The 141241-nt window shown below is 53.1% G+C and overlaps 2 protein-coding genes across 13 annotated transcripts; both read right to left on the reverse strand.

Annotated features, from left to right (window-relative positions):
* Positions 1–3766: 3766 nt before the first annotated feature.
* Positions 3767–76450, reverse strand: Srcin1 (SRC kinase signaling inhibitor 1). 12 transcript variants are annotated; one of them, XM_076543271.1, is made up of 22 exons: positions 76004–76450; positions 51682–51983; positions 48549–48647; positions 42030–42053; positions 36500–36695; positions 35721–35919; positions 35218–35311; positions 33863–34725; positions 33197–33289; positions 32908–32951; positions 32430–32620; positions 31173–31348; positions 23711–23841; positions 23451–23598; positions 22922–23168; positions 22257–22491; positions 20307–20461; positions 19883–20032; positions 19124–19246; positions 16364–16921; positions 15400–15549; positions 3767–9295 (listed from the first exon to the last, which is right to left on the reverse strand). In XM_076543271.1, the coding sequence occupies exons 1-22, from the start codon at positions 76179–76181 to the stop codon at positions 9161–9163; spliced, it is 4491 nt and encodes a 1496-aa protein (XP_076399386.1). In that variant the 5' UTR covers positions 76182–76450; the 3' UTR covers positions 3767–9160. The 12 variants fall into 12 exon arrangements, with proteins under 12 accessions (XP_076399386.1, XP_076399384.1, XP_076399385.1 ...); XM_076543269.1 differs by having other exon boundaries at positions 19883–20035; positions 76004–76447; XM_076543270.1 differs by having other exon boundaries at positions 19883–20035; positions 32430–32617; positions 76004–76445.
* A 49666-nt stretch (positions 76451–126116) lies between these two features.
* Epop (elongin BC and polycomb repressive complex 2 associated protein) lies at positions 126117–128544 on the reverse strand. The gene has a single exon (XM_006971868.4). It carries the CDS (start codon positions 128013–128015, stop codon positions 126894–126896), a length of 1122 nt encoding a protein of 373 aa, XP_006971930.1. The 5' UTR covers positions 128016–128544; the 3' UTR covers positions 126117–126893.
* Between the last annotated feature and the right edge of the window lie 12697 nt (positions 128545–141241).

Here is a 141241-nt window from a genome sequence, read left to right on the forward strand (position 1 = left end):
TGGGGTCCAGCCCCTAATAGTCTCCTTTCCAGGGTCCGCGGAAGAATCTATCAACCAGCTGAGAATCTATTCTTTAAGGTCGGCAAATCAATCTACGCACACAGAGTTTTTTGGTCCATTCGCTTTAATTCTCCTCCTCATCCCTTGCTTTACAGTTATATATCCCCCAGAAAACACAATCCTCCCCTCCACCCAGGACACCCAGCCTGAACTTCCTCAGGCAGTGATTGTCCATTATCAGTATCAAATGGAGGGTTGATAAGAATTACAAAGAGGGGCACTAGTTGTTAATTACCATTGGTGACCCAAAGGGGAAGTGACTAATGAACTAACTAAAGGCTAAATTCAGGTAATATCTAAGAAGAGGGTTCTTATGTGCACAACTATAATCTTAAATGTGTTTGGTAAAAGATGTTAAAAATCTGTAAGTTGCTAGGTCAATGGGAGAAAATAAAACTGTCTTCTTTTTTCCTGTGGCTCCTATCTATCCAAGCTGACTGCCGTTTTTCTGCAGGGTGGGGGAAAGTGTGCTCAGTCTCTAGGCAACCTGTGTACAGCTAGATGCCTCTGGTGATAGTTAAAGGGAGATCTGGAACTGGAGGTAAGATTTGGGAAAGGAGGAAGTTAAGCTTAATTAGCACATCCACCAGGCCTTCTCAAACAGGTAGCCTAGATGCTTAAGTCTGTTCTTAGAGAGCACAAAGTTATCTCTGATAAGGTACTTTCCTCCATCCGGTGATGGACCTGGCCGGATGCTACCAATAATGATAATTACAGGGAGGCTTGAACTGGGAGTTCTGGCTGAGCATAGCTGTTAGCACAGAAGGTTATCTAAATATTCCTAGAAGTGGTTAGGTAAATAGTTAGAGGTCTATAAAGTTAGTAAGGCTGTAAGAAAGGAGGGGTCTGAGCTAGATTGTGTAAAGCTATTACTTAATGTCTACCTGACCTAGGCGGTGTCCCCTTGTGGAATTTACCTTAAGTCAGGAGACTCGCCTGTGGGTTGTTATCACTGTTAATCCTCGGAAATTGGGTGACCACCTGGGTGATGTCTCCTTTAGTCCTTGAAAGTGGTTAGGGGAGATATCTGATTCCAGAGAAAGCCTTTCCTGAGGCTGTTCTCCAAATGCCTGGAATGTGTATGTCTATAGAGAGTGATCAGTCCACACTGTTAGCCCTTCTCAGGGAAAAGTCAACTGGGAAAACTATGAAGGCACACATGGTTTTCATAACAGAATACAGCTGATATATAACAAGCCAAGTAACACCAAAAACTCCTTGGGATTTGGCTTCCTCTGGAGGAATTCCCTGATCCCTCCAGGTAGTGACTTTGCCATAACCAGCTGAGTTCTTATGATATACTCCTGCGGCCCGCAGCAGACTTATAATCAAGATATATGGCTCAGGTATGGGACTCAATTCCCAGTACCACATAAGCCGGGTTGGGTGGTGTATGCCTGTGATCTCAACAATTGAGATCGAAAGGCAGGAAGTTGAGAAGTTCAACATCAGCTTTTGCTACATTAAAGAGTTTGAGGTTAGCATGGGATACATGAGACCCTGCCTCAAAAAAAAAAAATAGATACCAATATTGATATCTAGATCAGATAAATAGAGCAATGCCAATAACATAAGAAGAGCTGAAAAAAGACGTGGAGAAACCAGAACCCTCTTAGGCGGGAATGGAGACCAGAGCTGCTGCTTCGGGATGGTGTGGATCAGCCAGAAGAGCACGTGCCACGTGCTGGGTCGTGCTGGACAGGACCAACCTGAATTTGATCCCCAGAATTCACACAAAAGTACAAGGAAAGAACTTACTTCCCCAAAGTTGTTCTCTGACCTCCACACACGTCTGCCACCAGACATACACTTGTTACCTGAACACGCATGTACTAACGACCTAAAGGGGGACTGATACACACATAAATATTATGCCGCATGTGCATGGAGAAGGCCTTGGCTGGAAATGGAATGAAGTTCTGATGCCTGCTGCCCCACAGCTGCCTCTGCAACACACGGTGTCAGAAAAGAAGCCAGGCTGCGGTGTGATCCCATCCACGGGCAAAGTCTGGGGGGTCCACACAGGGAGGGGAGGGAGATGAGAAATTCCCTAGGGACGGGTTGCCGCAGACGAAGAAGCTGAAATGGGTAATGGCAGTTGGGGCTCAGAGTTTTTGCAGGTGTTGAAAATATTCTAAAATTAGACTGCAGCGCTGGCCGCCCGTCTGCAAACCCACTAAAACCCACTGAGCTGGAGCCGGTAAGTGGGGATTTCGTGGCATGTGAAATGCACCTGAATACAGCCATAAAGACAGACAAGCAAGCTGCCCTCTGACCTTGCTCCCCTGCCCATAAGGTTTGCTGTTTCCCCGGAAATGTTTCTCCGAAAAACTCCAGCTCTGCTGGGCAGGGGTGGTGCACGCCTTTAGTTTCAACACTTGGGAGGCAGAGCCAGGCGGATCTCTGTGAGTTTGAGGCCAGCCTGGTCTACAGAGTGAGTTCCAGGACAGCTGGGGCTCTGTTAAACAGAGAAACCCTGTCTTGAAAAAACAAAAATAAAGAGGAAGAAAAATTCCATTTTTTTTTTTTTCCTTTTCCGGAGCTGAGGACAGAACCCAGGGCCTTGTGCTTGCTAGGCAAGTACTCTACCACTGAGCTAAATCCCCAACCCCAAAATTCCAGTTCCATTAGTGTTGCAGAAGAGAAATGCCCCAGCCCCATACACACAACTACCACTTTTCTGGCATAGGTGAGGACAGGATCATGGTGATGTGGGCCAACTAAAGTAGTTAGATGAGTCACCAGGGGCCAGGGATCGCGCCCATTGGAGGGAGTCCTGGGCTTCATTCTGGACCATTATTTAATGTCACTGCCAAGACTATCGACACTCCCTTCTCCTCTCCCGAGACGCTGATGTCCCCCACGACTGTGAAAGCTGCAGCAGGAGCCATCTCTGCATCACGTGGGCAGCTCGTGCACCCTGAAGAGCACATTGCTCCCGCAGAGGGCCAGGGTTCGGTTCCCAGCACCCACATCAGGCAGCTCACAACCGCTCCTGTTCCAGCGGATCCAATACCCTCTTCCAGTCTCTTCAGGAACCTTCGCTCATGTACACAAACTCCTCTCCCCACCCCCAACATACACACTTAATTAAAAATAAAATACAGCCGTGGCGCACGCCTTTAATCCCAGCACTCAGGAGGCAGAGCCAGGCGATCTCTGTGAGTTCGAGGCCAGCCTGGGCTACAGAGTGAGTTCCAGGAAAGACGTCAAAGCTACACAGAGAAACCCTGTCTCGAAAAAACCAAAAATAAATAAATAAATAAATAAATGTTAGAATGTAAGAAAGATCCTCATCACTTGTCACAGCTCCTAGAAGACCAGGTTCCTGTTCCTTGCCCATGACCCTGCCCATCTCCCTCACTGTCCCTCCTGGAGCTACTTGGATTTTATTTCCTAGAACCCAAAGGCTACTTTTCCTCCTGCACCCTGTCCAGGACTCTCAGTTATCAACTCTACCAAGTGACTCACCTATTTGTCTGGTTGGCTAGTTGACTTTATTGAGACAGAGTCTTACACAAAACTCGGGCTTTTAACTCAAGGTAATCCTCCAGCATCAAGTACAGGGATTATGGGTGTGAGCCTCATCTGACTCGCATTTTTTCTGGAGAAGGTCTCTCTCTGCAGTCCAGACTGGCTCTAGAGCATCCTGCCTCAGCACACACACACCTCCCCCAGTGCTAGGATTATAGGCATATCACTCATGTTTTGTACGTTTTATTAATTTATTGATTTACATATTTTATTGGGGTGGGGCACAGTATTATGGGGCAGTCAGAGGACAACTTGCGGGAGTCAGAGCTCTCTCTCCACCATGTGGGTGGGCTCCACCTTTACCTGTTAAGCCTTTCCTCGGGTCTTGTTTGGTTTTGAGACAGTGTCTCATGTATCCCAGGCTGCCCTCCAATTCACAGCGTAGCTCAATCTGACTTAATTCCTAACCCTCTGCTCCCACTTTCCAAGTGCTGGGATTACAGGCATGTGCCCGACTCCCAACTCCACTCCTCTTTTTGTGACTGTTTTGTTGTTTTTGGAGACAGGGTCTCACTTTGTAATCCTGGCAGTCTGGAACTCGCTGTGTATACCAGGCTGGCCTCGAACTCACAGAGATCCACCTCCATTAGGAAATTTGCTTCGCTTTTTAAAACTGTGTGTTAGTATTATGGGTGTGTCCTCATTCACACGTATACGGAGGCCGGAAGTGGGTGTCTTTCTCTATTGCTTTCTAGCTTCTTTTTTGAGACAGGGTCTCTCACTGGACCTGGGGTTCACCTACTGGATAAAATGGCTGGCCTGTGAGCTTGGAGGGATTTGTCCCCGGCACCCTCTTCCCATTCTAGGGTCACAGACCCGAACCACTACGCCTGCCTTTTATATGGGTGTCGGGAATCCAAACTCAAGTCTTCAGGTTTGTGTGACAGACACCTCAGCCAACACCCCAGCTCCTTCATCCTCATACTTAAGGTCTCCGAATCAGGGGAGCTCAGGGCCTGGTCATCCCGGGCAGTCCACATTGCTCCTTGTCACCAGTTAGAGTTGTCCTTTGTCCCCTTGCTTTCTGTCAGCCACAGTTTGTGGGTGTGTGCCTGTTTCCCAGCCGGCACCCCAGCCACAGGCTAGGCCCAGTAGCCAGGGCTATTCAGAAGCCATTTGAGGGTCAGGGGGTGCCCGGCACAGTCTCCGGCATGCAGGGGACTTTGGCGCTATTTTTTCTCCATTTTAAATTGCCAGTGGAAGGGGAAGGGGGGGGGGCTGCCTGACCGCGTTTTCCCGGAATATGAAGGGACATGGAACACAGGACCTGCTGACATTCTGAAAGACACAGGGACAGTCTCTAGGTGGACCGAGGTCTGGCTGCACTGGCCTCTAAGGAGGGCAGCGGCAGGAGGCGGCCCATGAGGCAGTATTCCCAGTGAACAGTGAGCAGTTTCTCAATTCTGGCTTGCTCGTGGGTCTTAGAAGAGGTTCCAAAAACGGCTGTGAGTTTGTAGCTTCAGGACCCTGCCGCCTCACGGGACAGAGGTAAGCGGGGAATGGCTGGTTGAAAAGGTCTGGTAACTCCAGGCCTTGCCAAGTAGAATATGGGGAAGCCTGTGTCAGAACATGCAGGAGCTGTGGCAGACCTTTGAATTCTAGTACTCCAAAACCCTGAGCAGGACATCTTGCCCATTCCCTGAGCAGTGTGAGGAGTAGGTACATTTCATTACATCTCGGTGTTTCAGGTGGGAGTTCCTGCTAGTTCCGGAAGTCTGAAAGCAACTGTCCTAGACATGACGTGGAGAGTCATTCCTCCCAGAGGGCCAGAGGCTGAAATCCAACATGGTGCTGCTCCACCTCTAAGCACTGGCTTTGGGGCCAGGTGGAGCTGAATTCAAATTGTGAGTGTACAGATTGCTAGTTCTGTGACTCAGTATCTCTGGGCTGGCTTTGTCACTCATGGGTGTGGAGAGTCACCTTCACTGGTAGTTAGGGGGACTAGATGGGGCCTCTCCTGCATCATCCAATCCGGAGCTGTTTCTTTAGAATTAGTGGGGTTAGCAGGGCACGATGTCTCCCAACACTCAGTCGGCAGACAGAGAGGCCTTTGAGTTTGAGGTTAGCCTGGTCTACAGAACCAGTTCCGGGAATGCCAGGGCTACATAAAGAAACCCTGCCTTGAAAGTCCAAATAAATAATTAGTGGGGTCTTTCTTCTATACCCCAGGGGCATCAGAAATCGTGAGCCCTGGGTAGTGCCAGCCTATGGCTCCCGTCCTGTCTGTCCTTGCTCCATGCCATGCCCGCCGACGTGAGGCATGCTGGCTCCCGAGAGTGCCCACCCGTGTTAGTCCACCCCAGTTCCTTCCAGGCCCCCAAAGGTGAAGAAGAGAAATAACGAGGCAGAAGCCCAGAGGAAGAAGATCCAGGAGAGAAAAAAAGGAACAAGTTTTATTAAAGCCCCAACACTCGGCTAGAAAAAACCAGAAGGGAAGAGAAGAAAGCAGGGAGGTAGGGAAGAAAAAAGACATTAAAAAAGAGACAGAAAACACAGCAACCCTTTCCATTTAGAAATTGTCAAGTTACACTGACAGAGGTCACAGGATATCCACAGAAGCCATCACTGCTACACCAACACAGGCCCTACGGGGTTGATGAGTGGGTGTGGAACCAGGCTGGCCTTGGGGGGCCCCACACGGGACCCCACTAAAGCCTTGGCCCTGAGGCCCCTGGGGAAACAGGTATATTGTGGAAGGGGCCAGAGAGAACCCCCCATGCGAGTAACACAGCACAGCGGGCAGGGGTGAGGGGACCAGGTACAGGGTCCCCCAATGTGGCAGTTTCTCTTGGCAAGCACACACTGATGGACAGAGCGGCGGCGGCGGCGAGGCGCATGCAGCTGAGAGGGGGCATTGACGTGCTGTGGGCTTTGAGAAGGTGCGGGGGTGGGGTGGGGGGGGGAGGCCTCAGGAGGGGAGCCGGGCGGGTGGTGCAGGGACGATGGAACACACACACATGCACACGCGCACTGACACACACAGAGGCCCTCTCACACGCCTGCCTGCATCTGTACACAGCCATACCCACGGCTCATGTTACCTCTATCCATCCACATACGGTGCTCACGTGAACAGCCAGGCGTGTCTGCACGCACCTTACACATGTTCTTACTCTCACGGTTCCTTTCACACGATCATGCTGATGCCCAGGCAGGTTATGCTCACATACATGTACAGAGCGTCACACGTACCATGTAAGTTCTGCCTATGTACACACACTCCATGCATGTGCACACACTTAAGTGGTGTAGGCTCGTGCCAATGTGCGCACACACAGGCTGCACACAATCCCATACAAATGTCTTCCAGCACACACACAAGCCCAGGAACCAAAGTGAAGAGCTCTGTAAATCCCACAGGCCCTGCTTGAGCGTGTGGGCAGCCCCCATATGGATGGTCACGTCTCCCGGCTCCCCCTCCCTCCCTCCCTCCCTCCCTCCCTCCACAAAGGATACTCAACACGGGACAATGACAGAGGGGAACACACTCAAGTCACAGGGCTGAGGGGGTGTGGGGGCAAGCAAAGAGTAGCAAGCAAAGAGAGATGGAGTGGAGGGGCCCCTCCCCCTCCCCTCCCAAGCCAGGGGTCTCTGTACAGCCAAATCAAACTGCTTCACCGGACTACAGGTCACACGCCTGTCCCCAGCCCCCTCCCCTGCCAGACAGCAGCCAGGGAGAGTGCGCTGTGGTTTTCTTTTTTTTTTTTTCTTTTTTAAATATTTATATATATTTATATTACGTATATTATATATATATAATATGTAAATATATTTTTAAAACAATATAAAATGTTAAGACACTTCACTTAAATGTAAAGAGTTGCTTGCAATTAAAAGTAATTGCATCATTGTGAGGTCCTTTTTTTTTTTCTCCCCTATTTTCTAGGGTTTTTTTGTTTGTTTTCTTTTTTGTTTTTTTTTTTGTTTTTTTTTTTTAATTTTTTGTGTTTTTTTTTTTTCTGGGAGGGATTTTTTTTTTCTTCTTCTTTTGTTATTTTTCAAAAAGGCTTGCTTGCCTTGGTACAAAAAATGACCCAAAGCTAGAAAACAAGGATGAACCAACAAAACAGAAATTAAAAAAAAAGAAAAGAAACACAACCCAGTTTCCCCTCCCTCCCCAAACTCAGCAGCTGCCACTGGCCTCCCCAGCCAGGCTCCGGGGCCTTGGGGTTCTGTCCCTTCAATGGTTCCTCTCTGTGCTTACTGGGGGACGAGTCCCAAGCCCACATCTCTGTGCTTCCTCTACTTTGTGCTCCAGATGGGGCCCCCGCCAGCCTTCTCGCCCTCCCCTATCATCCTCTTTCTTGCTCTGGCCCCTCTGCGCCTGCTGGGGACCAGGCCAGGATCAAGCCAGCCTCTCCCATTGCCTCCAGGGCCCGCTCAAACGCCAGTCTGCCCTGTTCAGGACTCCTGCAAGGTATCCATAGACTGGAGTACCAGCTGGTGGCTCTGTCTTGGGGATCCTCAAACACCTCACAGTGGTCACCAGATCCCCAGAGACAAATGACATCTCACCCCTTCCCTGAAAACCCTCAAATCATAAAGGCTGGTTGAAGGTCAAGTTGCCCCCAGCTGAGGGTCAGATTCCTTGCTGCACCCACCCCCTTCTCCCCCTGTCCCTCACAACCAGGCCCTTCCCACCCTCCAAACATGTTTCTAGACCCTTCCATGTTGCCCACCCCACCCCATAAAATAAGTTAATGGCATTTAAAGTGCTAAATTAGGAAACTGAAAGTACCAAGTGCCCTTGCTCAGGGCTGCCCTCTCCCAAGGCAGAGCCCCGGGGGCAGGCTGTCCACAGGAGCACCCCTCCAGAACAGGGGGCCTCCTTCTGTCCTTTGCTAGCACCAGCCAGACACTGAGCAACAGTGAGCCGGCTCATCCCCTGGCACCTCGTGTCCCCCTCCCCCCCACACCCCCACACTCAGCCTTGGCCTCTTCTCTGGGGATCCCATCCAGCAGGCCTGCTTACAGGCCCACCCTGGTTGGAGAGGAAACGGCAGGCCAGCAGCAGAGTTCTGTCTCTTCGAAGGCGGGACAGCCAGTGGGGTGTCTCCAAGGCCAGGGTCTCCCATGTCCATTGTCCAGCCTGATGCTGGGTCAGTCCATGTCCGTTTGTTCCTCCAGGAAGGAGGAACCCAGTAACGGGAGGGGAATCTCTCTCCGCTGCGAGTCTCCGTGGCTCAGAGTTTCTTCCAAGTGTTCTTGGGAAGTTAGGGGAGGTGGGAACTTTGGATGGATTTGGGAGGAAGAGGGAGAAAGAGCAGAGGGAGAGAAGATGACAGGAAGTAGGCGGGGCAGGGGCCATTAGGGAACAGGAAGTCAGGGAAGTTGGTGTGTTTGGTTTTTAGTTTTCTCTTTTGCTCTTAAAAAAAAAGGAAGGAAGAAAAGATAAGAGAGAATCGCTTAAAAAACCAAAAACACCAAGAGGAGATGAGAGAGCCGAGGGCCATGGCCCCAAAACCCTTCAGGTGTGAGAGGGGGGAGGGCGGAGTAGGCATAAGAGGAAGTGAGAATGACAGGGAGTGAGGGGGGGCAGGCTGGGGTGGGGGCATGAGGGGGGCTTCTAGAAGGAGATGGAAGAATTCCTTGCCCCAAAGGAAGTCAATACAGGGATGGAGGTTCTGGAACCAGAGGGCTTTTCTGAGACTGGGCTCGAGGTCTCATTCGACCCGCTCATCTCTTTAGATGGTTTAGTGGCCTGGAACAAAAACAGGGTCGGGGTCAGAGAGAGCAAAGGCCAGCCTCCATGCTGGCTCCTGGCTGAAGGGTTGGAAAATGCAAAAACTCCATGAGTCTGAGAGGAAATTAACTGCAAAAGCGAGAGACCAGAGGGGACATCTGGAGAGAGTGGGTCCTCTCAACTGGGAGGACAGGGTGGGGAAGTGGGGGGGGGGCAGGAAGGGGGGCAGAAAGAAGGGTGAGAGGAAGCATGGGGTTGATCAAAGGCCTGGAAACCAGAGTGGGGGTGGTTTCAGTCCATGGTTACTGAGAGGAGAGACAGAAGAGAGAAGAGACCCAGCCCAGGACAGGCAGAGGGGACAAGGGTGGGAGAGGGGGTAAGGGGGGAGAAGAAGTGAAAAGTTAGCAGCAACAGGGGTGCATCTGAAGCCAGCAGATGGGGGTCAGCAACAGGGGTGCATCTGAAGCCGGGCAGATGGGGGTCAGTAGCTCAGCCCAGCTTCTGGCCTCGGTGGGAGGCCAGTACACACCAGAAGGCCCCTGGTGTGAGCTAGCCCCCACCTGGAAACTCAGAGGAGGCATCCACTAGCATCCCTCCCAGCCCAGAACCCCACTGTAGCCCTCCCTGGTCATGTCCCCCAGCTCTGCATGCTCCTAACAGTAGCTGGAGAGCAGGCTGTATTCCCAGGCTAGCCCTCCCAGTCAGAAGCCCCTGTGTGTGTGCGCGCGCGCGTGTGAGCACACACACACACACACACACACACACACACACACACACACACACACACACCCTCCTTACTTCTATATTGGCCCCTGGGCTGGTCTTTGGAGTCATGGTCTCTCCAAAGTATGGTTTAAGAACCACCTGCATCACCTCCAATGGACAATCCATGGCACGGATCACAAATGCAGGTACCCGGTACCCTTTCCAGGACCATCTCTACTTTGGGGTGGGAATGTGCATTTTAAGCAGGTGTCACTACTGGGTGAGGGTGACACAGACCGGACTGCTCAAACCCTGTAACTAAATCCGATGACTCACCTGGAGTTTAGCTACCAGTGTGATAACTGAAAGGCCTTGATTTAATTAAAAAAAAAGCTGGGTAGTAGTAACAGCAGCAGCAACAGCAGCCCACACCTTTAATCCCAGCACTCAGGAGGCAGAGGCAGGCGGATCTCTCTGAGTTCGAGGCCACCCTGGTTTACAGAGCGAGATCCAGGACAGCCAAGGCTACACAAAGAAACCCCGTCTCAAAAAAACAACAACAACAACAAAAGAGGCTAAGGCGAGAGTCTGGGCTACATAGTGAGACCCTGTGTCAGCAAACCAAACCAACCAAGGAAAGCCACTATGAAGAAAAAGTGAAGGGTGTGGCACACTCCAGTGACCTGCCTGAGGGTCCTGAGATCAACGCTGGGCCTGTCCTTTCCTAAGGACCTACGGGGCCACCCGCAGATAGAAGGCTCTCTCCAGAGTACTACCATCTCAAATGAGCCTTCAGGACACAGGGAGGCTGCCACATGGCTGGTAACTATGTCCTCCTCCCTGGCCGATGTGCGAGTGGCCACCAGAGGTGTATATAGGATTTACCAAGCTTCAGCTGGTAGCCAAGGCTTCCCTTTCAGGAGAGTCAAAGCAAGCTGTGGACTCAGTAGTGTCTCCTCTACTGTGGCCCTCATCGTCAGTCAGGGTCCCACCCCATGGCAATCTTTGTCCATTGCCATGGGCCAGGTATGACCCAGCTTCCCTGGCTCCAGTACCCGGGCCTCAGAACAAACTCGAATCAGGCACCTAAGTCCTCTCTGCCAATTGTCTTGGGTTCAGTTCTACCCCCGCCCCCACTTCTGCCTTAGTGTCCCCGTAAAGTTAAAGACTGGAGGGACAGCTCGGTGGTTAACAGTGCTTGCTGCTCTTGCAGAGGACCGGGGTGCAGCTCCCAGCACCCACATGGTGGCTCCCAGCCACCTGTAACTCTAGATTGAGGGGTTCTAACGCCCTTTTCTGGCATGTATGGGTTCCTGCACACATGTGGTGCACAGGTGCATACAAACTGACTCTGACTCACAACCGTGCACATTAATAAAAAATGAAGCCTGGTGGTGGTAACACACACCTTTAATCCCAGCACTCAGGAGGCAGGGGCTCTGCAGACCAGGCTGGCCTCGAACTCAAGAGATCCGCTTGTCTCTGCCTTCAGAGTGCTGGGATTAAAGGCATGTGCCACCACCCCCGGCTGCATTCACACGTTTATGGGGATGCATGTTTTGGGGAGTTCTTAGGAGCCTGCTTCTACCTAGGGATACAATGGTTGTTGCTCCACCCGTGATCCACTAAGGCAAAGGGAATGGGCTTGCAACTCTATGCCGCTCCGAGTTCCCCAGGCTCTGAGGGTTTCTGTACGTCCACGTCACCTGCCAATGGTCCTCCATGAGTTTTATTTTTTTTAAAGATTTATATCATTTTGCCGGGCGGTGGTGGCGCACGCCTTTAATCCCAGCACTCGGGAGGCAGAGCCAGGCGGATCTCTGTGAGTTCGAGGCCTGGGCTACCAAGTGAGTCCCAGAAAAGGCGCAAAGCTACACAGAGAAACCCTGTCTCGAAAAACCAAAAAAAAAAAAAAAAAAAAAATTATATTATTTTATGTGTATGTGTGCTTTGCCTGCATGTATGATTGTGCACCACATCTATGCCTGGTGCCCACAGATGTACCCATGGGGCACCAGATCCTCTGTGACTGGAGCTACAGATGGTTGTTCACCACTGTGTGTGCACTGGGAATTGAACCTGGGTCCTCAGTGAGAGTAGCGATTGCTCTTAACCGCTGAGCCACCTCTCCAGCCCCTCCCTCCACCCCATGGGTCTTGGTTTTGTTAAAAGTAGCAGAACTTCCCCACCTCTGTGAGGAGACAGAGGCCTCAGAGAGATTCAGCTTTCCTCTGGGAGAAGCAGGACACTTCTGGACAGAGGCCATGGCAGCACCCTTCCCTTGCTAGACCACACTGCACCAGACACTCACGCTTCTGAGGACACCTGTCCCTCCAGGCTCTGACTCCGAGTCCCCTGTGGGGCTGGTTCAAGCTGGAGCTGCACAGCCCGCTGGCTGCCTTAGCTAGGCCATTCTGGTGCTACCCAGGGACTAACAGGAACCGGACTCTGTGCTGTTAGCCCGACTCGCTCCCCCTCGGGTGCTCATAGCTGCAGTTAGTACTAGTCCCTGGTCTCTCTGTTCCCTCAGTACTCTGGTGGTTCCCTCTGGCCTAAAAGAGGGGTCCGTGGCTTCGCATGGACACCAAGCCCCGGATTCCTCGGCTCTGGGAATGCAGTTCCCACCCCACCCACCTTAGGTCCGACGCACAGCGGCGCCTCTGTCATGTCCACTGCCATGCCCAGCCCTCTTGGAATTTCCTTTCTGCACCTGCGTCCCTGGTCCCCACCACTTCCAATTCTCTTCATCTCACCAGGTATGAGAGCTCCGAGGGTAGGCTTAGTGCCCCGGGCCTGTCATCCGACCTACTCAGGATGCTGAGGCAGAATCCACAGGTCAAGGTCTGCCTGGGAAACTGAGTGAGACCTTGTCACTCGCTGAGGTGGCCGGAGCATGTGTGCACACCGGAGCAGAGCCTAACAGGACCGGCGGTGTGGACGGAGCAGCCGGTGAAGGGCCCAGGGCAGCAATGAAGGGATTCAGTCTGAGGTTTGAGGGTGTGGATTTAAAACTGCTATGTGTGTGAGTTATCATCAAACTGCACTTTAGAAAGTCCTCACAGGTCTTAGAAAATTGATGAGAGGTGACGACAGTAGTCGCAGATGACCTTAGAAGACCATGAGTTTAGGTGGTGACACCGCCTGGTTTGGTTGTCTGTTTTGTTTTTACAGTCCTGGGGGATCCACCCTGGGGCTCATCCCTAGCAGGCAGGCAACCCTCCGCTGAGCCCAGCCTCCCCATATCTGCCACCTCACTGTTTTCCTTACTTAACAAGTCTCTCCTAAGAAACACATAAGGCTTTGTCAGAAAGAGAATGTGTTTTGAAAGGGCAGACCCTGCTCCAGCACAAGGGGCGGGAATGGCTGGCCAAGGGCAGCAGGGTGGGAAAGAGGCCCGTCCTTGGGTGGGGAGGGGCAGGGAGGGACCAGCGGCCCCCAGCAGCTGTGGGGTTTGGGGGCTGGGTGGTGGCCGTGAGGGAACTACAGCTGGAGAAGCCACAGGCTGGAAGGGCTGTCATGTCCAGACAGTGGAGGAGCCACCAACAGAGAAGGGGCGGAGGTGGTGAGGAGCCCACCACAGCGGCAGGGTAAAGTAGGAAGAGAAAGGAGCCAGGTATGTGACAGTGGCCTGGCTGTGACCTCTGTCCCCTCACTGATTGTCAGGGTTGATTTGGCTGGTCTGTCTGGCTAGGTGGGTACCCCTCCTTCCTCAGAGCTCCATGTGCACCCCTCCCAAGGCTGCGTGGTTGGTCCAAGAGGACAACCTTCCCCTTTTCCTCCAGAGAAGACCATCCTTGGGCCAAGGGCATACACGGAGATGCACTCTCCAGCTCAAACCTTCAAACAAGCTTTTGAGGTTCATAAAGGAACCAGGGAGGGCTGATGGGAGAGCTGGGGGTGGGGGAGTACCAAGCCAGGCATAGATAGATATGGGGGGGGCGTGTCTAGACAGCCACATGACCCAGAAGTAGGGAGAGAGAGCAAAGAGCCTGCCTGCATGGCCCTGGGAGGCCTGGCCACACCCTGGGGAGAGGTAGGAAGGGCTGTGGAGGGTGAGGCCCAGAATGTCCAAAGCTGACCCACAGAACAACAGGTAGCAGGACGGGGCTTCAGGAGAGCTAGAAGACAGGCTGGGGGTGGCGATGGCGATGTGGAACTGTAGTGGGGGGTACTGACTGGCCCGGAGCAGGCGTGTACATGGCGGAGGCCTGTCAAATGGCATGGATTTTCATCCCGTCTGGCTCTTCACCTCTCCAGCTGAGGTGAGGTCCTACCTCAGACGGCTATGAACACAGACACTGCATGTGCCCGGCACAAGGAAACACCCACATCCACCAGCTGTTTTTCTGGGCACGAATGAGGGGACTCCACTACCACGACAAGACAAGGGGTACCCACTGTAGTAGCAGACAAGAACTGAGAAGCTGGGTCTCACCAGATGGGCCTGGGGCTCATGAGAAAGTGGGGGCTGGTCAAGAAAGGCTGGGGGAGGACTGATTGCTTGTCTCCCTGGGAGCCAGCAAGTAGAGAAGGTTGTGTGTGCCAGGGCTATCTGGGGCCTGTGGTGGGAAGGGGTTTCAGGTAGCTGGGTCAGTCTTGGCTCTAATGCCACTAATGTGCAGGTTGGGAAGTTTCTCTCCTGCTACAAGCTGAACTGCATAGGCAGCCTCAGCCATCCCTAACCTTCCACTTCTGAGCTTAGGGTCTCCAACTGGACAGAGCAAGGCCTACCTGGGGCCTCAAACGGGCCTGGCACATAGAAGCTACTCAAGAGAGGTTCTGAACTGAGCAAGCGCACACTGAAGGGCTCTCAGCAGCTACATCCAGGACCCTCCTCTATTCTCTGACCAGGCAGACCCCACAAGCAGGCCCCAGGGTCACAAGGACCATGGGTAAAGTCTGTCAACTCCAAACCTTCAGAGGGAGCCCAAAGGGGTTGCTGCAGGATTCCGACCACACCTCATCTGCCTTACCAAGTCAGCTGAGCCCACCAACCTGTGACTGAAAAGCAGGTGCCAAAGCAGCTTCTTCCTGAGCTGAGAGAGAATGGAAGGGCAGAGCAGGTGGCGGCCACGCACAGGAGCAAAGGTGGGCAGGAGGGTAAGACAGCTGTGGGACAGGCTGGCATTAGAAGCGACCCAGTCACTGAGGAGGGAGGTGAAACCGCCCCGGGCAGGCACTGCACAGGCAGGGAGCGAGGCTCCTCTGTCCTTGAGCAGGAAACTGGCTGGGAATTCAGGGACTCCTGTCTAAACCAGATCCAAGGCACCGGGGCTGCAAGGAGGAACAAGATGGAGGTCGGGGCATCATGGGGGAGGGACCCACAGTAACTGAAACCATCACTGGATCAGTGGGGCACAGTGGGGGCTTGGCGTACGACCCTCCAGGGGCCTGGGTGTCCCGTATCCCACCCTCACCTGCTGCTGAGCCTGGATCCTCACGTACTCCGACCTCTGCTTGCTGTGTTTGCCTTTGTCCGGGCTGCCTGCTGGGCCCTGGGTCGTCGCCTTCAGCCGAGACGCTCCCGGAGTCACCACCTTCATGGGTGGCACACTGCCACCACCACTCTGTGGAAAGAGAAACAGGGCTGGGGTGGGGCAGTTCTGCGTGGGACTCTAGGGCTGGGTGGAGTCTCTGGGGTTAGGACCTCCGCAGGGAGGCCCTTGGAGGCCTGGAGATCCCTTCCCTGACTCCACACCAGCATCCAAGCCTCAAGTCCCTCTGAGCCCAGGTTCAAAGCCTCCCTGCAGGAGATGATCAGGCTAGGCCTTGTCCTGAGTGAGAGCTCATTTGTGACTTTCCTGAGTGGTCCAGGGGCAGCTGGTACCCTCCTAGGAAACTACTTTTACATGGAAGGCCCCAGTACCACTCAACGCCCAGCCAAGGACAACATCCTGGTCCAGGAGACAGAGCTGGAAATGGGGTCTCTAAGAAGAGAACATCCCCAGGTCCACACCATTCCCAGAGCGGAAGGCAAAAGGTGAAATATCCCCCTCCCCCAGAGATGGGCACATCTGGCCCCCTGGCCACCCCCGTCATGTAACAGCCCTTCCCAGAGGGACTCTGGGGACCCCGAGGCGCGAGCGTGAAACAGCTGACAGAAAGACTCAGAGACAGGAGGGGAGGAAGGGGTGGAGAAGAGGAGAAAGCTTTATTCTCTGGCTTACAGAGAGCAGGCAGGGACAGAGCCCACCTGGTTCCCGCCCCAGCAGCAGAGCTGAGTCCTGGGTGGGCCGGCTTCCCGGCCGCCCCTGGCTCTGCCCATAGGCTGAAACAAAAGACAGTGGAAATGAGGGAGGGGGGCAGAGCTCCTGGGGTCTCACTCTCTCCACCCGGAGACTGGAGAAGGAAGGCAGCGGGGGAGAAGCGGGAGGCAGCCACCTGGGGGCGTGGGGGTGGGGGCTGGGGGCTGCTGCTCGGACACTTCACAGTGTTGGCGCCCATCCCGCTCAGGGCGGCTTCTAGCTCCTGGAGTGTCTCCTCCAGGCTGTCCATGCGCAGCAGCGGGGTAGCATCCTGTCCTGTGCTGCCGGAGCTGGTGGCCTGCTGAGCTCTGCTACAAGCTTGAGTGTCACATGCAGATCGTCGAGGGGTCTCCTCTGAGTGGGTCTCAGCAGTAAAAGGCTTCTGCGTTTCATCTGGGGATGGTCCCCAAGGACAGAGAACTCCGGCTTCTGCTTTGTGCGGGCTCTGTAGAACCGCTGTTTTATTTCTGGATAGAGAGCTGCTCCTGGGCCAGAGTGCTTCAGCAGCTGGTCCTGGCAAGGCCTCTGGGTCATTCCAAGCCCTTCCACTGCCGGCCAGGGTCCGGGGTCTCGGTGTGGGGACTGTCCTGGGACCCAGTTCCTCTAAGCTGGTCTCTGACAGAGAGGGAGAGCTGGAAGGGCATTCTGTCAAGATGATCTGAGGGATACAGACGACCCTGGGACCTGAGGCAGCCTGGGGGACAGAAAACGAGAAGAGAAGGACTGTGATCCCTGCGGACCGAATCCTGAGCTGGGATGAGCCCACTTCCTTCCTCTCCCAGATGGGGAAACTGAGTCAGGGAACGTCCTGATGATGTCACCCAATAAAGGGGAGGCAAAGCTGAGCCTAGAGTGCTGGTGTCTTTCCATCCCGCACAACCTACGGTCTCCTGCTTCCTCGGATCACTGCCAGCTGCAGAAGTATGGAGGTGCGTTCCTTTCCCATCTCCCAGGTAAACTTGGGAGTAAATCTCAGGCTTCATCCCATGCACAATGAGACAGTAACATGGGGTGCGCAGCAAAGTAAATGAGTCCATGAGGACACTCTATTAAGTGCCTGGCATCATTTGAGCAAACATAAGCTACTGGCTGAACCGAGCCAAATAATCGAGATCTTCTGCAGAGAGCGGATGCTGGCTTCCGCCTCAAGGAGGGGCCATCGTCCTCCTCCTGGGCTCTGGACTCACACCTGTGAGGCCTCCCTCGGTGAACTCAGCTATAAAGGGGAGGAGTCTGGCCATGGCCAGTCCCTGGGTCTCACACATGGGGCAATGCTGCAGTTAGGCACCTGTTTCTGTGTGAGCACCTTGGCTACAGCTCGGGGCTAGACTCAGAGGCCTCAGGGACCCTGCGACCTGAGTGAATTCTGCTCTAACTGTAAGTATCAGCCCGTGTCAGACACTATGGCTTCTCTTCAGTGCTTTCTGCAACCCCTGAAGTGCCTGTCACTCTCCTTGTCCCCGATTCACACGTCAGGAGCATTATGACTCAGATCTCATCCAACCCTCGGCTAGCTAGTGGTAGAGCCCGGATCTGGACCCAGATAGCCTAGGTTCAAGTCCAGCGCTCTTTGCACTAAACAAACTGGGGGGGAGACCCCTCCTACACCTCCCAAGGCAACCCACCCAGCCCCGCCACTGCTTACCTGGAAGTAGGGTGCACACAGGGAAGGCCGAGAGGGCCCCCCAGCTCGCCAGGCTCCTCTGCCTGACAGCGCCTCAGGATGCAGAGAGGCAGCCAGGAAAGGGGGCTTGCCTGCGGGGTCCCCTCAGGACTGAGCCCCAGAAAGGGGCAGAGCTGGGTGCTGAGGACAAAACCAGTCAGGAAGCGCCCCTCTCACACCGCTCAGCCCCTGAGGACGGCTGGGGTAGACTGCAGACAGCGCTGTCCACCTTCCAATGCCTGTCTGCACCCCCCGCCAGAAAACCAAAGGCCACCAGGCCTCAAGCCAGGCCACAGTGCTGGTGGCTGCCACCATGGACCCCACTGTGGGCTGGGGAAAACCACACGAGGAAGGGGAGGGGTGCGTGTGCGTGGGAAGTCGAGGACAGAGGTCCTCTTACCCCAACCTGGCTGGGCAGAGGGAGAGCTCCCCGAGACCTTTCCCCACCCCACTCCTCAAGCACAGTCCCCTGGACTGCAGACAGCAGGCCCACCCCCAACCATCCCAAGAGGAAGTAAATACAGCAGAAGAGCAGCAAAGGCTGGGTTAGGAGAAGGAAGAACTTCTCAGTGCTGAAAGAGAAACCCAGCAGCCAAGGAAGACCACAGGCTTCCCTCATTCCAGGCTCCCTGACCAAGGCCGCAGGAATGGCCATGGGGCAGGGAGAGGCGTAGGGAAGCCATCCCCCTGGTCTGTCCTGAGCACCCCAGTGTAAGGCACAGATTTCAGTGAGAGAAGCAGAGCCCCTTCCTGGCAAGAGCAGCAGAGCAGGGCATAAGGGAGGGACCAGGCAAGGTCTCAGGACAAGGTCAGATCGAGCTGGACTCTAAGTCATTTCCCGAACAAGATCCAAATGCCAATCTCGGCCCAAGACAACTCACAGGCTTTGGACCCAGCCTAAACTCAGGCTGTACAGGAGAACAAAACATCCAAGAGCCGGATAGAATCAGGTCTGGAAGCGAACTTAAGGGTCACACCAGACACCCAAGCTGCAGTCTCCAGGGAAGACCCCTGCCCCCCGGAAGCCTCAGGAAGGGACAAGTTGTGCAGCTGTGCGCTGCCCTTGGCATGTGCAGGAGACTGAGTCCACGGGCGTGAAGCTGGGGCAGTGGCAGAGGGGCTGGCGTGGATGGCGTGTTAGCGGGTTAGCGTGAGGGGGCGGAAAAGGAAGCTGTGGAGGAACAGGCAGAGAGAGCCGTGAGAGGTGCGGGGGAGGCCGGGGAGGCCTGTTACCTTCCATGGGGAGCCCAGAGCTGAGCCCCCAGGGGACCCCAGGTCCTGGGGGGACAGCAAGGTGGGGATCGGCTGGCGACGGGGCGTAGGGGGAAGGGAAGATACTGAACTTCTTTCAAACACCTGGGGAGCAGAAGGCAGGGGCAGGTTTGGAGGACGGGGCTCCAGTGAGGACCCAGGTGCTGGCTGAGTACCTAGGCACCTGCGGAGAGTGGCCCGGGATGGCATGGGCCCCGGTCTCACCCTTGGCACCTCACCATGGTCAACTGACCCACTGGGCAGTCTCTCGAGTCTCTCCTCCACAGGGCCCTGATATTCAGGGACTCTGGCGCGGGGCAAAGATTTCTGGGAACCCTATAAGCTGTGTCTTGTAATAATGCTAGGCCCTTTAGCATGAGGGTCTCCAAGAGTCTGGTCCCAGAATACTGAGGCACAAGGGTTTTGGAGCATTATCTGTCCTCAAGATGGCCTGGGTAGGGTCTCAGTAAGCTCGCAATATGCAGGTCTGGGGCTTTCAAACTATAATGGGTCTTTGGGTCCTTGAGGGAGGAGCTGAGAGATTATAATGAAAACTCAAACCTACCAGGAGGAACTTTAGACTCTCCCTCTACTCCACAGTGGAGAAGCAATGGAAGCTTAGAAGAATGGGTCCCAGGGCTAGCCCTCTCCTGCCTGCCCAGGGCCTGCTGCCCAGCCCTGAGGAAGGCTTGGCAGGGAACTTGGCCTGGCTGAGGCCTTGTTCAGTCACGCCTGACCCACCTCCAGCTCGGCGATGATGCGCTCCTCATCATCTTCATCCTTGATGGCAGAGGCCATGATGGGTGGTGTGGAGGCAGGACGGGTCACCTCAGACACAGCCCGGCGTAGCTTCACCTGGGGCTTCTGGACCTCCAGCTCCTCGGACTCGGCCTTCTGTGAAGCCCGGGTGTCTTATCAAGCCCAAGTCCTTCCCTCCCTCCATCAGGGACTCACCCCCCACCCTGGCCGCACCAACCAGGCTTCACCGGTTCCCTGCCAGGAAGGACCCACCCCTGACCCTGCCAGAGCCTGCTGTGGGACTAGAACACACAGCCCTAAATTCCAAGCTAGAAGTCAAGTTGGGTTGCACCGGCTGACCCCCCTCCTCTCAGAGGTCATCTCTCAAGCTTAAAGCACCCCTGAACCCCACCAATTGGAAGTGTACCTTAATGAAGGCCGAATCTTTCTTGCTGGTGACCACCACCTCTCCAGTGCGAGTGGTGGTCAGGCCGTGGGAGGAAGGGAAACTCCGGCGGGGAGGGGGTGGCGGGGGCGACTTGGAGGGCTTCTCTGTGCGGTATCGGGGCACCGTGAGCTCATCTGTAAGCGGTGGGGATCTGGAGTCAGGGACCCCCCACAACAGTGTCCCCGAGTACTCGTGCCCCCAGGAATGACCAAGAGGACGGCTCAGGGGAGAGGAAGAGGAGGCAGGACCCCTCTCTTTCCCTTTTCCCATGCGGCCCCCGGCTCATCCAGCTCCACTTTCTCCAACAGCACTCAGCTGCTCAGTGCGGTCTGGGAGCCAGGAAGACTGCAGCACCCGACAGGCGCCCTGCCCTGAGCCGCTGACCCAGCATGGGCATCCTAACGTCCCCGGAGGTTCACGGCCACATCCAAGCCTGGGACTTTGTGCCGCTCTGGTCTGTCTCGTGGCCACAGCTGTTCCTCGGCCCCACCAGACTCAGAGTTTCAGCCTTTCTCTGAAGAGCCTGGTCCCACTCACCATCCCCCTTCCTCCAGCCCGGTTTCCATGGCAACCTACTAAAAGGTCACTCAAACCATAACACCCTCGCCTTTGATTCTCCCGTGGCTTTCCACCAACCCAAATAGTCCTAGTTCCTAGTCCAGCACCTTCCACCACCTCTCAGCCATGCTCTGTCTGCTCTAAGGCCCAGGGTGAACCCTGCTCCGGCCAAGCGGCACCTCCCTGGCCCTTGCCACTCTGGCCCCCGGAAGGTGCACTCATGGCTGGGAAGTGCCTGCTTGCTCCTAAGGCTCCACTGGAAAGCACTCTCCTCCCTTCTAGAACAGCACAGCTCCAGCCAGCTCGGGAGCCACACTTAACCCCTTTGTTCTAGGGACACATTAAATGTGGCCTGGGACAGATTACGTAACCATTTGGAGTCTGTCCTCTTTGTGAGGAGGGAAAGACTGTCTGCCTTCTTCAGCTGCTGCAAAGTCGTCAGGACTGACCCCCAGAAGGCATCATGTAGTAAGCGCCCGACAAATGTCACAGCCTGTCCCACCGCTACATCCTAAGCACAGCCTGTAGAGACCGCTCAGAGGTTAAAGGTGCCTGCTGCACAAACCCGATGACCTGAATTTGATCCCCTATCAGAAGGAGAAAATTAATTCCCACAAGGGGTCCTCTGACATGTATGCACTTTCACACACACACACACACACACACACACACACACACACACACACACACACTAAGATAATTAAAAATCTTTTAAATAAAAAAAAATTCTGGGGCTGGAGAGATGGCTCAGTAATTAAAAGCACTGGCTGCTCTCCCAGACCCAGGTTTGACGCCCAGCACCCTTGTGGCGGATCACAGCCATCTCTAACTCCAGTTCTAGGGGATCCAACACTCTCGGGCCTCCTCAGGCACCAGGCACACACGTGATGCACAGACAATACATACAGGCAAAACATCCACACACGTAAAAATATAAATTCTGAGCTCTCTGGAGCACCTTTCACAGTCAGCGTCGCCGGAAGGAACGCATGAACCATGATGGCTGTCCCTCTTGTTCAGTCCTGCAGGCTGGGGATGACATTCTGGTCAGGGCCCTGTCATACTGCTCAGCACTGCACTGCTCAGAGCAGACTGCCTCTTCCCTCTGTCTCTCTGTCTCTGTCTCTCTGTCTTTCTGTCTCTCTCTCAGGCATCACTCTCCTTGGATGTTTCCCTTGCACGAGCCTTCCAGAAATAATGGGGAGAAAACCTGATGGACTCCAGTTTACCCTGTCCTTCTGTGTCCTGGTCCCTCCCGTGATGGCTACTGGCTAGCACCCCATTTCTCCAGCAGCCCGGCTACCATGATGCTCACTCCTAGTACCTCCCCTATAAGCCATGCTCTGAGGATGGGACCTTAAATCCCCATACCTGAACCTCTTCTCCCGCTGGGCTCTGTCCGGGGGGCTGCCTTCTGACCATGGGGTGCCTTGGGGGGCTTGTGGTCTGGGGTGGGGGTGGGTCCCGGGTGGGCCTTGCTGGCACAGTCCAGGTCAGGGATGGCCTTGAGCAGCTCAGCCTGAGTCTCCTCCAGCAGCCGGTTGATGTCCTTGGCACTGTACTGGGTCAGGGCTGCCCGCTTCTCTTCCCAATCTCTCTCTGCAGCCTTGAGAGAGGAAGCAGAGCTGGGGTCAGGACTCCTGCCCATGACGCCCTGGGCTCTGGCAATCCGCCCCTTCCCCAGCCACATGCACTAAGAAGAGAACGTCATGGAATTTAACACCCCCCACTGGGTGCTACACACTGTCCCTGTAGCTTAGAGAGACCACTTTCATTAAATACAATATAGGTTTATTCCTGGATGTTCCATTCTGTTTCATTGGCCACCCAGTCTGTGTTTATACAAGCACCATATTGCTTTAGTTATCATTTTATAGTATACTTTCTATGGAGAAGCGTAAATGTCACCAATATTATGCTTTTCAGACTTCTCTGATCCTCCTCCTAAAGGGCCCACGTGTGTTCCTTCGGTACCTGCCATTCCAGGTGGCAGCAAGAACTGTGAGCCTAGCTTGTGCCCCGCCCTGGCCCATCACCTCAACAGACACAGCTTTGTCCACGCTTCTCTTCCCGGGAGCATCCAGGCCTTTGGTGGGGTTACTGCTCTTTGGGGTAAGAGGGGCTCCGTCAGCAGGCCCACTCAGCTCGTGGAGGTTCAGTGGAGGACTCGGGGGTGGCATTTCGAAGTCCAAGCCTTTGCTGAAGTCTGTTTCAGCTGCCACCTTCTTGGGAGACTGGCTCAGGAGATTATTGGGGGGTGGCCACACACCCTCATCCACTTGCCTAGGGTTGGGAGAGTTAGGAACAGAGAGTGAGGGATGGGAGCCTCTGGAGGGGACCCTGCAGATGTGAGGGGGGCTCTGTGATCTCACAGGAGAGAGGGGAGAGCCTAAGATGGGGTGTGAGGGAGAGCCGAGGCATTTGCATGCAGGGGTCACAGGTCAAAGTTGAAGAGATCTTGCTGGCACAGAGTGACCTCCACGGAGTAAGGATAAGGGTCAGGTGTTCCTATGGGTCTGGGCCGGGTGTGCAACGCCATGGGAAAGAGACCAAGGAGAGAGTGACCTGCGGATCTGCGCCAGCGTGTCCGTGACCCCCCGGCAGCGCTTGAGAAGTCCGTCGAGGCGCTGAGGCTCCTCCTTCAGGAACTTTACCGCTTCCACCTCCACACGCAGCACCACCCGCATCTTACTCTGCAGGCCTGGGAAGTGGGCTGAGAGGGCAGGAGGAGTCAGCTGGCTGGGAGGGAGCACCGGGGAGTTGGCACACTGCAGGGGAGCACAGCGGGGACCCCCTCAGGGTCACCCTTGCCAGGGCAGGCTCACCCTTGAGCTCTGTTAGCGTCTCCCCCAGCTGCTTCAGCACCAGCGCCTTCTCTTCCAGCTCAGGACCGGGCACCAGCCGGTGGTTATGGGCCACATCCCTCTGGATCTTCTCCACTGACTTCTCCAGGTCACTGCAGGCACAGAGAGACCCTTCTCAGCCCCTCTGGCCCCAGCCTAGCCCCCTGAAATTGAGCAGCTGGAAAGAAATTATGCCACCAATCAGATCAAAATTAAAAGCTATAGCCAGGTGTAATGGCGTACTCCTGTAATCCTAGCACTTAGATGCCTGAGGCAGGAGGATTGTTGAAAGTTTGAGGCCAGCCTGGGCTACATAGTAAGACTCCCCCCACTCAAACAAAACATAACATTAAAAAAATTCACAAAGTCAAAAGCCATCCACCAGGCTACAAACCCAAGGGAAATCAGAAACGCTAGACCTCAAAGATGGAATTTCCACACAGTTCCTTAAGAGGTACCCAGTCCTCCCCACAAGCCCTAATCTAGGGGAACACCAGCTTGTACCTCTTTCCCTGTAATGTGCAATCTCAGACTCCAACTCTTCCATCCACAGAAGCAGTGAGAACATGGAGGCCACACAGAGCCTTGCAGAAGCCTAAAGGCAGCTGTGTACGTCTGAGGGCACAGTCATGTCCATTACCTTTTGTCAAATGATCCTGCCACAGAGCCTTTCACCTTGAGGCCAAAACCGCCTCAGGTTTTCAGCCAGTTTATCGTAAACACTATGATCTCATATCTTCCTAAAATGTAAATCAGGAGCCGAGCACAGCAGCACAAATGTGTAACCCTAGCACTTGGAAGGCTGGGGGAACAGGATCCCAAGTTCAAGGCCAGCCTGGGCTACAGCTGTCTCAAAACAAACAAACAAACAAACACACCAAAAACCCAACAAAAGCAAACCAAGTCTTCACTATCTGTGTTAATTCCTTTCTTTCTTTTCCTTTTAGTCTTTTTTTCGGTTTTTCAAGACAGGATTTCTCTGTGTAGCTTTGCGCCTTTCCTGGATCTTGCTCTGTAGACCAGGCTGGCCTCGAACTCACAGAGATCTGCCTGCCTCTGCCTCCCAAGTGCTGGGATTAAAAGCGTGTGCCACCACCGCCCGGCTGTGTTAATTTCTTAATGTGTGGGTGGGAGGGGGGCCAAGGATGCCTCAGTGGGAACAGTGCCTGCTGCAAGCATGAGAAGCTGAGTTCAGATGCCCAACACCCATCCAAAAGGGGACAGAGACAGACCAGTCCTGGGGGCTCACTGGCCAGTTCCAGTGCCTCCAAAATTAAGGTGGAGAGGTTGGAGAGATGTTTTAGCAGTTAATGAACACTTGTTGCTTTTGCAGAGGACCTGGGTTCAGTTCCTAGCACCCACATGGTGGTTCAGAATCCTAACTCCAGTTGCAGGGGATTCAACACCCTCTTCTGACCTCCCTGAACACCAGGCATGCACACGGTGCACATACATGTAAGCAAACATACGCATAGAATAAAATACATAGATCTTTTAAAAAAGTGGAAAGTAATAGACGTGATATCAACCTCTCACATTCATGTGTGCGCCCACAGACATGTGTGCACCCACAGCCACATATGTATACCACACCAGCACAATCTATACATAATAGATAAATAAAAATGAAACCCTAAGTGAAACCATCATCCTGAGGCTAAATCCCAAACTTAGCTCTACAGTCGGTGAGCTCTGAGTCTTTTCCCTTCTCTGTTGTCCCAGCAGAAAGCTCTTGCACAATCACCTAATGTCCCTGGGCTCTCTGGGCCTCAATCTTCTCACTCAAGAGGAGTGTGCCGGGGCTGGTGAGCTGGCTCAGCAAGGAGGCACACTTGCTGCCAAGCCTGAAGACCTGACTTCTATCCCGAAGACCCACATGGTACTGGACACGCACACTGCGGCACTCACATACACAACCCAATAAATAAATGAATGAATGAATGAATGAATAAATAGATGAATGTAACTTTTTTACAGGGTATCAAAAGTTCCTGGCTGGCCTGGAACTCACTGTATAGACTCATGTGGTCCTCCTGAATGGAAAGTACCACTATACCCAGTCTAAAAAGGAAAAAAAATTAGGAAAAGAAATGGGTCTGCTAGGCATGTCTCCCTCGTGGCTACTGTGAGGACTAAAGCAGCCAGTGGTCCCTGGAGACGATCTCTCTCTCTCTCTCTCTCTCTCCCCACACAACTTTCCCTCCTTACTTCTGCTTAGATCATTCAGAAGTTCTCCAAAGTCCTTACAAGCGCTGCTCTCTCTGGCCCTTTAGAACACCACAGAGTACTCAGCTTCGAGTAATCCATTTCCCTGCACGCACACACTAACTGCCATGTTAATTTCATCTCAGGTCTCAAGAAGAAGCCCTTCCCGTCTCCTCACTCAGGGTTGGGAGTCTTCTGCCTCCCAAATGCGAGGCTCCTCTTTGCTGGCTTGGGGACTTTCTGTACTCACTAGCTCAAAGCAGGCAAGAACAGTGTCTTCTCTTGTATATTAGAAGGGCCGGCCTTAATATTATACTTGCCAGGGGCTCAGGAAAGAAAACTAAGAACGGCGAGAATTATTTTCGGGAAATGAATCTAAGTACACCAAGCTCTTAGTCCATCTTCTTTATTTCTCTGGGATAAAATCCTACCTACACAGCTCCATTCTTGCCTGATTGCTCTCTACCTTTACCTACTGCTCCCTCTAGGTTCTATCTTAATGCTCTCGTCTTAATTCTGCCTCACCTAGGTCCTTCTCATCTTGTTCTTACCCTGCTAGGACTTCCCCATCTGACTCTTCCTCACCTTCCATCTCATCCACATGTTCTCTCTGGTCAAAATCCTCCTTATCCCTCTCAGTTCTCCGACCTCAAGTTCTGCCCTCCTCTCTTCCTCTCTGTCTCCTCATACCTCTAAGTTCCATCTTCTCTCTCTGAAAATAAAACTGCCTTTTTGTCCCTTTGACCCCTATCTCTCCAAGCTATCTCTGCTCCCGCTGTTTCTGGCGAGTGTGCTTCGTCGCTAGGCAACTAGGCCAGGCAACTTATATCACAGCTAGATGTACCTGCAAGTTGGAACCCTTTAGTTCTGAGTTAATTGTTAAGGGTGGGTCTAAAGCTAGAGATAAGACTTTGGAAAGGAGAAAGATAAGCTTAACTGGCACATCCAACAGACCTTCTCAAACAGGTAGTCTGTTCTTAGAGAGTGCAGAGGTATCTCTGATAAGGTACTCTCCTCCATCTGGGGATGGACCTGGCCAGATGCTGCTAATGACGATAATTATAGGGAGGCTTGAACTGGTGGGGTTCTGGCTGTGCATAGCTGTCAGCGCAGGAGATTATCTAAATATTTCTAGAAGTGGTTACATAAGGAGTTAGAGGTCTATAAAGTCAGTAAGGCTGTAAGAAAGGAGGGTCCGAGCTAAATTGTGCGAAGCTATTACTTAATATTACTCATTACACCTGACCTAGGCGGTGTCTCCTTATGAAATTTTCCTTAAATCGGGAGAGTAGCATGTGGTGGTCTGGACTGTTATTTCTGTTAGTCCTTGAAAGTGGCTAAGGGAGATATCTGATTCCAGGGGAAGCCTTTCCTGAGGCAGTTCTCCAAATACCTGGAATGTGTATGTCCAGAGAGTGATCAGTCCACATTGTTAGCAATTCTTAGGGAAAAATCAATTGTGAAAACTATGAAGACGCACATGATTTTCATAACAGAAGACAGCTGATATATAACGAGCCAAGTAACACCAAAAACTCCTTGGGATTTGGCTTCCTCTGAAGGAATTCCCTGATTCCTCCAGGTAGTGACTTTGCCATAACCAGCTGAGTTCTTATGATATATTCCTGCGGCCTGCAGCACTCCTTTTCAGTTTCATCTCTGGAAAGCACGAAGCTCGGTGCCTGGTTTGCAGCAGACACACAGTCAGTAATTGTGGGAAGGGGCTGGAGAGATGGCTCTGTGGTTTTGAGCACACAGGGCTCTTGCAGAGGACCTAAGCTGGATTCCCAGCACCCACATCAGTGGGTTCTGACACCTCTGGCCTCTGTGGGAACCAGGACACACATGCATATACCCACATACAGACACAGATGTTATATTTTTTAAAATAATTTTTATAAGTTAAATATTTTTAAATTGTCAGATGAAGTGAGAAAGAGCTGCTATGGGTAGGTAAGTCATCTCAGTCCTGGACTTGGATCAGTGGCATTCCTTACTCACATGCAGGACTTTATACACAGTTCTGGCAAGTTCCACCCGCTGGATTTCAACTCAACAGGGCAGGTGCAAATGACTTGAATCTGTTCTACCATCTGATCTGTCTGCTGTCTGCTCTCTCTCTCTCTCTCTCTCTCTCTCAAAGTTCAGTGTCATCAACCCAGCTCATCAACATGCCTTAGACATCGTCATCCAACCAGCAGGTGAAAAGACCGACCAGGGCAGAACCAAGGGCAAAACCCCAAGATTCAGCACCACTGGTTAAAGAACTACTTTGCATTAAACACTTCCTGTTCATCAGGAGCCACATCAGTCCTGTACATCCATTTCCTCATTTTAACCTTAAAACGGGTCCTGGAGGTAGGAACATTACTTCCAGTTGGCACATGGGCAAACAGCGGTTCAAAAACTAAACTACATTTCCCAGCTTTCCTTGCAATTAGAAGTGGGCATTCAACTGTGGCCTATCCAGTGAAATGGGGATGGAAAGGACACACGCTGTTCCCAGATCTAGTCCATAAAGGCCTCCTATGCAAGCCCCCTCCACAGCCTTTCCCTTTCTGGTTGGTTATGAAGACCATGATCTTCTGGGTGATTTTGGAAGGCACGGGCTGAACATGGCAGAAACTCTATCAGCCTGGATCCCTGACTGACTGCCTATGAGAGAGAAATTTGCTAACCCATCTATCTTTTTTTTTTTTTTTTAAAGAAAAATGTATTCACTGAGCTTTAGGTGTGTAAGTATTTTGCCTGCATGTATGAGTACTGTGTGCAGGCCTGGTGCCCACAGAGGCCAGAAGTATACATCAGAATCTCTGAAACTGGAGTTACAGATGGTTGTAGGCCACCATGTGGGTGCTAGGAACTGAACCTGGGTCTTTTTTCACTACAAGAACAGTAAGTGTTCTTAACCCCGGAGTCAGCTCTGTCCCCTTTAATTAAGTTTTTGAGACAGGATCTCAATATATCCCAGGCTGGCTGAAGATATGCAGCCGAGGATGACCTAGAACTGATGATGGTTTTGCCTCTACCTCCCAAGTGCTAGGATTATAGGCTTACACCATCACACCCAGTTTAATGTCTTTGACTTTAGAACCATTAAATGATTTGGGAGCTTTTTGTTGTAGCAGCTGCCTTAAATAAATAAGGGATCCTAACTGAGGTTTGGCCTTCAAAAAGGGGGGTGGCAGAGGCTCTGAAATGAACTAGTTCAAGGTCACACAACTATTCTGTGGCATAGCAGTATCTGCTCGTGTGGAACTTCAGCCACCGGCTCCCGTGTGTCTCCCTTCCAAACCGAATGATGTCACCTACCCGCTGTCCCACCCAGCCCTGGCTCTACCACATGGGAAAAACCAGGCCTTTCCCACAGCCAGCGATGGGTCAGCAGACACTCAGGAGTCAACAGGCTTCAGTCAGCGGAACAATATCCAGAGAGAGCCCAAGCCTTTGGCTAGACAGACAGGTGAGTGAGCCCAGCAGGAACAAAACCAAAACCCAGCCTCAGCTGCCAGCAGGATCTCAGAAAAGAGGAAAGAACAAAGGAAAATGGACATGAGAGAAAGAGAAAGAGGAGAGGGAGAGAGGGAGAGAGCGAAAGAGAGCACAGGCGAGCACATAGGGGCGGCAGGGCTGTTGTGGGCGGCTAGGGCAGGAGGCAGGGGTGGTTCTGAAGGCCAGACCAGAACCATCACGAGGCCCAATCCCTGCCTCAGTCAAAAGCCGGGTGCCAGGCTGGAGATCGGCATCTCCTGAGTTCTCTACAGTGAGCAGTCTGAGTAATGGGTGTGATAAGACAAAGGGTGGGGACTCGCAATGCTCCTAGAGAACTAAGGCCCCTAGGAATTCAGGAACCAGACACTCACGAAGACCAGGGCATAAATCAGTCCTTTTATCTCTTTTGCCTCCATGCTTTGATGGTTCTCTTAATTTCCCTTTAATGTCTCGGTCTAACTCCTTTTGAAAATCCTGGCCCAGCTCCTCTGTGCAGAATGGAAAGAGACAAGGGACAGGGAAGCGGGGAGCCAGAGTCCCTGGGCGAGAGGATGGCAGCAGCTGCTTAGAGATCTGGCTGTGGCTGATCTAAGTCACCCCACCTGGACATGATGGAGGGCTGGGGTTGCTGCTGCTGGCTTATTTCAATTACTGCATCTCAGCGGCATGGTGTCACAGGACTACAGGACTCCTGGCCTTAAACATTGCCAAGACGCAATCCAGGTTTGCACGGGCCCCAGGCGAACTGTGACCTCCTCACGGAGCCCCTGGTGAGGTCTCCAAATATGACTTAGTAGGGTAGCACCGTCCCACGGCTCTCTTGGCTCCCTGGTCTCAAGCCCCTTAGTACAAACCAAGCCCTCAACTGCTTCAGAAAGAACTGCAAAAAAAAAAAAATCTCAGTACTGATGAGGACGCTGAGGCATAGAGAGGGGGGCAGCAGCTGCCTTGATCACATAGCCCCTTGATTCTGGAGCTGTCTCTGGATCCCCTACTGCACTGTGTCACTAAAAGGGACCACCAGGAGGGGTGGGGCCTTTGCCTCAGCCCAAGTAACTCAGGAGAAAAAGCTGCGGTGGATGGCGGCGGCGCTGCTTCCTGAATGGACGCGGGAAAAACAGCAGCATCTCCCTTCCCAGGTGCCAGACAATGGAATTGCGGCCAGACAGCCATTTGCTAAATCTGGATCAGACTGTCTTCTGTTAACCCTTCTGTGTCTAAGCACTCGGAGTGGGTCGTTCTCTGTCCCTCCTCCTTCAGGACTACTGGAGCCCAGCTGCACTGGGCAGAGAAGGGGGGAGGGTTTTCCTTGACTCTTGGTCTCAAGGATCAGGGTGGCAAAGGGTCAGCAACCACCTGGGCAGGTGACGACACCTCTGACGCGCCACCTTCTTGCGCAACTCAGGGGTGGAGTTGCATAGGTCTTAGGTCATAAGGAAAGCAGACAGAGGTCAGAGGGGAAATAGACAGCTGGCTTCATGAGAGTAGGCTGCAGGCCACAGAAAGCAACACCATGGCAGAGGCGGGCACCAAGCCAGAAAAAAAAAAGAAATCAGGAATTATGCCAGATGGCCAAAGGTTTGTGGGTCACGGAGAAATCAGGCCACAGTGGAGGGTGAAATCAGACTTCAGAACAGACCAGCGTCATCTATGATTCCGAAGTAGAGGAGCTGCGCCTCCCATGCAAATCAGGCTGGGTCACCCCCACCCCACCCCCCTCGGCGCGCGCGCGGGGGCCCAGCCTCACTTGAGCTGCTGAGTAATGAGCTCCTCGTCATTGAGGTAGCGCAACCGCTCCTCCTCCACCAGGGTGCGCTGCCGCTGCAGCGGGTCCTCCTGCCGCCGCGCCGCCTCCGACACGCGCATGCTCAGCTCCGCCTCGGTGCGCTTCAGCAACGCGCGTACCGACTCCTGGTTCTGGAGCTGCGGGACGCAAGGAGGCCCTCGTGGGCAAGGATGCACGCGTGGGCCGAGTGGGAGGAGGACGCACGTTGCTTGGGAAGGGCTGGCAGGGGGCAGCCCCGTGCAAGCAAAACTCCACAGACAGACTGGGTAGCTGGGCGAGCGGCCGCGAAGATGTGGCAAGATAAAGACACAGGGGTCAAGGGCTGAGCTGGGGAGAAGCCAGCAGGAGATCCGGACCGAGGATGATAGGGCTCACGGAGAGGGCAAAGTTATTATGGGTTTGGCTCAAGTTATAGCAGCATGGCTGTGGCTGCGGCTGCGCGCAGCAGCGAAGGGTGGGACAGCCGGGAGCGGAGACCAAGATTATATTCTGGAGGGGTACAGGGGCAGGAGAACGGGATGAGAATTGGTGTGGCCAACGGGTGGCACTAGGTAGGACCCCGAGGACAGTGTGACTGTGTCGCTATGGCCCCAAGTAGCCCTGAGTGGAGACAGAGCCTGGGGTGAAGGACTCACACCCTGTGGTTGGTAGGGTCTGCCGCTGTGGCTGGGACTGCAAGATGAAGGTCCAGTTCTGAGCCCAAAGGACGTGGGTGGGCGAGATCTTACCCGGGGCCCAGATGGCAGCTCTCTGCCTCCCCCTCTCAGCCTGTCTCTGCTCATTATCCTCACCTGACAAGCCCTGAGCCCCTCTTGAGGCGGCGGCACAGGGATGCCAGGCTCCTGACAGGTGGGACCATCTGCCAGGCAGGGCAGGACGGCCACCACAGGCTCAGGCAGGAGGAGCCGAGGGGACCTTGGGAATACTGATGCGGAGCCTGGAGGAGTTGGGACAGCCTCAAGGGATGGCGCATGGGGGAGGGGTGGGCCCAGGGAGGGGGAGAAGGGGACTGAGGGTCAGTGAAGGGTCGAGGCTCGGTGAGTGGACCAAGATTTAATGAGGAAGTGGAAACCGGAAAGGGAAGAGAAGAAAGGGGCCGGAAGAAAGACCACTTAACCATGCGGGACTCCACCGGAGCCGGGTGGTGGGGGAAGGTGGGGCGGAGCTGGGGGGAGAGGAGTTAGAGCCCCTAGGTGGGGGTGCGGTGGGGGTCGGTACCTGGAGCTTGCGCAGCTGCTGAAGCTGGCCGCGCAGGTCGCTGGCGCTGTTCTGTAGGCCACGCAAGTGCAGCTGCATCTGCAGGCGGCTGACCGCAGTGGGCTGCCCTGCAGGGGTGCTGCTGGCCGCGGGCGGGGGAGGGCCCGACACCGGAGTAGCCCCGCTGCTCCGACTTCCCGATCCACACGCTGCTGAGAGGGACCAGAAGGATGAGCCAATAAGGGAAGTGGAGCAAACGGTGAGGGGAAGGAGCCATCCTCTCTCTCTCTTCCTGGCCCCACACCCAGGCAGAGAGGCACGTGGTTACGACTGTCCACCCGAAGTGGTGGCAAGTCCTAGCGCAATTAAAGTGCCTGGGCTAAGTAAGATGGCTGGCTACTCATTTATCTGTGGAAAGCCCCATGACGTAGCTAGTAGCCCAGTTTAAGGATTAGCAAACTAATCCTAAGACTTTGAGGGGAAGAGAAGGGTCACTCACGTGCTGAAGGGGTGGCTGCTCCATTGGAGCCTTCGATCTTCTCACTGTGACAGCAAGAAAAGAAAGTGGTCACGGGAGCTTGGGCTGGCCTCGGACCATCAAAGCTGAGGGGCCTCAAATGTCACCCCAGCTCCCTGATCTTAGGAGAGGGCCACAGAAAAGGGAAATCACTCAGAGTCACACAGTAGACACAGGCAGAACTGAGTCCAGAGCTTCTAATGGGGCTCACTGCCCTCAGCCCTGCCGCAGGCCCAGGCCCTGACTGTGGTATTGGGGCAGGGGCTCTCACCTTGGGGTCTCAGGCTCTGAGCCTCGCAGTAGGGCACTTTGCACCAGCCCCGTGAGGCTCGCGATCTGCTTTTCCATGGCCTCCATGCGCTCCCTGGGGAGGAAGGTGGCTCTGAGCAAGGGCTCCGGAGAGTTTGTGGCCCCACCCGCCCACTCCAAAGATTAGCAGCAGCCAGAGGGCAGCTCGTCTTCCCTTGGCGGCCACACAGAACAGGAACCCAGAGCCAAGGACCCAACTCCTAGCTCTCCACGGCCTCTCTCACCAGAGGGCACACTGACGCAGAAGGATCGGTGAGTTTGAGTGGCCTGGGCTGCATAGCAAGACCCCCGTCTCAAGAACACAAAACACAAACACAAAAAGCCCAACTCCTGCCCGTCCCGAGCCTGCTCCAGTGAATTTCAGCGGGGCCCTGTGCTGGACAGCGCTCGCTGCAGCCTGGGCACAAAAAAACGGCTGAGTCAGCACTCCATTTTCCCTCCCGGTAAACCGAGGCTTGGGGAATAAATACAAACTCGGGTCTCTACTGCCATCACTTGAGGCTTCACCCATCCATCCAGTGTCCATCCCGCCACACCGAAGACACTCTGGCCACCCGCTGTGACCTAAGTCCAGAGAGAACCTGTGCCCCCCTCCCCCGCAGTGCCTCCTTCTTTGAGGTCCCCTCACCTGGTCTCTGTGTCCTTGGCTGGCACCGGCGGCCCAAACCCCACTAGGGAGCGCTCCCCAGGTCCAGGGAAGAGCTCAGAAGGCGGCGCTCCGGCCGTCGAGGCGCTGCCGGTGCTGCGGGCCTTGCCTCCGGGACTCTCGGCAAAGACCGACGAGGAGCCCGAGTCTTTGCGGAAGGACTGGCGCACGGGCGAGCCGCGGCTGGGCGGCCCCGAGTAGGGGCTGTGCGGGGGCGGGGGTCCCCCCGAGGGCGCCGACACATCGGCCAGCTTCTGCGGGGACGAAGGCGGCAGGCGGAAGCCGTAACCATCGCCGTAGAGCGGGCCGCCGGCGCCGGCCTTGTAGAGCGAGTCCTCCAGGTCGGACTGCAGCGCGGCGGCCGAGTAGGTGCTGAGCGAGCGCACCGAGCCCCGCTTGTACAAGCCGCCCGCGCCCGGGTAGGCGAACGGGTCCCCCGCCGCGGCGGCCAGGCTCAGGCGGCCCTCGTGCAGAAGCCCGTAGGGATCGGCGTAGAGGCCCTCGCCCTTCACCAGCACCATGCCGCCCGCCTTGCCCGCCAGGTCCTCGTCGGGCTTCACGTCGCGCCGCTCCAGGATGGCGCTGGGGCTGGGGCTCACGCCCTGGCTTGCCGGGGCGCCTCCCAGCCGCTCAGCCGCGTGGTGCACCGGACTGCCGGCGTAAGAGGGCGGGCGGCCCCCAGCGTAGGAGAGGCGTGAGCGCGAGGGCGAGCCCGACGGCAGTCCCGACGGCAACCCCGATGGGAGCCCAGGAGGTGGCGAGCTGGATGCGAGGTGCGATGCGGGCGACAGGTTGTTGAGGCGCCGCGTGGGCGACGACTCCCGCGACGCGTACACCATCTCTCTCTGCGCAGAAAACAGCCGGAAAAGCCCATGGAGCCGGTCACAAAGGGGACTTCTTTCGCCTTGTTTGAGGAGCCGGCACCTCACCTTCTCCCCCCAATCAGGCCTAGGAAGCCCCCTCTGTCCTGTCTCCTTCTGTCTCCTCGGCCCCTTGCCCATCAGTACTCCCAGCTTGGGAGTAAACCAGCAGATGGAAAGACATCAGAAAAGCAGCCCTCGGCCCATCCTTGATGGGGACCAGGAAGGAGAAGAGAAAAAGGAGTCTCTGGGGGAGAGGCCTTGCAGTCTCTAACAGCCCTTTGGAGAAGTCTTGAATGGACACTGAGGGAGGCCACAGGTGAGCAGTGGGGTGGAACTTCCCACAACCTCACAAGTATACCAGGACAAGCCCGTCTCAGCCCCTCAGTCCCCATCTCGGAAACTGTTCTAGCTCCATAGTCTGCCTAGATTTCACCTGCCCCATCTCACCAGTGCCCTGGGCGCTCCCAGACATACCCGGAGGTCCCCGTTGGTGAGGTGTGAGCCAGGGAAAGCTGCGTACAGTGGTTCCTTCCTATAGATCTTGATAATACTGCGGTCCTGGATATCCCTGTCAGGTAGAGAGGGGCAGAGGGTCACCATGCGCTCCCTCTCCCTGGCTGGCAGCAGCTACTTCAGGCAAACAAGAAGGCCCTGACACCCAACCCTTTCCTAAGCTCAGTGACTCCTGGTGCCTGGGGGGAGGGGTATCCCTGCCACCAGCAAGCAAGCACACGGGGGGGGGCAGAGAAAGAGGAAGGGAGGGGGGGGTCTCCACCTGTCCACTTCCATGGCTTCCTGCCAGTGGGAACCCGCAGGACTGGACGATTTAGCAGAAAGGGCGGGCGCTAGGGCTTCGGGAGAGGAGGCAAAGGGTGAAGAGAGAGTGCACAGTGATCTAGGGAAGGGCCACCAGAGGTCCAGCACTCTTCAGAGGAGATATGTGGGAAAATCTACCCAACCCCTGGGGCCTCGCCCACCGGACGTCCTCCAGCTCGTAGAAGATGTTCCGAGCTTCGTCTTTGATGAGGATGGCGGTGTTGGGCGACTTAAGCATGCCCATGGTGAGCTTCTGCGGGAACATGTGCGCGATGAGTGCGTGCAGCGTGTCCAGGCTGCTGACCTCATGCGTGATGTGTACGCGGCGCGTCTCCTCCCCAAACTGCAGGAACAGGACCCCTGCGAAGGAGACGCAGCCCTCACGGTCACTGCCTCCATCATCAGCCCGCCTGGCGCCAGGCGAGTGCGGTGAGCCCTCGGGAGCGGCATCAGTCCCACAGCGGCAAGGTCTGAGGCCGGAGGCTGCCCCCGAGTGCAAGTGCACCCACGCGCTCCTCATGCCGCCGGTTTGCGGCCCGCCTCTCCAAGCACCCACCGACCCCAGGCAGCTGGAGATGGGACGCGGAAATGGGGCTGGGGGCAGGAGCTGGTGGGGCAGAAAGTGAAGGAAAGTCGGGGAGATTGGAGAGGCTGGCGACAACGCCCGGAGGCGGGGGGGGGGGGTTGGGGGGGTTGGAAAAAGCCTAGTAGAAAGAGAAAAAGGCTGAGTAGAGGGGAGACTGAGAGAGCCTAAGGGCCAGCAAGGGTATGCTAAGGTCTAGTAGAGGAGAAAGAAAGAGCGCCGAGGACAGCGAGGACTTCGAGGAGGTGACTGCCGCTAGAGGAGGGAATGGCAGGAGATGGGGTAGCAAAGGGCGGGAGGAGCCGGAGGGAGGGAGGAGCTGTGGCAGGGCCTGAAGACGAGCAGGCTGGGCAGTACCTGGTGAGCGCAGCTTGGTCTGGCTGGCAGAGCGGGAGAGAGGCAAGCTCTGTCGGAAGCGGTTCATCCTGCTGAAGCCCAGGGGCAGCTCGGCCTCGGACATGGTCTCCAGCGACTCAGCCGAGGCGTAGGACAGCTTGGCTGCCTGGTCGGCCAGCCCTGGCTGGGCTCCCTGAGTATGGCGCGAGCTGCGTGTCTGCAGGGGCAGGGCAGGGCGAGAGGCACCAGGCATCAGCCCCCACCCCCACCCCCATGCCTCGCTCTGCCACTGCCTCCATCTGGGCCACAGAGCTCCGGCCAGCCAGCAACACACACACACACACACATTCAGAGGAGGGTCTCCTGGGTTCCAGACTTGCTGGGCAGCTGCAGAAAAGATCCCCCAACTCTCGAAGGCCTTGGCTTCCCTGGGACACCCTGAGGTAGGCAGTGGGCGAAGGACTCAGGCACCCTGGGAAGCTGTACAAGAAACCATCTGAGTTGGACCCATGGGCACGCCTGCTATTTTAAGCTTCCAGCGAACAACAACAGCGTAAATTTGTCACCGAGGTGAGCAGCAGAATTGTTGAGCAAATTGGAGCATTAGTTCCAGACATTAATTAAGCGGCGGGTGTGTGAGCGGCGGATTTATTCTTCATGGAGTTGTGGGGGGGGGGGCTTGGGAATGAGAGACCCCGGGCTTTCAGCACGGGGAGGTGTCCATGCCCAGAGTTCTTGACTTAGAGGATTTTGTAACTGGGGAGAGTCTCCCAAACCCTTGAGTCAACTGAACCACAATTGAAAGTAAACGGTACACTCGGTTTCCATGCAAAGCCAGGTGGGATACACAAGTGTGCTGTGCAGACTCCACCCCTCCTTGGGATACAAATACTGTCCCACAGCCTGGTTGGCCTCCCCTAGCAATGAGTATGACAGCCCCTTCCCTAAAGCTATAGCTAAAAGTGATCTAGAGCTGAGATTGGGAAGGATGTCACAGATAGCTCGGAGATCCCTAAGTTCAATTCCCAGTACCCCTTCCCTGAAATGAAGGCCTGGAGCTGTAGCTCAGGGGGAAGGATGCCACAAGACCTCCTGACCACCCCTCCCACCCACCCCCACCCACCTCCACCCACCCTCCTCTCCTGGGAGGTGGTGTCTCTCCTTATTTCCATTGTCTTTCTAGATCTTACTTTTGGCTGTCACCCAGGGCCACAATCTCTGCCATGTGCCCCAGTTCCCACAATAAACCCAGCTGCTATATAGATGCTCCATGGTTTAGATTGTCATTATTATTATTAATTTGTTTTTGCTTGGTTTTGTTTGTTTTTCAAGACAGGCTTTCTCTGTGTAGCCCTGGCTGTCCTGGAACTCACTTTGTAGACCAGGCTGGCCTCAAACTCATAAAGATCCACCTGCCTCTGCCTCCTGAGTGGTGGGATCAAAGTCATGTACTGCCGCCACCACCACACCGAGTTTAAATTGTTATTACTATTATTATTTGGTTTTTTGAGACAAGGCTTCTCCATGTAGTTTTGGTTCCTGTCCTGGATCTTGCTCTGTGTAGACCTGGCTAGCCTCGAACTCACAGAGATCCACCTGCCTCTGCCTCCCGAGTGTTGGGCTTAAAGGTGTGCACCACCACCACCTGGCCTGTTATTATTTTTTGAGACAGAGTTTCACTGTGTAGCCCTGGCTACCTGGAATTGGCTAAGTAGACCAGGTTGGCATTGAACTCATAGAAAGATCTGCCTGCCTCTGCCTCCCAAGTGCTGGAATTAAAGGCATTCTTAACCATGCTCAGCTCTCATTTACATTATTTAAAGGAGTAAGATAATGAATCAAATCTATATCTTTCTGTGGTATGTGCATTATACATACAAATGTAAGCTTACTACCATGAGAAAAATTAAACATGTTGTCCAACTGTACTTAATAGTCTTATTTTCACAGGCAAGTATGTTGGTACATGCCTAAAATCCCAGCAGAGAAAAAGCTGAGGCAGGAGGATAGCCATGAGTTTGAGGCTACACTGGGCTACACTGTGAGACTGAGTCTGAAAACAAACTAACACAAATAAACTTATTTTTAGCACCTAGGTCACACAAATCACTTGGAACCATCAACACTGCAGTCTTAGGGCTGAGAAATCTCTTCCTTTCTTTATTTCTTCCCTGGTTTTTCAAGGGGTTATATATATTAGCTGTTCTGGAACTCACTCTGTAGCCCAGGCTGGCCTCAAACTCACAGAGATCAGCCTGCCTCTGCCTCCCAAGTTTTGGGATTAAGGGCGTGCGCCACCACTGCCTAGTTTAAGAGAGCTTTCTTTATTCATTTTATTCTTTTATGAAATCGAATTTTGAATAATTGGGATATATTACTTATACAATTAAAAAGACAATAGCAAAGGCATCTCTCTTATGTTTTCTGTTTTTGAAACAGGATCTCACTATGGAGCCATTACTGGCCCACCAAGTACCTGATATATAGGCCAGGCTGGTCTCAAACTTGTGCCTATCCTGTTTCTGCCTCCTGAGCGTGGGTTTACAGGCAAGACCACTTCTCCGAACAAACACCTCTAAAAAGGAATAATTTATTCTCCTGTCCAGTCCTTCTTCCCCCAAATCCTGATTATCCCTTAACTAATCTCTGCCTTCCTATTAAAGCCAGTTTAATGTTTCATCCAATTAGCACTCTTGGAAAGGGACAGCACAGTGGGAGAGCATCCTCCGACAAGCCGTGTGCCCAGCGGTCCTCGGAGAGGCCTTGAGAACTTGGGGCCATGGAAAATCAGACTTGGGGGCTTCGAGCCTCAAGCTCAATACCCTGACCGGCAGGGAGGAAACGGGTCTTGGAAGGAGGGAGGTGGTGTTATGAACCGGGCCCGCTTGGGAGATCTTGTGTCCAGACTTCAGAGCCTAGGCTTCAGTTCTAGGCTGACCAACGGAGACAGAGGCCCCTCCCACCTTCATCCCCAGAGAAGCCACGGCAGTGGGCAACCTACGCAGGCGTGAGGGAGTCTGCATCAAGCTGGTGGGCATGGGGTTGCCAGGCAACTGAAAGGTCAGTGGTTGCCAGGCTGGGGTCGATGAAAGGCGACAGAATGAAGCAGCTGGCAGAGATGAAGAATAGGGGTGGCCACTGGGTAGAATGGGGGACACAAACGAATGTCAGGAATACGATGGGGTGAACTGCATGAAGAGGGCAGGACCCTGGGGACGGCTGGCCACAAATACAGGAACTCTAGGGAAAAGAGTCAGTCACATTCCTCCCTCTGCCTGTTCCTGCCTCCATCCCAACCATGGGCACCTTTCCAGTCTTTCTACTTTTACAGAAAACCCTAAACCGGCAGTGGCAGCACTCGGGAGGCACAGCCAGGTGGATCTCTGTGAGTTCGAGGCCAGCCTGGCCTACAGAGAGAGTTCCAGGACAGCCAGGGCTACACAGAGAAACCCTGTGTGGGGTGGGGGGTGGGGGGAGGACTCCAAGGAGAAGGAAACTCTATTAACGCTTCTGTCTGCTCCCTGGCCTCCACCAAGGCAGAGAAAATGAAACATCTAGAAACCACTAGCAGGCATGTCCAACTTTTGACATGGCGTCTACCAAATTCACAGTTGACAACTGAACAAAAGTTACAAAAAAAAAAAATCACAAAATAAATCTTATAATGTTTCACATACGCTCATGATTTGGTGTTTGACCGCAAGGACAGCCACATTTGGCTGCTGGTCACAGGTTAGGTGTCCTGGCTAAGGAGGGTGGTAAGGGAAGGAAACGGGAATTCAACCTGAATTTGAAGAGAGGACGGGGCTGCCCAGGGAGGCGTGAGCTCAGCCATTAGACCTGCGCCACCAAGGAGCGAATGAGACCTGGCCTGAGACCAGGCAGAAGGAGCCAGGGCTAGAACAGTGAAACCAAGGTCTGGGCTCCCAACAGCGCTCTACAGACTTGGGCAGAAGCACCAGAGAGGAGGATCCACAAACTCTCTTTCCAGGATTCACAGTCGCTTAATCATAATCTCTCTGAGTGGAAGGAAGCCTGAGGGACTGGAGCACTCAGAGGCTGGCATCAGGTCGGCAGCCATGACTCTGATTCTGATGAAATCAGCTACCAGGTAAAGCTTGCTAACAGGACAAACTGCCTCAGACAGGCATTCTTCTCATCTCTTCAATCTTTCAACAACTCTGAATTAGCCCTGATGGCACGCACATGCCTGTGATCCAGCAATGCTGGAGGCTGAGGCAGGAGGACCACAAGCAGGGCCTGTCTGAACTACAGACGTAGCCTGGACAACTTAGTGACATCCTGTCTCAAAATAAAAGGTGCTGGGTATGGTGGCGCACACCTTTAAACCTAGCACTCAGGAGGCAGAGGCAGGTAGCTCTTTGTGAGTTTGAAGCCAGCCTGGCCTATATAGCCTGTTCCCGGCCAGTCAGGGAGACTTTATCTCAAAAGCAAGCAAAACAAACAAACAAACAAAAACAATACCCCTGAAGAGCTGCATGCTCAAGAGCCTGGATTTAATCCCCACAAGGGGAGTGGGGGGACCCCTCTATGATGAAGACACTGTTCACCTTCCAAAGGAGAAAATAAAGCCCAGAGGACTGTAAGTTACAGCTGGTCACTAAGCTAATTAGTATCAGGTTAGCATTCACCATCGGGCCATCAGACCTACAGGCCCATGCATTAACCCTCTCCTTTCTCCTGCCCCATCCAGAGAGGCAGGCTGACAGGCAGATACAGGCTCCCATGATTCTCTGATTCAAAGGCTTCTTACAGAAAAGAAATTGTTTGCACCCAGGACACCTGGTCAGTCTGGGTGACAGCCTGCTACCCTCTCATAATGTCTGGGACTCCAGGGACCACAGATCCTCCTATATGATAAGCCACAGCAGACCTTGTCTCACCCAGCTCTGGGGGTGGGAGCCAAGGAAGATGGAGGGAGTGCCTAAGGGACACCATGGTATCCTGGGAGCTGGGAGAAAGAAAGCATTCCAGCTCTCAGTAATACAAACTGTTCAGAGGCAGTAAGAAGGCATCCATTCCCCAGACCTGGCCCCCAAAGTGAACAAATTTAAGGGTACAGGGCAAGTGTGTTGCCTGGTCCTGACATGGTGGGAAGTAAGAAAGGCAGCCATGAGAACTTCCTTTGAGGGACAATGTGAATCTAGGGTCCAGGGCCCACAGGGAACTCATGCATTTGGGTTCCTGCCTCCGTCAGCTGACTCTCTAGGCTGAGAAGTGTCAGGTGCTCTTCTCACTCCCAGCGGGCTGGGAGAGCTGGAGACTTGAGCATCTCTAGACCAAACCTCCAGCAGAGGTGGCAAAACTCCCATTCTGGATCCATAAGCCCCTGGCAGACAAACCCAGACTCTCCCCCAAGCAGCAGCCATAGCCGGCAGCCCCAGGCCCACCGCCCACAAAGGAGGGGGCCCCCTGCAGACGCACACCCCAGTGCAAAGCATGTGCAAGGCAGAGGCGGGGGGAGGGAGTGGGGGGGGACAGGACATGCAGTGGTCACAGAGGCAGAAGCATCGCAGCATCGCGCACTGACCTTGAAACTCCAGTAGTTTGGTTGCTGATGGGAATAAGAGAAGAGATGGTTATGAGGGGGCTACCAGGGAAGCGGGCGCAGGGACAGGACAGAGATCTGCAGTACACAACCCTGGGTCATGGGCCTCCACCCTCTGGGGAACAGACTGCAGGCAATGCCTATGCCTCTCAATTCTCTCCCGAGGCTGGAACATTCCGGTTCACCAAGGATGGGCAGGTTCCGGGTCTGCTGGTGGGGGAGCAGGATGGAACATTCCAGATGTTTTAAGTGTCTTTCTAGCCATAGTAACTGACCTCAGAGAGAGCTACCGGTAAAGGAAAAGCAAAGATGGTTGTGAGGCAGCCAAAGACTCTTGGGGAGGGCAGTGAGAAGTCTGGGCGGCGGGATCTGAGAGGTGGCGGCACTTGGTGTGGGAGGCCAGGTAAAATGTCCCAGAAAAGATGGCATTCCAGCTTGGTCAGGAAAGCGAAGGGCTGGAGATGGGGGAGAGGTGTGCTGAGCAGACCCACATAAGGCTTCAGGAGGTGCCCTGGAACAGGCAGGGGGACTGGGAAGGAGCAGATGGAGGTGAGGGGTCAAAGGCGGGGGGCAGACACTGGGCAGTCTGCAATGGGAGCTGCAGCTACAGATCAAAGTACAGAAAACAGAGGAATGAGTCCGTGCAAAGAGAACGGGACTCCAGTAGAGCTAAGGACAGGGAGTAGATGGTGGCAGCTGGGACCAAGGCCAGGGTAGGCAGGCCTGTGTGCCAGGATGTGCAAGGACTGTGGAGAAAAGTGGACCATTGCCAGTGACCTCTGGCACTGGGCAGTGGCTGGGGAGCCCGGGGCAGCACTTGGAGCTACGCAGACAGCAGAGAAATTGTAAGGGGGCCCTGAGGCTTCTCCTCACTCCCGGCAACCCAGGGTCGCCCTGCCCTCCCTAGAGACCGGAAGGTCCTTCCAGATGGTTAGTAACAAGGAAAGGACAGCCCTGAGGGCGGGCTGGTTCTTGGCAAAGCAGAGGGTACCCTGCTGACCGGTGCCAGCCTCAGCAGGAGGACAGATCCAGCAGATGGCCTGGTCCCAGGGTGCCTGGCAGGAGCAGACAAGATTCCCCAGGCCTCAGAGCCAATGGCAGAGGCGAGGGACCTGGAGGCTTCCCGCTGGGAGGACACCATGCTGTGGTGCCCTGTGCCCCCTGGATGTGTTGGGAGCAGGGAGGAGCTGGGACGGGGCTGAGGATGGCTACTGCTGGGTACAGATTTCCTAGTGATGCCAACCTGGATCTGGACTAAAGTTTGTCTGCCACCACACTGCCCGCATACCTGATCCACAATCCCTCTCTCTCCCAAATTACTGGCTCCAAAAGATGAAAAATAGCCCCACATTTCAGGCAGAAAAAGGGGTCAGCAAAGGCTGTATGGACACAGGGTACCTCTAAGGTGACAAGGGATGCCCTCAGATACCACAGGAAGGGGCAAGGCTTAAAGACTCGAGCCACAGCTTCTGTGACCTTGGACCGAAGGGGAGGCATGGAGAGTAGACTCAACGGAGACATCAGAGCCGGGCTGAGGACTTGGAGAGGTTTATGTTGAAAGTCAAGTCTGCAGACCAGAAATGATGGACGGCTCTGCAGAGAAAGCCTCATACTCCCTACGCACCCCACAGTGGGTACAAGAGCCATCCACATTGTTCCCACCAGGAGCTGGTAGACTCAGACACATCCTTGGGTAGACAAGGATGTCACAAACATGCCCAGAACAACAAACACACCCACCAAGGTGCACAGCACTAAGGGAAGCCATGAGAAATGGCCCCAGGAACACACAGCAACTCAGAGACATCCACACTGAGACCCGATTCAGACCCACATGTACTTCCAAAAACCCTAGCTAGCACTATGCCCAAAGACACAGAGGGTCTAAGACCAGTCACACCCCCCTCAGCATACCACAGAGCCACAGAGGCAAGGACACCCATTCACACACATACACAAATTCTAGCTGCAGAAATAAACACAAAACAGTACTTGAGGGCCAGCAATACAGCTCAGTGGGGGCTTGCGGCCAAGCCTGATGATCTGAGTTCGATGCCTGGAGCCCACATGGTGGATTGAGAGAACCAAATCCCCTATGCTGTCCTCTGACTTCCACACACATATACCATGGCAATCAGACTCCCCCCCCCCATACACACATACTAAGTTTAATTTTTTAACATCAGAGCAATGTATGGAGTACACAGAGACTCAGAGAAAACATCCTTTCTCTGCTCCCCTCTACGAGCAGGGTCAGGACATTTGTGGTACCTTTAGCTTCATTGGCTATGATGGCCCCATCATTGTGAGTCAGGGAGTTGATTTCCTGAACCGAGAGCAATAAAAGTTGTCCTATCCTGAATTCGGTCACCTGTCTCAGCACAAGGGACTCAGATGACTGAGGTCCAACTGGTGTTCCTAGGAGATGGGCAGGCCAGACCTGGCTAGAGCCACACTGACTAGGCCCCACTGTGGACTCCACGCTTGTACACACCCACTGGGCAGTAGCTGGAAGGCTTGGGTCACAAACAGGCCCAAGGGAGATGACAGGGTGGTGGTACCAGTGTTTGGGAAAGATCGTGCTAGCTCTGGGAAGGGTACAAATGGAAGAGAAGCCATGTTTGTGTTTGGGGGACTTGGATGGATTCATGACACTGCCATTCAGCCCTGTAACTTGCAGCTCTGTGCCAGAGCCTTCTCAAGCAAGCCCTGCCTCCTTCCATGGTCCTCTCTTCAAACGGGGAAAAGGGATCCTTTCAGCTGGTCCCAGCAGGAACCAGGTACATGGTCTCCCAGCAACTCTCTGTCCTGGTAGGGGAAAATTGCAGCGGGAAGAAGTCCCTGGGGAGATGGGCCATCATCCACCCTTCCAGGCATTAACCCATGGGGCCTTCCCTGAAGATGGAACGCAGAGGCTCCTCCTCCGCTGTGCAGGAGGGACACCTCTGGTCCCTACCCTGACCCCCTTCCTAGTTGTAGATTCCTCGGCCTGTGCCCAGCACAGTACCTGGTATGTAGCAATACCCGCGACAAATCTGTGGCAATGAATAAATGCCAATCAAGCAAACCAGGCAAGGCCAGCAGGCAGGGGGTAGTTCTTAATACTAGGCCTGGCCCCGGCTGTTCTGAGCCTCCCCCACCCACCCACCCCCGAGAATGACACGGGTCTAAAAAACCCTGAAAGAATGAATGGCAGGGAGCTGAGCATAGTGGTCCACGCCTTTAATCCCAGCACAGAGGCAGGCGGATCGCTGAGAGTTCGAGGCCAGCCTGGTCTACCCGGAGAGTTCCAAGACTGCCAGAGCTACATCATAGAGAGACCCTGTCTCTAAATAAATAAATAGATAGATAAATTAATAAATAAGGCAGAGACAGAAGGGACCCAGGGTCCCTCTTCCCTTCACTCAACAAAAACATCACCAAAACCAAAACATCTCGAGGACGTGCAGGGAGGTCTAGCCTCCCCAGAACTCAGGGACCGGGGAAGTAGAGCTGCATTGGAAGAGAGACTAGCGGGACCCGGCGCGAGTGGTGAAGGCTTGCCGGGGGTGAGGCAAAAACAGGAGCCAACCATCCCCCAGGACCCAGCTCTCAGCCGTGGGGGAGGGGACTTCCCCCAGGGAGCCCAGGAAGTAAGCTAACTCCCCTAGAGTGGAGGAAACAGCTTTGTCCCTCCAGGGCTGAGGAGTTAACCTCACCTCTCCAGGAGTTAGTCTTGGGATTCGTCTCTTCCCCTACAGCGGGGCCTCCTCCGCCCACTCCAGCCCTTGAGGGGCGGGACGGATCCCCACGGGCACCTTACCTCAGCTCCTTCCCCTTCCCCTGGGCAGACCTCCTAGGGTAGGCTAGGTGTCCGCGTGACCCCTCCTTGACCTCAGGCCCCAAAGGAGCATCCTCCAGAGAGGAAGGCAACCCACGAGTCGCACCCCCTTCCTTGATCCCCAGACTGACGCACACACCCACCTCCCAACTCCTGCAAATCCAAGTCCACGGAAACGCCAGCTCCCAGCCTAGGGCTCCGCCACGGGCCCGGGTGGCCGCCAGCCTGCAACCGCCACGCCGCACACGGCCCTCCCCTAGGGGTCCGCAGCGACAGCAGCGGTTCGCAGCCCTGCGGAGGCTGAGTGTGCGAGAAGGGGGTGCGCAGCGGGAGCCGCACGGCGCCCTGGGCCGGGGCGCACCCAGGGAAGGTCATGACTTTCCGAGGTTGGGGGAGGGGGCGCCTGCCGCATTTGGGGGAGGGGGCCGACCCACGTGGAAGGCACCTGCTGCGGTGGGGAAAGGGAGGGGGCGTTTCTCCGAGATGATCCGAAGGGAACTCGCTGCAGCCGCACGCCCCGCACCCCTAGACCAGTCCTCCGAACCGTGGGTCGGGACTCGATCTCCAGGTCCCCGCCCCCCCCCCCCACCTCCTCCGAACCCCACTCGGCTACCGAGTCCCCCACAGCCGCTCGCCCTTACCTGCGGCCACAGGTGCACGCGCGCGCGGAGCCCGGTCCCGCGTCGGGCGGGGGAGGGAGAACCGCCCGCTACTCCCACCCGCGCAGGCTCTCCCCTCCCCCGGCCGCCTCCGCAGCCGCCGCCGGTGCCCTTTGCTGCAGTGCGAGAGCCGCCGCCGCCGCCGCCGAGCGGGCCCGGGCCCCGGTCGCCCCGGTAACCGCGACTCCACCTGGCGCCGCGCGTTGCGCTGCCGTGCGCATCCCCTCTCGGCCCCCTCCCGTGGCGCGGCCCCGCCGGCGCAGCCCCGCCGAAGAGCCGAGGAGGCTGGTGGCTACGTCGCCGCGGTCACCCGATACGCCGGCCCGCCGCCCGGGACTCGGGTTGCAGCAGGAGGGAGGGAGGTTAGACAGCCTTGTGGAAGCGCGGGGGGAGGGGCTGTGGCTTGGTCTAACCTCTGGTCCCTTCCCAGGATCCTCTTCACGGTACCCATCCCCAAAGGTCTTAGTTACCCCCACCTTGCCGGCCCTTAGCCTCCGCTCAGCAGCGCCCTTTTGCCCCCTTAATCCTTCCATGACTTAATCCCCGACCAAGTCTGGGAGGCCCAGCATGCCTAAGTTTCCTTGCTGGCCTCTGATCCGGCCTTGCTGTGTGTGATTCTGGCCCTTTGCTGGGTGTCTCTGTGCCTCAGCTTTACAAAAATGAGCCTCAGACTTATCCCTGGTGGGGAGGAATGTGATAAGCTGTATCAAGAGATGACACGATGCTGTGTTTATTACTAAGCTCTGGAACAAAGGTCCGCTATAAACTCTCCTTCCTTCCATCAGAGCAGAATTCCAGACAGGCAGACAGACCTTAGCTCCACCACGGGGAGCCCACCACGGGGAGTCCACCACTCAGCCCACTCCAGTCCAGCCTCATTCCTGCCCTTCCCCAGCACTAGCTCTGACCCACACTCCATCTAAGGAACCTGAGGCACCAGGGACCTACCTGTCCACCACCCTGTGCCTGTCTTCAGCCCATCACTATCATTGTCCCGACCCTCTGTCTGTCTGTGGTCCCGACCCTCTGTCTGTCTGTGGTCCCCACCACACTCGGCCACTCGGGACAACTCTCTCCCGCCTGTCATCCAGCCTTAAGAACGGGCACACCCCCTGCTCTCTTGTTCCCAAATTCAGCTAAAATGGAGCTGAGAGCTGGAAAGGAAGTGGCTCCATACCCTCAGAATGATGCTCAGTGTGCCAAGCTGTTACTAGACAAGTTCCTTCAGCCCGGGTGCCCCCGGCTCTAGTATCTCATAATCTCCTAGCTGGTCACAACATCCTTTCGGTTCATTTCCCCTGGGGAAGTCCAGCTTTGGCACACTCCAGTGCATGAAGAACCGGACTTCTTCCATCCAGGGACCTGGCAGCTGCTGCCCTTCTCCTACCTACGACCATAACCATCGAGTCCAAAACTCCCTGGCTCCAGGTACAGCTTGAACTCCTGACCCTCCCATGCCTGGTATTTCTCCCCTGGCAGTGCCCAGGCCTGAGCTGGGAGCATATGCTGAGATATACTCTCCTGTCAGGGAAAATGAGGCTTGCTGAGGAATGGGGGAACAGGCTCAGAAGCAAGGGCTAGACACCCTAGTTCTTTAAAAATGACAAGAAGGGTGATAGAAAGACACCACGCAGAACTTCCTGGTGGTCAGACGGGGGGGGGGGGGCAGGCTCTACTCAGAACCGAAGAGTGGGTCATAGACAGGGTAATAAGATGAGCGTTAATAAGAGGCTCCCAAAAGCCCAAGAACAAGACTAGGTTCTCTTGTTTAAAAGAGAGAAACAACCATGGGTTTGTTTATAAATCGTAACTATCCCTCAAAAAGGTTCCAGCTGGATTTGGGGAGGGGAGAGTAAGGAATCAATCAGGTGAGATGTGGATACGGGGCATGGAAGTTTCCTGAAAATGGAGGGCTCATACATAAAAGAGAAATAAAAATATATCAATATCCCCCCCTACAAAAAAAGGGTCTCCCCAAAGCCAAGCTCCGCCATGGATTTTGGGGGGAGATGGGTGGCTCACCTGGGCAGGCTGGCCAGCCCCGGAGGGGGTGGAATCGCCGTGGAGGTGGGAACAGAGGGAGCTGAGGAGGCACACAGGGTCCACGGTCCAGCCGCCGACCTGTGTGTGTGAAGCAAGGGACACCCCATTAGGGGGAGCGGGCAGGAGCCGCTGGGGATGGGACATTGCAGGGATGGATGCTCCAGGGGTAAGCTCTGGCAGAGGGGTGGGGGCTTGGAGTCATGGAGGCGGGTCCTCCACAGCGGCTGGCACTCTACCTAGGGCCCCAAGTTTTTTTTTTTTGTTTGTTTGTTTTTTGTTTTTTTTGCATGTCTGTCTTTTCTCTGACAGGACAGAATTTTTCACCACCTGATAGAATCGTGATTTCTAGTTCCTAACTGCCTTCTTGCGCACTCCTTGATCTGCCTGCTTTCCTTCCCAAGGAGGTCACCTCCGACCTCACAGTGATGGGGACTGGACAGGAGTGACCTAACTCCTGTTGTCTGTGCCATCTCTGTATAGGAGACTTCCTTCTACCCAAGGCCACCAGACTTGACTCTTCTAGGACTGTTTCCTCCTGCCCCTGGTCCTCTGCCCCCCCCCCAAGTCATCTCTCTGTCAATCAACCACTCCTTCTCCAAATGTTTGCCCAGCTTCACACCATGCTAGAATACTCCATTCAACTGAAAGGGCCCTGGGTCCTGCCACTAAGCCTCTAAAGGAGCAGATGGGAGCAGGACAGATAAAAGGGACGAACCTGAGCATGACTGAGCTACCATTCACTCCAGAAGTATCTGCTGGTCATTTGCTGAGTGTTTACCAGCCTCCACCTACCAATATACATAAATAAATGTTCCATGCCAGACTTGGCTGGTGCCTCTTGAAGCTTTTTCTGCTAAATCTCCCAGACAGTAACCAGGGTCCCCAGTTCCTCACCCTACCTGACCCCCAAACCATTGAAACTGGCCGCTGCTTCTTCTGACCCCTGCCCAGACCCACTTAGACTTCTGAGGTACAGGCACCGCTCGCCCGCAGCCCCATCTCTGACCATCATATTCTGCCCCACCCCCACTTCTGTCTCTGTCTCCACCGCTCTCAGGTCTCCTGAAGCCATGGTCCCTCTGGAGTCCAGAAATGTATATAAAGTGTCCACTTGGTATCCTAGGAAACTCCCTCCTAACTCCTCACCCCACCCCCATGATTCTCACACATTTCTGCTTCTTTCCCAGGGACTGACATCTGTCTCCCCATCAGTCAAGAGTTTGATTTTAGCCAAGCGGTGGTGGCGCATGCCTTTAGTCCCAGCACTCGGGAGGCAGAGGCAGGTGGATCTCTGTGAGTTCGAGGCCAGCCTGGTCTACAAAGTAAGTTCCAGGACAGCCAGGGCTACACAGAGAAACCCTGTCTCAAAAAAAGAAAAAAAAAAAAAGTTTGATTTTAGTTTTTGAGACAGAGTCTCATGTAGTTCAGGTTGGTAGCTGAGGATGGCCTTGAACTTCTGATTTTCTTGCCTCCCCCTCTAAAGCAATGAGATTGCAGGCACACACCACTACAGCCAGTTTGTGCAGTGCTGGGAATCAAACCCACAGCCTCCTGCTACGAGGCCAGCACTTAGTACCAAGCCCTTAGCTGTGTCCTTTCCTGTCATTCCCGTATAGATCTAGACAACCAACAACCCTTGCCTAGTCGCCCCTCCCCCTTTGTCCAAACGCCTTTCCTTCCTTTCCTCCTTCTTCTGCCTCAAGCCTCCCGACCCCCAGATTCGATAAACTGTCCATAACAAATATAACCCTCCTGTCCCGCCCGACTCACCCCACTTTGTCACTCTGGTACCACATGTCCCACTGACCCACCCCTAGTCTTCTGTCCCGGCCAGGACTCCTGTGCCATGCTCCAAATCCACTCAAGTCCATGCTGCTTCCCCAGCACCTGTGATACGGCATTCTCTTCCCCTGTTCAAACCCTTTCATCCTGCTGGCCTTCATATGGGTCCCACCTCCTCTGGGTAGCCTTCCCATAAGGCCTGGGTAACTGATATCCCTGATCCTAAGCCCCCTCCCAGCTGACCAGGACCCTTCACACAATGTTTAATCTTCTCTTCCCCCAGCTAAGGAGGTCAGGGCCCTGCGTGAGTCTAAAAGTCCTCCTGATCCTCACCAACCTGAATCCTGCTCCCAGGGGAACTCTGGAGCCAGGAAAATGCAAAAGCCAGACCAAACTAGAGAGGATGTCTGGGGAAAGCAAGGTCCCCAGAAATATGGCAGTATGTCCTTGATCTCTGCACTGAGGGGGGGCGGGGCATGTCCCTCCTCTGACCCCTAGTCACACTGAGTAGGACATGGAAAAGGAACTGTGGCCTAACACTCCTCAATGTGACTGAAGGGATACTGGCGAGTGGACCACTGTTCACCTTCTCCCAGAGGGGACAACCCCGGGATTCCCAGAGATGGGACACAGCAGCCATAATGGCCCCCTTACCAAAGCAGGCCTAAACATAGAACACTAGTCCTGAGAGAAAGGATTCAGAGGAAAGCTAGCACTTGGGTGGAGAGGGGCATTAAGGAGTCCAAGCTGGGGGAGGCTGAGAAGAGAGATCCCCGACCCATGTAGGTCCTGGGCCAGAGGCACAGGCACCAGCCCCTCCCTAAACCTTACTGGGGGGGGGGGGCAGGAGAGAACCAAGGCACACACGGGCTTCCAGCTCAGTCACACAGTCTGTGTTCTCAAAGGAAGTAGTGGCCCCGGTTCTGGGTTCTGTTCAGGCTAGGACTGGGGACAGGTTAGATCCAGCCTTCAGAGCTCCCAGGCCTGAGAGAGGTGCTACAGCCAAACGTTCCAACTGTCCCCCTGGGTCCAGGCCCAGTATCCTCAGCGCCAAAAGCGTCCTTTCTCTTCTTCTGCATCATTCCTTTGGCCTCCAAGACACAGCTCCCAGCCCTTCTTCCCACATTCTGCCCAAACCCACACTCCATGTGTCAAGCAGATGGCAGGGACTCGGAGACTAAGCCCCACTCCTTTCTCCCCCAGGCTCCAGAAAAGATCAAGGAGGGCCACGGCCCAGGGACAAAACTCCCCCACTCCAGGCTCCCAGCTCTGCCCGAGAGCCATAAAGTACTGGGTGACCCCCCTACAGCCCGCCTCTGCTCACACTCACCTGCTCCCGCATCCTGTCCTGCTGACCTCGCAGGGCCAGGGCATGCTGGGGGTACTTGCTCTTCAGGTGGTCCATGAACGCATCTCGCTTGCGGTCAGCATCCGCCTTCTGGAGCCCGCTGAGCGCCTCCAGGCTCTGGGCAGCAATCACCGTGTGCCGCCGCTCGGAGGTGTGTACCAGCCCCACATTGGAGAAGCGCCGGCCCCCGCTGCCCCCGCCGCCCCCGCCCCCCAGGGTCCGGTACTCCCGAGGGTACTCGGCATCGTCGGCAGACAGCATGGGGGGGCTGCTCCGCTCCGGATCTGCGAGAGGGGGAGAGGATGGAGGGTCACCAGGGTGCCACGCCAGGGGGCTGCCCATCTCCCACAAGGATCCCTGTGGGGCGGGGCAGGGTCTGATAGGCCTTTGGGAGATGGAAAGGGGGAAGAAGAGTATATGACATAAACCTAGAATTCCAAGTTAGGGTCAGGGCGCAGGTCCTGGATGCAGGCTGCTCTTTGGTGGGCTTTGGAGCAGGCAGGGGATGTTGTTGGGCAGGGGAACAGTTAGGGGTGGGGAGTCCTGGTCACCTCTCTAGCTGCACACTCGCCCCCTTCCTGAAGATGGGGAAATGAAGCCAGGCGGCAGTGGCGCACGCCTTTAATCCCAACACTCGGGAGGCAGAGGCAGACAGATCTCTGTGAGTTCAAGGCCAGCCTGGTCTACAGAGCGAGATCCAGGACAAGCTCCTAAACTACACAAAGAAACCCTGTCTCAGAAAAAAAAAAAAAAAAAGAAAGAAAAAAGAAAAAGAAAAAAATAGGGAAAAGAGCCACACTGTGCTCTAGAACATTCTCGAAGGAGAGGCTGGAGCCATGAGCCCCTTCCCCACACATGTACATTCAGGACTGTATCCTCCAGCTGAGGGTTATATAGGACAGGGGCCAGGGAATTATGGGGGTGGGGTGAGGGCAAAGGTCAGTCACAGGGCTTCTTCCCAGAGATGAATGGAGGCCCAAAATCTGGGGTAGAGAGACTCCCTTCCCCTCCCTCCCCAGAGACAGACAGATGGACAGACAGCAGAAGCTGGGCACAGAGAGGACAGAGAGATGGACTGGAACAAACTTAAGAGGAAGCAGGCAGACAAAACTCTCCCTCCCTCCCCATTCCAAGCTCCTCCCAACACACAGGCAAGCTCAAGACCCACAAGTGACGTACAGGGGACAAAGGACAAACAGAAGTGGGTGGGGGAGGCCGGGGGTTGAGGTCTCCACACTCTTCACCCCCTCCCGAGTTCCCTCAGCCTCCTCCTCCAGCTCCCCCCCCCAAGCCCTGCTTCCCCCTACTCATACCCCTAAGGAAGGCAGGCCCTGCTGGGTATCCATGCCAGCCATGTTCCGGACAAGGAATACAGAGTTGCCTGCCCTCTCCCCCGGAAGTCACCCCAGTGAGAGACAGCAGTCTCCATACATCCCACCTACAGCCCATGGAGTGTCGACCAATCGTCAGGCCCCAGCAGCCAGGCTTGTAGTCACACCAACATTGTCCCACCACAGAACTTCTGGAAGGATAGACTAGGGCAGAAGGAGTCAAGGCTGGGAATCCTGGGGCTCGGCCAGATTCACGAACGCGCTCTTTCCCTCCACACAATTATTTACCAGGCCCGCAGCCAGGCCACACTCCCTGACGCCCAACCACAGGAGGAAAGAAGAGACTGAGCCACATTTCAAGACTAGCTACCTCAGTGCCAACACACATACGCACAAGCATGCACACACACACACACACACACACACACACACACACACACACACACAGGAACCATTCTACCACCAATAACGACAGATGGACACTCCACCCACACACACACACACACAGGGTGTTGAGGAGGCAAAGAGCCACCCTGACACATACAGCACACTCTTTCAGGCTGTGGCCCAGGCCTCTTCATAGCCCCAGAGGACCCAGCTTCTCTCACTAAACTACAAGGACAACAGCTCCCATAGGTACTTCAGTCATGGGCTTCCAAGGCCCCCCCACCATCGTCAAGGCTCTCAACACTCCTGTCTGGTAGGCATGGTTGTGGTCCCCATTTCTGAGATGGCTGCCTAACTGCAGAAGCCCAGTGACAGGTCCAAAGCCACGGGAAGTCGCGTAGGCCTGGTGTTACCTAATATCTACTAGGTTCAACACTGCCATATCTCTCCGGACAGACGACACTGTGTATTGAGCAGAGCAAGCACTGAGCATACAACACATCATGCAGGTTTCCGTCTTTATTCTCTGGTCCGTCCCCCTCCTGCCCGCCCCCCAACGCTCAAGGTCTGAGTCACCACCTCTGACCTTCCAGGCACCCTTTATCCCTTACACCACAGCTACCATCCTCTGTGAGGCTCCCGAGTGAGGTCCAGACACACAGTGATGACTTTGAAGACATGTTCTCTCTCTCTCTCTCTCTCTCTCTCTCTCTCTCTCTCTCTCTCTCTCTCTGTGTGTGTGTGTGTGTGTGTGTGTGTGTGTGTATGGCACAGAAGATATACAGTTAATTTATCTAACTATTTTGTGTCCTGATATATAGTTCGGGCTGGCCTTGATCACTGATCCTCCTGCCTCAGCTGGAGGTTTACAGCAGTGTTTTTATACTTTATTGATTATCACCTTTATTTTCATAAGGATTAGAACAAATCTGAGGGAGGGGACCAAATCTCTGGTTTTATAGCTCTTGTTCCTCAGGGTGGTAATGAGATAAGTTTCTTCTTAAGTATATACGGTCAAGTTCAAAGTGAACCTGTGTTAACAGAAGCAATACTAAGTTGATACAATGTGAACAGTTCTCGGATAACAAAAGAAACCGGAAGAATCCTGCTGACTGAGTAAGGCTAGGTACCCAGGGGCCACCATCTTCCTGACAGCTTCAGACCTCATGGCAAGCCAAGATGGGCAGTGACTAAGCCGAGAAGGATGGCCTGGGTCATATGGGGGAGCAGGCTGGCAGCTCTATAGGGTAGACCCCAACCTCCCTCCTCCTTCACTCACCCTCGCTGACACCAAGAGGGTCACGCCCTACTGAGGACAGCAGAGGAGGAGACCTTCAGGGCTCAGGGCACTGGGCACTTAGTGGTCCTCTCTGTCCAGTCCGTCCATGTGTGTTTTCCCTGGCATTGTTGCTAGACCTAACTCTGGGCCCAGACTACCTCTCTTCCTGCCAGCCCTTGTGGTGATCTATTGTGTACCCTAACAAACTCGCCTGAGGATCAGAGGACAGAGCCAGCCACTAGATTAGACACAGAGCCAGGTAGTCGCAGCACACACCTTTAATCCCAGCACTTGAGATCTCATGCCTTTGCTTGGGAAGCTTGCACACTTTTAATCCCAGGAAGTAATATGGCAGGGCAGAGAAAGGTATGTAAGGCATGAGGAAACAGGAACTCACTCCCTTTAGGCTGAGGATTTCGTAGAGGTAAGAACTAGTGGCTGGCTGTTCTGCTTCTCTGATCTTTCAGCTTTCACCCTGATATCTGGCTCTGGTTTCTTATTAAAAGACCATCTAAGATTCAAACAACAAGCCCTCTCTGTCCCAGAGGACTCTGGACACACATGGACTTCCCTCCTGGCCCCAGAAGATCTCTTCCCCACTCTTCCCCTGCCCCACACACCTCCTCCCCGACTCTTGGGAAAACATCAGCATTTCTGGTGTGGGGGAGATAGTGTACTAGTCCCAGGCAGACGATGACCATGGGAACCCTAGGAGCTACCCAGTTCTCCCAGGGTGGTGGTGGTAGGGAGAAGGAGAGGCTTGGATCTAAAAGGCTGTAGGATCAGTTTAAGAACTTTGGAGAGCGTAGGCTTTGCTCAGAGAGTGAAGGAACCCAGAGTCCTGATGTCCTGCTGGGGATATAGTGAATGTCTTTCTATGAGCGCCTGATGGAGCTGTGAGGACCAGCCTAGACTAAAGAGGGAGTCAGCTCAGGAATAATCAAAGGAAATTCATTTGTATCCATTCATTCTCTTAGTCTATTTCTATTTCTCTCCTCCCACCCCAACAGGGTTCCACATAAACTGAGGCTGGTCTCAAACTCCCTATGTAGCCAAGGATAGCCTTGATCCTCTTCCCTTTGCTTCCGAGTGCTGGAATTACAGGAATGAACCACCATGCCTGATTTAAGCAGAGCTGGAGATCAAACCCAAGGCTCAAGCTGGGCAGTGGTGGCGCACGCCTTTGATCCCATCACTCAGGAGGCAGAGCCAGGCGGATGGATCTCTGTGAGTTCGAGGCCAGCGTGGCCTATAGAGCGAGATCCAGAACAGGCACCAAAACTACACAGAGAAACTCTGTCTCAAAAAACAAACAAACAAACAAAAAACAAAAACAAAAAAAACAAAAACAAAAACAGGGCTCCATGCACACAAGGCAAGCACTGTACCAACTAAGGTACACCCAACTCCCTTGGTCTTTTAGAGCCAGGGAATCTGAAGTTAGACTGTGGCCAAGTCACCCTCACTTGGGTTGAATCGGCTCCTCCCCCCAGGGATCCCAATCATTCCTACATTCAGCCAAGCAGGCTCTCCCCTGATGAGTCAGGGGTCTAATGTGTAAAACTGGGGTGTTAACCTCTAAACCCTGCCCCACAGGGGAGAAACGCAGCGACAAGGAGAGAAAGTGCGTCATTTCCAGCGAGAGACACGCCTGGCTGGGGAGTCTTGTTCTCCCATTCCCTCTGAGCCAACTCCAGCACAGTCTTCAAGCTGCCCTGACTCTCTCTGGACTGTGCAGTTTGAGGAAAAAAGGCAGGGTGATCGATGGGTCCAGAGAGCTGGCGGCAGGCTCCAGGCCCGGGGACCAGATCAATGGTGGATTTGGCCGGGTTTAGGCTGGGAGGAGTATGGGGATGGAGGAGAGAGCCGCAGAAGCAGGGATTCAGCAAATGGGGGAGCTGGGCTGGGGGAGGGGATGGCACTAGAAAAAACAGAGAACTGAAGGAGGGCTGCAGGGTCTCCCCTCTTTCTGAGGACTCTGTATGTACAAGGGCCACTATGATTCTTTTTTTCCTTCCCCTTTTGGCTTTCTTGAGACACATTCTGTACATATATCCTGAAATGCACTGTGTAGCCCAGGCTGGCCTCAAACTCCTAGTCCGGCCTCTGCCACCTGCCCAAGTACTGGATGACAAGCATGCACTGCTACAATGAGCTCGAAGATTCCTGGGTGGGAAAGTCGAGGGGACCAGGCAGGTGCCAGGGACGGACAAAATGGAGCATCGGGACTGGAGAGGGACTGTCACCTCTGCTGGGCCTGGCACCAGGGAAGGGGACGGTGGTCCCGTGGGGTGATGGGAAGCAGTGGGCGCCCCCTAGTGGCTGGCTGTGATTGAAGAGCAGGTGCTTCATGGAAACATTGTTACTTGTTCAGCAGCTTCCAAGCCCCTCCCCCAGCTTATTTATGGGCCTGATTTATTTTTACCCTCCACCGAATTCTTTTACATGAGATCACAGTAGCTCATTAGAAGAATGAAGGTCCCATCATCTCAATGACACCATCTCCTAAGTCTTCACGCTCATCCCCACCTGGCTTCTTAATTCTGCATGTCACCATCTACTCTGTCCCCTGCCTGTCGCTGGGCAGAGCTGGAACATGACATCATCTTCCAAAGAGGATGTGCAGGGGGATGGGGTGGGGGGGTGGGGGGACAAAGGAGAGAAACAGAGAGGACATCAGAGCCGCAGTGACAGACAGCGGCAGGAAAGGATGCTCAGAACCTCCGAGACGGCCATGGGCACCAAGAGGCTAGGCAAGATGGCTCTCCTGGGAGAAGGGGCTGTCACAGGTGTTCCCGATCCACAGTCTGGACAGAGGCAGGGGCCCAAAGGAAATGGGGTGTAGCAGAAAGGGGGGGACTAAGACACGCTCAGTGTGCCAGCAACTCCGGTCCCCACCAGTCAGGGCAAAGGGGCAAGGTAACCTATTTCAAGAAAAGAAGAGGGCCTGCTTCAGACCCCACAGTATCCTGTTCATGAGCACACACACACACACACACACACACACACACACACACACACACACACACACACACGCAGACAACAGAGCTCCTGGTGTCCCTCTATAGTCAGAGCAAGAGGCGCCCAAGTCACCCAGCAGCAGCCCTGAGGCGCTGCTGCCAAGGTCAATTCTGCCCAACAGCTTCATCCTGCTGGCACCTGATGCGGTCTGAAAGCCTGATGAGCTTGGAGGCCAGAGGACAAAGGTCAGAGGCCCAGATCGGCTTCTTAAATGCCAGTGTCCTAGGAGCCAGGCCCGGCCCTGTTTGCACAGGGGAGGCCTACACTGTGGCCTCTGGGTGCCCTGCCTCTCACCCTGCTTGTCTGTCTGTGGGTCCTTGGAGCAGAAGCCCATCTGTGTCTGTTTTCCAGAACCAGCTTTTCCGCCCCATACCACAGCCACCAAAGTCATTTTCCAGGCAATTGCCTTTCTGTAAACATTCCTGTGTAATATCCCCCTAAATTGCTAATGCCCAGCGCCCTGTTGAGTCTCCCTGTCACTCTAACAAGAGCCTCCGAGATGGGGGTGGGGAGGAAGGGCGACTGGAGGGGAGCAGCAAGCTTGGCACAGGTTGAGACAAGAGCTCCCCCCAGCTCCCAGACAGGGACCTCCATGCCTGCACCCTGCACCTCTCCAAGCTCTGACCACCCGGCTCCAATCTCTAGACGCCGGTCATCATAGCACAACCTCATCTGGGCCAGAGGGGGGGACAAGGAGGAAGGAGGAGGAGATCCCATGGGAGGGAGCACTGGGAGGAAAGCGGCTGAAAACACGGGGAAGGTGGTTAGACAATAAAGGTGACTTCCAGAGACCCTAAAGTGACAGAAAACTCTCATCCCTGGGGTCCCGAGGAGGGCTGGCTTTGATCTGGAACTGAGAAGACAGAGGGAGGGGGCCAGACAGAGCTTGGCTTCCTAAAGGTGCACTTGGCTTTCGGGGGTGGGGGGGTCCTATAGCCACAGACACGAGGTGGGCAAGGCAAGAGCGTGCCCGCTGGTGACATCACCAGGGCTCCCCTCCCCCACTCGGTTATCTACAGCGCCATCCTGGAGAGCTTCAAGACAGACTCTCCTCCTGGGAATATGAGGGCCTGGGCGGTCGCCCATGGCCCCCCTCTGGGGATAAGGGACAGGACTGTTGCCTGTGTCCTTGTGTTCTTTTCCATTCCTAGGGAGCTGGGCATCCAGAATCAGGTAGGTCGAGAGGTGGAAGAGCCCTGGGAGAAGGCAGGAGGGCACAGGATTGGTACTGGCCCCGCCAGTCACAACCTCACGCAGGCAGAAAAACACAAACCAATTTGCGCAGATTTAAAACCCACCGAAGGCCACTTAGTTGCTTAAACGAGTTGGAATCTAATTAAAGGACCTCCTCAGGGTTCAGGAGGGAGAGCTTACCTGCCTAGAAGGAACCGTGGGGCGGGGTCTGAGCTTCCCCAGCCCCCTGTGGAATTTCTCTTGCTTTCCACAGCATATGCTTCCTGGGTGGGAGACACTAAAAAGGACCATTCAACCACCTCAGCTAGATGTCTGGGTCCTCTGTCATGAGCCCAGTGGGAACAGCCCCTCCCCCTTAGTCTGAGTACAGCATGATGCTTGCCCACCTCACCTCCAAACAGCCCCCAGCCCCACCTGGACTGCAGCATCCAGCTGAGCATTATTTCCCAGGGGCAGGACACAGTCTTTAAGTTCAGACCTCATCCACCTAGGGGATGATGGGGCCTCCTCATGGTGTTGAGGGCCTCTCCAGGGTGGGGCCTTGTCTCCACCCTCAACTAAGAAGGCTTCCTTTCAGCAGAGGTACCATTCCGCCACACTGAATGGTCCTGAAGAACGGACCTATAAGTTGAGGGTACCCCAGAACTGACTACCACCCAGATGGGGTAGAGGGAGGGGCCTAGGAAGAGCCAGCTCCGCAGAGCCTGACGGGGCGCTCCATCCACTCTGTAGTCCTGGCACACACAAGTCTACTGGCTGGCCTAGCCCAGCACAGGTGGCTCAAAAACCCTGGCAGGCTGTGACCTCACTCAGCTCCTGTCTCCTAGACAGAGGACTGAAGCCACCATAATGATGCTCTCCTGCCGATCCCATCGGTGTGCCCCAAAAAAACCCCATGGTGCTCTTACTTCAGCCAAATGTCTTTTGCAGAAGGGAAACTAAGGCCCAGAGCACAGACCTTACCAATCACAAAGAGGCAAGGGGCCAAGGCAGAAGCACAAGCCAAGTGTGCTGGGCCCCCGGGGAGCAGGACATTTTCATTTTACCATGCCACTTCCCAGAAAGCAGCTCCCAAGGGAGCCCCTCTCCAGGGGCAGGGCCCAGGGGCATAAAATCAATTCAAATCATACAACACAACAGCACTCAGGCCAAAACACAAGCCAGGGGTGACAGCCCCACCTCAGCCCAGCTCCCCAGCCCAGCCTGGGAGGGGTTCACATACGGGATTCAAGGTCGTCTCGCTACAGACCTTCCACACACTCAGACATGATTCCCATTTCCAAATGAGCCACAAATCAAAATCTCAAACACGCAGCCCTCCCTCTGGTCCCAGCTCCTCCCTCCCACACACAGCAGGCAAAGCTGTGGCATTACCAAAAAATCACTGAATCTGCAGCTAAGACAGTTCTGCTCAAACCCAGTTCTGCCAGTAACTAGTCATATGACCTTGAGGAGGTCAGGCATCTCTGCAGACCTCGGTCCTCTCATTTGTTCAAAAAAAAAAAAGCAAAATAAAGCTAATCACAGACAGGTGCTCAAGCTGTGCGCTGCCCTGGACGTGGGGCCACGGGGGTGAGTGGAGGCCAGTTGCCTCCTCTACCCCAGGCTCAGTGCCTCTCGCTAGCTGTCGGGGGGGGGGGGGGGGGGGGGGGGGCGTGGGCTCTTTTCCCTTCCAATGGAGCCTTGACTAATTGGCTTCCCCGACAAAGGGGAGGTGGACATGCAGGAAGGAGCTGTCCCCTCCATCTGAAGTGGGAGCTGGAAAGGCTGGAACAGCCCTGGCGTGGGCCCACACAGAACAGTGTTAACAAGCTAGCTCCTGCCTGCGCGGCATCACCACCACGGCTCATGCGCCCAGGGAAGATGTCCTGTCAGCTCCACATTTCCTTGGAGAGGCAACCAGAGAGGAAAGCAGCAACCCAGAGGGAGGGAGGGAGGGAAGAGGGAGTCACCAAGCCTCCCAAGTTAGAGACTGCCAGAGTCCCCCTCCTCCAGCCTTGGCAGCAGGTGTGACCAGAGGCGGGACAAGACAGAGACCCCAGTCTACTCCACACCAGGTTTTCATCTTGGGCCTCAATATTGGGCAGACCTTCCCTCACCAGACCCCTCAGTGACCTCCTTAGAGACACCATTCCCCTGGGGATGACCTGTCAGCGTCTCAGCATCAAGCTTCGGCCATCACCGTGAGCACGCACACACACACACACACACACACACACACACACACACACACACACACACACGCATCACCACGCCTGGGTCACCTGGTATCACCCCCTCACAGCTTCTACCCAGCTCCAACAGCTCCGCTGCACACCCCACGGGCACCGCCACACAAAGGGACACACGAGTCCTAGCCAGGCTGTGGTTACACATGGCACTTGTGCCTGAGTCCCCAGAGAGACTGTCCTGCCTCTGCGTCAGAGCAGTAGAGCTCCAACTTGGAGGGACGGCCATGGGATGCCGGCTTGATGGCTGATCACAGGTGTATGTAATCACAGTACTCAAGAGAGGTGGAGACTGGAAGATCAGGAGTGCCACGTCATCCTTGGCTACCCAAGAGTTCAAGGCCAGCCAGGCAGTGGTGGCGCACGCCTTTAATCCCAGCACTTGGGGGAGGCAGGGGCAGGTGGATCACTGTGAGTTTGGGGCCAGCCTGGTCTACAGAGTGAGTTCCAGGACAGGCTCCAAAGCTACACAGAGAAACCCTGTCTCAAAAAAAAAAAAAAAAAAAAGTTCAAGGCTAGCCTGGAGTACGTGACACCCTATCTCAAAAAACAAACCAAAGGCAATGGGGGGATGTCACAGAGGCACCAACTAGCACCTTCGCCCTCCTTGATACATGTCTGGTCTGTTTGGAACCAGCGAAATCAAGCCCCAGTCGACCCCTAGGCCACGGACTCTGACGATAACCATTGAGCCAGTGCCAATGCTGAGGTTTCCTGGGGTCCTACTTCGGTGGCTACAGAGGCTTGGCCTCTCCTCCAGGGTACAATGAGGCACGTGGCCACCCAGCTCCTACCAGCTGACACCCGGCCCCTAGGCTGCCCCTCCAGAGTAGGTCACTCTAGCCCCCCTGCACCCCATTTCTCTCCCTAGGACACAAGGCTAGTGTCTGAGGGGTCTAGAAGAAGGGGCCACAGGTGCCAGGGTTGCTCAGGAAAGCGAGGCTGATTGCATGATGCCAGGGAAAGTTCTCTCTGCTATCCAACCTGGACCTTCCAGTGCAGGCTGGAAGGAGGAGGCAAGCCCTTGTGGTGTCCTGGCATCTGCTAAAGACTGGGGTCTTCCCTCTGCTTACATATACTCAGGCCCCCTGAGTAAAGAGGGTGAAACCCTGGGCCGGGCATGATGCATTCCCAGTACAGGGCAGGTGGTGGGTTCCATCCCCAGCGCTACTGAAGGGAAAATGCTAGGCCTGATGTGAAGGCTTGTAATCCCAGCTACTCCGGAGGCTGACACAGAATCACAAGCAAGGCCTGCCTGGGCCACAGAGAGAGTTCAAGGCCAGCCGGAGTAACTTTAAATGCTGTCTCAAACAACAAAGTCGTGGGAACAGGCTGGGAATATAGCTGAGTGGTAGAGTGCAAAGCCTTGGGCACCATCCTGGGTATGAGGGAGGGAGGGAGGGAGGGAGGGAGGGAGGGAGGGAGGGAGGGAGGGAGGGAGGGAGGGAGGGAGGGAGGGAGGAAAGAGAGAAGTTGAACCCAGCCAGTGTGCTGCCTAGAAAGCAGGAAAGAGGCAGGAGCAGGGCCTGTCCCTGCGTAGCCTCGGGCATGACACTTCAAAGGGAGCTTGCAGCTCTGACTCACTTAACTCTCAAAGGAGCCTTGTGAGGCTGCTCTCTGTATAGGTCAGAAGACTGGAGCCCAGGAAGGGTGACTTTGCCCGAGATGGGCATAGATGAGAGGACGCACCTGCTCTGAGAAGCGGGCCTCCCACCCTCCTTCCCCAGCACCCTCTACTACTGAGTCCCAGTTCCCCATCTGTTCACTTCCCAACCCTCCTGCCCACTGTCCTCTGCCTGGAGGCCTGGTCTCCAGGGCTGGAGCAGCGGATGGACAGACGGGAAGACAGCAGCCTGCAGAGCAGCCGAGGAGCAGGCTTCTGGAAGAGTCCCTAAGGCTCCTTCTCACCTGACAGGCTCAGAGCCCTCCCCCAACAGGCCCCAGGCTGTGACAGAAACAGTCTCCCCTGTTCACCAGCCCTGCAGCCAGGGCTTGGAGGCCTCCAGGAATGGAGACCTCACTACAGCAAAGGTGTCCATCATTCTGTGGGCTCCTCTTCCTGAAAGTAAGCTGTAAGGAGAGCCTAGACTCTCACAGGGCCCCAGGGGAAGGTTATGACCTCTCCTTTTGGGGGTGAAGGAGGCTGCTACACCAACAACCTTCCTGGTCGGACAGGTCCTGTGAATGGTCTGGCTTCCAGGTCCCCACTGCACTGGCCTTGCTAGAGAAGTCCCCCTGGTGTCCCCACCCTTCCTAGTTGGTGTCCTTCAGAACTGCTCCAGGAGTTCAGACAAAGTCTTAGGAATGTACTAGAGGACCTCCTTCTGCCCACCCCCACCACAAAAACACTGCCCCGTGAGGCTACACAGGAGCTTTGTGTCCAATGTATCACCCCCCTGCCGCCCCCTCTGGAGTATCACACTGCCTCATCTTGAGCTTCTGGTGCCCCTCACTCTCTCTGCTTGTTCCTCCCAGCCATCCATCTGCCTCAGGGCCTGCCCTGGTTGTCAAATGCAGGACCCCCAGCTCTGAACACCACGGGTCCTCACAGTCCAGCACTGTGGAACCAAGATGCACACAGCATGTACTCCGTCTACCTGTGGGTCTCTGGTTAGCGGTCCGGGGCCCCAGCAGCCCTGTCCAGATGCCAGCCATCTCCAGAATGTGCCCAGCCACCTTGAGGACTGGGAAACCACAAACCACTGGACATCTGATGCACATGAACCACACAGTGCCTCCTCCTTCCGGCCCATTTCCCTCTCTTGGTGCTGCGTCCGTCCTGCTGCCCAGGGCCCCAGGGCTCAAAAGGAGAGAGGTTCGGCTCCCCGCCCCCAGCCACTTCCCGCACTGTGCCCGCATCTGATGCCCATGCTCACGCGGTGGCTAATTCTGGCGTCTCATCAGACGGTAATTATGGGGGAATGAGCAGCCCTGTCATCTCTGCGGCTCAGCACCTGTCACCACTCCGCCATCGCGGGCTGCCGGGATGGGACAGAAGCAGAGGGGGAGGGAGGTCTGGAGAAGGGCCCTGACCTCCCCACAGGTGACCAGTGCCTGTCCCCGGGGTGGTCACTGCTCTCCTGGTCACCCTGTTATTCAGGCATCCTGGCCAAGAGCCAAGGTCACAGCAGGAATATTCACATGTCCTGCTGAACTGATTCATATGTCCTGGCATCACCACACTGCCTGGCACACAACAGGCCTGTGCTGACTGTTGATTGACTACATGACCATGTATACACCAGATATAGTCCCAGAAGGGGAGCCACAGAAGACCCCGTGTAGAGAACAGAAAACCGGGCCTGGTGGAACTGGGTACATCTCCCCAGGACATGGAGAAGGTGTGGCAGAGGACTGGAGATGAGGGGAGACGAACTTCACAGTCCATTCTCAGGATCCAGGACTAACAAGGAATGCCTCCTGCAGAAAGTGAGTGGACAGCCTCTCCTACTGCCCCAACAACATGAAAGACTGAAGCTAGACTCAAGACAGGCTTTGGGAGGAAGGCAGGACAGTGAGAGGAGGCAGGGTTGGAGCCCGGGGTCATCTGTCTGACTCTGGGCATGTTACATGATTTCCTGTCATATCCGCCTTGTCCCCCACAAAAGACAGCATCTCATTGCCACTTTGGGAACAGCAGAGGAGGTTGTGAACTATGGAACCATCATTACAAAGATCTTAAGCCTTCACACCTCTCACAGTGTCCCCCAAACCACCACCACCAGAAGCTAATGGTCGCACCACACCAGCCAGGTTGTACCTGCACCCTGCATTCCATTGCCTTATCCTTAGAGCCCGGGGAACCCACAGATCTACCTAAAAACAGCGGCGTAGGGACTAAGCCCACCCCGGATGTCCTGGCTCCCACTCCCACGGCATTCTAACAACGTCCACACCCATTCTAAAATCCATCCATATCTTCCACTCAGAACAAGGCAGGACCAGGGGCTGCCACACCTTTCTATGAACACAGGAAGTAAGGCTCTGGAGGTAGTGAGCCCCTCTCCCCAGTCACGGGGGGTATTCCAGAAGCAGGTAGGCAGAGAAAGAAGGCCTTGGCCTCTCTGCTAGAGCCGGCCTCCTCCCACAGGCCCCCTGAGGCCTGTCAGGGGTCTGGGGAGGACCAGGCCAGCTTGGGAGGTGTGCTGGCTCCTCCACACCTTCTGGGTTTAGGAGCTGAGGCTGGGGAGGGCAGGAGCGTGGCTGCTCTTTTAGGAAAACGGTAATTTTAATTAAGAGGCAGACAAACGAGCGCTCCGCAGATTGTCTCAGAGCAAAGTTATTAAAAAGCCATCAAGGCGGCGGCAGCCGCAGCAGCGAAGAGGGCCGCCCCCCCCCCCCACCGTGTCCGCCTGGATTGGGGATCAAAGGAGGGGTGGAGGGCAGAGTCACCGCCCAGAGGGGCTCTGCAGCCCCTCACCTCTGGAGTAGGTGGGCAGTGCCACACAGCAACCGGGCACAGCCAGCCCAGCCCTGGGCAGGAGGCAGAAAGAGAACCCACCTCCAGAGCACCCTGCTCCCTGCTCGGGTGGGACCCCCACTGGTCAGTGCCTGTCCCTCTTCACAGCCCTGTCACGCGTCACATGCGAAGTCTCACTGTGACCCGTAGGCCAGAGGAGGGAAGGGGTCCGCCCCAGACCACACAGCACTGACTCCCGGTGCTCTGAGCTCAGAAGGAGGGCAGGGGGCTGCCTAGTCCAGGATCCAAAAGGCCTTAGCACTTTTTGAGCTGCTCCCAGCCTCCAGGGAATCAGAGTCTGAGTCAATGTTTGCTTGATGGGGTGGGACAGCATAGGTCTCAGGACACTCTACAGGGACAGATAGGATGGTACAAAGGGGGTTCCAGCATTAGCAGGAGAAGCCCATAAGGTGTCAGTGGGGAAGAGCTATCACCTTGGTTCGTGAGGGACAGATGCCACTGCTGGAGGCTAGACCTGCTGCTACATTACAAGACGCCCGCCCCTCCACCTGGCTCCCGAAGGCAGCCATGGCCAGGCAGGGTGGCAAGGCCCTGCCGGGTCTCCCTCTCGTGCCCTCCGGACCCTGTGCCGGCTCAGTGGCTCTCCAAAGTGAAGCGGATACTCAGGGATAAGGCGACTGGAAAACAAGCCCTGAGGTCGCTTCCCCCCCCTCCACTCCCCGACCCCAGCAGAATCCCCGGGGCCTCATCTCCCGGCAGAGGTGGCCTGCCTCTAGCCCATGCCCAGCCCACGCAGACACACACCTACGTACATGCCTGTGAGCTTACACAGGCACACTTACATGCACACGTGCACACACAGACACATATTTGCCAGGCAAGACGCCCTCCCCACACCGAGATCTGCCGTCCCCTCCCCCTGACGTACGCCTGGCCCCCTGGGGACGGCCCTCCCAGTGGCCCGCTGTGACCCTTTGCAAGCAGGGGAGGGTGCTGACTAGGTGGCCGAGGTGGGCTCCCTCCTGGCTTACTAACCTGGAGACTTTAAACAGAGGGAACAGAGTCCTGCAGGCTTCCCTCCCGCTGCTCGTTGGAGCCCTGGGGGAGGGACAGGAAAGGAGGAAACCAATGAATGAGCTGAATGAGCGAGGGGGCAGGAGGGCTGGGCCAGGGGGCGGGGAGCAGGAAGGCAGGGCTTTAGGAGCTGTCCCTTCCGAGGTCACCGGGGTGTGGGGGGGGCTCCCCTCGGGATAGAGACCAGGGACTGGAGAAGGGGCAGGGAATAAAAGGACAAAGACGTCACTTGGGGCAGACAGGAGGACAGACAGGAACAACATGGAAAACATGGGCCCCTCGTCAGACAGACAGACAAACAACCCTGATCTTCTTTCTGGGAACAGGGAGCAGACGCTTGGCTTGGCTGCCCACCTAAGACCCCAAATGTAGCACCCATGGGGGCCCAACAGCTCCCCCTATCCAGGTCTCCTATTTGGGGCAGGAATGGGATCAAGGTCAGAGGGTCAGCCTCACTGCTCACCGACCTTCCCCCAGCTCCGAAGACCCTCCCCTCAGCCTGTCAGTCTCATCCCCAACCATGAATGTCCTGCTGCCCCCAACAGGGCAGACGGGCACTACACAGCCTACAGGTGTTCACATTTAAACCTTGATTGGCCTTTCGGCAGGGAAAAGCTCTCTCCCTATCCCTGCCAGGGGCCCTTCCGCTAGCTCCCGCCTCTAGCAGGGTCCCTGGATCTTCCCTCATACCTTTCCCTCCGCACACAGAAGAGCCACCTAAAGCTATCCTGCCCCACGCTAACAGATGACACCTATTTTTCGCCATGGGGTCTGAGGTACAAAGCCCCTTCCTCCTTGGAGACACTGCATCTGGGCACAGCTTTCCCTTGGCTAGCCCGGGCACATCCGCACTCACTGCACGCGCTCCCTGAGCCCCTGCCAATCTCCCAGTTCCAATTTTCCCACCGATTACCCGACGCAGGGACACCCCGGGGAGAAACAGCTGCTGTACCCAGATGTGGGCAGACTACTGAGAAAGCAAGAAAGAATGCACCACCAATCTAGCACCCCAGGGTGCCCTGGATTGGGGGCCGGTGAGGGGGGCAGACTGACTGACGAGGGGTACAAAGACAGCCTCAACACCCCATTCCTTGGGTTGGTTTTTGAGAAGCTTGAGTGGTCCAGGGTGACCTTGAACTCTGACCCACCCTCCATGGTGCTGGAATTACAATCCTGCTCGCATCCCCTCTCCAATCCCTCCTCACCGCCCTCCCCAGAGCCCTGCCCTCTGGGCTGGTGAAGCACTGAGTATCAGGAGCTTCAATTCTTGCAGAATCTTTCCACCTCTGTCCGAATTCTCTCACTGAATCCGGAGTCTGCAAGACGGCCACCATGAATACTTCAAGGTACAGAGAAGTGAAGCCATGTCCACAGAGAAGTGAAGCCATGTCCGCAGTGAGTGTCCCCGAGCTGCTCCTGGACTCCTCCCATCCAGCCTCCCCTTGCATCAATATTTGGGAAGTTCTCCCTGAAGTCTAACTGTGGTCCATTACATGCTCCAGTAGAATTTTTTTTTCACTGTCTTCCTGCCTCATTCTAGGGCAGGTGACTGACCCTGGTCTGTCAGGTGGATGGCAGAGTGGACGAGACAATGAGAGTCTGTCTTTATACGCCTGTCAGTCTGTCTGCCCCCAGACCAGCCCCCATAGGGCTCAAGGTTTCCTGAGCCTTCACTGTGGGTGAAGCCCCTTTCCTGGCCCTTCTGATCTAGCAACAGTAGCAGGGAAGCCCCTCAGAGGCCTCTTCCTGTCTAACACACCAGGAGTCCTAGGCTTCTGAGAACCAGGGTTGGTAGTGAGGGTCTGTGTCCCGCTAAGGGCTGTTATAAGCCCTGCACACCTTCTTGGGGGAGCTGGGGGCTTAATTCCCCTCAATGAGGCGGCAGCTCATATCCGGGCCACTGCAGGGACACCTACCCCTCAGCAATTATCAGGCGACTGAAGTGGGGGGGGACACAGAAGGATGTGTCACCCTCTCCCAGACTGCGTACAAACACCTCTGGCTGGGGCTGAGGCTTGCTGAGTTCTGGGGTCCCCCGCGATGAGACCCGATGAACACTTCTTTCCTAGGCTGGGATATTCCACCCCGGGTCTTGCAGGCAGCCGAGCCTTCTGACCACAGTTGTCAGGGAACCTGGTGGCAGTGGCTGAAGCCCGGCCACCTGCTGGACCCGCAGCAGGAGAGAAAACAAGGGCTGGATTCCGGCTCCTCCAGAGAGTGGAGCGCAGGGCTGGCAGGGGCTCCCGGCCCCTTATCCATCCCCGAGGCTGGAGGACAGATGTGGGCAAGGTATGTCACAGTCGGGGAGTGAGGAGCTGCTGCTGTCTGTGAGCCGCCAGAGTGTGCATGTGTGTGTGCCCAAATGTCTTGGCCTTGTGCCATTTCTTCTGGCTCAGCTGAAGCTGAGAAGTATTCCTCCCACCCTTCATGTGACAAGGCATTTCTTATCTCAGGGGACAGGAGGTGGGGAGAATCTTAGACAACTGACAGGGAGCTTAAAGCCCTCTATTTCTAACTTCTTTACTCATATCAAGGACACTGAGGACCAGAGAGGGCGACAAAGTTGCCAAGGTCACACAGCAACCGAGAAGACACCAGTCTAAGCTTCTTCTTGAGGGGACACAAGGGACTTCCCATTGCTTCCTTTGCCCCACAACTCAGGACCCCCTCAGTCACGCACAAGAGTTAGCTTCTGGCCATGCTGACCAGTCCCCTGCTCCTAGCTGTTAACACTAGCGTGTACTCCCACACTGCTGACCCCCTCCTCCCCCCACACCATCCCTGTGACCTCCACTCCTCCTGCCGTAGCGTGGGCTTGTTTCCCCTCCAGCTGTCTTATGGAGGGGCAGGGAGAGGGGAGCAGAGCAGCCTCGCAGCCTCCGCACCCCGCCAGCACGGAGGACCAGGGCAGAGTGTCCTGGGAGTCGGCCCCATGCCCCGGTCGCACATGGCGGGAGAGTGGCAGATGTAGCAAGCCGAATATAGGAAAAGAGCTCTTCTAGGAAATGTCCAACCACATCCACTCCCAAGGCCAGCCTGGGGCCAGCAGTCTCTAGAACCCCGGCCTGCTCACCACAAGCCAGGCACCGTGCTAGACGCTAGCTATTGTCTCGTGTATTCTTCACTAGTCCATGAGCAGAAACTAATCTGCCCCCAGGGTCAGTGCGGCCCTAAAGCTGAGTCTAACCCTGTTCTCCCATGCTGCATTTCTTCTGCTCCAGTCCCTGGGGATCAGTTCATTTTTGTCCTTCGGAAGCTGCCATCGTGACTCAGTGGTCTCATCCTACCTCTTCTAGGCCACCAGCCTTTATCCCAGCCTTGCCCCAGGTAGCAGGGGACACGTATTTGAAGGGAGCCACCGAAAGACTAAGGGCTGGGGTCCAGGGCTCTGCCCTGTGCCATACTCAGGTATGGAGTACACCTGGGTGGCAAGGAGGCAGGGCCTGTAGAAGATTGGGATGGGCGGACCGGGGCCTCTGGGGTTCTACACACACACACACACACACACACACACACACACACACACACACACACACACACACACGGTCTCAGGCTAGGCAGGAAATAACCTCTTCTCTCCTGGCCTCCATGTCTGAGGCTCAAGTCTCAGCCCTCAGTGCCAGAGTTCAGGGGCCTGGTCTGGAACAGGAGGGAAAGGACACCACTGGCCTCGTGACCTGAACGGAAGCCGAAGGGCCTGACACACCGAGCTGAGCACCTAGCATGCTGCAGGCTAAAAGAAGCGCTAGCGATCTGACACCCTACTGCCCAGCCCTGCAGGATCCCCTCCACCAAGACCAGACATACTCTCTCCTGCTTTAGAGCAGGGACACAGGACGGGGCGAGGGACACGACAGACACCCACCTTCCCGGGGCTTAGCTCCCACCCTCTAAGAAGCTGGAGCCTTGGGAGTTGAGCCAATGGGTGAGGGGAGCTGGAAAGATAGGCGGGACTCTGGGTCCCATGTGGGTGGTGTCCTTCCCCCTGCAAGCAGGCGCTATTAATATATGCAAAGCATATGCAAATCACCCAGAAGAGAGACACAACATCGCAGGAATGTCAGAAGAGACCTTGGAGATCATCCAGCCCCGCCCCCTCATTTCAGGTGAGAAAGGAGACCAGGGAAGGGACTTGCTCAAGGTCACACAGACATCTTAGGCCTGAGACAGGATTAGCGCAGGGCTCCAGGCTCAGTATTGTTTCTGATGATCATCTGTTATCTGGGGGGGGGGGGGGGCTAACCAGGGGAGAGTGGCCAGGGCCTGGCATGGTGCCCAGCAGCTTCCTGGATCCCACTTGCCTCCCTGGAGCCTGAAGGTAGTCTGATGGGCACGGGTTTAGACACAGCTGTGTGACAGACGTACCTTTAGGGAACAGGAACCAGAAGGGCTGGGCAAAAGAAAAAAAAAATCTGTTGGGGAGGTGAATGCCAGAAGGTAACTGAAGTGTGTGAGGCAGGGGCATGAAGAGCCCAATGTCAAGGTGACGTGCCTGAGGTGGTGTGGGAGGGGACGGACACACACACACACACACACACACACACACCATGCAGCCTTGAGTGTGCTCAAATGCACAGCAGCCCCTCCAGCCTGCACTCTGACAGTGATGGCACCTGACAGCCCATAATAGTCGGCTGACCCATCCCTGCCGGGGCTGCGGCTATGGCCGTTCAGCGACTGCTCCCCTCAGCTGCAACCTTCCACTCAGTCCTAGAAAGCAGGGTTGCTGCCAGGGCAGAGAAGACAGACAGAGGGGAGGGGCCGAGAGAGAGCAAGGGGACTTTTGAAGGAGAGGGGACACTGGCGGCTGGGGGAGGGGCCGGGATATGGGAGGTGGGAGACTGGCAGAGGAGAGGTGGGGGGGGGCCTGAGGGGACAAGAGGGGACTCTGTGACAGAAGGGAAGGATGGCGTGGGGTCCTAGGGGCCTGGAGGACCACACGAGAGCCTGGGTACTGGGTATGGAGGCCTGCCACTGAGGTGCTACACTGTCAGCAGAGGTTGGGGACCATGCCTCTGCCCATCACTGGCTGCCAAGGAATCGGCCCTCCCTCCCTCCCTCCCCCCCTCCTCTCTCCCTCGGGGCAGGAGCTGCTTCCCAGCCAAATCCAAAGCCTTCATCTCCTCTTTTCAGAGCTGGGAATGAAAGAAGGGAAGCGAGAGCGGCCCTCAAACCCGCTGACGGCCAGATTTTTATTATCTTTGCTCAAACGGGCCCTGGGAAGCCAGCTAGGGAGTCTGCAAAGAGCCTCTGAGTGCCTTATTGAAGCTGCACCTGCTCCGGCCCACCCACAGCAGGCGTGGGCTAGGGGCACAACTTATCCCCAGCGCCCCCAACTCCAGGAACCTGAGCCAAGGATGCCAGGAGCCTCAACCTCAGCACCTTGTGTCCAGGCAGGGGCCACAAGGCCAGGGAGCCAGGCCAGACCTGGGACAGTTGGGCATCTAGGCAGGAACTGTCCCTATCTGGGCCCGAACGACAGAAATGAAGAAGGAAAATGAATCTCCTTGCCAGAGCTTAGAGATAAGTGCTTAGAATTCCTCGAAAGAGACGCTTTCATGGCCAGCCTGGGATTTTCCCCTGGACCCTGACCTGCCCGGGCACCTGCAGGCCACTTCACTCCCCCAGACTCCCCGACTCCCCGTGATAGCAGGGACCTTCTCAACCACCTCCGCTGCCTCTCACTGTGCTCCCCGCTCCCTGACAGAGGTCAAGTTCCTGTGACCAGCCTTCCTCTCACCTGAACACAGTCTGGGCCCTCAGCTGGGGTGCTCTGCTTCCCTCCACACCTATCTGGGGTGGAGGTGGGGAGCCTCAGAGAGCCCAGCCCTATCCCTGCTCAGTACTTCCAGGGCTGGGGTTTTGGCAGAGAATGCCAAGGTTAGCCCTCGGCAGACAGAGCTTGTGCCCCTCCCCCCTCCCCCATCCCCCGCTCTTGACCACACCATCGAGATCGATGCCCACAGCCAAAAAGGAATCAATGGCTCTAATTAAACCTTTTCTTGGGTGGGTCCCTGGACAGGGAGGGGGGATCTCTCCGAGGGGCCATGCATCCTGGTGGGTCACTACTTACCTTTAAGAAGCTATGTAAGTGAGGCCACCACGGAGCCCCCAGACCCCCTAGTGGAAGGTGAGCAGAGGGGCAGGGGGAAAGCTTGGGGTGGGAGCATGCCTCTGAGGGCTTGTTCTAGGGACCCTTCCCCCTAGTGAGGCTCCGCTCCCCTCTCCCAGACTGAGCCTACATGTGTTTCTTCTAGGCAGATCTCCAGAATAGGAGCCAGAAGGGAGACCCACCACCCGAGGTTCCATCCCAGGGTCGCCACTGAGAGCTAGCCCTCCAGGAAAGGAAGGAAGGGTGCAGGACTGGGGGGCAGCGTTAGACAAAGACCCTCTTGTCCCCAAGACAGAGTGGCAAGGAGCCAGGGCAAAGCCTTTGCACTCACAGCCAATGGTGCCTGGGTACCAGGCAGCCTGAGCGGGGGGAGCCCCCTCCGTACGTCCAGAGCCCTCACCCACCCTTGCTTCTACACTAGGCTAAGTCTGTACTCCAGCTCCTAGCCTATTCAAGAGCACTCCTTCTGGCTGATTATCACCCTGGACACTTACCCTGAGTGACCCACACACCAACCAGAAGCAACCAGACCCCCATACCCATATACCACAACCGTCCCCCACTTACAAGCACACACCATCCCAGCTGCCACCAGAGATGACCGCCTCTCATCTCTACAGTACCTGTCTCCCATCAGACACACCATCAGTTGTTTAAGACCAGCCACAGGGACAGAGAAGGGAAAGAGAGAAACTGAGGCACAGAGTCAGACCGCCAAGCAGGTGGCTCAAGGTCACCCAGACCAAGATGACCAGAGTAGAGGAAGGGATCTTAATACCCCACCCCAAAGGGCACAAACCCCACCCGAAGGAACAGTCGGATCCCTAGTCTGCTCAGTTTCTCCACTTCCCACCTTTATCCCAAACACCTTCCTGCAGCCAAAAAGCCCCGTCCGGGGACCCCACTTCCATCAAAGCTGGAGCCTGCAGAGCCCCAGGTCCGGCAATATTTGAGAGGGGCTGGAAAATCACACTGCTGATCCTGCTCACCTGGCTCCCCTCGGCCCCCAGGGTCCCTTGGTCCAACCTCCTCCCTGGGAGAGCGGGCGCGACCCTCCGCGGTCCTCTCCCACCAGGCCAGGGCAAAGCGCCGGAGGCACTGCCAGGGCTGCATGGGGAGGCGTGGGGCTGGGGGTGCGCACCAGCAGCCACACACGCCCCGCCGGGCCCTGCCAGCTGAGCTGCGGAGGCACCCGGTCGGCCCCCTCTACTGCCACCAGCATCCTGCTGCCCCCACCGACAGGACAGGAGCTGGCCCGGGAGCTTCTGACGTAGCAGGGGGGTGCGTGGGAGAGGAGGGGGGGCCACGGCGAGTCCCCTCCCCAGCCCCGCCCCTCTACTTCTCCAGCCCCCTGCAGTCCCCACCTCCTCATCACCCCGGACGCCCTCCCCAGCTGGGGGCGCCCTCCTTTGCCCCTTGCCTCGGCAGGGGGAGGATTTAAGATCCAGAAGCCCCTCCCTCAGCCCCTCCCTCTCCAGGGCCCTCCCTACCCGCCCGGCGAGCGGGGAGCAGGTCCCCAGTTTCTGCAACTGCTGAGGAGGCTAGGAGGTCTCCAGGGCTAGGGCCTCGAGGTGCAGGGGGTGGGGTGTAGAATACAGCCTTGTATCCTGGCAACACAGCCAAACCCAGAGCGCTCGCGGTCCCTCGCTTCCCTAAGGGACCGGCGCGAAGGGTCCAGCACTACCAGCCCAGCGCCTGCACCCCATCATCCTAAGAGCTGAGGCGGGCATGATGCTCTTCCCTTCATCCCCGACCCTTCCCCCGCCGCAACATCCCTGGCCTCACCTCGCATGGACCCTTCCCCTCCCCCCACTCTCCTCGCCATCCCCCTTCACCCACCCCTCCCCCCTACATTGTAACCCCAGGTCCCCTCCCCCCCGGGCACCGAGAGGCCCTCCTCGCCCGGTCTCCAGCTTCGCCAGCTCCAGACCCTCTCGGCTCCCAGCGCTCTCCCGCCCCGGTCCTCCCCAGCCCGGCGCGCAGCTGTCCCCTGCCCCCCCGCAACACCTGCACCCGGAGCATCCCTAGCCCGGCCGGCCGCCGCCTCCCGGGCCCGGCCGCCGCCCCCGCCCCCGGCCGAGGGGAAAACACACAAAGAAAACAGAAATACCTTCCACTTAAGCATGGAGGCACATTAGGGAGGAGAGAGACAGGGACATGCCTTGGGACGGAGCGTTCCCCATCGGGCGGGGGCGCGGGGGGCGGGGGCCCCGGGCCGGCCTGCCTGGCGCTCGCCCTCTCGCCGCCTCGCGGGCTCCTCGCTCGGCCCCAGCCCCGGGGCGCGGTGCCAGGCGGGCGGGCCGGGGGCGCGGGCCCCGCCGGGGTGGACCAGCTTGGGAGGGCGCCGGCGGCCGGGCGTGTGGGTGCGCGCGCGCGCGGGCGTGTCACCGAGTGTGCGAGAGCGAGTGTGTGTGTGTGTCTCTCTCTCTGTGTGTGCGCGCGAGTGCGCGCGTGCGGCCGGCGCGGGTGTGTCACTGCGGGCGGGAGCGCGCGCGACGCGGGCACGCGCGTGTGGCCGGATGGTACAAAGGGCCGCCGGGGGGTGGCGGGGAGCTGGGGAGGGGGAAGGGGCACTGCGCTTCCTCGCTCCCCTCCAGCAGCACGCCGGGATCCCGCAGCACAGGGCCGGGACTGGGGTGCGGGGCGCGCTCACGCTCCGCCCCCCACTCCACCTGCTCGCTCCCCCCCACACACACACCCTAAGCGGCCCTCCAGCCGCGGTAGAAACAAATGCGTTGACCCCGGAGTGGCCCCGAAGGAGGCACCTGGGGAGGTGGCGCCTTGGGTCTCCAAGCACGCCTTGGGACAGACAGACCAGCGCTCCGGGCGCGGCGGAGCGGATGGGGAGAGGACGAGAGAAGGGGGAGCACTCTTCAGCCAAGGTGACCTCGGAACGCCACAGTCGCTCTACACCCAGAGTCGAGACCCCCAGTGTGCCTCTCCTCGGTCGCGCCCCCTCATCCCTGCCCCTCCCCCGTCTAAAGCCACCCCTCGGCCAGGGACCCAGCTCTCCGGCGCCCCCTGCTGGACAGCCTCCTAGCCCCCTACTTGGGTTTCCCGCCCCTACCTCCGGCGCGAGCAGGTACTGCATGCGAGTGAGGGAGGAGGAGACATCGATTCCCTCCGAAGTGGACCCCAAAGTAGGACGCTCCAGACCGTCTTCTCGCGCCTCTTCTGGTGACACCTTTGCCACTTCCACGGCGGCCTGCAAAGCGCCACCTCGGCACGCCCCACCCTGGTTCACCTTCCTTGGCCTACCTGGTAATTCTGCAGACTTCTCCATCTCCAGCTTGGACCCAGACACTCGACCTTTTGTGCTCAGGCTTTTCCCTCCTTCCTTCCCTCGGGTTTTGTGGCCAGTTTCTCCTCTCAGAATCCTCTCTTCGAGAGGGGCAGGTGGGCTAAGCCCTCTGTCCGTTTTATTTACTCCTGGCATTCCCAGAGGGAGTTCAGATGGTCAAGAAGAGGCCACCCAGTGCCCACATCTCTTCCCTTCAGTCCACCCAGCAGAATGGCTGGCAGACAGAGCCCAGGAGAGGAGACCCCACCCCAAGTGGCCCAGATGACAAACCGGTTTCCCCACTTCTTCATCTACCCAGTCCCAGCCTTAATCTGGGCTCTCCTGCTTTTCTGCCCGCCCCCAGACCTGCCTCTGAGCCAGCCGCATGCCCAGCTAGGGGCAAGGTCCCAAATGCCCCTTACAGATCAATTCCAGTTCCACTAACTCAGGTGGCAGGGCAAGGCGGTGAGAGGGGACTCGGCTCCAGCTGGCCATCTCAGGAGGACAGCCAAGAACTGTGTCCTGGACACATGGTCTGGGCACACAACCCCAGCAGTTAAGACCATGACTTTTCTCCTGGGCCAGCTGCTTTTCCCTCTGCCAACTGGATGGTGCCCATCTTTTGGCCTCTGGGCACTCACTGGGCACTCGTCCAGCTCCCTGCCTGGCTGCCTGCCTAAGATGGGCACTAGGAGACCGCAGGCCCTGTGCATGGGAGGGGTCACAGCCTGGCACATACCTCTCCCCCTTCAGAACTTCACACTGCTCTATAAGACTCCTCTCCCTTTGGGGTGGTCCCAACCCAGAACCCCCCACCAGGAACAAAATGTCTCCTTGTCCCTATTCTGTGCCCATCTAAGGGGAAGGGCATCAGCCAGTACTTTACCCAATAGTCTCTAATTTAATCCTGCCACATTAGCCACATATCAGAAATAAAGGTGCACACCTGTCATCCTAGATTTGGGAGGAATAGGCAGGAGGATCAACACGAAGTTTAGGCCAGTCTGATCTTCCTAAGTGAGTCCTAGTCTAGCCAGGGATACACGATGAGACCTTGTCCAAGGAACAAAACAAAATAGAAGCCAGGTGGTGGTGGTGGCGCACACCTTTAATCCCAGCACTCGGGAGGAAGAGCCAGGCGGATCTCTGTGAGTTTGAGGCCAGCCTGATCTACAGAGTGAGATCCAGGACAGGCACCAAAAATGACACAGAGAAACCCTGTCTCGAAAAAAAAAAAAAAAAAAAAGAAAGAAAGAAAGAAAGGAAATAAGTTTAGACAACCGCCCAATCCAAGAGCCTCTGAGGTGAAATTGAGAGTCAGGTTGGCCTGATTCTAGAACTCCCAGCCTCTTTTCTACTTCCACAACCATCTTACCTGTGACTACCAGAAGCAGAGACCAGCCCTGGCACCCCAAGTCCCACACCCACACAGCAGGGGGACCAGCGAAGCAGAGTTAGGACAGGGCTGTCCCATCCCCAAGGACCTGAGCATTCTCTCTGAGGTGACAACTGGAAAGATGTTTCTCCTCTTCTCTCCTATTCTGTGGACTCTTGGCTGCATTGAACACTCGACTCCTAGACTCACCAACAAAGCCACCCATCCAGACTGGGTGGGAAAAGGGGGTTGAATCAGCACCTGGGAATCTGAGCTCCAAAGACGGCTCCAGAGGAAGCCCTCCATGGCAAGACACGATCATCAGTTTGAGTCTTTCCATTGATGTAACTCTTCTCTATGTCTGTTGTGGTGGTGTTTTTGAAACAATCTTGTTATTTAGTTCAGGCTGACCTTCAGCCTACAGCCCTCCTGCATCGGTTTCCCTAGTGCTGGGGTCACAGATGTTGGCTAACGGGCATGGCTTGTGTAGCTCGCTTTTGTGTTTGTTTGTTTGTTTGTTTGTTTCAGTGCTGAAAATTCAGTGCTGGAATTGAACCCAGAGCCCCCACAACACATTCTGGGCACATGCTCTATCCCGAGGTCAGGTTTTAATAATGGTAAATCCTTCACATTTCTGATCGTCTCAGAGCTAAGAACTCGCTCACACACACACACCCTCTACTCTCCAAAGATCCTCTATATACATACACATACACCAGGACAGCTCGGCCTGGGGCTCCATGGCAGCATGATAATAAACAGAGAGCCTAAACAGAAACATAGGTCTCACAGTCCCAAACAACGACCTGACCATCATCCTTCAGGGATGCCACCTCCCATGAGGCCTCTGAAGGAGGAGAGCTCTGCTCCTAGGGGGAGGCTGAGGAGGGCTTGAACAGCCTGGGTGTTCCTTATCCAGCAGAAGCAAGCAGAATGGCTTCTCTATGCTGGCGTGGTGCCCAGCCAACCCTCATGCCAGCTGCCTCCACCTGAGATGCCTCAGGTGCTGCCCCGCCTTTTCTCATTCCTCAACATAACTTCCCTCTGGTCCTCCTCCCCTGTGGCGCTGGCGATGCTCTTCCTAGCCAGCAGCTGGCATGTTTGAGGATTGGGAAAACAGTTCCTCACCACTCTTCCTGTCCTTCTGAAATACTCCAGGGCGCCGGCCCCACTCTAAGGGCAGCAGAAAGGAGAGTCGGCAGCAGCCTAGAGTGGGGAATTCTCACCCTTCCCTCCTCTCCCCTAAGACATTGTAGCAGCAGGCCTGGCACCTGGACAAACATCTGGGCAAAAAGGAGCACAAGGGCTCGAGGATTAGCGTAGTTAGTAACGCGGGTGATGAGGAAATCAAGGCTGACCCGCACGCGTGAACTGCCCATTCTGCACCTTGAAGCATCTGCGTGAGGTGAGGTTCCCTAAGAATGTCCCCCCGCCCCTCCGTTTGTCTGGCCAGGGCATTTCATGAGCCCCATAGAGCCATCCAGAAAGCACTAAGCAGTGACCATGCACTGAGGTGGACGATGCGGCAGGGCAGCTGTGGAGGAAGACACGGCCCTGCCCATCAGCCAGGCTAGCATCGGGGACCCTAGATCCCGGATACCCCTCTTCTCACGGAGCTCGGTGTTCACCCCACTCCACAGGAGAGCCGTAAGTGGCTGTAAATTTCAAAAGACTCTCCTGACTCCCTCAGGTCCCCCTCCCTCGCCTGTTATTGTAAGGAATGCAAATGGTGCTCAATAATTGATGCCTTCATTAGCACATCAAACTGCTTTCCGAAGAATGGAGAGAGAAAGTGGAAGGGGTTCTCTGAGGCTGGCCCCCTTCACAGACCCTCAGCTGTCGCTCAGCCTCCCAGCCCCCACAGTGGAGTGGGCAGCGTTCTCAGAGCCCCAAGGCTCCAGCCGCCCTGTCCCCTAGCAAGGAACCTAAGCTCTCCTTTCAGACTGGGAGCTCCTTGTGGTAGATGCTGAGTCTCCCTCATTAAAGGAGGTCTCTGCAGACTGGAAAAGCAGAGCCCTTCAGTGGCTTGTTGGAAGAGAGGTGCTGTCCCCCCAAGTTCCAGAGTCAGTAAGTTCGAGGGGATGTGCATTTCTAGCAAGTTCCCAAGAAGTGGGCTGCTGCGGGGCCAGGTCACACTTGCCGAGCTAGTTGGGTGGTGACTGCCTTCTGGCTCTCCCAGCTTAGGGCTTTGCCCACAGAGGCAAGTCCTGGCAGGGCCTGGCCCACGTGGGGAGTGTCTAAGAGGCCGTCCCAGCTCTCATGAATCTCTTCTGTTTTCCTCACACCATCAAGAAAGTTCCCTGCTGTCTGGAGCACCCTTGGCCATTCCTGTCTCCCTAAACTTTAACCCGCCATACTGAGAAACAGGGGTGGGTCTCCTGAAACCCTGCTGAGTGCCAGGTCCAAGCTTCGTGATGCTGGCATTCTCTCCTAACAATCAAACAGGAAGAGTGACTTCCGAGCCCCTCACCCCTCTCAGGGGACTTCCTGGCGACTAGATGGGGGGGGGGGTGCCTTATGACTGCAGTCCATACACAGGCAGCTCTCTGCCCTCACTCTGTCCCTCAGGTATATGGGCTGGACATGAGGTAGTGTAAATTTGTAATCTCAGCTACTCAGGAGACTGAGGAACATGGACCAAGAGTCTAAGGCTAGCTGAGCTAAGCAATTAGTGTGAGGGCAGCCTGGAATACACAACAAGTCCTGAAGAAGAGGAGGAGGAGGAGGAGGAAGAGGAGGAAGAGGAGGAGGAGGAGGAGAGGAAGAGGAGGAGGAGGAAGAAGGGAAGGAAGGAAGGGAGGGAGGGAGGGAGGGAGGGAGGAAGGAAGGAAGAAAGAAAGGAAGAAAGCCAGGTGAATGAACTTTAATGGGGGTGAGGATGAACTTTAATGGGGTTGAGGAGCAAGGTGAAAATGTGAGAGAAGGGAGAAGGAGGCCCACAGAAGTGAGGATGCAGAGCAGGAGAGAAGGGAAGAAGGGAAGAAGGGAAGTAGGAGTGAGGAGGCAGGAGGGAGAGGAAGGACCAGGAAGAGAAGAGGGGCCCAGGGAAGGAAGAACGGGAGGACAACCTGTACGTGAGCCTCAGCTCAGCAGGATCCCCCCTAGCTTGCCTCGCGGTTCCAGATCTAACCATCTGGTCCTTACGTCTGGATGAGTGAGAGAAAGAAAGTCACCCTCCACCAGTCCACTCAGGCTAACCTGAGAAGCCTGTGGTGGGGTGAGGGAGCGCGGCAGATGTCATACCGACCTCGTTGTTCACACATGCCAGCACCTGGTGACCCCCCCCAAGGTCACACCCATGCCTTGTTTAATAATGAAGGTAGATGAACCTCTTGGGCATTCCGTGTGGGCATGAAAATGGTTCAGCAGCCGCCGGTGGAAAGTCACGTGACGGTTCCCTCAGTATCAAATGGTTGCCTGATCCAACAGCCCAGCGGCTTCCTGTCTTCAGGTGGGGGAGTCGATACACAAGCCGTGCTGTGTCTACCCAGTGGAACCTCTGTTCCACCCTAAACAGGAATGAAGGTGGCTGAGTCTGGAGGACCGGGCTAAGGGGAAGGAGCCAGGCACGTCAGCTGAATGCCGAATGAGTCCCTTTATGTGAAAGACTCACAATGGGTTTGGCTGTAGACCTGCCGAAGTGGGGGCAATGGCCCAGTGGGTCTGGCTTCCTTTTGGAGTAAAGGAATATTTAGAAACAAGATGGGAAGCAGGGTTTGCCCAGCATCCTGAAAGCAGGAGGCCCTTTGGAGTCCTTTTTATTTTATTTTATCTCCCCTGGCCCTGGCAGCTGTTCACTTTAGCATGGCTGGTTTTATGTTATGTGAATTTCACCTCAATAAAAAATGAAAGGCTACTTGGCTGTGGTAGAAAATGCCTGTCATCTCAGCACTGAGGAGGAAGAAGCAAGAATATCAGGAATTCAAGGTCACCTTGGCTACATAGTGAGCTCAAGGCTATGTGAGACCCTCTTTCTCAAAAAAAAAAATTGCTTTTCAATTAAAAAAATAAAGCAACTGAGAATTGGTCAGGAAGTCACTGAGCCTACATCTTTCAACATTTCTCTCACCTTCTTTGGAACCCAGCGCTTGTGCCCACCTGTCACAACCTTCCCCAATGCCCAGGGGCAGCAGACACCTGCTCTGACGTCTCAGATGGTGGTTGAAAGCCCTCAGGATGCTTCTTTGTGCAGTGAGTGGCCTGACCCAAAGTCTCCTCCTTAACCCGGGAGTGCGAGCCTCCCTTGCAGGCCCTGCCTTCCCGAACTCGCTGCCCTCCTGAGCAGGTGGCATGCGCCAGTCTGCATTGAGAAGCTCAGCTTTGCGCTTCAGTTATCATTGAATCATCTGCCCCACCACCAGACCCTCCTCATCCTTGTCATTTTGCTCCAAAGACAGCCCTCGAGGTGGCTCAGTGGGTAAAGGGGCTTGTCACCAAAGCTGACCACCTGATTCCCTGGGACCTGTGTGGTAGGAGACAACTGATTCCCGCAAGTTGTCCTCTGATTCTCACACGTGCACTATGGTACACACACACACACACACACACACACACACACACACACACACACACACACACACACTCACTCACTCACAAACATACAATACATAAAAGGGGGCTGGCGAGATGGCTCAGTTGTTAAGAGCACTTGCTGCTCCTGCAGGGAACTCCGGATTCATTCCCAGCTCCCTCCCACATGGTCACTTGAAATCACTTGAACTCCAGTATCTGGGAATGTGATGCCCTCTTCTGGTCTGCACAGGCACCTACATGCACATGGTACACAAACACACGCAAGCCCATACACATATACACAAAACAAATATAGTAAAATAAATCTAAAAACATTGTTAAAATTTTTTAATTAAAAAAATCTTTTTGGCTTTTTCAAGACAAGGTTTCTCTGTGTAGCTTTGGAGTCTGTCCTGGAACTCCCTCTGTAGACCAGGCTGGCCTTGAACTCATAGAGATCTACCTGCCTCTGCCTTCCCAGTGCTAGGATTAAAGGCTTTTGCTAACACTGCCCAGCTTTTTTCTTTTCTTTCTTTCTTTCTTTTTTTTTTCTTTTCTCTTTTTGGTTTTTTGAGACAGGGTTTCTCTGGGTTGTTTTGGTACCTGTCCTGGATCATGCTCTGTAGACCAGGCTGGCCTCGAACTCACAGGGATGCACCTGACTCTGCCTCCCCAGTGCTGGGATCAAAGATGTGCACCACCTCCACCCAGCCACCGCCCAGCTTTAATTCAGTTTTTAATTAGGGGCAAGCAGATCCCTGAGAGTACAAGGCCAGCCTAGTCTACAGAGCGAGTTCCAGGACAGGCTCCAAAGTTACACAGAGAAACCCTGTCTCGAAAAACCAAAATAAAAAAGCAAAGCCCTCTAGCCTGGCATGGTGACACACACACTTTTAATCCCAAACACTTGGAAGGCTAAGGCAAAGGGGCTGTGAGCTGGTGGTCCGCCAGGACAAGTTAGCAAGACTGTCTTTGTTTGTTTGTCTGTCTGCCTTTTTGTTTGAGACAGGGTTTCCCTGTGTAGACCTAGCTGTCCTGTAACTTGCTTTGCAGATCAGTATGGTCTTGAATTCAGACCCGCCTGCCTCTGCCTCTCAAGTGTTGGGACTAAAGACACGTGCCACCACTACCTGGCTCTTTTTTTTTTTAATAAAAATATTTTTATATGCATGGGTGTTTTGCCTGCATCTATGTTTTGTCTGGTCTGGGTGGAGGCCATAAAAGGGTATTGGATCCCCTGGAACTGGAGTTACATACAGTTGTGAGCCACCATGTAGGTGCTGGGAATTGAACTCAGGTCCTCTGGAAGGAGTTACATACAGTTGTGAGCCACCATGTAGGTGCTGGGAATTGAACTCAGGTCCTCTGGAAGAGCAGCAAATGCTTTTTACCATTAAGTTATTTTTACAGTCCAAGACCCTGTCTTAAAATAAATTTTGGAGGGCTAGGAAGATGGCTCAGGGGGTAAAGGCACTTGCCACCAACCCTGATGACCTGAGTTTAATCCCCAGAATTGACAAGAAAAAGAAAATCAGTTCTTGCAAGTTTTCCTCTGCCTTACACACACACACACACACACACACACACACACACACCACATCACATTCACACACACACATGCATCCCATGTCACATTCATATACCTACCTACACACACACTCCCCCATACACACCCAACATACATACTATGTCACACTCACCCCCCAACACACACACACCATGTCATACTCACATACCCTTCTCCCCACCCCTACATACAAATAAATAAATTAAATTTTTTTTTTTTTTACATTTTTTGAGACAGTCTCATGTAGTCCCAGCTGGCCTCAAATTTACTATGTAGCAGAGGGTGGCCTTGAACTTGTGATCCTCCTGCCTTTTCCTCCCAAATGCTAGGATTACAGCTGTGCACCACCATGCCTAGCTTTTCTAAATTAAAAAGAAAAAGAAAAAGAAAAAAAGAAAAATTTAAAGGGCTGAGTGTTGTAGCTTGAGCACTTACCCAGCATATCCAAGAACCTGGGTTCTATTCCCAGCACTGTAAAATAAAAAACAAACCAAACAGTCGAGCGGTGGTTGCATACGCCTTTAATCCCAGCAGAGGCAGGCAGATCTCTGAGTTTAAGGCCAGCCTGATCTACAGGGTGATCACAGGACAGCCAGGGCTACACAGGAAAACCCTGTCTTGAAAAACAAACAAACAAACAAATAAAACACTCATGATTGTTTTAATCACCACTAAACTAAGACCTCAGGTCTCTGGAATCTCACATTGCTCACAAAAAATCTCTGTCCCTTTCCAAGGTGCTAGGCCATGGGCTGGCTGCTAGGGCTGGTAGTACAAGGCCTTCCAGAATGATCCACACCCGTACACTGCTCCCCTCACAGAGGCTTCCACTCCCACTAACTCTACAGATGGGATAGAGACCCTCAGCTCTCTGAGGTCCTGACACAAGGTTCTCACCTTCTTCTCAGTCAAATGGACATGCATGTTCATCTCCAACAAATGCCCAGGCCCTCCTGACCTCTGCAGGGCATCCAAGGACCCCAGGGCACAGCTACTCACAGTGAAGTCTATAGATCAGGGCTGCTGGCCTAGCTGCTGTTTGCCAAGGAGACAGAAACAGAGAATAACCTTGAAAAACCATGGCAGCCATTTGACATTGAAGCACGTGACTATTTCTGCTCAGCAGAAATGATGCACAGCCATTGGGACACTTAAAAAGCAAGCCCCTCTATTGCAAAGGTTTGAAAAGGCAATGCTGCGGCTGTGTGTGTGTGTGTGTGTGTGTGTGTGTGTGTGTGTGTGTGTGTGTGTATGAGTGTGTATGTGTATATGTGTGTGTATGATGTGTGGTGTGTGTGTGTGTGTGTGTTGTCCTTGCTTTTGCCTTTGTTCCTGCCTCAGATCTCCATCCTGAAGGCAGCCCAGGCAATCCAGGGTTTCCTTCCACAATGGTAGCTTCTAGCAACCCTAGCCTTCTTCACCCTCAGTTAGCCATAGAGTAGTCAGTCCTCTGTCCTGCACTTGCCCAATAGCAGATCATAAGACTCCTCGTTCTGGAAGATTCCTGGCCGGCTGCAGGGAGGAATGCTGAAGGAGCTGAACGTCAAACCTGCCGCTGGCTCCCCTCAAGCAATCACGATGGTGCCCTGACTCCTCCATGAGAACCCAGAAGGACAGGATCTGGCAAGTTTCCGGATGGCTAGACATGTGGAGGTTGCTGAAGTGTGGCCCAAGAAGAGTATATGGGAGTTCCGTGCCCTTCCCGATGCCTCACACACGCAGCAATTCATCTGTTCTGTGGAATAGCCTTTATTTCTTTCTTTCTTTCTTTTTTTTTTTTTTTTTCAAGAAAGGGTTTCTCTATAGCTTTGGAGCATGTAAACCAGGCTGGCCTCAAACTCAGAGATCCGCCTGCCTCTGTCTCCTGAGTGCTGGGATTAAAGGTGTGTGCCACTACAGCCTGCCTTATTTCTTACTTAAAAACTTCTCTTAATTTTTATTTTATGTGCATTAGTATTTACCTGCATGTATATCTATGTGAGGGTGTCAGATCCCCTGGACCTGGAGCTACAGACAGTTGTGAGCCACCATGTGGATGCTGGGAATTGAACCCAGATCTTCTAGAAGAACAGCCAGTGCTCTTAACCACTGAGCCATCTCTCCAGCCCCTATTTGTTACTTTTAAATTTTTGTTCATGTGTGTGTGTGTGTGTGTGTGGTGTATGTGTGGTGTATGTGTGGTGTGTGTGTGTGTGTGTGTGGTGTATGTGTGGTGTGTGTGTGTGTGTGTGTGTGTGTGTGTGTGGTGTATGTGTGTGTGTGTGTGTGTGGTGTATGTGTGGTGTATGTGTGGTGTGTGTGTGTGTGTGTGTGTGTGTGGTGTATGTGTGTGTGTGTGTGTGTGTGTGTGTGTGTGTGGTGTATGTGTGGTGTATGTGTGGTGTGTGTGTGTGTGTGTGTGGTGTGTGTGTGTGTGGTGTGTGTGTGTATGTGTGTGGTGTGTGTGTGTGTGTGTGTGGTGTGTGTGTGTGTATGTGTGTGGGGTGTGTGTGTGTGTGTGTGTGTGATGTGTATGTGGTGTGTGTGTGTGTGTGTGTGTGTGTGTGTGTGGTGTGTATGTGGGGGGTGTGTGTGGTGTATGTGTGGTGTATGTGTGGTGTGTGTGTGTGTGTGTGTGGTGTATGCCCATGTGTATGTGCACATTCACATGCTTGTGAGCATGCGCAAAGGCTGGAGGAAGACAGGCTGTCTTGTTCTATCCCTCTATCTATTCCCTTGGGGAAGGGTCTCTCCCTGAACCTGGTGGCCAGCAAGTCCAAAAAAGATCTTCTAGTTTCTGCCTTATCATGTCCTACTGAGATGTACAAGCTGCCACACTGGGCTCTTTACATGGGTGGTGGGATTTGAACCCAGGTCCTCATGCTTTTCTAATAACCACTCCCATCCGCTGAACTGTCTCCCAGCTCTGGTGGTATCTTTTATAAAAGATAAATCAGCATCAGGATATGTCAGCATTGGGGAAGTTGAGACAGGAAGATTGAGAGTTGGAAGCCAGCCTAACAACATAACGAGATTTTATCTTTAAACAAACAAAGGAAGGAAGTCAGGCAGTGGTGGCACACACCTTTAAACCCAGCACTTGGGAGGCAGAGGCAGACGGATCTCTGATTTCAAGGCAGACCAGGTCTAAGGGTGAGTCCAGGACAGCCAAGGCTACACAGAGAAACCCTGTCTCATAAAACAAAAATAGAAAGAAAGGTTGGCATGGGTACATCCCATGCCCTTGGGAAGTGGAGGCAGGAGCATCAGGAGTTCTAAATCATTCTTAGCTATGTATTGAGTCAGCCAGGCAGTGATGGTGCACACCTTTAATCCCAGCACTCAGGAGGCAGAGGCAGGTGAATCTGTGAATTCGAGGCCAGCCTGGTCTACAGAGTGAGTTCCAGGACAGAACTACGCAGAGAAACCCTGTCTCAAGAATGAATAAATAGGGGTTGGGGATTTAGCTCAGTGGTAGAGCGCTCATCTAGCAAACACAAGGCCCTGGGTTCGGTCCTCAGCTCTGAAAAATTAAAATAAATAAATAAATAAATAAGAGATGGTATAGCCGGGCAGTGGTGGTGCATGCCTTTAATCCCAGCACTCAGGAGGCAGAGCCAGGTGGATCTCTGTGAGTTCCAGGCCGGCCTGGGCTACAGAGTGAGTTCCAGGAAAGGCACAAAGCTACACAGAGAAACCCTGTCTCAAAAAAAAGAAAGAAAGAAAGAAAGAAACAGTATCAACCAGTAAATTTAAATGTCAACCTTATCTCTGATTTCCTCTTGCAACACAGGACATGTGCACACATCCTGTACCTTCCCCTCATAGCCCAGGCCTTTGCCCAATAGCCTAATACTGTTCCGCAGCATGGGCTTATCTTCTCCTTCCTCTGCACCTGTGGATACCTGACTCCTTCTCTGAGGCCAGCTCGGATTCCATTTCCTCCAGAAAGTTCTTCCAGAGCCCGCCCCTCTCCTCAGAAACACACACCAATTAGCTAAAATTCCCTCTTGGGCTCTTGAAAAACACACTTAGCTTTCTCTTCTTTCTTTTTTTTCTTTTCTTTTTCTTTTTTTTTTTTTTTTCTGTTTTTCAAGATTGATTTATTTTGCTTGGTGTGGTGACACACGCCTTTAATTCCAGCACTCAGACAGAGGCAGGGGCAGGGGCAGGGGCAGAGGCAGAGGCAGAGGCAGAGGCAGAGGCAGAGGCAGAGGCAGGCGGATCTCTGTGAGTTCAAGGTTCTAGATGAACTAGAGCTTTCCTCCCCGGGGCCCCTCTGGCCTCTCCACCCTCTAGAGCATCTAGCACTGTGCTAGGCGGGTGGATTCCAGCCATGCTGCTGTCCTACTGTGAGCCCACCTAGGTCCTTTTGAGCTAAGTCTCCTTCATATTCTCTGTCCCAGCCCTGATGTCATAGCCCCTTCCCTCTGGGCTCTGACTCTCTCAGCAATAACTGTTGATATATGACTGGGGACAAATATAATAACATATAAAATATTAAGAACTGCAGGTTTGGGGGTTTGGGTTTTTTTTCATATTTGTTGAGTAGGAAATCGTGTGTGTGTGTGTGTGTGTGTGTGTGTGTGTGTGTGTGATACAAAACTCAGTGAAAAGAGAAAGCACATGTCTGTAGCCTTAACATCTGAGATGTGGAGGCAGAAGGGTCAGAGTTCAAGGTCACTCTTAGCTCCATAGTGAGTTACAGTCCAGCCATGGCTACACAGTGAGACCCTGTCTCAAAAACTAATTATGAGCTGGGCACTGGTGGTGCACACCTTTAATCCCAGCACTCAGGAGGCAGAGGCAGGTGGATCTCCATGAGTTCAAGGCCTCAAGGCCTGATCTACAGAGCAAATTCCAGGACAGCTACACAGAGAAACCCATCTCAAAAAGCCAACCAAACAAACAATGAAAAAAGGAATTGATTAATTTTAAACATTAAAAAAGTGTTGTAAAGGAATATAGTAAGAAGTCAGTTTCCCTGTGCTGTCTGTCTGCAGCCCCCACGTCCTGCCCCAGTGGTAGCCAACTCCGAGCCTTGCAGGGGTTCTATAATGTGGGCGGTTGTATTCTGCTACCCACACATGGACAGGATGCACACCAACACCTCACACTGGAGTTGTTGCTTTGTCAGTCAGTGAGGTGCCTCTGAATGGATGTTCAACGGCCTCCAGCACAGGAAAAACCCTCCTTGGTTCTCCCTGGAGTGGGCGGAGCCCGTCTGTGGATCCAGTCTCTAAATCTCCATGGCAGGAGAAGGGAGGTGAGTTCTCGGGGTGCTGTTCCATTTTGTTTTACTTTGTTGTTGTTTTCTTTCTTTCTATCTTTTTTTTTTTTTTTTTTTTTTTTTTTTTTTTTTTTTTGGTTTTCCGAGACAGGGTTTCTCTGTGTAGCTTTGCGCCTTTCCTGGAACTCACTTGGTAGTCCAGGCTGGCCTTGAACTCACAGAGATCAGCCTGGCTCTGCCTCCCGAGTGCTGGGATTAAAGGTGTGCGCCACCACCGTCCGGCTGTTGTTGTTTTCTTTTGCTTTGTTTTGCCTGACACAAGATCTCACTGCACAGCCCTGGCTAGCCTGGAACTCACTCTGTACACCAGGCTACCACTGAACTCACAGAGATCCTCCTGCCTCTGCCTCCAGAGCTCTAAGATGGAAGGTGTGGACCGCCACAGCCAGTGTCGGTTCACCTTATTTTGTTTGGTGGTGCTGAGGATCAAATCCCGGGCCTCACACATACCAGGTAGGTGCTCTACCGCTGAGTCACACCTCCAGTTCAAAACGTCTTAAATATGAATCATTACGTCTACTTTTGTCTTGATTCACAGATCCATAGCAGCCAACCTTTCTCTTGGTCACTCCGTCTTCTAGAAGTATAGCAGTTGGAGAAACTGAGAGAGAGAAGGGTCTCTACGGGACCCAAAGCTATGAGAGTCAGCTTCCATCACTGTCACAGAACATCTGAGCTCATCGTGTTATCAAGAGAGAAGGGTCGCCGGTTGCAGTCCGCGACCCGGTGGCCTCACCACTTTAAGCACAAGTGAAGCAGTGCATCATGGTAGAAGCATATGTGGAGCAAAACTGTTCGGGAACATTGGGAGCCGAAGAGCAGAAGGAAGAGGAAGAATGAGGACCCCATGATGCCCCTCAAGGACGCACCTCCAATGGTCCAATCCCTCTCACTAGACCCCAGCTCCTAAAGGCTCCACTATCTCTGGTTAGAGACCCTAGAAACCAAACCTTTAATATAGAAACCTTTTTTTTTTCCTGTGGTATTTTGAGATGGGTTTCTCTGTGTAGCCCTGGCTGTCCTGGAACTCACTCTGTAGACCAGGCTGGCCTAAACTCACAGAGATCCGCCTGCCTCTGCCTCCTGAATACTGGAATTAAAGGTGTGGGCTACCATCGCCCGCCTAGCATAATATACAGACTTTTTTTTTTTTTAATTTTATTTGGGGGAGAAATAGTCTTCCTCAAGGATGAGCACACCAATTGGTTATCCAATACCAAATCGTCAGCCCTGGAAACATACATACAAGTAATATTCTACAGATGAGCAGGTTATAATTAGGAAAATATACACATAAACATACTATATATATATATATGATAACAATTAATAAATGAAGAGGTCATAAATTTGAAAGACAGCAAGGAGGAGTAGGTGGCAAGGTTTGGAGGGAGGAAAGGAAGGGAGAAATGTGGTAATTATAATCTCCAAAATTAAAAAAGTTTGTGGGGCGGTGGTGGCACACACTTTTAATCCCAGCACTCAGGAGGCAGAGGCAGGAGGATTTCTGTGAGTTTGAGGCCAGCCTGGTCTACAGAGTGAGTTCCAGGACAGGCACCAAAGCTACGCAGAGAAACCCTGTCTCGAAAAAACAAAACAAAACAAAATTTAAAAAGTTTAAGTTTTTATTTTTATTTTTTTTTATTTTTTTATTTTTTTTTTTTTGGTTTTTCGAGACAGGGTTTCTCTGTGTAGCTTTGCGCCTTTCCTGGAACTCACTTGGTAGCCCAGGCTGGCCTCGAACTCACAGAGATCCGCCTGCCTCTGCCTCCCGAGTGCTGGGATTAAAGGCGTGTGCCACCACCGCCCGGCTTAAGTTTTTATTTTATGTACATGGATGTTTTGCCTTCATGTGTGTGTGTGTAACACTTATTGCATGGTGCCCAAGGAGGCCAGAAGAGGGTGCTGGATCCCCTGGAACTGGAGTTATAGACAGCTGTGAGCTATTCTTTAGGTGCTAGGACTCAAACATGGGTCCTCTGGAAGGGCAGCCAGGGCTCTTAAGAGCTGAGCCATCTGTCCCGCCCCTAAAACATGGATTTTTTTTGTTTTCCTGTTCTTTGTTTTTCAAGACAGAGTTTCACTGTGTAGCCCTGGCTGTCCTACAACTTCCTCTGTAGACCAGGCTGGTCTTCAAACTCAGAGATCCACCTGCCTCTACCTCCTGAGTGCTGGGATTAAAGGCGTGTGCCACCTCACCCTTCTTTTTCTTCTTCTTCTTCTTCTTCTTCTCCTTCTCCTTCTTCTTCTCCTTCTTCTCCTTCTTCTTCTTCTTCTTCGTTTAACACATGTATTTTTAGGGAACTTTTTTGGGGGAGCAGTGCTAAGATGAACTCAAAGCCTTGCACTTAGGTACCACCAAGGTATATCCCCAACCTTTCTTTGGGGGACACTTAAATCATAGCAGTACTTAAATGAAAGCTGGAAAAAGCCCAGCATCATGAGAGCTAGGGGGGAAAAAAAAAGAAGGAAAGAAAAATGCCTCCAGGATCCTGCCCACCCCAGAAACAGCAGAGGGCTCATCTACCCTGCAAAGAGAGAAACTAAAATAACAATCGCTTCGTGTGGGAAGAAGGCAAGCAGAACACCCAAGGGCTTTCATGTCAGCAAGAGAGACTGAAATTAGCTGTGAGTGTGAACTTCCCGGCAGTGCAGGAGTGATGATGCAGCCCGGGCGTCAGGGGGAAGGACTCTGGAGGACTCTTTACAAGGAGCTCATTAAGCTGAGGATTAAGGGTAGCGGCCCAGCCAGGCCTGCTGGGAGGCGGGGCCCAGGGACAGGTGATCACTAAAGCTGCCCTGACAGAGTACAGCCTGGTCGTCCCCAGGGCAAAAGGTCAAGCGCTGGTTTCGGAAGCAAGTCCCAGAAATGTATCGCCCCCAAAGCCACCCACCACCACTGCTTGCAGGAGGGAAAGCCAGACTTACGAGCAACTCATTTGCTGATTAATAAAAAACAAAAACAAAAACTGGAAGCCTAGAGAAGTTGCAGTCCTGTCGAAGGCCTCCTAGGAGAGCCAGGGCTTGAGCCCAGGCCTCTGTCCTGTCCTCACAGCCAATGAGATGACTGCCAGAGCCCTCCTCCTGGACTGGAAGCTTCCTGGACAGGACCCAGGACTCTGTATTTCTACCCACTCCCTCAAGTCCATTACACCTCTGCTTCATGGTACCACTCACCTCCCAAGAGCCCCATCACGAAGGCCCAGAAGAGAGGAGTCTGCAGGGAAGGCCGTGAGTCCATCTCCGGTCTAACACCTGAGCTGGGGAGGGACGGGTGCGAATCCCGGACTCCCACCTCTCTCGCCCGTCTCTATCTCAGACTCCTGTGATAGGAAAGTAGGCCAGTTTGGAATATGTCACAGATATTTTCGACATCCCCATCTGTACCAAAGCTTCTCGTGCAGCCAAGCAGGGTGGAGCCAGAGGCTTCCTGCCGGATGAGGGTACACCTGCTGCTTCTGGGGCTCAGAGCCCAGACTGGGGCTGGGGAGAGTACCAACGAGTCCCCGTCCCCCCCCCCACAACCGATTCTGCACAAGCACCCTTAGCCAGGATGGGAAGGACATGAGTTCCAGGGGAACAGAAGTGGAACAGCTGGGTGCTGGGGCGTCACCTTGACAGCAGGGCACTGAGGGAAGAGTAAACAGTCCTGGGGAAGGGACGGGGTGACTGGTATGTGACTGGGTTGTGGAAGACAGGCAAGAGTCTCCTGAGCGGAGAAGAGGATGAAGAGGATGAGCATGTCCACTGCCAGGGAGCACATGGGAAAAGCCAGGGCCCCTGGGGTGTGCTGGAGTCGTAGGGCTGGGGTGGGAACCTGGCTCGGGAGCGGGAGCGGCAGCAGGAGAGGCAGGTGAGGACAGAGATCCTTGGAGGAGCTGCTTGCATAATGACCAGCTAAGGAGCTTTGGGTGTGCCCTGCAGGTGCGCTCATAAAGGTTCTAAAAAAATCACATACATTTATTTATTTATTTATTTATTTATTTATTTATTTATTTGGAGTGGGGTAAGAGGAGCATGTATGTGGAGGTCAGAGGACAACTTATGGCTGGAATCCTTCTGTCAGATGGGTCCACGTGGGTTCAGGTGGATACTGGAGACGGAGTTCTGTTGTCTGCAGCCCGGGAAACAAGCACCTTCACCTACTCTCTATTTTGGATGTTCAGCCTTTTTTGTTTGTTTGTTTGTTTGTTTGAAACAGGGTTTTCTCTGTGTAGCTCTGGCTGCCCTGGAACTCTCTCTGTAGACCAGGCTGGCCTTGAACTCGGGAGTCAAAGGCCACCACTGCCCAGCATGGAGGACAGGCTATTTGCTCTTGAGCTTCTAATCCTCCTGCCTCTACTTCCTTAGTGCTGAGGTTACAGGCTTGTGCCACCGTGCCAGGCTTATGAAGGACGGGGATTTGAACTCAAGGCTTCAGGTGTGCTAGGGAAGCACTATGAACTGAACTACACAGCCAGCCCCGCTGCGAGGCTTTACATTTTTAAAATCTATTTATTTAATTTTCTGTGTATGTGCATTTTCTGTGTGTGCAGCATGTGCATGCAGGAGCCCCCGGAGGCATCAGATCCCCTAAAGTAGAGTTGCTAGCAGTTGTGAGCCAAGAGCCAAACCCAGGTCCTGTGCAAAAACAATAAGCACTCAAAACCACTGAGCCATCTCCCCAGCTCCCCCTACCCCAGGCTTTTAAGTAACATGATTCAGAAAGAGCATGTGGCTGTGGGCAGGGAGGCAACAGGCTGGGAGAGGCAGGACTGTGGGAGGGAACTTCGTTCCAGTCACCAGGCACCCAGACCTTATCCTCCTCCAAGTGGCTGGCACTGGCACCTCTCCCAGCCTGGGGGGCGGGAGGCCTGTGTGAACAAAAAGGTCCCTGGAGAGATAAAGTTACTGTCTTCAGGGGCTAAGGTCAGGATGGGGACTGCATTTCGAGAGATTTTCCTGGAAAAGCTGGCAGAGGGGAGCCCTGGATGCTAGGGCTCCCTAAGACTCTGCTGTGGGCGCTCTGATACATGGCTTCATTTGGTCCTTATCAGAGGCCTATGCCATGGGTACACTTCTTCCTGATGCGCAAACAAGGTTAAGAAGTTCAAGACTGGGGCTGGAGAGATGGCTCAGTGGTTAAGAGCACTGGCTGTTCTTCCAGAGGTCATGAGTTCAATTCCCAGCGACCACATGGTGGCTCACAACCATCCATAATGAGATCTGGTGCCCTCTTCTGACCTGCAGGTGTATATGCAGACAGAATACTGTATACATAATAAATAAATAAATCTTAAAAAAAAAAAAAAAAAGTTCAAGGCCAAGGTCAGCAAGATGCTCAGTATAAAAGTGTTCACCATGCAAACCCAATGGCCTAAATTCAATGCCTGGGTCTCATGGTGGAAGGAGAGAACCAGTTACCATCATAACATACCGCGCACATACACACACACACACACACACACACACACACACACACATACACACACACGCAAACACCACTACTACATTTATTTATTTATTTATTTATTTATTTAATATGCATTGGTGTTTTGCCTGCATGTATGTTTATGTGAGGGTGTTGGATCCCTTGGAACTGGAGTTACAGACAGTTGTGAACTGCCATGTGGGTGCTGGGAATTGAACTCAGGACCTCTGGAAGAGCAGCCAGTGGTCTTAACCACTGAGCCATCCTCTCCAGCCCCACTACTACTACTAATAATAATAATAATAAAATTAAAAATAAAATAGGGGGCGGTAGTGGCACACACCTTTAATCCCAGCACTCGGGAGGCAGAGCCAGGCAGATCTCTGTGAGTTCGAGGCCAGCCTGGTCTACAGAGCGAGATTCAGGACAGGCACCAAAACTACACAGAGAAACCCTGTCTCGACAAACAAAACAAACAGACAAACAAACAAATAAATAAAATAGGGGTCAGCCGGGTGGCACCTGCCTTTAACCTTAGCACTCGGGAGGCAGAGGCAGGTGGATCTTTGTGAATTCAAGGCAGCCTGGTCTACAGAGGGAGTTCTAAAACAGCCAGGGGCCCACAGAGGGACACTGTCGCAGAAGGAAAAAAAAAAAAAAAAAAACTCAAGTCCTGTCCCCAGCTTAAGAATTTAGGTCCATGTGTGCCCTTTGCCCCTCACCACACCCCAAATAACTAGATCAGTGTCCCAGCTTTCACTACTACCCCATTCCTACCTAGCTCAGACCTCCAGGGCTGCACAGCAGCCCCATGATAGCCATTTGGATGAAGAAGCCAAGACTCCGCTCATGGACACAATGCTTATTGTAAAGGGAGGATTCCAACTCAGGTCCCTTTTGCCCTACAACAGTCTACGCCTCTGTCTCCCTAAGTACTTGGTCTCTTTGATCTCCAGTCTTTTCATCCATCAAGTGGGTCTGCAGAGATGGAGTGAGAACGCACAGAGAGAAGCTGCTTGCCATATTCCTTCCATCGGCTCAGCATTCGACTAGAATTTCCTGAGCACCTACTAGGAGCAGGACCATCTTGCTGGTGTTGGGATGCCAGTGGAAACACATGCTGAGCCTGCTCTCCTGAAGCAGGTGCTGAGATGAGAACTGAGAGGCTGGACCAAGGATACAGACAGTAAGCAGTAACTGTTGTCACTAATGGGCTACACATGAGCCGCCTCCGCACAGACTACTCACCCCGCCTCTTTCTCCAGATCAAGAAAACAAGGGCACCAGTGGGAACCCTGCTGCTGAGCAGCCTCATTTCAACCCAGGGAGACCGGCCCCTTCTTCACTTTGCTACCTGCCCTGGCTAGTTTGGTGTGCCGACTTGGCACACCCTAGAGTCATCACATAGGAAGGAGCCTCAATTGAGAAAATGTTTCCATAAGATCCAGCTGCCTGCCAGGGCGGTAGTGGTGGCGGCGGCGGCGGCGGCGGCGGCGGCGGCGGCGGCGCGCACGCCTTTAATCCCAGCACTCGGGAGGCAGAGGCAGGTGGACCTCTGTAAATTCGAGGCCAGCCTGGGCTACAGAGTGAGTTCCACGACAGACTCCAAAGCTACACAGAGAAACCCTGTCTCGAAAAACAAACAAACAAACAAACATACAAAAAGATCCAGCTGCAAGGCATTTTCTCAATTAGTGATCAAGGGAGGAAGGCCCAGCCATCCCTGGTGGTCCTGGGTTCTATAAGAAAGCAGGCTGAGCAAGCCAGGGGAAGCAAGCCAGTAAGCACCTCCCTCCATGGCCTCTGCATCAGCTCCTGCCTCCAGGATCCTGCCCTGCTTGAGTTCCTGCAATGTGGAAGTGTAAGCCAAGTAAGCCCTTTGCTCCCCAACTTACTTTTTGGTCATGGTGTTTAGTCACAGCAACAGAAACCCTGACTAAGACACTGCTCCATTGGGAGCTCCACATCTGTTCAGGCACCGCCAGTGGCCCAGGCTGGTAATAATGGTATATACAACCCCATCCCTCAGGTCTTTCTAGGACTCACAGCCTCCTTGGCTCCTTTCATGGCTAGTGGACCGCTCCCCAAATTCATACAGAGCTCAACTCTGTGCATCTTCGTGAAAGTTGTAAGCACCTGCTGTTCAGAGGACAGTTTTGTCCTGGAGCAATGGGGTCACGGCTCTTCTTCAATGCTAGAGGACGAGGGAGGGCTCCCAAAAGCGAGGAGAACACCCTCCGCTGACTCTCAGCTCCCCCCGGTGATTGCTGCCTCCTCATCCCCTTGAGGGGTAGCTGCCTGGCATGTCTCCCCTCCAACCTCAGGGTCAAGATGCTACGTCTGGAACACTGTCCATCATTTTCCTTCCCTCCGCCGCACTTGTTAGTTCTGCCTGCTGGCCTCTCATTGGGTTCTGAGTGCATCCTGGGAAACTCCCAAGTTCCAGCCTCTTGGTTGTGCAAACCCCCCCCCCCCCCCCCCCCCCCGTGTCCGATCGCTCTCTCCAGCCCTGCTCTAATGGAGATGTAACCACTGCAGTGATGGCTTTAGCTGTGTCCTCCATGCCTTTTACTCAGACAGTCCTCCCACAACCTTCTCCAGCGTCCTAGCAACAGACACAGGGATGCTCTCCCCAGCTCCCCTCCGTCTCGGCTCTCTTCCCGCATTGGCTCAAAGTCCCTGATTGACCAAATCATTGCCATTCCCTGCCCTTTGTCTGTGATGGCTGTGTTCCTCTGACAAACCCTAGCATTGGACTTCTGACTCAAGATGGCTGCTGTGGGCCGGAGAGATGACTCGGCAGTTAAGAGCATATACTGCTCTCCCAGAGGACCCAAGTTCTGTTCCTAGCACTCACATGAGGCTGTTTGTAGACTGTAGACTGAACTTTCTCAGTCCTGTCCGGTCCTGCCTGGGCAGCAACTGTTTTTATAAAATAATCACTCAGAGACTTAAATTAATTACAAACTGTTTGGTCTATGGCTCAGGCTTATTGTTAGCTAGCTCTAACATCTTAAATTAACCCATTTCTATTAGTCTATGTATTGCCATGTGTCTAGTGACTTTATCTGTGTTCTATTACATCTTGCTCCTTGGCAGCTTGCAATGTCTCCCCGACTCCACCTTTCTTCTCCCTGTATCTCTCTTGGATTTCCCACCTGGCTATATCCTGTGTTGCCATAGGCCAAAACAGCTTCTTTATTAACCAATAGTAGCAACACATACTCACAGTATACAGAGAGACCATCCCACAGCAGCTGTTCACAACTGTCTGTAACTCCGGCTCCTGGGGATCTGGCACTGCCCTCTGTCTCCCACAGGCACTGCATTCACATACATGTTCCACACACAGACACATGACTAAAAATAAAATTAAGTATTAGAAAAAGATGCTGGAGAGATGGCTCAACAGTTAAGAACACTGCCTGCTCTTCCAGGGGATCTAAGTTTGATTCCCAGCAACCACACGGAGGCTCACAACTGTCTGTAATTCCAGCTCCAGATGCCTTCTTTTGGCCTCCACAGGCACTGCATACATGAGACACACAGACAAAACACTCACATACATAAAACAAAAATTTCAAAAAAAATTTTACGTCTTTTTTGTTTTTGTTTTTCAAGACAGAGTTTCTCTGTGTAGCCCTGGCAGTCCTGGAACTCACTCTGTAGGCCAGGCTGGCCTTGAACTCACAGAGATCCACCTCTGCCTCCCAAGCCCTGGAATTAAAGGCATGCTTCATTGCCACCTGCTAAATTTGAAGACTTGTTTTAGAATTATTTGTTTTACGTATGTGAGTATTTCAACTGCATGGGCCTGTAGAGGTCAGAAGAGGTCATTAGAGTCCCTGGAACTGGAGTTAAGTATGATTGTGAGCCACCATGTGGATGCTGGGAACTGAACCCAGGTCCTCTACAAGAGCAACAGATGCTCTTAACCACTGAGCCATATCTCCAGACCCAAGTAAACCAAATTTGTATGGAAATGCAAAGTAGATTAGTCAGTTTCTTTGAATTTTGTATGTGTACATTTGTAAAGCAATAATAAAGGATGAATCCAGGGTACAGATAGACCCTCAGTGCTGAATAGAGCTTGAAAAGTCTTCCACACATCATCACCTAATTCACATAAAGACACAGCTACAGTCTGTGGAGGAATGGATGAACTTTCAATAAATGATAAATAATTAGACATTTACAAAAGAAATATTCAATCCTGGCTCTTATTTCAAATACATCCCAAAATCAATTTGAAATGGACTTAAGTATGAAAGATTAAAAATAGAACTTCAAAAAAGAAATCTCATGGAAAGTTATTTTCATGGTCTTGGGGTAGTTACAATTTCATCGTTTAAAGCCATACAACTATGGTAACTTGTTGTGGAACATTATTGTAACTAGGCAAAGATATGTTACATTTGTTCATGCTGTAGAATATTTAACTATGTGAGGGTGTGTTACAGTTGTTTCTGCTGCCTTTGTTAATGATGTAAGGATGTGTTACATTTGTTCATGCTGTGGAATATTACTTTAACTATGTGAGGGTGTGTTACAGTTGTTTCTGCTGCCTTTGTTAATAATGTAAGGATGTGTTACATTTGTTTTTGTTACATTTGTTTAATTATGTAAAAATGTGTTTTGCCTTGCCTGCCTAAGGCCCCTGATTGGTCTAATAAAAACTGAACAGCCAATAGCTAGGCAGGAGAGGGATAGGCAGGGCTGGCAGGCAGAGAGAATAAGTAGGAGAAATCTAGGTTTGAGAGAAAAGAGAGGAGAAGAGAACCAGGGAGAAAGAAAGGGACAAAGGGACACATGGGGGCCAGAAGCCAGGCAGAGCAGCCAGCAGACATGAGAGGCAGAGAAAGTGAAAAACAGAGGAAAGAAAAGTAAAAAGCCCGAAGGCAAAATGTAGGTGAAGAGAAACAGGTTAAATTATAAGAGCTAGCAAGAAACGAGCCTAAGCTAAGATCAAGCACTCATAACTAATAATAAGTCTCCATATCATGATTTGGGAGCTTTTGGTGACCCAAAAGAAAGCTTGCTACAGAGCCAGGCGTTGGTGATGCACGCCTTTAATCCCAGCACTCGGGAGGCAGAGCCAGGTGGATCTCTGTGAGTTCGAGGCCAGCCTGGGATACCAAGTGAGCTCCAGGAAAGGCGCAAAGCTACACAGAGAAACCCTGTCTCGAAAAACCAAAAAAAAAAAAAAAAAAGAAAAGAAAAAGAAAAAAAAGAAAGAAAAGAAAGCTTGCTACAGTAACTTGTGGTCATCTGAACCTACTCAAACACTATGAAATGAAGCCTAGTGTCAGTACCCCATAGTTGAGCTGAGCACAATATGTCAGGCAGCTGAGGCAAGAGGATCATCAACTTGAGGCTAGCCTGAACTACATCACAAGACTCTATCTCGAAAAGAATAACCACAACAACCAAAAACAAAACTAACTAGGCTTGGTGGTGCATGCCTATAATTTCAGCTCTTGAGAGGTAGAGATGAAAGCGTGGGGAAATTCAAGGCCAGCCTGGGCTACTTAACAAGTTCAAGGCCAACCTGAGCTATATGAAACCTTTCTCAAACCAATAAGAAAACACCATATATTTAGCCTATGTTTGTACTTGATTCAAGCAGGAAGGTTAAAAAAATAAATCTAGCCAGGCAGTGGTGGCACATGCCCTTAGTCCCAGCACTTGGAAGGCAGAGGCAGGTGGATCTTTGTGAGTTCAAGACCAGCCTGGTCTATAAAGTGAGTTCCAGGACAACTACACAGAGAAACCTTGTCTTGAAAAACTAACATAAATAAATAAATTAACCCACCTCTTGTTACTCATCTTGGATAGAAGCTGTGTTGCCTGTTCATTTTAGAGATCAAAAGCCTTCCTTTTTGTGGCGTTTCCTCACTCTTCTCCTGTGTTCACCTCTCAGTAGCATCCTGCGTAACACTGGAAATCCATCTACATCTTGACTGCTCCTTTGTTCATGGGTTTGTTTTGAATCGGGGTCTCAGGTAACCCAGGATGGCCTCCAACTCACTGGGTAGCTGAGGATGGCCTTGTACTTCTGAGCCTACTGCCTCCACCTACCAAGTGCTGGGATTATAGGAGAATGCTCAGAGGCCTGGTTCCTCCTGAGCCCCATCTTCTGGGAGCAAATGCTGCAGAGCAGAGAGGATTGCTGCAGAGCATTGCTGTAGAGAGCATTGCTGTAGAGAGCATTGCTGTAGAGAGCATTACTGTAGAGAGCATTGCTGTAGAGAGCATTGCTGTAGAGCATTGCTGGAGAGAGCATTGCTGTAGAGCATTGCTGGAGAGAGCATTGCTGTAGAGAGCATTGCTGTAGAGAGCATTGCTGTAGAGAGCATTGCTGGAGAGAGCATTGATGTAGAGAGCATTGCTGTAGAGCATTGCTGGAGAGAGCATTGCTGTAGAGCATTGCTGGAGAGAGCATTGCTGTAGAGAGCATTGCTGTAGAGCATTGCTGGAGAGAGCATTGCTGTAGAGCATTGCTGGAGAGAGCATTGCTGTAGAGAGCATTGCTGGAGAGAGCATTGCTGTAGAGAGCATTGCTGCAGAGAGCATTGCTGTAGAGAGCATTACTGTAGAGAGCATTGCTGTAGAGAGCATTGCTGTAGAGCATTGCTGGAGAGAGCATTGCTGGAGAGAGCATTGCTGTAGAGAGCATTGCTGGAGAGAGCATTGCTGCAGAGAGCATTGCTGTAGAGCATTGCTGGAGAGAGCATTGCTGCAGAGAGCATTGCTGCAGAGAGCATTGCTGGAGAGAGCATTGCTGGAGAGAGCATTGCTGGAGAGAGCATTGCTGGAGAGAGCATTGCTGTAGAGAGCATTGCTGGAGAGCATTGCTGGAGAGCATTGCTATAGAGAGCATTGCTGCAGAGAGCATTGCTGTAGAGAGCATTGATGCAGAGCATTGCTGTAGAGAGCATTGCTGCAGAGCATTGCTGTAGAGAGCATTGCTGCAGAGAGCATTGCTGGAGAGCATTGCTGGAGAGCATTGCTGTAGAGAGCATTGCTGTAGAGCATTGCTGTAGAGCATTGCTGTAGAGCATTGCTGTAGAGCATTGCTGTAGAGAGCATTGCTGTAGAGCATTGCTGCAGAGCATTGCTGTAGAGCATTGCTGTAGAGAGCATTGCTGTAGAGAGCATTGCTGTAGAGAGCATTGCTGCAGAGAGCATTGCTGTAGAGAGCATTGCTGTAGAGCATTGATGTAGAGAGCATTGCTGTAGAGCATTGATGTAGAGAGCATTGCTGGAGAGAGCATTGCTGCAGAGCATTGCTGGAGAGAGCATTGATGTAGAGAACATTGCTGTAGAGCATTGCTGTAGAGAGCATTGCTGTAGAGCATTGCTGGAGAGAGCATTGATGTAGAGAGCATTGCTGTAGAGCATTGCTGGAGAGAGCATTGCTGTAGAGCATTGCTGGAGAGAGCATTGATGTAGAGAGCATTGCTGGAGAGCATTGCTGGAGAGAGCATTGCTGTAGAGAGCATTGCTGTAGAGAGCATTGCTGTAGAGAGCATTGCTGTAGAGAGCATTGCTGGAGAGCATTGCTGGAGAGCATTGCTATAGAGAGCATTGCTGCAGAGAGCATTGCTGTAGAGAGCATTGCTGTAGAGAGCATTACTGCATGCCCAGTGCGGTGGGCGCTCTGTGAACATGATTGGGAATCTCACCAGCCGGTCTTTTGCTGCTTTTCTCTGGGCGATTTTTATTTTTATCTCCTTCACAACCTTCCTACTTAATTTTAACTTCCCATTCCTTCCAGTTTAGTTTAATTTCCAGGGGGCTCTGTGCTACTCCTTACAACTCTTCCTCCCACCCTTTTGTTTTTTGAGACAGGGTTTCTCTGTGTACCCCTGGCTATCCTTTAACTTGTTCTGTAGACCAGGCTGTCCTGGAACTCAGACATCCGCCTGCCTCTGCCTCCCCAGTGCTGGGATTAAAGGCATGCGCCACCACTGCCAGGTCCATTTTGAGTCTTTTAACTGCATTTAATTCTCTAAGTTTTAGTTTGGCTTGGTTTCCTGTCATAGTTTTTGAGATACTGTTCACTTTTTTTTTCTTTATTCCTGTGTCTGCACATTTTGAGATAAGGTCTCAAGTATGACATTGAATGTTATGCCCAGATTTCAGGGACTCCCAAAAGATGACCATGGAGACCGAATCCCGAATGTAAAAGCAAAGAGCCTTTATTATCTTCAAGCTCTGAGCTTGGTCTCTCTGTCTGTCCGGCACAGCGGTGAGACCAGAGAGCCCTGAGCTCAGGTAGGGTAGAGTTTTTAATCATAGCAGAGGTTGGGGTGAGGGGATTTCCAGGGTTCAGGACCCTGACTGGCTGACAATTGTCTAGGAGTAACTTGTAAAACAAAAATAGGTGTGTGCTAGACTCAGGGACATCTGGCCACCTTATCTAATGGGGAATGTTTGGGATGTTAGGTATTTCCTCATCTCTGGGTGGTATCAGTTTAAGGCTTTTCCTGGATCTGGGTGTTGCCTGCCAGTAAGCCTGTCACAGAAGCTGTGTCTACGCCCCTAAGCCTCTCATGGCTGCTGTGGGGCCCTCTACAGGAACACACCATGTAGCCAAAAATGTCCTTGAATTTCTTTCCTTCCTTTTTGTTTTTAGGTTTTTTGTTTGTTTGTTTGTTTGTTTGTTTTGATTTCTGGGGTTTTTTTTAATTGTTTTGGGGTTTTGTTTTGTTTTTTCTTTCTTCTTTTTTTTTTTTCTGGAGCTGAAGACCAAACCCAGGGCCTTGTGCTTGCTAGGCAAGCGCTCTACCACTGAGCTAAATCCCCAACCCTTAACAAGATTTCTTTTTTTGTTTGTTTGTTTTAAGACAGGGTTTTTCACTCTGTAGCCCAGGCTGGCCTGGAACTCACAGAGATCCGCCTGCTTCTGCCTCTCAACTGCTGGGATTAAAGTCATGTGCCACCGCCGCCCGCCTCATTTCTGACACTTCTAATATTGTGTGGAGCTGTTCTCCGACTCCAAGATGTGTTAGTTAGCTTTCCTTGTATACCAAACACCTGAGACAAATCAATTTAGAAAAGGAAAGGTTGGATTTTGCTTCAGTCCACGGTCCTCAGCCTCTCTTGCCTTAGGCTGATAGTGTCACAGCCTGGGAGAACGCAGCAGAGGAGGCGCTTGGAAAGCAGAGAGGGCAGGAGGGCGAAGAGCCCCATTACCACCACCTCCACCGGATCAAGGCCGCACCCCAGTGAGCTAACTTCTTTCACGAGGCTCCACCTCCCAAATGTCCTCCCACTTCCCCGTAGTCTCGGAGACCTCCCAAATGTCCTCCCATTCCCCGTAGTCTCAGAGACCGAGACCAGAGCCTTCTGGCCCGGGCCCTCCAGGGACACATCTTAACCTGAGGACAGGTACTAACGAAGGAGCTTTCCTCGCTGGTCAGTGGTCCTTGGTTGGCTGCTCGAACTTAAGGGGAAGCCTTAGAAAGCAGACTAGCGGAGCATTCTGTAGAGAGGGACACAGGTGTCACATCCGCAGAGCTGGCTCCTTCGTGACTGGGCGTCCAGCCAGCGGTGGTTTCACTGGGAACCTTCCGAGTGTTAGGATTTGAAAGTGCTTCTTGGAAGCCTTTCAGTTCTTCCAGATGAGAAAACTTCAGTCATCTTTCAGTCTTCAGCCGTTTTTTTTTTTTTTTTTTCTTTCATGACAAGGTTTTTCTGTGTAACCTTGGTTATCCTGGAACTGGCCCTATAGACCAGGCTGGCCTCCAACTCAGAGATCTGCCTGCTTCTGCCTCCTGAGTGCTGGGATTAAAGTTCTTTTTTTTTTTTTTCCTCCTTGGGTACTGAGGATTGAACCCATGTCCTTGAACATGCTCGGCCAATGCTCCCGCTCCTGAGCTACAGCGTCCCTCTTCAGCTTCTTGTCAAGGCAGCAACGGAAAGAGAGTCAACCATCTCTCCAACACGTGCCACACCTCTGCCTCACTGGGCACCCCCAAATCCCTTTCCTCCTCCTTTTCAGTGTTTTGTTTTCAGACAGGGTCTTGTCTAGCCCAGGCTGGTCTGGAACTCAGTGTATAGCCCAGGACGGCTTTGCAATCCTGTCCTTCCTGCTTCCACCTCCCGGTGCTGGGTACCACCACCGCGCCTGCTTTATGTTGTGCTGGGGGTCAAACCCAGGGTTTTGTGCATGCTCTACCAGCTGAACCACATCCCCAAACCTGCCCCTGCTTTTTTGTTTTTGTTAGTTTAAGATGAGGTTTCTCCAGGTGCACAGGCAAAACTCCGGAGGCAGAGGCAGGTGGATCTCTGAGTTCGAGGCCAGCCTGGTCTACAGAGTGAGTTCCAGGACAGCAAGGACTACACAGAGAAACCCTATCTCAAGAAAACAAAACAAAAGACTGAGGTCTCACTATGTAGACCAGACTGGCCTCCAACTCACAGAGTTGTTTTTGTTTTGCTGGGGTTTTTGTTTGTTTGTTTTGTTTTGTTTTGTTTTGTTTTGTTTTGGAGACACCTAGGTTGGCTCAAACCCCTCATCCTGTAGCCTTAGTCTTTTAAGCACTGGAATTACAAGCACATGCCACTATGCCTGACCCCTTCCCTCCTCTTTATCCCCCGACGCCATCCTAGTCACTGAATGAATGACTCTTCCTGTATCCTGTCCAACCACCCAGGACAATGCTGGAAATCTTTCTCCCCAGAGTTAGCATTTCTCTGATACATGAACTGGTACCCGTCTATTTCCTGACAGAGCATCCCAGTGAGCTCATAAAAGGAGGCTGGATAAAAGGCAGATGCAGTTAGTTCATCGATAAGTAGAACCCTTCCTCCTGAGCCACAGCAGCGTCCAAGGCCATTGGCCACTTTGTAGAGAATGATTGCCTAGAGACAGAAGCAGCAGAAAAGCATCCACAACCGAGGGTGCCCAGAGATAAGGCCCAGTAGTCAGGAACGCTTGCTGCTCTTCCAGAGGACCAGAGTTCCATTGCCAGCACCCTCATGGTAGTGCAGGAGTATATCTAACTCCAGCTTCAGGAGATCGGACACCTCTGGCCTCCAAGGGCACCTGCACTCATGTGCACCTACCTACACATAGTTAAAACAATGAAAATTAAAATTTAAACTCTTTTGTGTGTTTTTGTTGATTTGTTATTTTTCTTTTTTTTTTTTTTAAGATTTATTTTATTTACTATATAAAGTGTTCTTTCTGCAACTTTGCCTGTACACCAGAAGAGGGTGCCAGATCCCATTACAGATGGTTGTGAGCCACCATGTGGTTGTTGGGAATTGAACTCAGGACCCCTGGAAGAGCAGTCAGTGCTCTTAACCTCTGAGCCATCTCTCCAGCCCCTGATTTGTTATTTTTCAAGACAGGGTTTCTCTGTGTAGCTCTGGCTGTCCTGGAACTCACTCTGTAGACCAGGTTGGCCTCTGCCTCCCAAGTGCTGGGATTTAAGGCCTGAGCCACCACGCCTGGCTAAACATTTTTTTTTCTTGGTGGTTGTTTGAGTTAGGACACCACTGCCACCAGAGGTGAGGGGGAGTAGGAGGTAGGTATGGTGGTGGATGGGGTTAAGGAGGTGATTCAAGCCAGGCAGGGGTAATCGCAGCACCTGGAGGCTGAGGAAGAAGAGAGAGCTCAAGAGGAGCCTAGACGACGCAGCAAGACTGGATCTCCACAAACCGGAAGAACAGAGTCTTTTGGTCAAGTCTTGGAGTAATTCTGGGTGGTCAAAAACCACAATCTCCATTTCAGAGATGAAGAAATTCACAATACCACAATGTGATGAGTGGAAACACCAAAGGCCAGGCTTTTGACCATAAAGGAGGGGTAGGTAGAATTTAACAGGCCCGCTAGTCAGTCCCGCTGTACTAAAATTTACCAAGAATTCACCAAGTGGGTGATTCCCAGGTGAGCAGAAATAGGGGTGGAGCCAGATGGTGGTCCCTAAGGAAGAGAGAAAGGCAAGACAGAGAGAGGCCAGGAGATCGGTGCCTTTTGCCTTTAAAGGAACAGCATGCAAATTTTAGGCAAAGTGTATGCAAATGAGATGCAAATTGGTTGGGAATGAGCATCTGTTATTTCTGAGTCAACAGCTCAAGCACTTTTGGGTGAGCCCTCCCCAACTTTCTCCCAGAGTTACCAGGGTCAGGAACCCAGACGCCATGCAGAGCTGGGCTCTGCAGAGAAAGGGAAGCCCCGCCCACTGTATGGGGGCAAGTCATTTAGTCTCACATTCCTCTGACAAAGGCTTGTAAAGCGCCTACTGGGTGTGAGGGCTGAGGCAAGTGCTTGAGGAGGCACTCACTGTTTCTAAGGTCTAGGTGCATTCCTTTGGGGTAAGGGTTGGCAGCATAAACAATGAAGACTCCTACATCTTCTAGAATCTAAACCAGGCTTCCCAACCTCAGAGCTCTGGACGGTTTCCATCTTATTTTAGCAACATCCTGGGTTTGGCTCACTAGATACATGATAGTAGCAACCCTTGACCTGTAACAAATAAACACGTCCCCAGACATTGTGTAATATGGAATAGGCAGAAAAAGTACCCAGGTTGAAAACCGCCATTCAAGCCAAACATGGTGGTGTGTACTGTAAGCCCCTGGAGGGGAAGGCAGGAGGAGCCACACAGACAGTGTGACACCATCTGGCTACATGAGACCTTGTACTAAAAACAAACAACAAAAACAAAAAAATAAATTAATTAAAAAAAATTTTTAAAGGACACTCAGATATCTAAGGCCATGAGCCCTTTGGGTAAGTCAGCATACTCCTTGAGCTGAGGACTTAGTGTTTTATATGTTTATTTTTTAGTATTGAGAGCAGGCTTTCAAATTTCTCTTCTTGATAGACAGTGGAAGCACACACCTGTAATCCCAAAACTGAGGAGGCAGAGGCAGGAGGATTACTTCTTCACCCCTGAGGCCAACTTGACCTACATAATAAATTGCAACTGAGCCAGGGTTACACAGAAAAGATTGTCTAAATTTAAGAAAGAAGCTGGGTGGTGGTGGAGGCGGCGGTGGAATGTGCCCTTAATCCCAGCTCTCAGGAAGCAGAGGCAGGTGGATCTCTGTGAGTTCCAGCTTCTCTGTGAGTTCCAGGTCAGCTTGGTCTACAGAGTGAGTTCTAGGACAGTCAGGGCTACACGGAGAAACCCTGTCTCGGAAAAGAAAAAAAAAAAAAGGAAGAAATAAAAAAAGAGTCAGGTAATCTTGGGCTGGGGATACAGCCCGGTTGGTAGAATACATACCAGCATGCACAGAGCTCTGGGCTCAATCCCGAATTCCACATAAATCAGGAGTGGTGGCACATGTCTAAATTCCTAGTGCTTTGGAGCTAGAGGCAAGTTCAAGGTCATCCGTGAGATGGAGGTCATCCTAGGCTTCACAAAACCCTGCCTCCAAAAAAAGTTTTTCCCTCTTTTAGTTTCTCTCCACAGAGCCGATCTTGCCTTGATTGTTAGCTCACACTCAGGGCACCTGCTGGGATTCGGCCTAGCCATGGAGGTTCTTGAGGAGCAATCTAAGTTACCCCTAAAAATGCCTCCAGAGCCCTTTGGTTTGCAAGGCTGTCCTGCAGTGCTTTCCTCTGTCCCTCTGTCTGTCTTCCAGTTGACTTCTGTGGGTCTGTGGGCTCCATGCCTACCTCCATAGTTAGTTACCAAGAGGTCAAAAAGTCAGTTTTGGACCATTGCTTTCCCAGCGCCAGGCCTGAGTCCTGAGGGACCCCTGAAAGCCCCTGGGAGGACGGGAGGTGCTGGCAGGGGTAGAGCCAGCCCGAAGCTCAGCCCTTCTTGGTTTTGTTTCTCTGAGCTTCTGTATCATGTCCTTTGGATAAAAAGTCCCAAGTGGGCGTAAGTCCCAAAGGGGAGTCGCCAACCATTCAGCCAGATGGGGAATGAGAAGCAAATGGTTCCCTTTCTTTTCTGCCTCTGTTTGTTTGTTTGTTTTTGTTTTGTTTTGTTTTTCTAGACAGGGTTTCTCTGTGTAGCCCTGGGTATTATGGGACTCACTCTGTAGACCAGGCTGGCCTCGAACTCACAGAGATCCACCTACCTCTGCCTCCCAAGCACCAGGATTAAAGATATACAGCACTGTGCCTGGCAAGAGTCCCCTTCTTTTTTTTTTTTTTTTTTAAAAAAGATTTATTTATTATGTATACAGCATGTATGACCAGAAGAGGGCACCAGATCTCATTACAGGTGGTTGTGAGCCACCATGTGGTTGCTGGGAATTGAATTCAAGACCTCTGGAAGAGCAGTCGGTGCTCTTAACCTCTAAGCCATTTCTCCAGCCCCAAGAGTCCCCTTCTTTTTTTTTTTTTTTTTTTTTTTTTTTTGGTTTTTCGAGACAGGGTTTCTCTGTGTAGCTTTGCGCCTTTTCCTGGAGCTCACTTGGTAGCCCAGGCTGGCCTCGAACTCACAGAGATCCGCCTGGCTCTGCCTCCCGAGTGCTGGGATTAAAGGCGTGCGCTGCCGCCGCCGCCACCACCACCACCCGGCTAAGAGTCCCCTTCTTAATATGTCTGCTCTGGAATGGCGTGGTTTGGTGGCTGTGGAGTGGCGTGGTTTGGTGGCTGTGGAGTGGCGTGGTTTGGTGGCTGTGGAGTGGCGTGGTTTGGTGGCTGCGGAGTGGCGTGGTTTGGTGGCTGCGGAGTGGCGTGGTTTGGTGGCTGCGGAGTGGCGTGGTTTGGTGGCTCTGGAGTGGCGTGGTTTGGTGGCTGTGGAGTGGCGTGGTTTGGTGGCTGTGGAGTGGCGTGGTTTGGTGGCTGTGGAGTGGCGTGGTTTGGTGGCTGTGGAGTGGCGTGGTTTGGTAGCTGTGGAGTGGTGTGGTTTGGTGGCTCTGGAGTGCATGGTTTGGTGGCTCTGGAGTGCATGGTTTGGTGGCTCTGGAGTGGCATGGTTTGGTGGCTCTGGAGTGGCGTGGTTTGGTGGCTCTGGAGTGGCGTGGTTTGGTGGCTCTGGAGTGGCGTGGTTTGGTGGCTCTCTCAGCTTCCTGCCCAGCTCCTGCCACTGGTAGGAACAGAATGTGGACAAGAGAAAGAACACTGTACCTAAAAGCCAAGGGCTCTGTGTATGTGCACAGGAGACAGACAGGATGGGAAGAGCAAGTCTGCAGGATGCCCTGTCAGAACCTGATGCCCAGGACAGAAGTGAGGGTCCTTTACTAACTACATCCCAAGTAGAAGAGAGTCATAGTACTTCATCAATAGTAGAAAGAACTGAGGCTTGGCAGGGCAGTGGTGGCGGTGGTGGCACACGCCTTTAATGCCAGCACTTGGGAGGCAGAGGCAGGTGGATCTCTGTGAGTTCAGGGCCAGCCCGATCTACAGAGCGAGTTCCAAAACAGGCTCCAAAGCTACACAGAGAAACCCTGTCTCGAAAAAAGAACTGAGGTTTGACACCAGGAAGAACTTTCCAACTTAGCACCTGGGGGAAGAGCTGTCTGGGATAGGATAGGAGGGTATCCCTCCCTCCCATCAGAGCCCAGTCCCAGAATCCTACCCAGATAAATCTCCTGCAACACAGCATGGGGTAGAGCCAGACTGGGGGGCTGTGCCTCACCCCACTGCCTGAGAACTCTTTTCTGTCTGAGCCTTGCCAGGAACAGTGGGATGTATGGAGATCTTGTTCCCCAGGGGCTGGGGGATGGAACGGGCTTTCCCCAAACACCGCACCCTCTGGACCCGGGCACAATCAGGCGTTTCATGTCTCAGAAGGGTCAGAATGAAAGGCCAGTGTCTGTCTGCTCCCCACGCCCCCTTCCATCGCCGGATTGTTCCATGTGCCCCTGGGCCACAGCCTCCCCTTTCTCAGTCCTTCCCCTCCAGACCCTGTGTCCTACACAGATTGCTGGAAACAGAGGGACTGTCTCCAGTTCTCTGTGTGGCTGGCACTGTCTCTGCTCCCCAGCATGCTAGCGAGGAAGCTGGGTGTTGATGGCCCTCTCTGTCACCCACAGGAACCCAGAGAGTTCAGGGACTCTGATGTCCCACAGCAGCGGCCAGACCCTCAGATCTACTCCTTCCCCCTGTGTGTCCCCTGTACTGTGGACCTTGGGCAGTGGGTGACTTCCCCACGGAGTTGAAGTACTTCTCTCCGTTGGAGACTTCCCCTAACCTGGACTTAACTGACCAAGACCTGGTTGAGCAGCTGGGCCCCAGAAGCCCCTTCCATCATTGCTAAGGTGTCCCAAGAAAGGGATGTTTCTGTGCCACCTGCAAGTGCCCATGGCCGATATGCTCTCCCGGATGCCACCTTGCCTTGGGACCACAGTGCTGAAGCCTCTGACAGCCAGAAGCTACCATCGTCACTCTTCTCCAGACCCCCAGATGTGTCCCCCCACCACCCGCAGCTGTAAGCAAGCATCCCAGGGCCTGACACTCCGTCAGCTTCACACCACCTTCCAGAGCACCCGGCCAGAAGTGCTTCCTGGATAAAATATTAAACACGCAAATCTGAGAAGCGCGGTAACCAGCGCCAGACTGCACGACCGACCGCAGCCTGGCGAAGGAGATGCACGCAGTCCGGGGGTGGGAGGTATATATAGACACAGACTTTGGATCTCTCTCTCCAACGTGTGCGAGGCAGAGCAGTGCCTGTGGAAAAATACCGCAGCAGCCTCCAGCTGGGGTGGCCTGAGGTTGGAGTCAGGAGGCTGGCAGGAGGGGGGTCAGGAGGAGCCCCAAAGCCGAGCTGGGAGGGGCGTGACAAAAGCCCTTTGTGCTTGTATTCTGTGCAGTGCGGCAGGCCGACTCAGCAAGGGAGTTTGGTTAGAGGCAAGGCCTCACGATAGAAAGGCCACAAAGCAGTAGAGAGGAGGCGGAGCTAGAGGGGCAGGGAGCGCACCTCAATTCCCCTCTGCCACCGGGGCTCCAACGCGGCACTGTGCTGGCTAGGGTGTCACGAAGCTCACAGAGATGAGTCAGTAGGGCTCATGCCTGAGTCTGGGCTAACACAAACTGGCAATGAACCTTGATGTAGCCCACTCTGACTCAGAAGGGTTGGGGGCTAAACCGATATTTCCAGAAACTCTATTGGTCATCGGCTGCAGAAACCCAGAGATCCACAGGAATCCAAGTTTTTTGTTTTGGTGTGTGTGTGTGTGTGTGTGTGTGTGTGTGTGTGTGTGTGTTTGTTTGTTTGTTTGTTTTGAGACAACATCCCAGTATGTAGCCCTGTGTGTCCTGGAACTCATTCTGTAGACCAGGCTGGCTTGCAACTCAGAGATCCATCTGTCTCTGTCCCCGCCCCCTAAGTGCTGGGATCAAAGGCGTGTGACACCACTCTGGGCACAAAGCCAAGAGTCTTAAAACTCAATTGAATCCAGGCAGTGGTGGCGCACGCCTTTAATCCCAGCACTCGGGAGGCAGAGGCAGGTGGATCTTTGTGAGTTCGAGGCCAGCCTGGTCTACATAGCGAGTTCCAGGACAGGCTCCAAAGCTACACAGAGAAACCTTGTCTTGAAAAAAACAAAAACAAACAAACAAACAAAAAATTCTATTGAGCTCAGCCTAAGGAGAGGACTCCAGAATATGTGTGACCCTGTATGTGACATCTGTCCACAGCACCCAGCAGGCCAAGGACTATAGTGTCTATGTTTCCTCACAGTGACCTGAAAAACCCAGGCCAGAGTTGCAGGGAACTCACAGGGCCAGCATTACTGCCCTGAGTATGACAAATGAAAGTTTTCGTGTCACTTCAAGGTATCACAGAACCCACACTGGATTTAGAAGGTAGCCCACTCTCTCTCAGAATTAGTGGACCGCAAGAGCTTGTGCTAATGAGATCCTACAAACGACACCCATTTGACCCAGGGTGGCCTAGAGCTCACCAAGGCTAGGACTAACGACGACACACTCAAAACAGAGCCCCTACCCAGGAAGGGCCCAGGGCAGGTAAAGCCTGGGAAGGGGCTCTCCTTGGACCCCCGGGACGTGGAAGATAGGAAGGTGAGGCTGAAGGAGGCTGGAAAGAAGAGGATCGGGCCCCTGGGAGCCTGCCAGCTCCCGGCTGCTGCCAGCCGCCTGCTGCTGTGGGCTGAGCGCAACTTGGCTGTGCCCAGTTGGAAGGTGCTGAGAGGAGGTGCTGCTGCTGCTGCTGCTGCTGTGCCAGCTCAGACTGAGGAGGAAGTGGGAAGCAGAGGCAGGGTGGGCACAGGGCCCTGGCACAGGAAGAGCAGACGCCCCCAGGAGGCCTGGCACCTGGACAACCCACTGCCAAGGCAGGAATTCAAACAGGGAGGAGCTGAGAGGCATGGCCCCGACCTTCACCCTCCCAGTCCCCATTATGACCAGGGCACAGTGCCCAGCACTGGACAGACAGACAGCCGGCATCTCCCTGACTGGTGAATTCTACTCCCAGGGGTAGGAGTTCTTTCCATGCTACTGATCCCTGGGCAAGTGCTCTGATTGTGTGTTCCCCTGCCCACCCGGGGGTGGGGGGTGGAGCAAGAGCTGGAGAGGGCAATACAGCCTTGTCTTAACTAACTCGAGACTCTCCTCCATCAGTCAGTTGCCGCTCTGTCCTCTTCCTCAGCCAAGGTCTACCTGCAGCTCTCCCTAGAAGCAAGTGAATGTTAGGGAGGCTGGGGTGGGCAAGGGGTCTTGTTGGGGGGCACTGGGCAGGAAAGACCTTTTTCCCAAGGAAACACTTTTTTTTTTTTTTTTTATTTATTATGTATACGGAAGAGGGTACCAGATCTCATTACAGATGGTTGTGAGCCACCATGTGGGTGCTGGGAATTGAACTCAGGACCTCTGGAAGTGCAGTTGGTGCTCTTAACCTCTGAGCCATCTCTCCAGCCCGGAAACACTTTTTTTAAATAATATTTTTATATTTTTATTTTACTTTAGTGCGTGCATGGTTTTGGTTTTTGTTTGTTTATTTGTTTGTTTGGTGTGTGTGTGTGTGTGTGTGTGTGTGTGTGTGTGTGTGTGTGTGTATACGTACATGCACATGTATTCGGGTGCCCTTGGAGACCAGAAGAGTGTTGCAGAATATTTGTTTACACTGTGTGAAAATGTGTCACTGTGATTGGTTTAGTCATGAACTGAGTGGCCAATAGCTAGGCAGGAAGAGGTTAGGCAGGACTTCCGGGGACAGAAAGGACTCTGGGAAGAAGAGAGGCGCAGAGAGGCCAGTGAAATTCTGAAGAAGTTGGACATATGGTACAGAGCAGAGGCAACTGAGCCACGTGGCGAGATATAAATGAAAAAAAAAATAAGGGTTAGTTGGGCGGCGGCGCACGCCTTTGATCCCAGTAACGGGACGCAGAGGCAGGCAAATCTCTGTGAGTTCAAGGCCAGCCTGGTCTACAGAGTGAGTTCCAGGACAGGCTCCAAAGCTACACAGAGAAACCCTGTCTCAAAAAAAAAAACAAAAAAAGAGTTAATTAAGTTATAAGAGCTAGTTGGGGACAAACCTAAGCTAAAGGCCAAACTTTCATAATTAATAATAAGTGTCCGTGTTTAGGAACTGGTGATGCAAAGACAGTCCGAACAAGAAAGCTTGCTACAGAAGAGGGCATTGCGTCCTCTGGACCTTGAGTTGTGCTACAGTTAGGAGCCACGTCAAGTGGGTGCTGGGAACTGAACTCCTGGCCTCTGCAAGTTTGTAACTGGAGAGCCATCTCTCTAGCAACGTTGTTGTTGTTATTAGCTTATAGACTACTTAAAGTTTCTTTTTTATATATTTGGGGGGGGGGTCCCTCCAAGACCAGAAGAGGGAGTCAGGATCCTTAGAATTGGAGTTACAGGCGGTGGTGAGGGGCCCCACATGGATGGGGCGCACAGAACCAGACACCTCTCAAAGAGCAGCTCCTGCTCTTAACTGCTAAGCCATCTCTCCAGTTCCTCATTGTTTTTGTTTCGAGACAGGGTCTTGCTATGTAGCCCACGCTGATCTTGAGCTCATTATGTAGCCTAGGCTAGTCTCAAACTCACTTTGAGTCTCTTCCTGTCCCAGCCTCTCAAGTCCTAGGATTACAGGTGTCCACTACCACTTCTGTCCAGAAAGGGACAGGCTTTACAATCAGAGTTCCAGACAGCTGTTCCAGGCAGCGGCTGGACCCCTACCCACTCTCCCCAGGCCAGGGCTAGTGCAGTGGCCCATCTTCCCTACACCCACAGTCCTGGTCCCTTTGCAGTAGATGTAAAGAAGAGGAGGAGGCTGAGGATCTCTCGGGGTGCTTCTCCGTGTCCCCCACGGATACTGTCATGTGCGTGACCTTAAATTCGCTGCTCAGAAAGCAGCAGGGAAGGATCCCTCACTCTTGTCAGGAGAACAGCCCCTGCGGTTACCTAAGGCACGGATGATGGAGGAAGGTGGGGAGCCTGGGGTCTCAGAGTCTTCGTGGCTTTGCTCCTCTGAGAGGGACCCTCGGCTTTTACCTCTTACTCTGGTAGACAGGAGCCTGAAGAATCTGGTCAGTTCCAGGGACTTCCTGAAGCTATTACCGGGGTGGGAGGGATCTAGAGGTGGCTCAGTGGTCAGGAGCACTGGCTGCTCTTGCAGAGGACCCGGGTTGGTTCAGTTTCCAGCACCCACAAGACAGCTCACCAACAGCTCTAGCTCCAGTTCCAGGGAACCCAGCCACATTTTCCGGCCTCTGCAGGAACCAGGAACACACGTGGTGCACAGAAGTACACACGGGCACACACATGGTACAGAAGTACATGCAAACACACACGTGGCACACAGAAGTACATGCAGGCACACACGTGGTACAGAAGTACATGTGGACACACACATGGTGCACAGAAGTACATGCAGGCACACACGTGGTACAGAAGTACATGTGGACACACACATGGTGCACAGAAGTACATGAGGGCAAATACTTGCATAAAATAAAAATAGATCAATCTTAAAAAAAAAAAAAAAAAAGAAAAGAAAAGAAAAAGCCAGGTGTGGTGACGCATGCTTTTAATCCCAGAACTTGGGAGGCAGAGGCAATCGGATCTCTGTGAGTTCGAGGCCAGCCTGGTGTACAAATCAACTTCTGGCATAGCCAGGGCTACACAGAGAAATCCTATCTAGAAAAACAAACAGCATCATCAACAACCAAAAGAAAGAAAGAAAGAAAGAAAGAAAGAAAGAAAGAAAGAAAGAAAGAAAGAAAGAAAGAAAGAAAGAAAGAAAGCAAGCAAAGAAAAGAAAAAAAGAAAGAAAGAAAAAAGCACATCTATAATCCTAGGTCTCTAGAGGTTTAGGGGAGTCAGAGGCCCTATAAATAAAAAAATAAAATAACCCCACCAACAAACGAATGAAAGAAAAATATTCCAAAAATTAAAAATGGCCAGGTGTGGTGGCACCCATCTTTAATGCCAGCATTCGGGAGGCAAAGACAGGTGGATCCCTGTGAGTTCAAATCCATCCTGGGCTGTGCAGTGAGTTCTAGGACAGCCAGGATTACATAGAGAGACCCCGTCTCAAAAACCCAAAAATACAAATAAATAAAAATTTATAGTGGCTATGTATGGCACACACCTATAATCCCAGTACTTGGGAGGTAGAGGCAAGAGAATTAGAAGTTCAAGGCCAGCCTCAGCTACAGAGTTTAAGGCCAACCTGGGCTACTCTGTCTCAAGGAACAAAAGCAAAAAATAAATAAATAAATAAAAAGAGTAGGAGAGAGTGTTCTGTGGGTAAAAGCACTTGCCTCCAGGCCTGACCACCTGAGTTCAATCTCAGGAACCCACGTGGTGAGAGAAGAGAACCAGCTCCTGTGATTACCTCTGATGTTCACATGAACACTGCGTCTACTCACACATAATAAATGAATAAATGAATGAATGAATGAATGAATGAATGAATAAATAAATAAATAAATAAATAAATAAATAAATAAATAAATGTTCAATGCTTTCAAAATAAATAATAGCCGGGCAGTGGTGGCGCACGCCTTTAATCCCAGCACTCAGGAGGCAGAAGCAGGCGGATCTTTGTGAGTTCGAGGCCAGCCTGGTCTACAAAGCAAGATCCAGGAAAGGTGCAAAGCTGCACGGAGAAACCTTGTCTCGAAAAACCAAAATAAATAAATAAATAAATAAAAATAAAAGTAAATAAATAATAATAAATCAACAATAAACAAGTGATGTGCTTGGCCTTACCTCCAGGCATATGGCAGTCCTTCCTAAGTGGATGAGCTGGGAATCCAGGGAAGACGTGGTGGGGCGGGAGGCAGAAGCAGAAATGAAGCCCCGTGTGAGCCTCTGTCTGGGAGCTCCCCCACCTCTGGACCTTCCCTTCCACAAGGCCTAACTTGTCTTCCTGAGTACGGGGCGGGGGTGGGGGGGGTGGGGGGGTGGGGGGGTGGGGGGTGGGGGGTGGGGGGGGTGGGGGGTGGCGCGCAGGCGGCTGGGGGTGGGGGAGGGTCGAGCAAAATCCAGACAGTAGGCAGCCTCCTCTGACCCGACCCCCACCCCTCCCCTCCCATCTCCCTCTGCAGCCTCCTCTGACCCCACCCCTCCGACCCCACCCCTCCCCTCCCCTCCCACCTCCCTCTGCACCCTCCACTTCTCTACTTTGTACTGGGTTCATAGTCCCACCCACAAGTACTTGGTCCCCGGCTTCTGCCCCCTTCCCTGTCCAGCCCAGACTTTGGATCATCCTTGCTCCTTCTCTGAAGTTCCCTGACACCTTCTGCCTAAAATAGGAAGAAGGATGTGTGTATGTGTATAGGTCTGCATACACATAAATACACACACACATTCACTACACACATGCAACTGTTCTCAGAAACACTTTTCGGGTCCCCTGGAACTAGAGTCACAGATAGTTTTGAGCCACCTGACATGGGCTCTGGGAACTGAACTGGGGTCCTCTGCAAGGGCAGCGTCCTGGTCAGTTTTTTGTCAATTTAAAACAAGCTAGGGTCATCTGAGAAGAAGGAACTTCAATTGAGAATTGAGAAAATGAATTCCCCTGATTGCCTACAGGGTATTTCCTCAATTAATGATTGACCTAGAAGGGCTGGATTCACTGTGGGTGGTCCCGGCTGGTCTAAGAAAGGCTGAGCAAGCCTTGCTGAACAGGTCCGTAACCAGCACCCCTCCATGGGCTGTGCTGCAGTTCCTGCCTCCAGGTTCTCCTCTGGGTGAGTTCCTGCCCTGCCTTCCCTCGGTGATGGACAGTGATCGGAACACCTAAGCCAAATAAACCCTTTTCCCCACAAGCTGCTTTGGGTCCTGGTGTTTGTCACGGCAACAGAAAGCCACCGAGGACAAGAGTCAAGTGCTCCTAACTGTCATCCCACCAGGCCCCTTCTGCCCCTGCTGAGTCATCCGTCCGGCCCCTTCCGCTCCTGCTTCCACACCTTTCCCGACAACATCTCACAGGAAGCTCTGGCTGGCTCAGAACTTAGAGTGGAGACCAGACTTGTCTCAAAATTAGGACAGTCTTCTGCCTCTGCCTCCGAAATGCTGGAATTATAGGTGTGTGGGTCTGTGCACCACACACCTGGCTAATTAGACAAATTTTGCTAATTAGATGAATTAGTCATATAGTTGGATTATGCTAAACTGCATTCTCTTATTTAATTAGGCCAAGTGGTATTAGTTAATTAAATACTGTAACATAGAAGATGATGGCTGGGGAGTCCTTTGTGCTTTGCTTTTGTTTGGTTTTTTTTTTTTTTTTTGTTTTTTTTTGTTTTGTTTTGTTTTGTTTTTTTGAGACAGGATTTCTCTGTGTATAGTTTGTGTATAGGCTGTTCTTGAACTCACAGAGATCTGCCTGCCTCTGCCTCCCCACTGGGGTCCTTTTCCTAAGTGTCTTTCTATCTCCCAATGATTGAACTTAAATCTGAATTAAAATTGTATCTTAGCTGGGAAGTGGTGGCACATGCTTTTAATCCCAGCACTCAGGAGGCAGAGCCCAGAGGATTTCGGTGAGTTTGAGGCCAGCCTGGTCTACAGAGCAAGATCCAGAGAGGCACCAAAGCTAAACAGCGAAACCTTGTCTTGAAAAACCAAAAAATAATAAATAAATAAATAAATAAATAAATAAATAAATAAATAAATAAATACAAACTGTATCTTAGCCTGGCGTGGTGGTGCACGCTTTTGATCCCAGCACTCGGGAGGCAGAGGCAGGTGGATCTCTGTGAGTTTGAGGCCAGTCTGGTCTACAGAGTGAGATCCAGGACAGCTAGGACTACACAGAGAAACCCTGTCTTGAAAAACCAGAAACCAAACAAACAACAACAACAACTGTATCTTAGACAGGTGTGTGTAGCCTTGTAGGATCAGAAATTCAAAGTCATTTGTGGCTGCATATAGAGTTTAAGGCTAGCCTGTGCTATAAGAGACCCTGTCTTAGAACAAAGCAACAACTGTAGTTCATAAAACAACCAGGTAGTTGTGGCTAATGCCTGAGTCTCGATACGCGGAAGGCACACGGGCTGGGTCACCACTGCAGATTCAAGGCCAGTCTGGGCTTTATATCAAGTTCTAGCCAAGCCAGGGCCAGCTATAGGGAGACACTATTTAAAATAAATAAAATAAAAAAGACAGGTCCTTAAAGATGTGAAGTTTCTACCTCCAGTTCCAAGTGAGCACAAGTCAGCTGGGACTCTGTTGTCAGGGCTACTTATAAACTCCAGCGTTTTCCATGTGCCACTGTACTGCCCTCTAGGGCACCCTCCTGGTCTCATGACCACTTTGGGTGACTGCCATCCTGGGGTGTGCAAGCCGGAAGGGGAAAGGGCATAGCCAGGCTGGGGTGGCGCAGAGCACTGCCCCCTGCAGCCCACTGATGAGAATGCAGTCACATCGCCACATTGGACTGCAAGGGAGGTATGAAGAGTTCCCTGGACAGGCCTGAAGCACCTAAGTCGGTGGACAATTAGCAGTGGCCCCCTTGCATCCCTCCAGCTCCCTGACCACTGAGTTATCAGGGTTCTGTCCTTGGTCCCTCCTCTCTCTCCACACATTCCTGGGCTCTCCTTCCAGCCTCCCGTCAGCCTCATCACCTACCTGGGCACCTGGGCCAGACCCTGGTTCATAGCAGGACTTTATCAACTCCCAGCCTGTCCAGTATGCCAACCCAGGAGCCAACGTGATAGGGTAATTGACTGGAAGGAGCCCCAGGGGAAATGTTGTGCACCTAGGTCTACACATGGACCAGCCAATAAAGTTAGACATGGTAAGTTGTGTGCATTTTCAGTCTTGACGCCCCCCCCATCCCTCTCTTTACCCCACGCCCCCTGCCACTGCCACCCCACCCTACCTCACCCCACCTCCCCCACCCCGGTGCTGAAGACTGAAACCGGGACCTCAAGCATGCTCAGCAGATGTTTTACCCTGAACAGCAGCTTCAGCTCTTCTTTTTGCTCTGATTTTGTGATAACTCATCATGGGAGATGTTCTAGTTTCCTGTCTATCACTGTGATAAGTACCAGGACCAAAAACAACTTGGAGAGGAAAGGGTTTATTTCATCGTACACGTTCATTAAATCCATCATTAAAGAAAGTCAAATCAGGAAGGGACGCAGAAACCATGGAGGGGTGCCCGCTGGCTCACGCTCAGCCAGCTTTCTCCGACAGCCCAAATCCATCTACCTAGGGATGGTGCTGCCCACAGTGGTCTGCATCCTCCCACATCAATCACCAATCAAAACAAACCTCTCACAGACAAAGCCAACGGCCAATCTGACCTGGGCAGTTCCTCAACCGAGATTCTCTCTTCCCGGCGACTCTAGGTTCTGTTAAGTTGGCAAAAAAAACTAAACCAAACAAGTAATGAACCCACTCCATGCATCACAAAATCCACTGATTTTTAGGAGACAATGCTGAGGCCCAGAGAGTAAACCCTTCAGCCAGAGTTGACAAGCTTATCTAAAAAGTACCCGTGTCCTAAGGAAGGGATCACATGCATGGCCTGCTTTCCCTAGGCTACCACAGGTGTATCTAGGCACACACTCGCCGTCCTTCTGGCTCTGGCACAGAGCTGTGACCTCTAAGATCAACTCCACAAAGATGGTCTCTGGGGCTGGAGAAATGGCTCAGAGGTTAAGAGCACTGACTGCTCTTCCAGAGGTCCTGAGTTCAATTCCCAGCAACCACATGATGGCTCACAGCCATCTGCAATGAGATCTGGTGCCCTCTTCTGGCCTGCATACATGCTGTATACATAATAAATAAATAAAATCTTAAAAAAAGCCGGGCGGTGGTGGCGCACGCCTTTAATCCCAGCACTCGGGAGGCAGAGCCAGGCGGATCTCTGTGAGTTCGAGGCCAGCCTGGGCTACCAAGTGAGCTCCAGGAAAGGCGCAAAGCTACACAGAGAAACCCTGTCTCGAAAAAAAAAAAAAAACAAACAAAAAAAAAAAAAAAATCTTAAAAAAAAAAAAAAAGATGTTCTCTGACTTCTTCCACATGTGTGTTCACCATGGCATACGTGCATGTCCCCCAACACACACACACACACACACACACACACACACACACACACCACTTAGAATAAGCCATGTGTAGTGGCACACTACAACTCTTGGGAGACCGAGGCAGCCAGTTCTGTGAGTTCCAAATCAGCCTGGTCTACATAATGAGTTCCAGGCTAGCTAGGGATAAATAGTGAGACCCTGTTTAAAAAAAAAAAAAAAAATTAAAGACACTTAGAACAATGCCTGGTTCCCTGCAAGTGCCATCAAAATATATGCTGTGTTACAGCAGCCACAAGGAGAAAAACAGTCAGGCCAGCTAAGGATAAACTCTCCTCTATGGCTGGGTGACCTCAGGCAAGTCAATTGGCCTCTCTGAGTCTCAGGTCCTCATCCTTTGAGTAGATACTGTTTATTGCTTAGGAAGCAAAATAATGCATGCACAGCACTGGACATCAGATTCAAGTCCTTGAGAGCAGAGGCCATGTAAGTCATCATCATGGCGAGGGGCCTAGGCTAGGGGCCAGGCGGAACGGAAGGCACTTGATGGCTTGTGAGAATCTCTTCTTCCCCTGGTAATCCACAGCCAGGGTCCAGCTGGTGCTAGCAGACAGTGGCATCTTGTGGAGAAACTCTGGAACTGCACCCTGCCAAAGCTCCGCTCCCAACTCCGCTGTGGAATACCCACTTACCGGCAAACAAGCATTCAGAGTGCTGAATCCAAGGGCTAGAATAAGCAAATCAAGAGAGTCTAAATGATAACACGGGAGAGTGAGGAAAACCTCACAAGGATTATAACCTTGTTATTAATGCCCAGCTTTAGAGGAGAGAGACAGAGACAGAGAGACAGAAAAAGATTATATATATGTAATCTTTTATATATATATGTATATATATATATATATATATATATATATATATATATATATATATATATAGAGAGAGAGAGAGAGAGAGAGAGAGAGATTGTGCACATACGTGCATGCTGGCACATGTGTACATGCTTTTGCAGCACCACCACAGCATGTGTGTGGAGGTCAGAGGATAATTTGTAGGAGCTGTCCTTTCTTCCATCACGGGTCTCTAGGATTGAACTCAGGTTCCTTTGGTTTTGCAGCAAGCACCTTTACCCTCAAGAGCCCAGCCCCAAGTCTTTTTTTTTTTTTTTTTTTTTTTTTTTTTTTTTTGAGACAGGGTTTCTCTGTGTAGTTTTGGAGCCTGTCCTGGATCTCGCTCTGTAGACCAGGCTGGCCTCGAACTCAGAGATCTGCCTGCCTCTGCCTCCCGAGTGCTGGGATTAAAGGTGTGCGCCACCACCGCCCGGCCCAACTCTTTATCAAGTTGGACAGCTCAGCTACAGGAGACTCTGAGTTGATGCCCTAAGGCAGAGACCATCAGCTCCATGCAGGTCAACACCAGGAAGTTGGAGTCTGAGGAGGTGACTCGGAAGCCCCGAGAGGATATGCACTCAGTTGGAGTAGCACGCAATGTCTATGGAGAGACCTTAAGGAGGGAATCATGTCTTCTTGTTTCCCATCCTATCTCAGGCATTGACTGCACTGTAGGATCCTAACCCAGGTCCTCCACAGGGAGGGGGAGGGGCATTTGACTCCAAAGCCCTGTTTTCCTCTGTGCCTCCCAGGAAATGGGAACTGAGGAGTCCAGGACCAGTGAGATGGCTCCACCGGGCACCTGTAAGAGTTCTTGCTATGCAAGCCTAACAAGCTGAGTGTGATCCCTGGGAACCATGGAACGGTGGCTGGAGAGAGGCACTCCGAAGAGTTGTCCTCTGACCTCCACACATACTCTATGACACACATCCCCCCCCCCACACACACACACACACACTAAAGTAAATCTAGGTGTGGCATACGTCACATTCAACTGGAGAACCCAAGATTCCACGGGAAATACATCATTTTCAAATGGGCCTTGGAGAATGAGTATAAAGGAAGGAGTGGATATACAGGGAAGGAAGGATTTTCCAGCATGGGAGATCCCACTGTGTGTAAAATGAAGTAAAGAGTCCAGGCTGTACAGGAAGTCAAGGCCAAACAACACAGGGCCCCAAATGACAGGCCGAGGGGGTTCGTTGAATAAAACCAGGGAACCCCCTAAGTAAGAAGAAAGCCTGGGGGAAAGGAGTCAGAGAAAATGCAGACTTCCAGAAACCGGATCCAGAGGTAGCTGCGGCAACAGAGCAGGCTGGAACAGGAGTGGGGGGTGGGGTGGGCAAGAGCTACAGGGAGGCACACGCAGTGGTGGTGCACCCCTGTAACCCCAGAGTTAGGAGGCGGAAGCAGGAAGATGCTGTCGAGGAAGGGGAGGAAGGAAAGAGGGAAAGAAAGACAGGGTGCCAGGTGTGGTGGCGCACGCCTTTAATCCCAGCACTTAGGAGGCAGAGGCAGGCGGATCTCTGTGAGTTCGAGGACAGCCTGGGCTACAGCCAGGGAAACCTGTCTCAGAAAGAAAGAAAAGGAAAAGAGAGAGAGAGAGAGAGAGAGAGAGAGAGAGAGAGAGAGAAAGGGAAGGAAGGAAAAAGAAAAGAAAGAGGGGGTGACACAGACCTTGGGAGGTGAGGGGATACAATTTGGAAACAGACAGTTGGGTTGTGAGAATTGTCCCGTCAGGCTGTCAGGTCTTGTGGAAGTGACGGGGAGCAACAAAGAACATTAACCAGGGTAGAGACTTGACCAGGACTGACGTGGTCAGGGACAATAGGAGGAGTTGCCAGTGTCCACCTGGAGATATGGAAGCCAAGCTCAGGAGAGGGCTCAAGGGACAGAGAGCATCCTGGTGAATAGTCGGCTGAGGGACGGTACCACCGCCCATCAGGGGTCATCCCAGAAAGTAAGAGGGAGACACACGAGGGACCTTCCAAGTGAACCGCGACAGTATCTCAAGAATGTGCAGCGGTATCAGAGACCACAGGAGCCCAGAGGTTGAGAAAGGGAGTGGTTATTGTACATGTGGGTGTGGCTGTCACCCTGTGACTCTCACAAAAGGAGTTTTAGGGACAGAAGTCAGCCTGCAAACAGGTTAAGGGACAGGGGGCAAAGGGCAAAGGGCGAGGAGGCAGCTGAGAGCCAGAGGAAAGGAGGAGATGGGAAGCAAGGATGGTCTGGGGCCCTGAAGAGATTGGGGGGGGGGAGGGGGACAGAAACCCAGAGGTTCAGTGTGGAAACGCTTGGAGACTCAACAAGAGGATTTAAGAGACCCCGCTAAGGAGGAGCTGGAGGTGGTGGTGCACACGTCTGTAACCCAGCACTCAGGAGATAGAGGCAGGAAAATTAGAACTCCAAGGCCAGCTTTGACTAGAGAGCGAGTTCATCAGCCTAGGCTGCATTAAAACTTGTCTAAATAAATAAAACAAATAAAGATCTTGGTAAGAAGCCATGACCAGCCAAGTGGTGGTGGCGGCGGCGGCGGCGGCGGCGGCGGCGGCGGCGGCGGCGGCGGCGGCGGCGGCGGCGGCGGCGGCGCACGCCTTTAATCCCAGCACTTGGAGACAGAGGCAGGCGGATCTCCGTAAGTTTGAGGCCAGCCTGGTCTACAAAGGAGTTCCAGGATAGCCAGGGCTGGCTACACAGAGAAACCCTGTTTTGAAAAACAAAAAAGAAGCCAAGACCTAGGTTCTTGTTATCCCTGACAAACTGGAAAGGCGCGAGCATGGAGGGAACCCCTTGTCCCTTCTGGGGGCTCCGATACACTGGGAAAGGGGGAAGACGTCTAATACCCTCAAGGCCAGCCTGGGGAAAGCAAGGGGCCTTTTCTCTGTAAGGGACTGTGGTCCTAGTTGGGGAGGATCTGTGTGTACCCCAAACCCAGCCCATGCTGTAATCATGTTTCCTCGGCAACTTTCCTTTTTCCGGGACTGTTCTGTAGTAGGTTGAATGGTAGAACCCCCAAAGATACGTCCTAACCCTCAAGAACCTATAAATGTGGCCTTCTTTAAAAAAGGGGGCTCTTGCAGGGCCAGTGGTACACACTTGTAGTCCCAGCACTTAAGAAGCAGAGGCAAAAGGATCAGAGGAAGTTTCAGTTCAACCTAGTCTACATCAGCAATCCCAGGCCGTCAAGGGCGACATAGTAACAGCCTGTCTCAAAACAGTAGGAAACAGTGAGTTTGGAATCACACAATCTACTCAGAATACTCTTTGGGGGAGGAGAGGCTCCTGAACAGGAGGCAGGGAATGCCTGAGGCCATTAGAAGCAGGAAAGCAAGGGACTCTCTCCCCTAGAGCCTCGGGGGAGGAGCGGGGAAGCAGAGCCCCTGTGCTATCATTTTGTCCTGGCCTGTTCAAGTGAGTGGGGGGAAAAAAATCCCTGTTTTAAAAGCGTCACCTCTGTGCTAATGTGCTGTGGTAGATCGAAAACCGAATTCTGCTCCCCACTCTGTAAAATGTCTAGAAGTTTCCAGGGATGCTTGGAGCTCGAAGAGTTTTCAAGTTAAACCTTGCCCAGAGGGGAGTTCTAGGTCTGACCAAAAGGTGTCTGGTGCACAAACCTTTCCAGTGGGGGGAAGGGAGCCAAGCTGCCCGGGTCCTTCCAGGCCCTCAGAGAAGGCACTTTCCCTAGAGCTGCTCCAGGCAGGTTAAAAGGCACAAAGCCCATCCCACTGTTCTACAAATGGGGCACCTACCTTCCTAGCTTCTCCCGGTAATCAGCCCTTTTTCGGGTGTTTCTCCCCACTCCCCAGATCTGCCTTTTTCCTTCCCATCTTCATTCCTGGGGGGTCGGAGGAGGACAGATACCCTTGAGCCCCAGTGGAATGGAAAGCACTCTCCCACCCCCTTCTCCTTCCCCAGGACACAGCTGGAGGGGGGAGGGGAGGTCAGCAGGGTTCATAAAGGCCAGATGTTAAGGAAAAAGAGAGCCAAAGCGCCCACCCACTCCATCTCTCCCCTCCCCACCCCCAGGGAAGGGAGAGAGCTCTAAAAACACTTTCGAGGTCCAGAAATTTTGCTCAAGGATCTGCTCTATGCAAACGATAAACTTTGTACAAAGCACCTTCTCAGCAAAGGAGACCTATCCCTCCTCAGTGTCACGTGGGAACTGTTCTTCCTCGCCCCATTTTGGTGACGAGGGGTGTTACCCACTTGTAAAGTAGACATAAAGGACCACTAGGTCCCCCAATAACGGGCAGATCTCAAAGCACTGCCACCCTGCACACCCCACCCACCCCTGAACCTGATCTATCTCTGTGGAGAAAGCCACCCCACCCTCCGGACTCCAGGAGTCCTCCTGACTGGGGCGTGGTCCGGGCCTAGCTCCTCTCGGCCTGCAAAACAGAACCTCTGACCCTAAACCTAATCCCCAGGCCCAACCCCCTTCTGATCCATCAGATCCCTGACAACTCCCAAAATGCCTGAGGCTTTAAAAAAAAAAAAACGCTTAAGGTGGCCTGCCCCGGCCCAGGTTCCCTCCAAACCCAAGAGTCCTTCCGTTTGCCTCTCGGTAGCAAGACTTGTACCCACCTCCGACGTTAAGGGGCTGAGTCTGGATGTCTGAAAAATGGATCCAGACTAGCCTTCTAACTCCACCCCATCCCATCCATGAATTGGGGGAGAATACCTCGAAAGACGCCTTGTTTGGTCTGATTTTATTGATTTCTTCCACCTTCCATTATTTTCCCAGAGATTTTTGGGCCCCTTCCCCAGGCAAAACCAGCTTTGGGCCACACAACTGGGCCCCTCCTCCTCTCAATGGGAGCAGCAAAGTGGGGCTGGAAGACTGGTTCGCCCATCAAGCCTTATGGCAACGGGAAATTCCAAAACTGGACAAAAGGGTAACGTCTGCTGGCTGAAGGCTGAGGCTCTCGCCAACGGGAGAATCACCTGAACTTGGGGGGTGGGGGGGGCTAGGAACAGAAAAGGAAGGGGGTGTAAAGGGTTAAAGGTCTGAGCTGTGGGGGTGGGGGATGCCCCCAGGGAGCTGTCAATCACTTTCCCACCCCACCACAGCCCCCACATCCCTAAACTGGCCCTCAAACATAGAAACAACCAGTTTGTCCATCAAGGTCCGTCCCTCTGTCCCTTTCTTTTGGCCTCTGGGCAGTAGTTGCCTTGCTCCCCTGGGGTGAAGGCCTGGCCGCCCGCTGAGAGGGCAGAGATGGAGCTGGTCAGGCAGCCTCCTACAGAAGGCTTTTTTCTGGACGCCAGCCCTTGGTTCCTCCGCAAAGATGAGGAGGAAATATCACCCGGACCTCCCAGGTGCTTGAAGATCACTGTCACTTGAGGTCTCTCGGCACACAGTCCATAAAACGCAAAAAAAAGAGACAAATTTGAGAATCAAGGCTCCCTCCTGGAGTCCTCAGTCTGCCCGGGGCCCCAACATGCTCCTGGGTAGAAGAGGTCGAAAGCTCAGAGTTCTTCCAAGTTGACCCACCAGGATTTGAGGCCCGGGGGCTCGGGGACGGCGGGCCCTCCCATCTGCCACCTCCACAGCGGGTGAGCAGGCGGAGGCTTTGCGTCTCCCTGGAGGCGAAGCGAGGAAGCCGGCCCTAAATCTCCGTCCTCCCCCACCACCAGGGCTGGGGGACAGGGAAAGCAGTCGAGGAGGCTGAAGGTGCTCGAGGTGGGGAGCGTCGGGGCGGGCCGGCGGGGCTGCACGCTGCGCGGGGGCGGCGCCGGCCGCCGGCGTTTCTTGGCTGCTCCCCGGGCTTTGGCTGCCGGCCGCTCGGGCCCTCGGCGCAAACTTGGAGTGTCCAGGGCGAAGCCCTTCGCGTAACACCAAAGTTTCGAGCGGCGGATCAGGCGATTGAAATGTTCCTGGCGGAGATCACCGGGCGCGTCCGGCGCTGCGTCTGCCGTCGAGGGGCTGAGCGCGGGTGCCTCGGGCGCGGCCGGAGCAGGGTCTCCGCCCGCTGCAGCCGCCGAGCCCGGCATAGGCTGCTCCGGAGACGCAGGTTCCGGGGAGAGGCCCGCAGGTGGCGGCGGAGGCCGGGAGCTATGCTCATCAGGCGGACTGCTAGCTCCATCAGGCTGGGACTCCAGACCCGGGGCTGGCCTGGGCGGGGACCAGGCGGAGCTGGTCGGAGATTCCCGAGGACGCCGGGGAGCAGGGCAGCGGCTGGGAGGTGCGCAGGAACCAGCTCCGAAGTGCGGGAAGCCGCCACCGCCCTCTTCCTCCTCTCCTCCGCCTGGGCACACCGCGATGTCTGCATCCTCGCGGACCGCGGAGCTCACGTCGTTCGGTCGCCCGGCCTGTCCCCCGAGGTGCTTCAGGCTATCCGCGGCCCGGCCGCCGGTGCATGGCGAGGCCCGGGGGCCCAACAGCACCGGGGTCCGCGGCGCCAGCTCTTCAGGCCCCAGGCCCCGGGCGGACGACCGAGGTTTGGCAAGGGCGCAGAAGGCGAGGGCACGTAGGCACAGCGGGGAGAACTCCGGGGTCCCCCGACGCGGCTTCCGGGGCGTGGGCGAGCAGGGAGACCCCCGCGGAGACGCGGGCACTGCCAGGCGGGGAGGAGGACACAGAGTCTCCATGGAGCAGCCTTGGGGGTCGCCCACTGCGGGGGCCCTGGTCCCAACGGCGGGATGCCCCGGCGGCCCGAAGAGCCCGCGGGCCAGGGGAACATCGCCCCCCGTCGACGGGGAGGTCTGTGTTCACGGGCGCCCCGGGCCCGCCACCCGGGGCCCGCGGCGGCGCTCCGGCTCCCTCCGCGGTCTCGTCACGCGGCCCTCGCGGCGGCCGGACTCCTGGGTCCCCGCGCGTCCCCGGCGCGATCGGTCGTGCTTCCTGCCGCCGCCTTCCCGGCGCGCCCCCCTCAACGCCGAGGCGGGGGCAAACAAAGCGGCCGGCGCTCACGGCCGGCGGGAAGGACCCCGGCCCGGCGCCCGGTGCCCGGGCCCAGCGGCGGGGAGGGCGCCTTCCGCCCTCTCGGCTTCTTTCTTCCCCGCTGGCTCCGGAGACCGCGTTATAGAGAACTGCCCCCTCGCTGCCCCAATACCAGCGCCTCGGCTGCGAGCCCGCCCCTGATTGGCCGCTGCTGCCGTGACGTCATGCAGACCCCACCCCTCGGGCGGCACGGCCCCCGTCCCCATTCCGCACACAGATACACACACGTGGACCCTGAGCTGCTGGGCTGCAAGGCAGGGATCCGGGGGGCGCGTGGGTCCGGGCGCGCGCGGGTGGAAGTGCGAGGGGCCAGACGCGACGCTCCGGGTGGCCTGCTGGCATTCCCCGAGTCATTTTACCTGGTCGCAGATCCAGCCACTCGTTTACCCCGGAGCAATCGCGGGTTTTCCGTATCTGTAAAATGGAAAGTTTGTTTCTGCCCCTTGGAAGCTTAATGGAGCTCGGTGAATTCACAGCGACAAGCTCAAAAACAATGTGGAGGGAAGGGATGAAACCAAGCGTCGATGGCTTACGAGCTTGGCGTAGCAAGGAGTCGCTGTTAAGGGTGTACTGTGGCCTTTGCTGGGGGTGGAGTAGGGGGGCTAGAACAGGGCCTGGCACCCAGTGAACTCAAAACAAACAAAAACCGCTCGTGGAGTGAGTGGTTAGGAATTCGCTGCGTTTGTGCAAGATGTATAAAGGAAAAAATAAATGCGGAGGAAGGGAGCTTCATCAGGTCCACAGAAGACAATAAGCTGGCGTTCTCGTTTCCTTCTCTCCGTGAAGTATGGAAGTACCCCACCTCTTAACGGAATTCCAACGCGCTGGCACAGTCGGGAGCCTCCAAATCCCGGAACTCGACCCTCCGAATCCCGAGCTGCCCGAATGGGTAGAAAGGGCCAAAGGAGACGCACAGACTCTTTCCACCCACAAAAGAAAAGTGAATTCCCATGACATACTCTGATAATGCAAACACCTCTCACGTCTCTTCTTTAGTTCCTACACAGCCTACTCCTAGTCTGTGGAAGAGGCTTGTTCCTTCGTGTAGACCTCTCCTCTGAGTCTAGAATGAGCTAGTGTCCTGGCTGCACAGAAGAGCCCAGAAGCCGGTAGAATTCAGTCTTGATCACTGCTCTGTCACTACTGCCCAAACTGCCCAGTAAATATTTGTGAATGAGTGAGTGAGTGAAGGAGTCCTTGAGCTGTTCATCATCATTGTAACAGGTTGTTAGATACAGTTGCTTCTCATCTGCAGAGGTAAGAGAGATTGATGTAGGAGTTAGGGGTAGAAAGAGACCGAGGGATACAGAATCATTTCCTGGCCAGGACAAAGGAGTGCTCTCCCTCCCTCCCTCCCTAATAGGGTCTCACTAGGTAGCCTAAGCTAGCCTAGACCGCCCTCATCTTGCCTCAGCTTCCTGAGCGCTACACTGCCAGGCATGCACAGTAGGTGTTTTTCTGTGACAGGACAACGGACGGACGCAGTTTGCATCCTCATCCTCCCAGCTGTGACAATAGGGACATTGTCTTTCTAAATCACATCCAATTAACACCTGGGAGGAAAGGCACAGGATGGATCCCCGCACCCACAAACACCCTGCCCGCCCTTGGCAGAGGCCCAAGGTAAAGTCCCAAAGTGGGGCTTGTGGAAGGAGGGGGTTCCATGTTCTGATCCCCAACTCCCCCACCCCAGGTGTCCTCTATAAATCAGCTCTGGGACAACTGTCATGAAGGAGCTTCTGCCAGGTTACCTGGTTGAGCTGGAGCTGACCTCCAAGGCTCCTTTCCCCCTGGAGCCCTGGCCCCACCTTAAACACACACACACACACACACACACACACACACACACACACACACACGCACAGTGCACATGCTGGAGGAAAGCATGGGAGGCAAATGATCTGCACTGGGAAGGAGGCTGGAAGTCTCAGCAGAGCTTTCTGGCTCGGTGGGAGAGGCTTCCAGTTCCCTGCTTTTCTCTCAGTCTCCCTGACAAATGCCAGGGAGAAGCCTTGGCCCACTGCAGAAGCCTGGCCTGGGAGGCTCCTTTCTCCTCCCTTTTTCTCAGGAGTTTCTCGAATTTGCAGCCCTGCACCCAGCACGGTGTGGATCTCTCTGTGAATAAATCAGTGACTCTTACGTAACAATACAGCTCACAATACAGCTCACAGGCCTCCTCCTTCTCCCACTCCAAAAGCTGCCAGCTCCCCAAACCTGAGTTTAGGGCTTTAATGAAGGGGGTCAGTGCTGTTCAAGAGTCCTGCGCTAGAGGAGAAATCCCTTCGACCTTCTCTTCCCAGAAGACATGGAAGCAGTTGAAAACCCTGAGGGTAACGCGTCACAGCTAAAATGATCTGCCGTCAAGGCGCCATTTTTTTTTTTTTTTTCAGAAGACTTGGTGGGGACAGCTATGCAACCCTGAGCAGGATTGCCTAGATACTCTGTGTTTCAATGTCCCTTTCAGTAAAATGGGACAACTGTGGTTTTCTCACAACATCGACGGCAGAGTTGAACACGCAGGGACCCATCATCACCAATCCCTCACGTCGGCGGGCCCAGCTGCTGCACTTCCCACAGGGAACAGTAGAGGGCACTCGACCCATCCTCCGCCTACTACAGGAGGGGCGGTTGCTTCCCCTACAGAGACAGTCTGGGTTCTGGGTCCTACATTACACCTCTCCAGAGGAAGGGACAAAAGAAATAGGAAGAGTCCCTGGGGGCTAGCCCAGAAGGCATTCCTTCTTGGTTGCCCATCTAGTTTTTTGTTTTGTTTTATTCTGAGTATTTACTCACTTTAGTTTTATGTGTATTTAACCTGCACGTGTGTTTGCATACCACGTGTATGCCTGGTGCCTGCGGATGCTGGAAGAGGGAGCTGGATCCCCTGAAACTGGAAGTACAGATGATTGTGAGCCACCATAGCAATGGTGGGAATTGAACCCAAGATCTCTGGAAGAGGGACGAGTACTCTTAACCTCTGAGCCATCTCTCCATGCCCCCAGCCTGTCTAGTTCTTTTTTTTTTTTTTTTTTGGTTTTTCGAGACAGGGTTTCTCTGTGTAGCTTTGCGCCTTTCCTGGGACTCACTTGGTAGCCCAGGCTGGCCTCGAACTCACAGAGATCCGCCTGGCTCTGCCTCCTGAGTGCTGGGATTAAAGGCGTGCACCACCACCGCCCGGCGCCTGTCTAGTTCTTAACCAAGGCAGAAGGGGCTGTCTTCAAGGGTTTTGAAGAGAGAACCCTCCCTGGCTAAACTTATTCCTAGAGAAAATGGGACATGGATTGCCCTAGCCTTCCAGCTCCACAGAACTTCCAAGAGTTTTGTGTTTCCTAATCTCTAAGAATTCTGCTGCTTATTGCCCATAACTACCTTCTAGCTTAGACATGCTTGTTATTTATTTTATTTATTCAGTTTTGTGACGGTATCTCAATTAGTAGCCCAGGCTGACTATGGCCTGAGCCTCCAAAGTAGATGGGATTATAGGTGTCTATCACCAGGTATACTCTATTTTTAAAACTTTTTTGTTGTTTTTGTTTGTTTGTTTGTTATTTTAATTTGGTTTTTCGAGACAGGGTTTTTCTGTGTAGCTTTGCGCCTTTCCTGGAACTCACTTTGTAGACCAGGCCTCGAACTCACGGGGATCTGCCTGCCTCTGCCTCCTGAGTGCTGGGATTAAAGGCATGTGCCACCACTGCCTGGCTGTTTTTTATTTCTTGAGACAGGGTTTCTCTGTGTAGCTTTGGCTGTCCTGGAACTCACTTTGTAGACCAGACTGTCCTGGAACTCACAGAGATTCACCTGCCTCTGCCTTCTGAGGGCTGGGATTAAAGGTGTGCACCACCACCACCTGGCTTAAACTTATTTTTGTGTGTATGTGTGGGAATGTGTATGTTCATATATATTCAAATATACTTGCATGTGTGGGCACATATTAAAGTTGGAAATCAGCTTCCAGTGTTTCTCAGGAGCCTTCCACTTTCTAAAAATTTAACTTATTGTCTGTTACACCTTGTTTTTTTGAGATGGGGTCTTTTTTGGGGAACAGAAGCTTGAGGATTATGCTAGGATGACTGGTCAGTGAGGCACAAAGTCTTTACTTCCAGGCACAAGGATTACAAGCCGATGCCCAAGCTACCATGCTGGCTTTTAAATTTTTAATTTTATTATTTATTTATTTTTAAAGATGTATTCATTTATTATGTATACTGTGTTCTGCCTGCAGGCCAGAAGAGGGCACCAGATCTCATTACAGATGGTTGTGAGCCACCATGTGGGTGCAGGGAATTGAACTCAGGACCCCTGCAAGAGCAGCCAGTGCTCTTAACTGCTGAGCCATCTCTCCAGCCCCAAATTTTTATTCTTTATTCTTACATATTTTATTTTTGTGTCTGTATGTGCATGCAGGGTGACAGGTGCATATGTTGAAGGCAGAGGACAACTCTGTCATGTTGCTCTCTCATTCACCTTTCTGTGGGTCCTGGGATCACACTCAGGCAGGACTCATGGTTGTGTGGAATGCATTGTACTAACTGCCATCTCTCCAGATGTTAGATAGGAGTTTTTCATTTTCTTTCTTCCTTCTTCTTCTTCTTCTTCTTAGATTTATTTATTTATTATGTATACAGTGTTCTGTCTGCATGTATGCCTGCAGGCCAGGAGAGGGCACCAGATCTCATTACAGATGGTTGTGAGCCACCATGTGGTTGTTGGGAATTGAACTCAGGTCCATCCGGAAGAGCAGCCAGTGCTCTTAACCGCTGAGCCATCTTTCCAGCCCTAGATATGAGTTTTTCAAATGTATAAATCCATATTTAGCCGGGCAGTAGTGGCACACGCCTTTAATTCCAGCACTCGGGGGGCAGAGGCAGGCGGATCTCTGTGAGTTCAAGGCCAGCCTGGCCTACAAGTGAGTTCCAAGAAAGGCGCAAAGCTACACAGAGAAACCCTGTCTCGAAAAACCAAAAAAAAAAAAAAAAAAAAAAAAAAATCCATGTTTAACCCAGTGTCTAATGAAACATTTTTTTTATTTTGTTTTGTTTGTTTGAGACAGGGTCTCATTATATAATCCTGGCTGGCTTGGAACTTCTTTTGTAGACCAGGTTGGCCTTGAACTCCTGGAGATCTGCCTGCCTCTGCCTCCCTTCTCAGTGCTGGTTTTAAAGGTGTCTGACGTCATGCTGAGCTTAATTAAACATTTTAAAGTAAACTTACATCTTCATGATCTAATTCTAGGCCTGAGAAGTGCTTTCCTCCCACTCGAGAGGCTCTGGGTTTGGATTCCCAGCACCACATACAGCAAGGCATAGGGCCAGTGGGATGCCTCATTAGTAAAGCCACTCACCACCAAGCCTGAGTTCAATCCCCAGGACCCACAGGGTAAAAGAGGAAACTGGGCCAGGTGGTGGTGGTGGCGGGGAGGGGGGAGAGAACTGATCACTGCAATCACTGCAAAGTAAACAAATACAATTAAACGACCACGGTGGGCCATTCCTGTAATCCCAGCACTCAGGTGATGGAGACAAGAGACTCAGAAACTTGAGGTCATGCTCAGTTTTGTACGTAGTAAGTTCAGGACCAACCTGGGCTACATGAGATTCTGTCCCTGAAACAAAATCCAATTTTATTAATAGAATATCACTTATGAGAATCCTTATCCCTACTCACAATAGCTTCCATTCCCATTCCCAAGCCTGGGGGAACAGTCTACTTTCTAGCTGTAGAGAACTCCCATTTCTGGACACTTAGAAATGGAATTGTGTGATCTCTTGTCCCTGGCTTCTTTCATAAAAGCATAGTGTTTTTGAGGCTTTATCTGTACCCAAGTGTGTTTGCTCATGGATTAGTAGTTTATGCCTTTTTACTACTGGGTGATAACTCAGTGTGTGGGTGGATAGACCATGCTTTGTTTATTCAATCACATTTGGGCTGTTTTTACTTTTGAGTTATAAATAATGCAACCATGAACACTTGCGTTAAGTTTTTGCCTGCTTTCATCCCTAGTACCGCAACACAGACACACACAGAATCCTGTGTAGACAGGCTCTCTAAATTCAGGCTCACTATGAAGGAGCCTGCCCTTGAACTCCTGATCCTCCTGCCTCTACCTCCAAAGTGCTGAGATTAAAAAATATTTTAGGTGCTGGGTGGCAGTGGTGCATGCCTTTAATTCTAGCACTCAGGAGGTAGAGGCATGTGGATTTCTGTGAATTCCAGGACAGCCTGGTCTATAGAATGTGTTCCAGGACAGCCAGGGCTACACAGAGAAACCCTGTCTCGGAAAACAAAAACAAAAATTATATATACCTATATATATTATAATATGCATATATATATTTGGGTGCTAGGGAGATGGTTCAGTGTATAAAGTACTTGCTATGAAATGGGGAGGGGGTGCGTTTGGATTCCCAACATCCATGTAAAAAGCTGGGCAAGGTAGCAAGAGCCTATAACTCAAGCGCTGTGAGGCAGAGACCAGAGGATCGCTGGCATTCTCTGACCAGCTAGTCTAGTCATTCAATGAGCTCTAGGTTCAATGAGAAACCCTATCTCAAAAAACATGGAAATATCTCAGAGGAAGATGACGACATTGACCTCTAGCCTCCACAAGCATGCACAGACACACCTGCATACACAAGTTCTCACACCCATGGTGGGAACCCATATTCACACATGCACAAGTGATTACTCGGCTGGGAGTGGAGGCACATTTCTCTTAGAAAGTGAGTACAGAAGGAACGGAAGGTCAAGGTTATCATCCTTGACTACATTATAAGTTTGAAGCCAGCCCGAGAGATCAGAGACCCTATCACAAAAGACAATGCTGGGTGGGGTAGCTCAGGACTGTCCTTTCAGCACTCTGGGGGTACAGCCAGGACCCCAACGTTGAGCCAGCCTGGTTTGTGTAGGAAGTTCTGGCCAGCCTGGGTTATGGAGCAAGAACCTGTATCAAAAAAAAAAAAAAAAGAAGAAGAAGAAGAAAGAGGAGGAGGAGGAGGAAAAAAGAAAAAGGAAAAGAAAAGGAAGAAAGAAAGAAAAGGAGAAAAGAGAAAAACCAGAAAAGGAAATACAAATCAACGATACAGGTTTTATTTCTCACACACATCTAGTTTAGAGTGGAATTGCCAGATAATTAAGTGGGACACTTCTGTTAACTTTATTTATTTATTTTGTTTTTCCTAGACAAGGTGTCTCTGTGCAGCCCTGGCTGTTCTGAAACTCACTCTATAGATCAGGCTGGCCTTGAACTCACAGAGATCCGCCTGCCTCTGCCTCCCCAGTGCTGGGATTAAAGGCGTGCGTCAGCATTGCCCCGGCAGTTTTATTTATTCATATTAGTGTGGGGGTTGTCCTGAGCCCTGTGTGGGAAGTGCTTCACCCCTGAGCTACACACGGCCAGGCCTATGTTTAACTTTTACATATTTATTTGTGAGTGTGTGTGTGTGTGTGTGTGTGTGTGTGTGTGTGTGTGTGTGTGTGAGAGAGAGAGAGAGAGAGAGAGAGAGAGAGAGAGAAAGCGCTTGAGTTCCTTGGTGTGCACATGAAGTCAGAGAAAACTCCCAGGAATTGGTTCTCTCCCTTCACAGGGACTCAGCTTGGTGACAAAGCCTCTTTTCCTACTGAGCCATTTTGCCAGCCATGCTTGGGCTGAGAGAGGGACTCACACTGTAGCCAAAGGGGCCAGGAACTCACGGCAATCCTCCTGCCTCTGCTTCCCAAATGCCGAGATTACAAGCATGAGCTGCTACATCTACCAAACTGCTTATGTCATTGCACACTCATTCATTCATTCATTTGCAAGACAGGGTTTCTCTCTGTAGCTCTCACTGTCCTGGAACTCACTCTAAACCAGGCTGGCCTCAAACTCACAGAGATCCAGCTGCCTCTCCTGGGATTAAAGATGTGGGCCACCACCACCTGGCATCATTGCACATTCTTGTTCACAGCCAGCTTAAAGATTATAACCTGGATATACATTGGGGTGGAGTTTTTTTGTTTGTTTTGTTTGTTTTGTTTCTCTGTGTACTTCAGAGCCTGTCCTGGAACTCTCTGTAGACCAGGCTGGCCTTGAACTCACAGAGATCTGTCTGTCTCTGCCTCCAGAGTTCTGGGATTAAAGGCGTGCACCTCCACTGCCCAGCCAGTTATTTATTTAATTTTATATGTGAGTGTTTTACCTGCATGCATGTCTGTGCACCGTGTGCAAGCTTGGTACCTGTAGAGGTCAGAAGATGGTGTTAGGTCCCCTGGAACTGGAGTTACAGATGGTTGTAAGCTGTAATGTGGGTGCTGGGAACTGAACTTGGGTCTCTGTAAGAGCAGCCAGTACTCTTAACCACTGAGTCATCATGGCAGTCCCCAGTTAGTGTCTCTTAACTTTCTCTCTCTCTTGAACTTCCTTTTAATTTGTAAGGTTATTTATTTATTTATTTGTCTGTGTGCCCTGGAAGCCAGAGGACAACTTTGTGGATTCAATTCTCTTTCTACCATGTGGGTCCTGGGGCAGAACTCAGGTTGTCGGGCTTGGTGGCAAGTGCCTTTACCTTCCGAGTCAACTCTTGGCCTTTTCTGGGCTTTTTGTTTTGTTTTTTGTGTGTCTCTTGTTTTAGATTTGTTTATTTATTTAAATTACTTATTCAATTAAACAAATGAGACAGAGTCTCACTATATAGCTCTGGCTACCCTGGAATTCACCATGTAAACAGACTTATTTTTATTTTAGTGTGTGTGTGTGTGTGTGTGTGTGTGTGTGTGTGTGTGTGTGTGTGTGTGTGTCACCAGTGGAGGTGTGTTGGAGGCCAGAAGAGGCTGTCAGATTCCCTGCACCTGGACTTGATAAGAAAAAACTTTTGAAAAATCTTTTGTATATAGTGTTCTGTCTGCACACATCCCTGCAGGCCAGAAGAGGGCACCAGATCTCATTACAGATGGTTGTGAGCCACCATGTGGTTGCTGGGAATTAAACTCAAGACCTTTGGAAGAACAGTCAGTGTTCTTAACCTCTGAGCCATCTCTCCAGCACCCTGAAAAGTCTTTTGTAATGCCAGGCAGTGGTGGTGCACGCCTTTAATCACAGCACTTGGGAGGCAGAAGCAGACAGATCTCTGTGAGTTTGAGGCCATCCTTGTGCAAAGCTACACAGAGAAATCCTGTCTCGAAAAACCAAAACCAAACCAAAACAAAACAAAACAACTTTTGTAGATTTATTTATGTGCATGGATGTTTTGCTCGCATGTATGTCTGTCCACCACATGCATGCCTGGTGCCTGCAGAGGTCAGAAGAGGAAGTGAGAACCCTTAGAACTGGAGTTACAGATGATTGTGAGCTGCTATGTGGCTGTTGGGAACAGAACCCACGTTCTCTGCAAGAACAACAAGTGCTAGTACTCACTCTCCAGCCTGTTTCTCATCAAATATTCGTGTGTGTGTGTGTGTGTGCGCGCTTGTGGGTATATGCAAATGGGCACAGGTGCCCTTAGAGGTCAGAGGCATCGGCTACCCCTGGAGCTGGAATTATGTGTAGTTGTGGGGTGTCCCTTGTGGATGCTGAGAACTGTCAGGTTGTTTGTGTTTGTTTTTGTTTTGTATTTGGAAGCAGGATCTCTCTATGTAGCCCTGGCTGTCCTAGAACTCTGTGTAGACCAGGCTAGCCTCAAACTCACAGAAATCCTCCCGCTTCTGCCTCCTGGGTACTCTGATTAAAGGCATGCATCCCTCACCAGGCTTCAGGCTGCTCCTGACCTCCTCAGCCTCCTGCTTTTACCTCCTGAGTGCTGGGATTGCCTCTTAGTGCAAAGCTATCCACCCTCCACCAGCATGTCTGTCCTATTTAGAGGCCAAACCCGGAGCTGCAGCCCAGAGTTAGCGTGCTTGCCAGGCATAGTCAAGGCTTGGACTAAACCCCAGCACCAAAAAGGAAAAAGCCAACCAAATCTCTTGACCCAAAGTCTGTTCCCCCATCCCTTCTCCCTTTCTCAGGCAGACTTGCCCGAGTCTGCCTGCGCAGGCTGTCTTCCTTTTTTTTCTCACTCCCACTTACTCTGCAGCCCACTTCCATCTGCTTCCTCCCCAACCTGTCACCAAAATAGCTCTTGCTGTGGTCCAAGCGGCCTCTCTCTCATCCGACCTCCCTCTCATCGAAACCAGCAGGCCCTTGCCAGCCCAGCTGACCTCTCTGCAGCAGCCGCAGGCTCGGCTTCTTCCTCTTTCTAGTAACTCCAGGCCCCACCTCTGGCTTCCAGCTCTCTGGTGGCTCCGGCCTCTTTGGTCTCCGTCACAGGCTCCCCCTCCTGTCTTCAGCCCCAAATGCTGCTGGCTCCTGGGACTCCAACGAGAACTCTGCCCCTTCAAACATCAGTCTGTGTCCACTTTGCAGTCACCATCAAGGCTCGACTCCTCCTCTCAGTTCAGATCTACATGTCCAGCTGCCCTGGCGTCTCCTGCTGGGGCCAAGCTGATCAACCTGACCGGACCCCTCAGCTCTCCTCCTCTTCCCACTACCAAGAGCCCTGCTATGATTCCATGAACCATTTCTACAACCAGAAACCTTGGTGGCATCCTGATCCTTGGGGTCAGACCTGCAGCCAGGCAAACCACAGACTGGATTGTGTACACAGCCACTGACTAGATTGTGTTACACGTTTCTCAGGACAGTTTTCTGCCTGAATATTTTTTTTTCTAGACAGTGTCTCATATAGCCCAGGCTGGTCTCAAACTTTCTATGCAGCCTACAGTGACCTTGAACTGGTATCACTACCTCCACTTCAGCCCCCAAGTGCTGAGATCACAGGTGTACACCGCCAGGCCAGAGACCCTGTCTGAGACGTCCTGCCTGCTACAGAAGCACTGCACCAGCTGAGCTACAGACTCAGTCCTCGCTCTCCGTTGGTTTGCGGTCGGTTGCAGTGGATTAAACCCGGGGCCTCTGGCATGCTAGGCAAGTGCTCTCCTGCAGCTGTACCACAGCCACATCATTTCATTTGTATTTATGCGTAGTGGGTTTTGCCTACATGTATGTCTGGGCACAACGTATGTGTACGGTCCAAGGAAGCCAGAGGAGGGTGTCTTATCTTCTGGCACTGGAGTTACAGATGCTTGTGAGCTGCCATGTGAGTGCTGGGACTCAGACCCAGGTCCTCTGAAGGAGCAGCCAGTGCTTTTAACTGCTGAACCATCTCTCCAGCCCCCACCATATCCTTTCAATGTCCCCCACCGTGTCCAGGCAAGGAGTGAATCCTAAGTGTGACAATCTTACATACGGGTCTTACTGGAAAGACATGGATTCTCCTTCCTTCTGCCCTGTGATGTTCTCTCTCTCCACACCCAGTCACTTAGTACCTGTGGGTGTCTAAAGCAAAAACTTCCTCCTCCCACCCCTCAGCCCCGTTTCTCCTGCTCCCTCTGGGCAACGCCTACTCCTACGCACAGTGTTCTAGAATCACTGTTTCCCCAGGGGAAGCCTCTTCACACCTTTCCTGCGTGGCTGATTTCCAACTGTGATGGCCCTTTCCAGACTGTGCAGCGGCATGGTGGCCCAAGCTTATAATAGGAGCACCTGGGAAGCTGAGGCACAGGATCGATCGATCGATCGGGAGTTTTAAGCCAGCCTGGGTTACACAGTGAAACCCTGTCTCGAAACAAAAAGCAAGACCGGGGTGGCGGTACTCCTCTGTAATCCCAGCACTGTGGTGTGACAGTAGAGGGGTCAGGGTCACTCTGTACTATAGTGAGTCTGAGGCCAGGGTGGCCTACGAGAGGCCCTACTTCAAAAAACAAAGAGGCATGGCATGGTGGTGCTCCCCTTTCATCCCAGCACTCCATGGAGCTAGATGCATGAGAATCTGTGAAGGCAAGGACAGCCTGGTCTACACAGCAAATTTTAGGACAGCCTGGTTTATAGAATGAGAGCCTTTCACGCATACAAAAAAAACAAAAAACCACAGAGGCGGCAGAAATGGCTCAGCAAAGGTCCTGAGTTCAATTCCCAGCAACCACATGGTGGCTCACAATCATCTATAGGGAGATCTGATGCCCTCTTCTGGCATAAAGGTGTACATGCAGATAGAGCACTCATATAGATCAAATAAATAAATATTAAAAAAACAAAAACAAACACATAGTGGAGTATGATAGTGCACACCTTTAAATCCCAGCACTTGGCCAGGCGGTGGTGGCGCATGCCTTTAATCCCAGCACTCGAGAGGCAGAGCCAGGCGGATCTCTGAGTTCGTGGCCAGCCTGGACTACCAAGTGAGTTCCAGGAAAGGCGCAAAGCTACACAGAGAAATCCCAGCACTTGGAAGACAGAGACAGGCTGATCTCTGAATTTGAGGCCAGCCTGTTCCACAGAGTGAATTCCAGGACAGTCAGGGCTACACAGAGAAACCCTGAGGCTGGAGAATTGCTCAGTAAATAGTTAAGGGCAACCTTGCTGAAGAATGAAACTCTGTCTCAAAAGGAAACAATCAATCCATTTTCCTGTTTCCTAAAGGTATCTGGGACCTAAATTCTTTGTTGTTGTTTATCTGTTTTTGTTTTTTGTTTTTCCAGACAGGGTTTCTCTGTGTAGCCCTGGCTGTCCTGGATCTTGAAGTGTAAAGCAGGCTGTCCTTGAACTCACAGAGATGATTCCACCTTTGCCTTCAGAGTGCTGGGATTAAAGGCATGCACCACTATTGCCTGGCTTGAGATTTATTTTCAATCATGTTATGTCTGTCCCTGTAAATGCAGGAGCCTAGAGAGGCCACAAGAGGGCAGCAGATCCCCTGCAGCCAGTGTTGCAGGAGGTTGTGAGCCACCTTTTGAATGCTAGGAACCACATTCATGTCCTCTGCAAGAACAGCACACCACCAAACAGGGTCTCCATGCCCTCCTCTGC

Source organism: Peromyscus maniculatus, chromosome 8 (genome assembly GCF_049852395.1).
Source record: "Peromyscus maniculatus bairdii isolate BWxNUB_F1_BW_parent chromosome 8, HU_Pman_BW_mat_3.1, whole genome shotgun sequence".
Lineage (NCBI taxonomy): Eukaryota > Metazoa > Chordata > Mammalia > Rodentia > Cricetidae > Peromyscus > Peromyscus maniculatus.

What these genes read in the sequence shown, in the direction of transcription:
- Srcin1 (XM_076543269.1), bottom strand. Translation starts at nt 76,181, where the DNA reads ATGCCAGGAGTAAATAAAACGGACAGAGGGCTTAGCCCACCTGCCCCT. An exon ending in TACGAGCTGGAGGACGTCCG is followed by an intron (nt 35,312 to 35,720) that starts GTGGGCGAGGCC and finishes TCTACCTGACAG; the next exon opens with GGATATCCAGGACCGCAGTA. An exon ending in ACAAAGCTGTGTCTGTTGAG is followed by an intron (nt 22,492 to 22,921) that starts GTGATGGGCCAG and finishes TCCTCTCTCAAG; the next exon opens with GCTGCAGAGAGAGATTGGGA.
- Epop (XM_006971868.4), bottom strand. Translation starts at nt 128,015, where the DNA reads ATGGAGACTCTGTGTCCTCCTCCCCGCCTGGCAGTGCCCGCGTCTCCG.